The sequence below is a fragment of the Corvus cornix genome, chromosome 2, assembly GCF_000738735.6.
Source record: "Corvus cornix cornix isolate S_Up_H32 chromosome 2, ASM73873v5, whole genome shotgun sequence".
In the NCBI taxonomy this organism is placed as follows: Eukaryota; Metazoa; Chordata; class Aves; order Passeriformes; family Corvidae; genus Corvus; species Corvus cornix.
In genome coordinates, this window is record NC_046333.1 from 71686265 (window position 1) to 71811203 (window position 124939).

General features: G+C 39.0%; 2 protein-coding genes across 4 annotated transcripts; one reads left to right on the plus strand and one right to left on the minus strand.

Moving 5' to 3' along the window:
• Nucleotides 1-33849: 33849 nt before the first annotated feature.
• C2H5orf22 (chromosome 2 C5orf22 homolog) lies at nt 33850-46862 on the minus strand. Of its 3 annotated transcripts, none has more exons than XM_039548421.1 (9): nt 46743-46862; nt 44200-44345; nt 42314-42463; nt 39935-40394; nt 39256-39318; nt 38160-38281; nt 37236-37302; nt 36483-36622; nt 33850-35141 (listed from the first exon to the last, which is right to left on the minus strand). In XM_039548421.1, the coding sequence occupies exons 1-9, from the start codon at nt 46845-46847 to the stop codon at nt 35009-35011; spliced, it is 1386 nt and encodes a 461-aa protein (XP_039404355.1). In that variant the 5' UTR covers nt 46848-46862; the 3' UTR covers nt 33850-35008. The 3 variants fall into 3 exon arrangements, with proteins under 3 accessions (XP_039404355.1, XP_019141825.1, XP_010398467.1); XM_019286280.3 differs by lacking the exon at nt 46743-46862 and adding an exon at nt 46351-46633; XM_010400165.4 differs by lacking the exon at nt 46743-46862 and adding an exon at nt 45066-46271.
• Nucleotides 46863-46878: 16 nt separating this feature from the next.
• On the plus strand, nt 46879-121673 carry DROSHA (drosha ribonuclease III). Its single transcript, XM_039548420.1, is given in 34 exon segments — nt 46879-46963; nt 49729-50168; nt 50171-50250; nt 50253-50587; nt 54029-54121; nt 55075-55306; nt 55851-55992; nt 58415-58569; nt 61552-61632; nt 63355-63441; nt 63551-63637; nt 66613-66684; nt 68204-68285; nt 69467-69541; nt 72805-72974; nt 78172-78296; nt 81626-81725; nt 84637-84744; nt 88764-88871; nt 91187-91325; nt 92004-92064; nt 94019-94078; nt 96012-96111; nt 98617-98719; nt 101710-101780; nt 102855-102899; nt 105676-105833; nt 107425-107530; nt 111070-111211; nt 112182-112264; nt 112378-112481; nt 114452-114544; nt 115321-115367; nt 118309-121673. Coding segments are annotated over 33 exon segments (4008 nt in total). The 5' UTR covers nt 46879-46963; nt 49729-49735; the 3' UTR covers nt 118440-121673.
• Nucleotides 121674-124939: the final 3266 nt, after the last annotated feature.

Genomic DNA, 124939 nt, shown 5'->3' on the forward strand with positions numbered 1-124939 from the left:
CCTCTTCAGCAAGCTGTATCAAGGTAAAAAGGAGTTTCCCTTTCAAATTAATTCAGTTAGCACAAACTCCTGATATCTGGAAGTACCAAATCAATTTGGACTCCTTACAACATTTGCAGTATTAGATATGGTGTGTGGTTTGTCAGCAGTGCTCAGACAAGTACTTCCATGACTCTGCATGCAGAACGTAATATCTGTGAAAGTACAGATGAGCTCCTGTCCTGGTACACTGCCATCCATATAAGCAACTGGAAAAAAAGAGAATATGAGACTGTAAAGGATTGTGCTGTTTCACTTGCAGAAAGCTTCTGCTGAATTACAACTCATTTCAATGTGCATTCATTCTGTGTTTTAGGTATTCATTGTTAGTCTTGCTCTTGCTTTATTTGCTGTAATGATACATTTCTATCCGGTTGTGTTGGTCTTCTATTGAAAAAGAACTATTGAACTTTATATGACCTGATTCAGATAAACACTGTTATACTTTACATAACAGTACAGAGACACAGGCCAACTTAAGCGAATACAGTGTTATACAGAAAAATACTCAAAATCACTCAGTCTTCTGTACCACCAGGAAGGTTATTGTCACCAAATTTTCTTCATTTTCAATCTTCTACCTCTGCAGTGCCACCATGGAGTGGAAGGAGCCCTCTAAGGCTCTAATTCCATTTCACTGGCCTCACTCAAATCCTGCCTCATAATTCTCAGAATCAATGGTCCTTCCATACACAAGTGGGGATGAAACTGTTGTCTGGTCTGCTATTGTCTCACTTCTCCTGAGTAATCTCTTTCAAGGTTTTTATTTGTTATCTTGTGTTAGTCTCTACACATGAATTTTCAACTGCCTTTTGTTTATTCAGATGGCATTTTGCATAGAGAGGCAAGAAGACTTAGATAGTGGCAAAAAAAAATTACCTTGATAAAAGGAAGCAAATAGAAGCCTCCCTACCTGAGTGACTTCAGCTGTTGTCAGTAGCAAATAACTCTTAGCTCCAAAGTATGAGATTTCGTAGAAAAATCTGTTTGGTTCACATTTTGTAAACATGAATTAATAATCTCAATGCCACAATCACCATCAGCTGCAACTCTTGACTAAATGTAAATGAAGATAAATCATGCTCTGTACACCCAGCTCAAACAGCTCAACACTGAATTTGTCAAGCAAAAGCACTTGATTAATATTCAAGAGGCTTCAGGTGGGTGAAAAAACTAGTACAACAACAAAGCAAAAATGCAAACATTTTGTGTTAGCAACTCCCTCTCTGGTTCCAGCATTCAGTGGGATCAGGCTACTCATGGTGTCAATGACTGCTTATTGAATATTTTTCTCCTGTGGGGTAACTAGCTCTGTAAATATGGCCCTGTTAAGTGAGTAGAGATGCATGGGGGACTATGACCCAGAAAACATCTCCTGTGCTTTTCTGGTAGAAGAACCCTTGACCCTTCAGTGTGGTTAAATTGAAACCATGAATCTTACCAATATCTGCATCACCCATGGTCCTGAGTAGATTTCTGCTCAACACAAACCTTAGGCATAACACTAAACAGGAACTATGGATAACAAGTCATCCCACATCCACACTTGAAGGGTTCATGCTTTTCTCCCTCTCCTTTTCCGGACATATAAGTCTGTGCATTGCTCATTTCACCTTTGGTTAGGTAGAAATGGAAAAGAGAAAAAAGAGACGGGAAGCAGATATTTTTATGTATTTTGTTAATTTTACATTGCATTGGGATGCACGGCAAGGTTTTGATAGTGAGGGGATGGTGAGACTACAGGGGTGGTTTCTGTGAGGAGCTTTACCTGTGTCTGATGGAGCCAATGTCTGCTGGTTGCAAGAAAGAGCCACTGCTGGTCAAGGCCAAGGCCAAAGCCTGACCATGGTTGTACCTTGGGATAATGTATTTAAGAAGGAGAAAAATAACACACAGTAGCTGCAGCCAGAGAAATGAGTGAGAATATGTGACAGGAACAGCTCTGCAGACACCCAGGTCAATGTAGAAGGAGGGGGAAGAGGGGGGGCTGCAGGCACCAGAGCTGAGATTCCCCCGCAGCCCCTGGTGCAGACCATGGTGAGGCAGCTGTGCCCCTGCAGCCCCTGGAGGTCCATGGTGGATCAGATATCCACTGCAGCCTGGTGAGAACCCCACCTTGGAGCAGGGGAATGGCGTGAGGAAACCTCCCGCTAAGGAGGAAGGAGCAGCAGAGACATGATGTGTTGAACTGACCAGAGCCCCTGTTCCCTATCCTCCTCTGCCACGGAGGAGAAGGAGACAGAAAATTCTGAATGCAGCTGAGTTCAGGAAGAAAGGAGAGGTTGGGAGAGAAGGTGTTTTAAGATTTAATTTCTCACTACCCTACACTGAATTGATTGGCAATAAATTAAATTAATTTTCCTGAAGTCGAGTCTGTTTTGCTGATGATGGTAATTGGTGAGTTTTCTCTCCCTGTCCTTATTTCAACCACTTCACAGGAGGATGCAGGAATAGAAGGCATCAAAATGGAGTTCAACCTAAAATCAACATAATCATGTAGTTAGTGACCTTACAGAATGGCAAAATATTAAAGACGTTTATTTCAGTGGTCAGTCTCCAGGTTAAAAAAAAGCTGGACCTCCTGTACTGAGAATGCTTTGACTAATGTAGTTTCTTTTGTTTACACTTTCATGATTTGAACAGGAGCCACTGAAATTAAATAGCTGCTTCGTGCAAATTTTGATCGTAAGAGCTCTATAACGGACCTCAGTGAATTCCTCAGTCTCCTCATTTCTGTTTCATACCTTTCCTGTCACCTTCCGAGTGCAGATGACACTCTTACTCCATCTAGCTGAAACTCCTGCCAAATCCATCTCTTGTCTTTGAACTGTTATCCCAACTATTGTTCACACAGCCACTTAGAGCTCCTTTCTTGTTATCCATAGTGAATTTCTTTTGAATCTATTCCATTTATTATGTATTACATTAAGCTCAGTGCAAATTATGGAAACCAAACCCCAGGCTCTATCAAGAGAACGATGACCGGCAGGCTTAGGAAAGCCTTTATATCCCCACTCTGCTCAGCACTGGTGAGACTGCCCTGGCAGACTGTGCCTCCCTCCTGAAAAGGAATGTGGAGAAACAGGAAAAGGTCCTGCAGGGAACAAGAATGATGGACAGAAGCTGTGGGCAGGTGCCCTGTAGGACAGGTGGACAGAGCTGAATTGGTTAAATTTATTGAGAGGCAGCTAAGGGACATGTAGTGCCATTTATAGAGCTGTACCAGGATTATGGGACCAAATGCGTCCTGGCAGCACCAAATGATACGTCAGGAAGCAGCAGTCACAAATTGTTGCTTCACAGGCTCAGATTTGAAAAACCTATTCACTGATAGTGTAGTGCAGCACAAGAGGTTATGCAGAGACTGTGGCATCTCCTTTGCTCGAGCTTTGGAACACTTGGTTAGACATAGCCACAGCTGATCCAGACTCAGCAGCAGTCCTGGCTTTGAGCAGGTTGATCTAGATGACCCCCAGTACTCAGTTTGTGATTGAGATTTGATTAAGCTATGCCAGCATCAACCACCAACTAGAAAGTTCATTTTCAGTTCCTAGGGAGCAGATAATGCTGTGAACCACAAGGACCCCTAACTCAGCTTTAGTGATAGACTTGGAATGAATGGAATGAAACATCAGAACAGAGACAACAATTAAGGTAGAAAGATATTCTGAGTAACCAAACATCTCAAAACTTTGTCAGCTATTCACTCTTATGTTTATTGTAGGTAGGGAGAGAAATGTATCTTTTTTTTTTTTTCATTATTCCTTATTTCAGCTCTTTTAAGTTTTGGCTTGTTATTCATTTGTCTTTGCTAATGGACTGCCTAGGTTGGTTCCTCTTGAGGAAGCTATAAAGGTGATTAAATAATTCTTTGTAGTTATTTAAGCTCTGTCTTGTTTTCAGACCAGATGAGAAAACACATTGTAATAAAAGATATAGACAGGAGAAAAAAAATCTTTTTTTTATTAGGATGTATGATTGGATTTACTGGGGAACATGGATCAGTCTCCACTAGCACAGGCTGATACTACATACACTCTGGACTATTTGATGGAAATTAAGTATTATACTTCTGTCCTTTCCATAAATTCTTCAGCTTTTAGTTAGATTTCAGCCCTGCCATACAGTTTTCATGTTCATCTCACTAATAATATACACAGTGCATCAAAAATGGACTTATTTTGCAACTTGCAAACAAAAGAACTGTATTGAAAAAGGCTTTTTCAGAGTAAATAGTTTCCAGTAAGTGAGGGTCATTTTCAAACCCCTTGACTAAGTGCTTAGACAATGGATTATATGATGAAAGATTAGCAGCACTCAGGTTTACCAGCTAAGACAACCATGCTAAAGAAAATATACCCAGCACCTTCCAAAGATAAAGTGAGTATTTAGTAAAAATTGTAAATGACACATGAGAAATGCAGTACACCAGAAAGTATCAAAACTGAATTTTTTGGCAATATTTTTATGGAGCAGTAATTCAAGTGTGTCTTAACTTTTTTCAAAGTTCCATTGGACTGGCAGTGGAATCGTCTCAAAGCACACAGAAGCCTAATGGTTACTGTATTTTTGAAGAAAATATGCCAGGTGTACTTATGAACCTCTAGCTGTATAATACTCTCTTAATTTTTAGGTTAAATTTAATTTATCTCAAGTATGAGTCCCCAAAACATTAAGACACTATTAAAATATATACATATGAAATTTTCCAAGATCAAAGCTGACTGAAATCATGAAGAGACAGAAGCAAATGACAAAAGCACATTTTACTCCTGTCTTGTACATATGTTGTCCACCCATCCCCACCCTGAATACCTCACCAATTAAATTGTCATTTCATGCTGTTTTCTCTATGTGCTCTGACACTGCACTTTCCTGCTAGAGTGGTTTTTCCGATTTGGCCCAGATGGGAGCCTTTTGTCTGAGATCCATTTTATAGAATGAGCTCAATTCTATAGGCATCTGCTGGAGTGTTGCCCTCACGACTGGGGCTAATGATGAAGCTGTTATTGGCCTGGATTTACCATCTTGCAAAGAGTTTTACAGAAGAATAAGATCAGCATTGTAACAGTTATTTTCAGCTATATTGAGATAGTTAGTTCCCTCTCTGCAACTGCATTTTCCCTCTCAAATATGCTTCCATGGTAACATACACGGAGCTGCTGCAATGGTGGAGCTAATCTCAGAAGTTTGGCTTTTCCAGTTGCTGATATTCTGCACTGAATCTTAATCGAAATCCTAATAACACATAGTAGAGACAATATTTGGGAATCTTGGGAATCCTCGTGTTGCTTTTGCTTCCTGATATATTTCCAGTTATCTTCTATTTCAAGAAGTATTTTAAAAAGGACTTCTGTAAAGAAGAGAGTAGTATTTAAAAAAAAAAAAAGAAGAAGATTTCTAATTAATATAAACTGAAAGGTAAATACTCTAAGGGAAATTAGGATAGTTCATACTTTACACCTGATGCACCATAGAAATTTAATAATTCTGGGGGGGGGCAGGGGGGCAGTTGAGCAGGTGTATAATATATCAATAAAAAGAAGGTCTTGGTATCTTCAGTGCTGGGCACAATCAAATTCTAAAGCACCTTCTGATAGCATTTGTGGAAAATTTCAGCCAACATGTGTTGTTTACATCGGGGTTGCTCTTTTATACTGGGAGGACAGCCACAAGATCTTTGTTGAATAGATTTGATAATAAGTGAGCTATATGATTTTACTATTGAGAATAGGATTTTCTGGGTGATCTGTCCTTGAGCATCCATCAGTATTGATGCAGGACATCCAGAAATAACTGGCTAAAATAATACTTATTTAATAAGTATTGGTCATGTTTTATCCCTGTCAGTGAAAAATCTAATTTGTTATGCTATTTACACATTTTATTTACTTAATGGGACTTGTAGGTGAAGTCTATGAACAATTGCAACTGTCTTCCAACTAAGGAGCTATACATCCAGTACTGTTATGAACACTTGTATTATACAAAATTTGCTTTGGGTTTGCTCAAAACCTTCTTAATTCTAGAGAATCTCAGGTTAGCAATAATGTATCTGTATCTGTTTACTCATATAGAAAACAGAGAACATGCTGTTAGTGAATATTCACAAAAGCCTTATACTTGAAGAAATTTCCGAGCTCTGCTGCAGAATGCGAATCTTCAGAGGGGCATTTAGTAGTCTCTTTAACAAAAATATAAAGCTTTTCCCTTCTTGTCTTACTGTAAATGGATTCCAAAATAGGCAGCAAATAGGAACTACATCCAACAGATTTTTTCACTGCAACTCCCTTTTTCATATTCTAGACAAGAGCCACAGCAAGCCTGGGGGCGTACTGAAGGTAGGATATGACCAGTTAGTCTTAAGAATTATAAATAAAGATTAATTGCAATTGCATGAACAATCTGATTTTTGTTACTCTTAACTTAAAATTGCCTGATGTTATATAAACCTTGTTCCTTCTTAATATGTAAGTATGAGAGAGAAAACTGCTTGTCTGTTTTGGTTGCAAAGACTACCTTCCAAATGTGAACAGCTGCTGTTTTGTCCTGGCCTGAAAAGCTGAGCTTTGGGCTGCATGAACATTTTCCATTGCATCAGCATGACATTAACCTGCAAGTGAAGTCACAGCTAAGGGTCACATTTGCAAACAGATGAGACATACACTTAAATGACCATTCCTGTTTGCAGCCAAGATGAGTGTCAATCAGGCAGTTGCACGCGTAGCAAGGCAAGTGAACAAATGATAGAAAATTTCCAGCACATTTTCCCTCCCCAAAGAGAAATTCTGAATGAAACACTAGATATAATAACAGATGAAAATTGCTAATGCTTTATCATGTCCATCTTTCCATTGGCAGTGACTGGAATCAGCTGTGAATTAAGTTATTGCCATTCACACAGTTGTTCATGTGCTTTGTTCTCTGCCAAAAGCTTGGGGGAGTTGGGCTCTGTTTCTGTCATTAGAAAATGTAATTGTGGAGCCCTTTGAGAGTCTTTGCTTATAGTAAAATACTGACAATATTCAGCCTAAAGTCATTCTTCACCATTATGTTTGCTACTAAGATGCTTTGTAAACAATTTAAACTGATGTGACTGCCTTCTGTATTATACAGAAATGTATTAAAAATACATGCTATTGAGTGAAAACAATGAAAGGAATCATAATGAAACCTAAGACTTATAGTAACATATAGGGTCACTTTAGTTTCAGATAGTAAAAGAATTGTATAAAAAGGAAAATTTTGCTCCTGGCCTAGCATATAGGAACAAAGGAGGGTTTTTACTGAGCTAACTTCAGTTTAAAACTGTTAGAACTGGATGCGTGCAATCCTTTAAAATTTGTATGGTAGCTTATTCCTTTCTTTTTAAAATGTAACTGAAAAATGACATAAGATAGGGAAGAACATTATGAAAGACTTCAGGATGGTTGACAGAAGCATCTGTATTTTTAAAAAATCTGATATCTCCAATGCAGTAAAGATCAAAGGATGGCAGTAAAGGGTATGGGACACTGTTTTTCCAAAGTTTCAGTAAATGGGACCGATGTTTTTTTCAGGAAGTGATGTTTCTCTTGATTTTCATGTTTCAGCAACATTGAAAAAAGGCTGTAGAATAACTACACATTAGCTGTACACATGATAGCAGCAGTAAGTATATAATCTTAACTGAGGCTGTACAGTCAATGGTTTTTCTACATGTAGCCGTACAAACTACTAGTAAAGGCTGAAGTCCAATTATTCAAAGAATCAATCTCCTCACCATATATTCCTTCAATTCACCATATATTGCCTTCTTGACAGTCTGAGATCAAGCTGCACAATTAAAAAGGCAACTGATTTCAAACATATTTAATAGCTAAGCAGAAAAGAAATTTTTTTGTCTCTTGGTACATGATACTATTAGCAGATTTTCATGATCTTTGGTAGAAGCAATTGAATTTCCCTGTACAATTTAGAATTATAATAACCATATCAAACAATAACTACCTAAAAATGAAAAAATATGTATCACACACACGCTCTTTTAATTTTTTACAGCTTTGATTAATTCTTGTCCCTGTCCTTCCATTTATTTGTCACATAAAATTGTATGCTTATGATAAAAAAGGATATATCAATTTATTGTAGGTAAATCTGTGTCAACTGTATAAAAGTGTTTAATAAATGAAAGCAAAATTATCCTTGTAAAGTCATTATGAACTCCAGTAAGGACAAAAATACATTTTACATACATATAACACATTTAATTTCTCCCCATTTGCTTCCTTCTTTCCTCCTCAACCTTTTTTCCAGCAGCAGAACTACAAAATACATTTCAGGCCCAAGTGTAGACATTGTAGTTTCCACAACTATTTGATGTAATACACCAAAGTGGAGGAAATAAGAAGAGAAACATGCAATTTAACATGTTTCTGACCAGCAAGGTGTCACAGAAGCAGCTTGGAGGCTTATCAGCAGTGGGAGTTGGATGTTCTAGAATTGTATCATAGGCAATATCATTGAAATATTACAATGATCCTAATTATGTCCAAAGTTTTAAAAGCAAAATGAATGTATCAACAAAATTGTACTTTGATTCCAGAAGTGACAAAAACAGCTTTTGTGAACTCTTGTAATCACTTTGCAGTGGTTCATTTTGTTCAGCCAGACTGAAGTATTACAAGCATACATTAATGCTATTTATAAAGTCAACTTTTAATATGCAAAATTCCTTTAAGGAACAGCTCCAAGAGATCTCTTCAAGTGGCTCTTTTACAAAATTTTTAGGGGACTTGGGAAAAAGTCAATGAGGTTTACTTACTGGAAGAATACTTACTGGAACATAAGAGATGACATTCCACCACTTTTCTACTTTTTTGTATGAGAAACGATGCTTGACTTTCTGATCACCAAGCTTGAAAAATCCGTCTTATTAAGAAAGCTTTTGGAGGAATGCAACAAGGAAGATGGTCAATCAGGAATATTTTTCTCATAATGGAACATAAAATTGATAGAATCTGATCTCAAGAGTATTTCTCAATGTCTCCCTGCAAAATAGCAGCTGTTTAATATCCATCCTCTGGTTCTTTGAGCTACCTGACAATACTAAATACTAGAAGTAAACAGAGGTTTTAGTAGAGTGTTTTTGTTCACAGCCAGTTCAGGAGTGAGACAGTTCTAAAGCAGAACAATTACTTTTCAGCAGTTCAGACATTCCGAAATGCAGTCTCAGAATATCAAAGGCTCAATCGTATCTGGAAATTTGAGTCTGAAGATTTTGGAAGAGCTGCAAAGCTGTAACTTGGGCTGACAGCACTTCATTTATGAGTGTGTGTGTTTTCAGTGACTGCAATCCATTTGAAAAGGCAACTCACGTATACAGGCAGTGAACAGTCATTGAAATCACTGATAAGGAAATACAACAGCTACCAGTTTCTTCATCCTGATTTTAAAATTAGAGCCGTAACTTTGTGTGTCAGACTTCTCTTCTGGATCAAACAACTCATGAGTTTCCCACATGGGAATTTAGAGCAGTAGTGGAGATGTGCTGAAGCCAAGATCCTCCCACTCCCCAAGAAGGCATGGAAAGATATTAGGATGGCATTTTCCCCCTGATTCTGGCTGGTTTCCCTCTGAACTATAAGGAGAAAGCACCCCCATTCCCACTCTGAGAAAGCAGGGAAACAAAGCAGCCAACCTCAGCCATCTGAGTGTGTTTTCCAATGGAATGATGAGTTGCATATTATGGTTCTTGTGAGAATTATGCAGGCAGGAGAAAGGAAAAGGTGGTGAGCTAGGACAGATGACCTGCTTAGAAAAATTTAATAGACTCCTTTCTGCTGAGAGTGGGAGTTATCAGCAAAAAATGAGATGTTCTTTCTCCTTAAAATCGTTTTCAGTGGGATGCAGTTCAGCACCTTTTCCCATATAGCTATCACGTTGGCCTTTCCTGTATGCAGGGTTCCTAATGACCTGGCGAGATGATGGTGTGGTGGGTGCCAGGCCAGGCTTGGCAGTCAAGGAGGCCAGTGGCTAGGACAGGACCAGGGCTTGGGGCTCCAAGGCAGCTCCCAAGCATGAGGTGCCTTCCCTGCCTCAGGAAGTCCAGCCAATACTGCAATCACCGCTGTCTTGCTGCTGGTCCCTACAGAATGAGTGCCTGCAGGAATTCCCAGTGTGCAGCTCACTGAGGGAAATGTGACGGTACTGTGTAATTCATAAAGCCATGCCTTATGTCTAGCTAGAGCTAGAGCATTCAAGAACTGCTCCAAGGGACTGAGACAAAGGAAGAAGTTTTCTACTTAGCTAAGAACCTAAAGAAAGCAGGCTTGAAAAAGCTGTTTGGCAAGTGTCACTGAGCACTACAGTTTGCAGTGTGTCAGCCAGACCTGCACTCACCACCCTGTGACAGGAAAAAGCAAGGGTGCACATCCAGAACGATGCCAGATGGAGACAAATGGTTTCTCTCCTGCTGTGGATGTCTTGCCATCTCCTGGGATGTGCTGTAGCTGGGAGAAGAGCAGCTGGAAATATCTGGTGCTCATAGCTGGTGCCTCAGCTATGAATTCACATTTCACAGGTACGACTGTGGCCAGCAGTGTCGCGGTCTCCAGCCTGGCAGTGCCGGATGGTGAGGTGCCGCGAGCTTCCTAAAAGCGTCTCCAAGGCGAAACCACTCGGCCGGACCACCACACACTCACACACATGTACGAACACATACACACAGACAGCTCCAGGAAATGGGTCGACAACAAAGAGATGGGAAGGGTCCTCGTATGGGGTTCCACGGGAGGAATTTAATGCATCCACACTCATAAACTGTTCCAGGGACAAAGACAAAGAACATGGGAGGATCCAGATTTATGTATGGGAGTAGATGGAGCATCAGGGACCAATGGTCTGAGGGCATGAGGGAGATACAAAGGCAGGACTAGGGAATGGGAGCCAATGGGGAAACTCTGGGGAGTGGTGAGGGGCAAGGGCCAATGGGGGGAATAGGGAGTGGAGAACCTTCTAGGGCAGGGACATATGAGGTAACAAAGGGGTGGGGAGGCCAATGGCCAACCAGGGAAGCAGAACTGGGGTACATTAACATAGCAGAACAGAGCCGCCGGGGGGAAGCCTCTTCTGTCACCCTAACCTGGGGAGGATCTTTAGTACTAGGGACTGTCCCACCAGTGGCCACCCTTTGTTCCTTGTACCACAGGCCCACTGGTCTCCACACAGCAGTGCATCTCAACATAAAACACAGAGCTTGTATTCTTTTCAAAACAAGGCTTGTTAATTTTAGTTGCTACAAAAAAGACCAAACAACCAACTCTAAAAAAGCCACAGAGAACAGGCGCACACCCCCCAAAAACATAACAAGAAACCAAAACAAACAAAAAAGCCCAAACCAAAAACCTCACCCCCCCAAAAAAAAAGCCCACAAAAACTACACCACAAAATCTCCACATAAAACAAACCCACCCCCCACTATCTCTATTTCTGTTTGCTTAGATAACTGATAATTTTAAGCTAGACAGTTTTGGAACTGTGTGCACGTCAGCTTCTAACCTTGTTGACCAACTTGGTGCCACAAAATCCACTGGAGATTTGGGTAGCCTGCAGTAAGCCTCAGCAGCCACTCATCAGGAGACTTGTGTGAAGGATATTGAAACTCCAGCAGTGTCTTTGGGGTAGGAAGAACATGCAAAGTCTCACATCAAGATTAACATTTCATAAATGCAATTTCAGCTTCTGGGTGCCACTTCAGAAGAATTTATCAATTCAGTTGCTGATGTATTCATTTAAATCTCTCCTCCTGCTTTTTGGCTTATGTGATAAGGAGTAAATCACCCATAGCCCTGCATGACTATTGATGCCTCACCATTACTGAACCTGAAATAATTAGCTTTTGTGAACTGACCTATGTTGCCATGTGAACAGGTATACAGATTCTAACTATAATGCAGACAAGAGAATTTATCTGGTAGAACTAAACTCAAGCAAATGTTGGTCTGAATGAGAGTTCACAATCATCACCAGAGTTTGTCAATAGCAACCAGATTAATTTTAACTGCGAGAAATAAAAGAAATAGTTGGAATCACCAATGCTGCAGTGCAATGAAGATGCACAGTAACAAAAAAGCATTTGTAACAAAGGCAGTTTTTGTTCCTAGAGCTTCATGTACACTGAAAGGTCATTACAATGCACCAAGAAATAACTCCTTTTGCAGAGACTGAAGGGTGAATGACAGGCAGGGTCTCCACTTCTCTGTTTAGACTAATCTGTAACCTGAATTTCTAAGGTTCGCCTAGAACATCTATGCAAGGTAAATATGTAGCACTAGCTTGGAGAACCAACACCATTTTTTACCTTTGAATTTACCAGACTTTAAAGTTAAGTCAGTCTTACTCGCTTATCATTTCTTTCCCCTGCAACGCAGCCTTTCTGATTTTATACTTTATACTTTCCCAGACACAGCTGTATTTCCAGAACTGCTCTGTGACAATTGATTTGCATTTTTATTCATTGGGAGGGAAGCTTTGTGCTTGCCTGATATGTCAAAATCTTCTTCATAGGCTTGAAAAATTACCAAGTACTCATTTTCTATTCTGAGAGGAATGGGATACTTGGTGTGTCAGCTCAGCATGTTTAAGCCTTCGCTAGGCAATTCTTTTGAATCTATTAGATGAACGGCTAGCCCAAATTTTGTAGATGTCTGAAGGAAATTCTCATAGTTCTGTGTTCAGAGTGGTGTTTGAAGTTTGAGTATAAAGTGTATTCCTCACCCGTGTCACTTGTCATCAAGTTCAACATGTAAAAACAGACAGGAAAGAATAATAATGAAAATTCTATTTCCTGAAGATTTGATACAAAGCTGTTCTTGAACAATGCAAGCTCTTTCAAAATGAAGGTAAATTAAAAAAAACCAAACTAACCACAGAAGACAAGAAACCAACTACCTCACATTCCTAGCTGTGTCAGACAGGTATAAGGTACATTTACTTACATGTACAGAAGTTTTAGATCATCAAAGCAACAGTGGCCAGACCTTGTCAAATGTTGAGATTTTCATGGGGCAAGGAGGCATAGGCAAGCCAGAGTAAATTGACATCTTTCTGAAGTTATAAAGTAGCTGAAATGTTACTGTTGGCAATGACTATGTGATTCAGAAGGCCGAAGGACTATGATTTGAAGACTTCAAGTTATTTTATTTCAAGTGATTTTCAGCTATCAAACAACTAGCTTTGCTGCAGTATATTTTTGTGATCCATGTGTTCGTGCCTTTGGAAGCTGAGCAGAAGCTTAGCTAGAAGCTAATAATGAAAAAGAACACCACAGTTTTCTGGTTTGTTAATATCTGTGTGTTTATGACACAGATTACCTGGATTAATCTGAGAGATGTACATCCAGTGAAATAACTCAGAGTAAGCATTTACACAATGGATGTTTATGCTGGGTTTGGCTGGGATAGAGTTCATTTTCTCCACAGTAGCTGCTATGAAGCTGTATTTTGGATGTGTTAAAAACAGTGTTGATAATCTGGAGATGTTTCTGTTATTGCTGAGCAGGATTTACACAGAGCCTGAGACCTTTTCACCCCACCCCGCTGGTGAGGAGGCTGAGGGCGCAAAAGAGTTGGGAGGGGACACAGCTGGGACAGCTGACCCTAATGATCAAAGGGATATTGTAGACCATACATTGTCATGCTCAAAATATAAAGCTGCAGAAAGAGGAGGGGAGGAGGGGATATTTGGAGTTTCAGTGTTTGTCGTCCCAAGTCACTGCTTCCAGTGATGAATCCCTGCTTTTCTGGAGATGGCTGAACACCTGCCTGTCCATGGGAACTGTTGAATTAATTCCTTGTTTTGCTTTGTTTCCATATGTGGCGTTTGCTTTGTTAATTAAACTGTCTTTATCTCAACCTACAAGATTTTTCACTTCTAACTCACTGCTTCTCCTTGCCCATCCCACTGGTGGGACAGTGAGAAAGCAACTGTGTGGTGCTGAGTTGCTGGTTGGGGTTGAACCATGACACTGTTGACACATCCACAGCCCATAGCAGAGTCCTGAAAGTCACTGGCCCCGCTGTTACGATGTGACCGAGTGCTTCTATCCTTGAGAAATAGTATTTGTGAAAACTATAAATCTTCAGTAGAGTTGAATCCAGTTTGCAATGTACACCATTGCTCACCATCTTTTATCAAGTCTTGTCATCTGTGTTATTACCCTAACTTGGCCATTTAACCAAAGTGGTAGTTAAGCTAGAGAGTTTGTCACTTTTCTTATCATATCCCTCAGCATTAAAAATCATGTTTGCACTACAATTAACACTTACCTGATATTAGGTATGCTAGGTCACTAATCTAACAGTTTTACGTGGTCTTTTCAATATGGGTTACTTTGATGTATTAAAACAAACTCTTTTTGAACCGAAGACATGAGAATTCACGATTACAGGACATTAATCGTGTTGCATTTACTGATTTGTTAGATCATTATGAATTCATCTATTGTCAATAAAGTAATTTTGGTAGAGCTTTTTAAAATCTACCTATCACACACATATAAGGATAACACCGTACAGAAAAGTTAAACAGGACAACCTGACTTTAATTCTACTAAAACCAAGGAAACAGATTCTTACAGCTTTACGGAAAGTGTATTCAACTGTATCAGCACACAGGTTTAGCTGAATTTAGACCCATTGAGTTATTTTGTGATTAAGAAATATTGTACTCTATAGCTGACCTGGGTCTTGACAGTAAAGATAAATCTTAACAGAAGTTATTTCTTGTGGTAAACTGACAGATCTCTATCCAGCTCCACTGGACTTCTAACTTCCTGTACAGAGGTGTGACATTTAAACAATTCTTAAGAGCTTGTTACCTTTCACTAAGGTACTCTGAACTGTCAAGAAAGACCTACAAAGGTATCTAGATTTTCAGACTAGAACTGCCAAAAACCCCTTGGCTGGTAGAATTTGCAGTAGCACAATGCATCATTATGAAGCGCAATCAATTGATTCTTAAGTGATCGTGATTTGGGAAGAAGGGAGTCTGTTCAGTAGTGGAACTGAGTGAGATGCTAACAGAGTGCACTTTACTGTAAGTTTTCAGAGCTGCAAGAGGAATATGCAGAAGGAAAGTGAGCCTTCAGAATCTCCATTCCTCGTCATTACAGCTCCTCAGAAATGCAAAGAAAACAGAGGAGCATTTTGATGACTTGCCTAAGGCTGCCTTTTACAGCAGTTGATGTCTCAGATAGTTTAATCATATCATGTGCTTTTCTTCAGATACCAGTTTAAAAGAAGTCTAGTTACTAGGCTCTTATGCCTCTATTTAGCCTTGATTTATCAGAAGTTTCTGCTGAGAAAAATCCCAGACTTTTCAAAAATGCAGAACCATGAACACACTCACGGCACTGCTCTCTTCTAGTGGTGGAAGGTACATGCCCTTCTTTCACAGCCCTACACAAAAATGGACTTGATACCACTTGTGAAGAGATGTTAGTGTATATGAGAAGCAACTATATTCTTTTTTTACCTCTTCAAAGGTTACCTCTTCTGATGCAGTAATATAACCTCCTCCCTGACTTCAAAGCTCTGTTGCAATCAGGTTTTGACCCTGAGCCTTTAGAGGTATGGTATGGACAACTAGAGTTTAAGAGAAAAAATCTTTACCAAAGACAGTAACAGTAAAACACACTTTTAAAATAATGGTTCTTAAAGGCTTTATTTTGAAGTTGTTGAGATGGCTTCTTTTCTACTACCTCTGCTCAGAAACCTGAGAATACCAAGGGCAGGATGATGGAACTTTCCACATTTAATGAATGATAGGGTCAATTCTCAGTCATGCTCTTGTTCTCCAGCCTTGGCAGGGAGCTTCAGCTCAGGCAAAAGAATATCTGGATCTAAGGTGTTTGGCAAGGAGACATCAAGACAGGATTTTTTTCCAAGAGGCTGCAGAAATTCCTAGTGCTTTTGGATGTTACGGTGACAGCATGAACCAAACTGCAGCATTTGTTTAGTCATTTGAGGGACTGACACATATCTCAAGAGTTCAGACAGGAAGTTACGAAGCAAAAATTACGATCCCCTGTCTCAGCACATTTGAGATACTTGATGAATAGATTTTTGGGGTGAGCTCTTGTCCCTTGCTTGCCACAATATGCCATGTGAATACACTTAGAAAAGACTGCAATAACCTTTTAATATTGAAAGTTTTAGGTAACTGAGTTGTTAAGTTCTCAATCCAAACACACTTTAACTTTTCAAGGTCTGATAAACCTCCACTTATAGGCGATAAACTTTAAGCTCCTTTGTGACATTTTGACAATCATGACAATTTCTTGCGGTTACATCTTCCAGTCATGAGATTTGCAGAATTTACACTACTGCCACAGGACCTATAGCACGCTTGTTTTCATTAATATTTCAGATTCTCAGAGATCAGCAAGGGATACTCTTAATTCCAAGTGCCATAGGACACGGAAAAGAAGCTCTAATATATCCATTATGTCTGTCAATCTTCATTTTAGATATCACTTATGATTTCTGCTATGTTTTACATCTGGTCATAATTTTGCTTTGCATCTGTTTTGTGCTGGAGTTTTATATGCTTTTATGCCAAGCAGTATTGTGTCTAAATATATCTACAGTTTATTATTTATTTAATCAATCTTGGCAAGATGAGTGGGTTTTTTTTTAAGTTCAGCAACAAAGCACAAACCCTCCCTGTGTCCCTGAAACAGACAGTTTGAACTGTGAGAATTTGGTGAGCACCGAACACTTTCTTTTCTTTTCTTTTAATGAAACTTTTCAGCACATACCCAGAGGTAGCTGTAAAATAAGATTACAAGGGGAAGCAAGTCTGTTTAGAATAATTTGTTTTTGCCTGAAATTGGACATGCTCAATGCATTGTAATAACACAATTTCCTTTTCAATGCAGATTGTGTGCAATGATGAAATATGTACATTACGTCTAATGATCCCAAAAGTGTTAAGCAATTTTCATGGCATTGACAAATCACCACATAGCAGAACATCAAATACAACTGCCGCGGGCCTGTATTTTCCTGCAGTAATAATAGATAGGTTTCAGACTCATCAACTCAACAAGCCTCAGGTTTTCATTCCTAAATAGTTTATTTCAGTAAGAAGTCAGCTCATCCATTGCTGAAGTATATTGACCTGCAGTTATTACTTCTCCATTAGAAAAACAAATCAATGACATGACCTGTCTCAGTCTGTTCACGCTGAAGTACTATAATGTAGAGTCTTACTTCTGAATGAATAACTTGGATCAAGTAGATTAGAATCTCTTGCTTTAGGCTTCTGACATCTGACCCAGTAAAGACAGCACAACTCTTTCTGTCAAGGATGATGGGTGAAAAATTATGTTCCATTATGCATGAATACCACAATCAATTTATTATTTCCTAGAAACAGGCTCTTGAACCTATGCTATCATCTTCTCACTCAAAAAAAAAAAATATTACAAATTCATAATCAGCTGCCTTTGAGGATAACTGGTAATTTTGTTTCTCATGGGTATACATGATTCTGCTATATATCAAGTGACAGCATGGATGAGAATTGAGGAATGACCTGTACATTTCAAGGCAATATGCTGGCTACAAAATGGTGTCACTTCTTCTGCCAGAAGGTTAGAAGTGACTCTTGATTAAATTAGCTTCAGGCAGGAGTTCTACTCCCTCCAAAGCAACTAATGATGTTAAGTCCACAACTGAACAGCTTAAAGCAAAGCCTTAAAAAGCACAGTAATTTTAAAGGGAATACATATCTTCCAAAACAGATGCTCTGTAACTTAATAATCTTGTTTATTGAAATTAGAGATCTGATCTTCTGCATTTTGATGTGGGCTGAAGAACCATACTCCAGCCCATCAAAATCACATCCATGTCTGCTGCTCAAACATCTCCACGTTAGGGCAGATTAACGTAGTAAAAAGAAAGGGATTATGCAGTCTCTTCACTGCATGTATCAACTGAGTTAGAAAGGTTATTATGTTATCAGGGCCATGAATGGATTACTGTGTTGTTGACAGAAACAGCAAATACATGAGTTCTTTTACTCAATGTGTTCTTATGACTTTGGAAAGTCTGTAGCATTTCTGGACTTATTTGGCTTGAGTGTTCTACTCAAGAGAGTAACACTGTTGGTCCTCCTTAATGTACACTATGACTAACACTTTCCTTTAAAAGCACATGTAGGCGTGAAACAAGATGCAGAAACTTAAAGGTTTAGATGTCTCTGCTGTAAGCACACATGTTGAACCACAACGTTAATACTTAAACAAAGCCATGCACTTTTATGCTCTCTGTGATCAAGTAAACCCCCTGACGATATTGAGAAATTCTGCCCTGAAGTTTCTAGCTATGAAGCATAATACACAAATTTAGATGAATTAGAGTTTCGACAACTCTGATTACTTCTTTAGTTATGCCACCACTTTTTATCAAGAGCCAAAAACGTGAAATAAGTTCCAATCACAGGTGTCTGTCCTAGCCAAGAGAACTTTTGAGGTGTGCTTGTAAATAATTATTTTTGTAATAAATAATGATGTGTGGAAAGAAGTGGATGATAAGGGACAAAAATCAATTCCTCCCAACACCATTTCACATATATTTTAGCTACCTTTGGGTTTAAACCCTGATTGAACATTTGCAAAATTAAGATAATGAAAAAAGAAACTTGGCAGTTATTTTTATTTTACAGGAGAAACAGAAGCAAGGACATGTTTTAGAATTATAACTGAAATACATTGAAATACAAGCAAAATAAAATTTTTTACCCTTGCCCTTTCAACCTAATAACAACTGCAGCATCCCAGAGATATGTTTTCTGTTGCAAGAAGTCCCCTGTTTGGATGGATTCTGTAGAGCATAAACAACCTCTTTCAAACTGGAGTGTTTGTCTCTGACATAAGACCTGTCCACCTCCACAACAGTCTGTTCTTACTGGCTTGCAGCATGGTTTTGTTCAGTCTTTGAAGAATCTTCTGCAAGAGGTGATTTATTTCCCTGGTTCACATGCTGCTATTTAAAATGCATTCTGGTGAACTTTAAATTACAGCGTAACAAATTAAACCAGAGGAGGCCCTCTAATATTAACAGCTGGAGCACTAACAAATATTTTCCAATTAAAAAAGCTCTAGCTCATTAAGTGTGAGGGAAAGTTCATTTCAGATCTTCAAATGCAACAGGCTACTAAACAGTCAATTAGCTTTTGAGTCATGTCTCGTCCTCCAAAGTGGATGTTAATACCACTCTATTACTTGAACATTATACCTAAGAAAGCACGAACAATCCGTTTCATGCCTAGTAATTTTTTTTAATGAGCCTTCGTATAGGCCACTGCTAATGCCACATATATTATATTCCTAAATTCAGCACACATACTGCCTGCACTGCTGACTTGGAGATTTAAGTTCTGTTCAATAACCAAAACAATGATCATACTGCAATAGTGAGAGCGATGGTTACAGATAATAAAGGTTATATTGCCTTTGACTTTTATATAAGGAAATTTACCATTTTACCACATCTATCCATCACTTACTGCTTACGGTCCTGCATATTGCAGTTTGTAGACCTCTTAATACACACAGAGTACACATCTTAAAAAAAATGCACTTGGGGATAAGAAATACAGGTTGAGATGCAGCTTGAAGTGCAGAATGGTTTTTACTCTGCTGAACCATATGCTTTACTGTAAGGAGCAGAATTAGAAATGGTTGGAAATTTTTCTAAAATTTACTCAGGAAAAAAAAATTCCCAGAGGTAGGATGTAGTGGGTTCAGTTCAAAACCAGGCAGAAACACCAACTAGAGTGTAGTGGTTCGGGTCAAAATACTCATTACTTACTTATTTACCTTCTGTGAGATAAGAATTAGGAAAAAGCAAAGCAGGCACAAAACTTAAAAGAGTATAAAGTTTATTAACAGACCTAAAAGAAAGGAAAAAAAAAAAGTCAGGCCAAACCTTCAGAACACTTCTCCTCCCCCCACCTTTCTCCCTTCTCCCACTGACAATGTAAAAAGACAACCCTTGAGATGTTCAGTCAGTTTACCACTTTTATAATAACCTTTTTCATTTCACTTAGGGAGAGGAGTTTCTCTTGCTCATGCTATGGAGACATCTCCACAAGAAGTTCTCTCATGGCTCAGTATCACAACGAGACAGGTGCCTGGGTTGGTTCTCTGCTCGCATATCAGAGTCCCTTCCCACAACTCACAGCTTTCCCCACAACTGCTTTCGAGGGTCCAATCTTGAGCTACTGGGGTACCATTTTAAGGATGAGCTGTTCAGAAACAAAGATTCTCTTCACCTATCTCTGGGAGCATCTTCATCTCTAGGACTATCTCTGGGAACATCTTCATCTCTAGGAACAGAGGTCTTCTCCTTCCCTGGGAGCAAGAATCCTCATCAGTTCCATCTCTCCCTGTTCAAACTTCTCATCAAATTACAGCTGCTTCAGCATTTGCTTGTTTCAGTGCAGGTACTTTTGCTCACAAGTACAGTTTGAATGCTCCACCCCCCATGCTTTCATGAAATTACAACAGGTGGTCTGATATATCATAGCCCATCACCACCATAGCTTTACAACAGAATTTCAGCTTCTAAGCATCTCCTCTTTCTCCTCCCTCAGGAGTTCTTTATTAACTTTGATGTCTCTCTGGTGCTCTCTTAACTTGCTGTCACCTTACCCTCTTCCTCTGACTCGGGAGAGGATTAATGTCTGCAGGCTTCATCTGTTCTGGAGGAAGCTTATAGCACTAAAAGGGTTAATCTCACCTGGGCCCCGCAGCTGGAATTCGCTTATCACCGTTGGCCACATGATCTTTGCTGGGCAGCGGGGCAGCTTCAGCTGAATCTTCGGCCACACTGGAGGGGAGGGGGGAAAACCCGGGCCGTGCCACCTGCACAGAGCAGGGTTGTGGGGGGGCTGCGGGTGGAACAGGGCCACACGGCTCCAGGATGGCTGTGTCCCGGCCCTGCTGGGCTGCACAGGCCACCCCCTCCCCCCTCACCCCCCCAGTTACCTGTCTCAAGGCCAAAAGCAAGAGAGAGCTTTCCCGGGGTTTGTTCATTCTTAAATGTGGACCACAGAGGTGTGTCAAGCTCCTTAAGTGGCTTAAAAAGTTGCCAATATTCAAACTATCCAGTTGATTGGTTCTGTTAGGTCATAGAGGAAACTGTAAGCACCTCTTTGCAAGAGAATCACTTCCGTAGCTATGCTAACCCATGACATAGGAGTAAGGAGATGATAATTTGCAAAGAAGCTTTTAAACAGAAAGGTACCATTGGTAGAGTTTCAGCTCAGATAAACTACTACAAAGAAGAGAGTAGCCCCTTGTTGACACAGAATAAAATTAGACGAAGAAATGTGACACTGTATCTGACTGTATGCTAGAGATCTGCACAGCCAAACTCAGAGTTTGTAGCAACAGTTTTCTGAATTCTGTAATTTTTCCTTACTTATAAAAGAATCATAGAATATCCCATGTTGGAATGGACCCAAAAGGATAATCGAGTCCAACTCTTGAAATGAAGAAGGAATGTTAACTGAAGAGGGAAACTTCATAGATTTGAGAGAGGAAGATTTTTCTCTTATGAAAGGGCATGCACAGAAATGTTGAGATTCCAGATAGTATACCATGTTATCTTCAAGAGGAACAGCTGCTGCTTAATTGTTAAAACAAGATAATGTTTATCACACGTGTGTCATGGATATGCAACAGGGGACAGATATATTTTGAAGAAGAACTTTTTAAGCAGAAAGTAATGATAGCAAAGATAACTGCAGCCAGTTATCATAGCCCTCCTTACAGGTTGGATACTGGGAGATCTGAGCCTGAAAAGGGATTTTTTTAAACAACTTTTCTCCAGGCATAGTAAAACAAAAACGAATTCAAAAGATTTTGTTTTAACCCTCCTTCATTTCATTTTTTCTTTCATGAAACAAGAATCTCCAGGTCAGAAATCATTAACCTCACTCGAGGCTGCAAGGATAGAGATCAGGACCACCCTGAGGGTTTAACACTGTGTCATGGCACTTGGGAACTGCCTCAAGCCTTGGGAAATAGCCTTCAGCTCCAGGATGTTTGATTGCTTTTCCTTTGGAGCTAGTGACACTATGCCCAGAGTCAACTTCCATCCACATGGCAGTGAATTCTGATTTAGACAACATTGCCACTACTTGCTGCCCTGCTCCAAACCTCAGAAAGCATATCACATTTTGAGACAGCATGTACAACCATATAGAGAAAAAAATCCATAAAGCTGTTTTTTCCAGGGCAATAACTATGCTAATTTATACCTTGGAGAAATCAAAGTTCACTGTTGAATTTAATGCCAGTTAAATAGACAATTTGCATGCAACAGCAGCTTTTACAAAAGGAAGAGTGAAAATAGCCCATTTTTGGTTCTTCTCTGCAGTACACTCTTCTCTCTCTATTTCTACAGGCCAAAAGCACGTCTTAAAAATGTTATTCCCTTCCATATATTTCTGAAAAAAACCACCTCTATTTTTATTCTTATATTTAATTGCTATAGCCTCTTGCTGGATGTTGTATCTCTTCAAAGAAGTAATACAGATCTGAATTTCTCATTCTCTTGTGAAAATCTAATCCTATTCTATCAAGTTTATAGATTACACTAGCATTTTCATACTTGTTCTGTTTCAGAAAATCAGAATATAAGGGCAGTTTTAAATTGCTTTTACTTGAAACTGAGTAAAAACTGGTAAGCATTAAAGGCAGTTTCCTCTTCATCCTGAAGAATAATTTATCTCAGAGAAAAGAGTAAGTTGGTACAGTAATTGTAGAATTGAGAAATGCCAGTTTCATTCAACCTGTCTCCACAGGAGAAATTCAGTACAGATGGATTTCAAAATAACAATGAAAATTAAATGAATGTTAAAGAGCAATTCACTTTTTGTGTGCAATCTCAAGCTACTCTATACTCTTCACATTCCTATTTGAATGCAATTTGCTGCAGTTATTCTAGTATAATTTTGTTGTCTTAAGCATTCAGATCAGAACCTCTTGAGCAGTGAACAAAGATAATATGAACTGTTTAACCTGGAATGCCAAAATTGTGTCTGAAGACATTACTTCCTGCGGGGACAATTGCCTCAGTAAGTGGGTACCAGGAGAAATGTTTCCTAGCAAAATGTTTTTTACACCATGACAGTTCTTTCCCAGTTCTTGAGCCATTTCAGCGGAACATGGTCTGAACCAGTACTTACATGTATTTAAAAAAAAATAAGAAAGCTACCATATTTCCTGGTGAGCTTCCTCGTCTGTTTTGGTAGGTTTAAAGCTCTCAAAGTTTCACCATTTTACACAAAATGGACCAGGATGGATTAGTACGAGACAAAATTTCTTGGGACAATGAGGCATATCCTGGGATCTTTCAAAGAATTCTCATATACATATAGAGAGAGAAAAATGCTTTCTAAAAACATCCCGAAATTTCACTCAGAATAATCTCCCTAAAATGTATTTCACTGATATTCACATCTAGAGGGAAATGAGCAATGACTGAAAACAGGATGAATATACATTTTCTCAAGGTAGGCATCCTAATTTTCAAGAAATTAAAGAAATTCCAGGTCCAGTAGAAAAGTCTATGTTATAAGACCTGGTAAGTAAAGTCTTCACTGTGCAATATATTTTTGCAAATCTGTGGAGGTGTCTGTCTAATGTGAAATAGATATTCTTACCCTCACCCTCATTATTTCACTGGCATTTCAATTCATACCTTAGGAGTACCTCCTGGACATCTGTCAGCAGAGGGAAGTAAGACATGGAATTTAATGGGATGTTCCCTGTTCGTTTCCCTCATGGCTGCTCTCAATCCATTCTCCACCCAGCCTATATCTTTTCTTGGGATTGCCCCAACCCATGTGCAGGACCTTGCACGTGGTCCTGTTGAACTTCATGAGGTTTGTATTGCCCCACCTCTCCAGCCTGTCAGGGTGCCTCTGGATGGCATTCCTTCCCTCCAGCTGTTGACTGCACAGCTTGGTGTTGTCAGCAAACTCGCGAAGGCTGCACTCAACCCCATTGTCCATATCTCCAAAAAAGATCTTAAAAAGTGCTGGTCTCAGTACCAACCCCTGAGGAATGTCACTCCACTGGGACATTGAGCTGGACACTGGACATTGACCTACAACTCTTGTTAGTAGTAGGCTAGTTCCCCAAGAAGTTTTGGGTTAGAAGACCTAACAGTTGTCCCTCAATTCTCTTGGATGTCAGCAAAACAACTTGATTCTTTCTGTCTGGTGTTTGGGATGTCTTTGTTCCTGAAGGCTCCTGTAGTGAGATGCTGGAGTCAGACTGGGCTTCCAGGCTGTGTTACCCTGCTGTACCTTGTACACCAAAGCACTTCTTCCTGAGAGGACAGACATTAAGAACCATTTAACCTCATCAGGAATCAGAAGATTTCATACACAAAGTCTCTGCATTATTGAAGTTCTCTTACTTCAGAAATACTGGCCAGTCCCCTAATAGTGAGCAGTAGAAGTGAAGAGTATATGCCATTGTTTAAGGACATGAAAAGCAGGCAGAGCAATTTATGACCAACAATGCTGAAGTAGTAAAGGAAATAAAACCTCACTTAAATATAATTAATATGAGAAAAATCTCAGTGACAAGGGTACAATGCACGCATCTTGCAAACAATAGCTCATTTTTCCTTTTTATCGGGAATTTAGTGTTACATGACATTGAGTGTCTTAACTAACAAATACATTAAAAAACTTTTGTGAAACAATCTTATGTTAATTCCACTCATAAAATACTTTAGGTTGGAAAAACCTTTAAAGGTCTTCTAGTTCAACACCTCTGGAAAGACCAGGACACCTTCAAATAGTTCAGGTTGCTCAGAGACACATCCAGTCTGACCGTGAACATTTCCAGGGATGGAACACCTAAGCAGTACTTACACAGTTTCAGGGTCTTTTCTGCCCCTCACTCCACTTAACCAGAGAGGAGGCTGACTTTCAAGCAGCTCCTCAGACCCACACTACAGCTTCTTCACCCTCTTCTGCTTTTCCTTTCTCACCGTGTCACACATCCCCTTCATCAGCTACCACCTGCTACAGCCACTAAACACCACTTCTGCCTCGTCATAACTCCCAATTCACCCACTAGATCCTCAATTACATGATTTACCAGTAGAAGCATGTCGCTGTTGTACCAAGAGCTGGTGAGAAACGACACAATCCAAATTCAGGGAGAAACGGAATTACTTCATTAAATACAAGCTAGGTTATATACCTTTGTACGTAAGGGTGGCAGGAGGTTATTGGTCCTTTGACCAGCCACCCCTTAGAAGGATTGGCTGAGATCGTCTAACACCCGTTCAAAATATTTTTTCCCGTATACCAAAACAAGACTTGGAAAACAAACTGCAGATGTGCGATAAAGCCTTGGTTTACAAAAACCTTTACACTGTTTTCAGCTAGCTTGCATGAGGAAGGAAAATTTCACAAAATGCTTCAGCAGCTGGAAAATTCCTCTGCCCCTAGCTTTTTAGCATCCACAGAAGCAGAGATTGTGGCATCTCCTTTGAAAGGTCTGTAGCCATTCTTAATATGCTATCTATCTCCTTTATATCAGAGAAATGTTAAAGTAGAAATACATTTAATGAAGTGTAAGAACACTAAAAAGAGAGCTATAACTAGTTACACTGAATTGGGGAAAAAGAAAAAAAATCATACCCTCTGGGTGAAGCAGCTGTTGCCCTTACAGCAGGTACATTAATGACTACAGTTACTGAGTACCTAGACATCTCTAAATGGCACACTGAGCACTGCAGATAAAAGTAAATGGAACATTAAGCTAGCCACAAAAGCCTTTCATTTTCTCATGACAGCGAAGAAGTATATGACTATATAAGACCAAAGCAAGTAATTTTATTTACAGATCTAGAACCTTCCAGATGATTGAAAGAGGAAAGCCTTACATAAACTAGCACAACATTTTAATACTCCAGGAGAAGAAAAAGAAAAAAAGGTTGTATAATTTTTGCAGTCGCTTCCCAAGTCTTGTGTCTCAGTGTGCAATTAAAGACTAGAGGAAATGAAACCTGCTGTACATACATATAACTGATTACTTAATTTTGTAGGAGGTAATGTCCAGCCCTTTTAAGTGTCTTGAAGTCCCAGGTTTCATTTCGCAAGATGAATTGGTGAGACAACCTTTAGCATCTGTTTTATTTTCCAATAAAAAAGCCTTCTAAAGTATCAAAATGGCTCAATTTGAAAAAGGATCATACTGGTTACGACCTTCATTTAACCCATAGAAAATAACTTGTCTGCAGTAAAGGACTGATTCAAATGGTTTTGCCTTTGCTGCTGCTGTTGCTAAGATGCCCAAGATGCATGCTCTCTTGATTCTCCTCAGACTGTCAGGCAATTTATTCTCAATCTCCAGCAATGTGAAACTCATCAGTTTCAGATTACCTGGAAAACACTGTGTAAGAGCTCACATTTTTTTCTAGCATTTCACTATCCAATTGTTAGGAAAACCTCCAAACCTAGTAAAAGTATATTCACAGATAAGTGTCATCAAAGCGTGTCTTTCTCACAGGCTCAGTGTTGCATGGAAGTCTCTTATCTTAGGCAAACTGTGGTTCAGAGAACAGCTGTGTCCATTGCATGTGTTGTTGCTGACCTTGATCTTAACTGTGTTTTCCTGCTTCAGATGTTCTGGAGCTGTCTTTGGTTCCAAAACCTCTGGTTTGCTGATCCATGAGTTTCCATTTCATCTCTGACTGCTGCGTTGTTTCTCATGGTGGTGTGCACTCTCACTGTGTTTGACTCCAGATGCACAAGAGGCGACCTCTGGGATACACAGCTTTATCCCAGGCCTGGCAGTCTGGGTGAAGATCAAAGAGATTCAGATCGGCCAGAGCGAAGGAGGCTTCTTTTCTCGTGCCTTGTATGTGATGCCGTTGTGTCAGAGACTGAGCAGCTCTGCCTGTGGACTGTCTAGGGCCTAGTAAAGAGTCAGCTCATGCTGCTGCCTCAGGGGGAGAATTTGTACTGCCTCTTCCCATTTCCTGGTTTGCTCTTTACACAGAGCTTATGAGAGTAGGAGGCTGACAAGTTTGAGATGCTAATCCACCCCAGAGTTTAGTGGAAGCAATCAACAGTGCCAGCCAGCATTCATCTGGGAAAAGAGAAGATGGAGAACAATAGTCACACTCACTGCCACCATATGGTGGTGAGAGATGTCTCATTTCTTTAGAAGGCTACACATTTTTGAGAATTTCTCTAGCTCTGCTCCAGATCAAATTGTTTCTCTGTCTTCCATCTATGGATGAATAGGGCTTAAAGTGTTAATTTACATTCTTTTGCGTGATGGTTTATTACACAGTGCAGGTAAGTAGGTCTGTCACGGTCTTTTCCTTCTAGGACTGAAGAAACATTACCAACATCCTTTGTTGTCCTGAAATCTTCCTCAGTTTATGATGCAATTAAAGCTTCCAAACTATAGCTGGGATTATTTTTCTGCCCCATCAAATACCCATGTAACTTGTGTGCATGACTATATGCAATTCCTGCTTCTGGGAAAAAATAGAAAATTGTTTTGTCCAAAAATTTCTTCTCAGGCTTATGTTTTGCAGCTGGAAAATCGGTTTTCCAAACGTGCCAAATACAAACAATACATTGTTTTCCTTGCATTTCATTTTACATTCTTATCATCTAAAGGAAAGAAATATATTTTCCCTCTCTATAGCTATCGTTTGAAAAGAATATATACAACTTGACCTTTACCAGCAGACTGCTCACATCTAATGTTATTCCAGCCTCAGGAAATACATAATTCTGAAAATCAAAATTGTACCATCAAAACATGGCCACAGCATTAGTCCTACTGGCCATGGGGAAAACTCTCAGAGAATAAACAAATCTGAAATAATGTCAAAGGTACTTAGTAGTCACTCTTCTGTAAACAATGTACTAGAGCCTTTGTTTTCACTGCTAAATCACAAATACACAAAGAATCACAGACATAAAAATTTTGCAGTAACAAACATGACAAATGATGGAATTGCATTTCCCTCTTCCTTTTGTTCTTTACTCAGTGGAACATCCACTGCGATTGTGAAGGTTCAATGAAGTATAGATTGTTGAAGATTGATGTATGTCTAAAATTAGTCTTAGTAAGAGATGCACTGCCATGCACTGTATCATTACAGATTGTGAATACAGTTACAGGTGCACACTAATGTGCATATCAGGGACTGCACTGTACAGATTCCAGCTATAGAATTTAGCTACAGGTTCTTCTAGGACCAGATACCAATAAGTTGTTAACAACTCTTTATAACACTTTCTATGGGCAAATCTCTAAAGACATTGATGACACACTTGTCATACCTGCCCTGTGTTTACAAGTTAAATCACATATTTACTTGTCTTAACTGATTCTTAATATGCCATGTTGCAAAGCATGATCAATACAATGATCACTTTCTTTTTATACCTAGGTAGGAAACTGAACATAGGATGGTCATATGTGTTGTGGTTTAACCCTGACCAGTAACCAAGTACTGTGCTGCCACTTGCCCATGGCAGGATGGGGAGGATAATCTGGAAAAAAAATTTAAAATCCTGTGTTTAGATAAGAACAGTTTAATAATTATAACAAAGTAAAATAGAATAATAATAATAATAATAATGATCATGACAACAACAATAATGCTAAAGGAGAGGAAGAGAGAGCTAAAACCCAATAGAAACAAATTATACACAATCCAATTGCTCAGCACCTGCTCGCGGATACCCAGCCTGCCCTGAGCATCAGTCAGACTCTCTTCTGTTTAACTCACCCAGTTTATATCTCAGGCATGACACTCAGGCATGACACTCTGGCCAGCCCAGGTCAGCTGTTCCAAACATTGTTCTTAGCTACTTTAGGAAATACATTTTTTTTAAATGTATTTTTCTTCTGAAATATGCAAGTTGGAACATTTTGATCTTATTTCGAGTAATAGATTTAATTTTTCAGATGAAATTACTTGTATTTGTACTTTTTCTTAATCTTAAAAAAAAATTAGACCCCACATTGAAGCAAATACATTAAAAACATAAACAGTGTTGACCACCCCAGTATGAAAAATTTCTACCGATTAATAAAATTGCAGATAAAAATGCTGAAGTTTCATTATTGCCAGTGAATCAAAGAAGAAGTGGATTTTTTTAGCCACCTAAACAATAATTACAAATTATTAATTACAAAATTAGGCATCAAAAATTAGACCGCAAAAAAAACAAAAGGGAGAAATGGAAATTTGAGGAAGTATCTTTGGCAGGTTTGAGAAGGATGTAAGACACAAAAGAAAGAGATTATATATCACATTTATATTTGGAATTTTCTCTTAAAAATATCTTTAAGTAAGCAAATTCTCTTTTGTTTCCAGTCACTTTTCAAACACTTATCGACCTGTGCCAGGCATTTCCCAGGATTTCCTCAGAAACCTGATGAATCACAGGCAGCAGCAAAAATAAACGTTAGTGGGAATTCACCCCCAACAACATTCAGCGCTTTAAAAGTGTTTCTTCTCCATGAGGCCAGTCCCAGGCATTTTGTTCACTAAATGGTTCTTTTCAGCTGTTGGACCTAATTATGAGGACATTTTGGCAACAGGCTTAAGCAGCATGACTGTATAAGTAGCTCCTTAATAAGAATTCGTGTTTGATGATTTTAGTGTCACTTACTCTGCATTATACACAAGGTTATGATTTAAAGAACAATATGCAATACTGGCACTAGAGGTGGATAAAGTAGAATGTTTAATACTGTAGCATTCAGGGCTTAGAGGTGTTTTGTGCCTTCTGTATTGTTAAAGCTTAGTATTGGTATGTTGTCTAGAGAGAGAAAATATCAAACAAATTAAAGGCTTAGAAGGAAAAAAGGAGAGAACCAAGGCAAAGGAAGCAGATTAAAAAAATCCAAGGATGAGTAGGTGGGATGGGAAGGAACAGAGTTTTGTTACTAGGATTGCTACCCTCCTTGAAATCTGAGAAACAGGGAAAAAAGGGAACTACTTCTGTACTTCTGCACTGTCTAATGATACATAGGGTGACCTGTTAGAAAAGAAGCAGAATCCATAACCTCACCAAAGGCAGAACTTTTAATCTGCAGATTTTGTTCTGTCAAATTTCCTATGAAAACCCGTGTACCATATATATTTTATAAAGGTATTGCTATCATTGCAACTTATAAACAAGGAAACCAAAAGTCTTATCAGTGAAGTATTTCTGTCTGACATGATATTGTTACCTGCATTGACAATTTTGGACTATCTGGGAAGTGGAAGTCACTAATGCATCATCTTTTGACTTGCACTTCTCAGGAACTTTAATGAGCAAGCTTTGAGCAGCACCATATTTACTTGAAATAAAATAGCACTTAGAGGCATGGAAACAAAATGCATCCATATTCTGACTTTAATTACAGACATTTCTAAAATGCCACTTACAAAAGAAAAATCAGGGTTTACTGAGGAGGACCAGTCAGGTCTCAGTTTAATGACTGGCCTAGAGCCAAGGCAGGGAGTAGCTCAGAGAAGCTAGTGGACTTACTGGAAAAAGGGGGCATCTGAGTTTGAGCAATTTGAATTACTCAAACAATATCAGAAGTTCAATGTTAGTGGGAATTGGGTAGCTGGTGACATGTACTTAAAGTGAAAAAATAAATAAAGTTGAAGTGAAGAAAGTCCCAAGGCAGGCTTTGATACATTAAAGTCAGGTATTTGAGTTAGCTTGGCTATTAGTATTCAGAGCTGAGCAAAATGAAGCAGCAGGAAGGACCACCTGATGCAGGCTACAGTGTTCCAGAAGGCTTTTGTACACCTTGGAGTCTTATTAAATTTGTGTTTTCTAAAACATGTTTAGAGGCAATTACAAGAATGGCTGGAAGAGATGCTGAGTAGCAGAGTATCTCACCTCCATATTAGTTACTCTGCTGGGAGATATTTCTGGACTGTACATTGTGACTCTACATTGAATAAATCTAAGGTTTAGTATTGCCTAGGGCAGGCAAGGGATGGACATATTTTAGACCTGTTTTGGGATGTCTAGCCCTCGGTTTGCAATAATGAACCTAATTCTGTAAAGCAGTGAAAGACAAACACAAATTAGTATTTATTTGTTTTGCCAAGGACCTTGAGTAAAACTGTATGCTGTCAACTCTGCTAAAGGCATGCAATCCATAAGAAAGCAGCCCAGGAGACAGTGCAACCTCCTGTGGTAGAAGATGAGCAAAACCACTAGGACATTTATGGAAGCTGCTGAAAATATGTAACTAGCATTTAGCAAGGGAAGACTGGAATGATTTGTCTCTCCCCAGTGAGGTGGCTCCTTCCTTGAGAGGGCTAAGCATCCCTGCTTGAAATTATTTATGCTCAAAAATAAATTGCAATAGAACTGTAAATTAATACACAAGCACTACACAGAATCAGACACAAATTCAGACCAGAGACACTTCCTGAATGTTTCAAGATGTAGTGAGTAAAGCTTTCCTTTGCAGACAGGAGCTCCCTTATCTGAGAGGGGGGGAGGTGGGAGTCCCTGTAAGTCTGCAGGCACCAGCAAAGGGACCCAGCACCTTTGTGAGCTGTGCTTGTGACAGAGAAGCAGGGCAGACAGGGGTCCACAGCCTCAAAGATAGGTAAGAAATTCATATACCTTTGTGGGGGTGATACAAGTCTCCCTTGGGGTCATTGTAGACCTAAGCCAGACTGCCTCTCTCCCAGGACTGGTCTGTGGCCGGACCTGGTGACAGGGAGGGAGTTTGTGTCAGAGCAGGAGCTGGGACTGGGTTTGCTGGGTCTCTGACTTGCCATCTACACTGTGGTGTGGGAGCTGCACCTCTGCTGTGGTGACAGAGAATTTCCTCCTGCAAGAGACACTGAAAGCTGAAGGCAGAAAACCGATGTCTTCCATCCTTGCTCCTGAAAGTGGTTGGGAATTACAAAGGATTTGTGGCACTGATGGGGACAACAGGGACCATCAAGCAGGACAGGAGGGGACCTTCCAGTGCTGCCCCTTGGATGCATAAGGAGAAAGGACCCATATTCTGGGCCTCCTAGAAATACAGTCATAGAACTGTTTAGGTTGGAAAAGACCTCTCAGATCATTGAGTCCAACCATCAACCCAGCACTGCTAAGTCCACCACTAAACCACAGTCCTAAGTGCCACATAACACACATCTTTTAAATACCTCCAGGGAAGGCCCTTTTCCCCCAAGACTGATCTTGCTGGAGAATTATCTTCTTCTTCCACAGTAGCAGTAGAAAGAAAATGTTTATGGAGTCAAGTCTTCTGCCCCCACAGTCCAGCTCTGACCAAGGCTAGGGCGACTGACTCACAGCGCCGTTACCAGAGGATGGGAAGGGACAGAGCTGCCACAGACAGACACAGAAGCCTCAAGGAGGGGAAGAGATGGTAACAGAGAACAAGGTAACCTCTGTCATCCGACTCCTCCCATTCACTCTTCTTGGAAAAGCTAATTTCTTTCCACAGTGACGAGCTGGTGATGCACAGGGGAGACAGAGGCTGCTCAGCATGTCTGGTTTAAGGCCCTATTTCATACTGCACACAAATGTGTGATAGTTCTACTGTTTATATCAAAATGCTCAGGTTGATGGTCCATCTTGGAAGCTGAGCCACAATTAAGACAGAACTATCTCTACTGCTGCAGATGCCCTCCAAAGTGGGCATCCTTACTCCTCCATGCTGCCAAAGGGGATAGCAGAGCTGGCAGAGGCAGCTAGACACAAGAGACAATATGAAGCTGCTGACTTATACAGTGCTGCTGTGCTTATATCCTCAAGTGAAATTTATTTCTAATGGGCCTTCATGTCCCACCCTTACAGCACTGATTAGAGGAGTTATGCATTGCGATTTCACTGTCTTGTTTTGCATAATACATACAGAACTAAGCTGAGAGGAAAATGAGGCAGACACAGGGAATGGATGATTTGGGCATCTGGTTAATAAATAAGCTGTATAGGGCAGAAGCGAGAAAGAAGAGATACCTGTTTGTGGCTCGGCTTGATTACTTTTCACCAAAGTAAAAAACGTTGCAAATGTCCTTAATGTAGAAATTAATGTCTTTGTTATTATGCAAGACTGACATTTTCTGGCTTGTATACACAGCCTGTGTTAGTCAGAGATTTCAGATGATAATAATTTGAATTCATAAATAAAAACCATGCTCGAAAGGAAGATTTCTTAAATAACTTGGATAGCAAGTAGTCAATTCATGGTGTTACTTTGATTCTGCAGAACCGCAGTGAACACGTGTGTGAGCCAGCGTAGGCAGGGCACAGGAACAACCACAAGGCTACAGAAAAATGCAAAGAAGTACATTTTATTTTGTTACCTCACCAAGCAAGGCACCCCAGAGCAGCACTATTGAGTTTGGTTCACGCTAAAGGTTCCGCCGCTTGGATCCCTGAGTCCTGGCTGCCAGGCAGTGTTTTGCCCTCCCTTGCCCAGGCTTTCCCGAAGGAAAAGTGGCTCTCACCTACCCACCCAGGAGGGGTCAGCCATGCCCCACATGGTTTTTCTTTTGTTTTCTACAACCTTATGCAAAGCCCAGCATAAAGGATCATTAACTTTAAAAAACCCCCAATCTTTACACAAGCAGCATATATGATCTGACTGCACTTCATTCATGCATGTAATGTATGGCTTTATAACTTTTTTGTAATTTATGAAGTATTAAGGAAATCAGCTCCAGGGCTAGGCACATCTTTGTGACAGACATGTCACAAAACCACAAATAAAATGGATCCATGGTCATGGAATTTATTCTACTGGAACAAATTTTTAAAGGAATTACATATTTACAATTTCTAATATAATCATTTTATATCAACAGCAGAAGTAGGAAAAAAACTGTAAAAGTGCACAAAGTCTCTGTATCTCACTTTCTCAGAGAGTCAAGTTAGCAAATGAACCCTGTTATTTCAGAAGAAATTACAAGCAAAATCTGTTCCTAATAAAAGAAAATATTCTAGGTGGCATTTTGTCCTTCCTGTTTCAGTTTCATTTCCAATAAATTCTGTAGGGTTTTTTTCCTCTTAAAGTGCCAGTTTTCTCTATAAGTATATTGATTTCTAAATTATATAGTTCTGAAACTGTTAATTCCCAAACAGCAATACTGAAATGGGTGAAAACCTAGTACAGAAGGTTTTGCTGCTGACTTCAGTAAAGCTAAATCTTTGTTTCTGAAGAAACCATCAATTCCTTACAGGATTTAAAACATAAAAGCATGCACATGCACACATACTTTTTAACCTCAAAAATATGTAAAAGTGAAAATACCAAGCCAGTGTCTGTACATTAGGGATATTATTTGAGCCACCAATAAAATACTCTAAGGCAAAATAAGAAAATATTAATGAAACAGAAAATAAACATAAATGATATTCTGTGGATGGGGCAGAAGCCATGAGCTGCTCTAGAGAAATGAGAGGGTCATCTCGAGCACAACACTTAGGAAAGATCATTACACAGACCTACAGTTTTAAGAGCATTTTTAAGATCATTTTTTAAAAGATATAATACAACTCAGGACCAAATCTGTTACCAAATTACAAAAGACATACATAATGGAAAATCATTTTAAGAAATTATATATTTTATTTTACAACCACAAAGAAACAGGACAAAATCCCCCAATTTTTAGACAAAAAGTTATTTCTCTTGTACCAATTTTAAGAAACAAGACAGTAAAAATAATAATTACAGAACTAATCTGAACAAAGCCAAATAAGTAACAGTTCAGATGCAGCTGACTTGGAGAAAGCAATGCAACTCAACCCCTGGCTGGGTCAGCTTGGGTTCTAGTGCCACCTGCTGAAATAACAGTAGTCTTCCCTTCGCAGTCACAGCTAATACACAATTTAAATTAATCCTCTGCCTTACACAGCAACACGTGAAGAAAGGTCATGAAGAAGATGAAGTTCTTGAGTAATCTAAGTGCACATCCAGAGAACCATACACTGAACGTAGTAAACTGAGAACTTTCTCTTGAATCATGTCAACCTGCTCTGAAGGGCAGTAGTCATCCAAACTTGATCTGTAAAAAAAAAACCCATGAGAATACAGATATCACTACCATGACCACATTGTGTATTTCTGCAATGCTCTGCACCTAGGCTGAAGCTTCTTTCAAACTGTGGCAAGTTTTGCCTCCCAGTATCCCTTCAAAGCTGTGCTCCTCATCACCACTTTTTAAGTTTAATATAAAGTCTGCAGCAGATCAGGAACATGTAATCTTTCCAGTTCTACTCTCTTCCTGAATCTGACACAGAACGCACTGGCAGTCAAAGTTCAAGCAAATGATCTAATTAAAAGGCACGTGGAAAATTAAGATTGAAAAATTCAAATGCTACTGGTAAAGTAGGCAGGAAAACTTGAAAAACAGATTTTCAAAATAGCTGGCATATAGCATTTTTTACAGTATCTATTAATGAACTTCAAACAGATACTAGTAAAAAGCAGAGCTGACTTCCTGAATTTTTTATCAGTCAAGATCTACAGAGATGATTCTAGTTTCTTCACAACAGTGGATAATAACCCGCAAATTGGCACAGGAAATACAGCTTTCTTTTATTGCAGGCATTAGCCTTACCAGTTCTTGCTGACAAAACCAGTTTCATGTCAGCTTCTGCTACTGTTGCCTGCTCTTTAAGGGCACAATTCGTATTTCTGAATGATTAAATTGCAATAATTTGTCAAGAGGTACACTGTGGTCTTTAAATTAGGTATTTTCAGGACAGATCCTTGGTTCTCCCAGGTCCCTGGCCTCAAAGTCCATCCTGTTATTCTAAATAACAGCCTTACAGTCCTGGAAGCATAACTTTTAGCCCGTAACAAAGTTTTACTAGAGCTTTAAAGAATATAAACCCCTTTCAGCCGACTAGATGAAAACCAGTTCCAGCGAAAGTTTCACTGAAAAAAGAAATCCTATCTGTAGTACAATAAACCCTAGAGCAAGAGTGCAAGGAAGGTGAGATTTCAGCCCAAGCCAGCTTTGCTCTAATTAGCTCAAGTAATCAAGTAGAGGAGATGTATGAACTCCAGTACAGCTATCAATCCCAACAGACACAAGGCCTCATCACAGCCTTTGTATAACCTATGCTGAAGCTGATTAAGTCATCGTGTTTTAACAGCCTTTGCAACCTGTGCCAGCTACTCTAAAGCCCCTTAAACCGGCCATCAGTGCAGAACTTTCTTTTAGCTGTGTCGATGCTGTCACTGCTTTATGATCAATGTTTTCAAATGTCAATTTTCACTCCACTATAAGGCTTCCACTTTAACAGAACTTAAGACAGAACCAGCCCTATACTGACAGGATCATTTAGCTTCGTGAGCACAGTCTGGGCATTTTAAAGTGAAAGTATCTGTGCAGTCTCACCGAGCAACTGTCACAAGCGTGGGCATGGGCAGATCTGTCAGCAGAACTCTAATGGATTGTATGAGGCCTTCGATCTCCTCTTCAGTGCTAACATGGTGAGGAAGCTCCACATAATCACAGGTCAGACCAGCCTGATGGACCTATGGGTAAATTAAAAAGAGATTTAATTTCTGTTGATGAATTACTGCTTATGCATGTAGAAAGTCTTTAGTATTTAGTCTCTAGATACCATCCCTAGCCCATCAGGTAACTTACACCTCTTCAGACAGTAAGAGTTGTGAGGGTTTTTCCCCCAGCTTGTCCTTTAAACAAAACAAGTAAAATTCTGGAAGTTGTATGGATTATTTCATTACCTCCAGTACACTCTACCTCTTCTTATGAAGTCAGAGTATGCTACAGCCCTTGAAGATGATATAGCTCTGATACTTTATAAATAGGTCCCTTATTTTAAGTTCTAAAAAGAAGATCAACAGACTGGTGAAATTTAACCTCCCTTCACAGGATGCAGCCTGAGGCATCACAGCCCTGAAAGATCATACTAATGTTGCCTAAATATAGACTGATAAGCAGATTAGAAGTTTAGCAGCTTTGAAAAAGAAAAGCTGGTCTAAGTAATGAGAAATAAAACCCCAGGAAAATTACCAAAATCTCACAAAGTCCTGAATCAAGAAGCAAGTCTGAAAGTAAGTATGACTCTCCCTCCAGATGCTTTTGACCTCTGTCCGCTTTTTTCTCTTTTACTTTGTCACCTACCATTTCATAGTCTGGGCTTTCCATCCTGGTTTTCAAACTGTGAACTAGTTGAAGAAGTGGCTTCATTCTGGAGTTAAAACAAAACCAAAATTTGTTACAAACACTTGGAAACACATATTTATACCTTAAATGTTTAAAAAAAAGGAAAAAGGAAAAAAGAGAAGTTATAGCCTAAGATTTGAAAATGAAATTTGCTCCTCTGTGTCATCTTGCACTTGCAAAAATGGAAATTATCAGTATTATTGCACTGTTCCACCAGGTCTTTCTTATAAAGTCCCTATACCTATACCTGCCTCTGGCAAGTCCTCCTTGTGCTTCTTTTAGGGTAGATCTGCAGAGAGGCTGTTGTAGCTCAAAAGTCATATATACTTTATAGGAAATACTTCATGGCACTGTTACAGAGGTTGGACAGTAACTGCTGCATTTGATGTGGGAAATTGAGTCATTTTCCTATCAAAAAAAAGCTCAAGCTTTCCCTGTATCTTTTCAGCTGAAAACATTTAGTTTAAAAGCAGATTGATGCAGTTCAGATGGAGACTGTTGCTCAGATACACCTCCATTAACTTCCATTTTTCCAGAGAAAGCAGAACCTTCAGGAGCACCAAAGAACTCCATGTCCTCCTTGATTTGTTGCTTTTTTTGAGAACTGTGCTACACACTGATGACTAAGGTTTTAATCACCAAATATGCCTCCATCCATAGACAACAGAACTTGCATGAAGCTGTACAAGACTGACCTTCCAAAGCTTACAGTGGCACTGAAAACAGCAGACTGCCTTTTCTTTTCTTTTAACTCTTTCTCCTCCAGAATTGAAGGAAAAATGGCATACTTGCATAGATCCTATCCATTTCTGTTACCAAAATGCTGGATTAATCAGTTCTCAAACTTCTGTTTGCAATTTAGGCCCCTTAGAAATCTCCTACCCAGGATATGAAGCCCATTTCTGTAGGGTTTCTTCGTCATCACTGTCACACAAATCTGCAAATGCTGCTTCCAGATCTTCCAGCTGATGAACACGGTTTTCAACACAATCCAGCAAGTCTTCCTTTAAATAAGCATATATGAAAGTATGTTAGGAAAAAAAAGAGGTAAGAACATAATGATTTACCCTATGATTTAAATTCTGTAATGATTTATCTACTGGAAGTGGGGAATCAGAAACAACTGATTTATTCCTACAGCACATCTTTTCAAGAGGATCATAACGAATGCCTGCAGAAACTGTTACACTTCCAGAATAAATCACCTCACTTTGCTCTCTTTTTCCTATTACAAATTTTAAAAAGCCACCTTTTAAGTATGTACCTGTTTTTACTGCTGATTGACTAAGAAATGTGAAAATCAATCTGCCAATATTCAACATATCTCTATTTCTTTATTCACATATATCAATTAGGTTTATTTGTGATAATTAAATGTGTTGAATCTCTCTGTATTAGTTTTCAGATGAGATTATGAAAGCTTGTATTTCCATGTTTTAGAAGCACACAGCCCATAAAATGAAAAGTACATTACAGTGGCATAATACCATCCTTTCCACATCTGAACAAAAAAAGTTAAAATACCAATTACACATTCATCACAGCTCTGACTATCAAGAAAGATCAACAAGGGAAGGAAGGGGAGAGCCTGGAGGTAGGGGGGGAAAAAAAAAGGAACTGGCCACCAAAAAAACAATAAAAGAAACACTCCACCAAACCTGAGCCCTGTCGAGCCATAAAAAGAACAAGTTGGCTGGTGACTTCCTATGTTTTCATTACTTCCTTGCCAATTATCATTTGTTTACAGAAATAAATTTTCACACTCATGCTAAACATTTATGCAATTCACATGTTTAATCAAAACATTTAATAATAAAAAATTCCTAAGTTGCTGCTGATTAGCATTCAGCTGCATAGCTTAATGTGAGACCACTTCATTAAGCACCTTTGATAGGTTCCTTCCTGTTGTCGTAACTCATTTTCATTGGGTAAATAAAAAGAATCATTCCTTCATACATTCCACAAGGAAGCATCATACCTCTGTTGCATTTTTATGTGGCTTCTTGAAATTGTACAACTCTTGCAAAAGCTCGTATTCTGTCTTTGAAAAAGAAAAAAAGGAAGAAAATGACTCTTCAAATGAGAAACCAAATCCACAAAGCCTTCCTTCTTCTAAAAAAGATAATTTCCCTACTTTAGTACTGCAGACAATAATGAACATAACAGCCTCTCATCAGGACAGGCTACCATTCTTTGGATAATCAACACTACTGTGCCTTTTGAAAGGCAGTCTCCTGATACCATCATGGCTTTCTAGGGACATTATACAGGGTAAAAAATGATAAAATCTATCATCGCTCCCTGATGAATCTTGCTGTGGGTATTTGGAAGGTAACCTCTGGAAACCCAAGCATAACTTTTATGTCCCAATCAACAAGCAGAAGTTGAGTATACCCCTGACCTTGAATGTACACTCAGTATTGATATCAAGTGTACAAAATTCCCCCTATTTGGTGGTTGTAATTTTTTACCATGTACGCTCCCATAGAAATATTTCTTTAAAATGGAAATATCTCTTTAAAATATTACCATGAATCATTAACCATGCCCAGCTAATCTGTTAATTTAGCTTAGGTGAGAGTTTCTCCATAGACATAAATACTTAAGGCTGGGACTCTTTTGTGAGTGGTACAAGGCTACTCAATTTCCATACTTACCTGTGTGTACATTTCTTTGAATGGATTTTTAACTGAAAAAAAATCCAAGTCAATGTCCAAAACATATGCATCCCCTTTCTGCAGTACTTGGCAGACATCTTTAACAACATCCCTTAATGGGCATTCACTGTTTTTGAGACAGCTTGAAGCTGAGCACTCTGCCAAGGTTTCTGCCCTACTGAGGGCACCTGCATTTTGTATTTCCTTTTTCTTCACACTCGGGATCGTGTGATCAAGGTCACCAGGAGCTACTGAAGAGGCAGAAGTGGCACTTGCTGTGTCATCTGTATTTAGCTTCAGTCTTTTAGCAGATGCTACTTTGCCATTTCCTTCCGGGCTGTTTGATGACTCAGTAGGATTGATGAGAATGACGTGCAAATTTAAAGGCTTCTGGTTTTCTAGCTGATCAGCAGGAACATAAAGACCATCACTTAAGAAGTAATGATCTGTGCCAGTAACCCTAGAATTGACAATAACTCACAGTTAATATACCTCTTGGCAAAGAACTTAGGAAAAAGCATTTTATACTTTAGGGATCCAGAGAATAAATAGATGTTTGATGGGTAATGAAAGCAATAAAACTGTGTATTCAAAATTATTTCTTTTAATCCTCAGGTTTAAATTACATTAAAGTTTTTTCTACTTCTTTATTGTGGAATAAATATATTAAAATTCACTCTATATTTTTTATGATATCCCTACAAGGTTTTAATGGATAAGAAAAAGATTCTGCATTATGTGCTACTAAGATTAATTTGTGATTGAATTGCATTTTAAAGACAGCATCCAGAATTGGCAAGATATTATCAATACTATAGCACATAAGATTGCAAAGCTATGGATATTTTCTCTTGCTTTTCTACTTTTCCACGAAAATTATGATAGTTGGGTTTGAGACGTGCCCTGAAATGCATAAATATTGATCTAGTGCAAGTACAATATTATGGGTAAATTCATAGGTAGAATTTAACTTTTTTTACCTCCAATTCTCTAAGTGATAAAGATGGTTACTAGAGGATAAATAGCTAACTACCAATTAAATCCCCTTGAAAAAAATCCAAAACAACTAACCAACCAAAAGCAACACTAAAACCACTACTTATGAAAATTTAAAGAATAGACTTTTCAAGCTGTATTTCAGTACATTAAGCCTTAAGCATCATAAACTCATATTAAAAATAAGATTAACAAGTGTGAACTTCTGCTCACTTGTGGTAAGGCCTCATTTGATTACAGGATATCACCATCAATCAACCACAAAGACAAATAATTTCCTAAGCAGAAGAAATTTGAAGCTTTGCTCCCCAGTGTTTTGTAGATGCATTACCCTGAGCTTGCCAAGGTGAGAGGCTGGATTACAACTCCATCTTGTTGACAAGGCATTCACAGGACATCTTCCCAGAAATTCTGCTGGGTTCAACATGAGCTCATTGTACCTCAGTGTCCACTAAGGAAGAGGCTGTGTCTATTGCCTATCCATCTCTTGTCATCAAAACTTTTAGGACATTTGTATTTATGAGGACTCCTTCCCTTTCTTCCTTCATGATTCTGGTGAGCCTAGAACCTGAAGAAAATGTACCTGACCGTCTTCAAAAGGAAGCCTGAAATGTTGTTTTCATGATGGCTAAGGCCACCCGTGAGAGAGCTATTCAACACTGGCTAAATGATTAAATGTAACAGAAAGCACTAGCTTTTTAAAAAAAATTATTTAGGTTCCCTTTAGGCTTCAGATTCAGATTGAGAGCTTTAAGTGTTTTACTTAAGGTGGTAAAACAAAGCATTTCTCTGCTGTTTTCTGTTAAACTTGCTTCAAAAGATTTATTCTGCTATGCTCACAAGAGACATGATTTACAAATATCCACTAAAGCTGCACAAAATCACAACACAGTAAATATGGTGAATGCAAAATTATTATGGTCTACATCCTGCAGAATGATGAGGGGCTCTGATTGGAACTTGAATCACAGAATAATTAAGATTCAAAGAGACAACTGGAAGTCTCTAGTCAATCATCTGATCAAAGCAGAACTAACTTCAAAGCTATATGAGGCTGCCCAGGTCAATTTATCAAATAATGGAGAATTCACTACCTGAGTACCTGTTTCAGTACTTAGCTAAATTAACTTCAAAAAACCAAAAAAACTCCAATAAACCAAAAAAACTCACCCCACACTAGAAAAACAGAGTCACAGATGATATCAAATAATAATTTTACTAGTTAGAGCAAAGACTAAATTGATACAAGTGTAACTGCATTATGTCCTAAAGAAATTATACATACAAATTACATTTTCATCTTTATCCAAGAACACAAAAAAATTCCAATGGAAAGCTATAGAGATGGCTTTTATATTACTAGTACGACAGCAGACAATTTACCTGATTGTTGTTGTTGATACATCTTTCCCAACTAGAAAATTGTGTTTCCCTTCTGAGATCTGCTGAGCCCAGGGTGGGTGAAGCCATACTACTTGAGAAATATGGCCAGCATAAACAGCAGGCATAATCCAGTTCTCAATACTTAATTCGCTGTAATCAACACAGAAAGACAGAAGACAGCAATGTTACTTTCCCTATAAATAAAAATTGTCAAGAACACCACAAACATCTTCCACGTCTTGAAGGCCCCCATGCAAATCATCTAAAATTAGTACTCCACGTAAGGGTAACATCATCAAAGAAAGAAAAGGAGGGAAATCTTTATTCATAAGACAAACCAACAAAGTCTGTACTAGATATAAAAAAGTTTGGACATAAGAGTGGAATCAGCTTCACTCTTAGCATGGCACTTCGATTATAAACTCCTCAGTGGTGGACCTGGCAGTGTCAGGTTAATGGTTGGACTCGATAATCTTAGAGGCCTTTTCAACCTTAATGATTCCGTGATTCTATGCCCTTTTCCTCTTGATACATCAGAAAGAAGAAAGTGCAAGGAACATTGGTCTAAATAACTTCAAACTGACCCCATGGGAGTATTTTATTGTAAACTGCTCCAAGTATATTTTAAATGTCATCCCAGTAATTAAAGTGAGTCAATCCACATCCACAGGATTAGCATCTTTCCCCATTATCAAGACCCTATTTTCTTAGGTGTATGATGCCAACTATATCCCGGGCTGAAGCAGAAGCATGATGAGCAGGTCACAGGAGGGGATTCTGCCTCTCCACTCTGCTCGTGTGAGACCATACCTGGAGTGCTGCATCCAACTCTGGGCCCCCAACATAAGAATTACCCGGACCCATTGAAGCAGGTCCAGAGAAGGCCACGAAGATGATCAGAGGGCTGGAATACCTTTCCTATGAGGACAGGTTGAGAGAGCTGGGGTTGTTCAGCCTGAAGGCTGCACAAAGACCTTACAGGACCTTCCAGTACCTAAAAGGGGACTAGAAGAAAGCTGGAGATGGATTTTTTACAACAGCATGCAGTGACAGGACAAGAGTTTAAAGGATGTGTGTTTAGATTAGATATTAGGAAGAAATTCTTCACTGTGCGTGTGGCAAGGGACTGGAATGGGTTGTCCAAGAAATTGTAGATGATCTATGCCCGGAAGTGTTCCAGGCCAGGTTAGATGGGCCCCTGAGCAACCTGGTCTAGTGGAAAGTATCCCTGCCCATGGAAGGGGAGTTGGAACTAGATGATCTTTAAGGTTCCTTCCAACCCAAACCATTCAATGATTTTATGATAGAGTCCATAAAGCCTTTTAGTCATCCAACAAAGAGAACAAAATACTGACTAATTTATTTTAAAACAGGAAGAGCAAGACAACAGCAGACATCACTGTGGCTTATTACCTACCTACCTTAGATGGTGGGGGAAAATATTGGTCTTTATGATTCTAACAGGAATATCTTGTTCTACTTCAGATATTCAGCATGACAACAAAGGATGTGCTACTTCAATCTCAAAGTCAGTTTTTCAGTGTGAAGAGAGAAAGACTGTTTTAAAACTACAGATTTTCAGACAAAGCATCCACACAGAGTGCTTTCCCGTTACCCAGAGGAACTACTTGGGATAATACCATCATACACTACTGAGCAAATACACAAAGCAAACTCATACACGTTAAATTGCCTGATATGCAGTGTGACTTTTTCCATTAAAAAATAAAGTTTCAGCAAAAGTGAAAAGACAGAAAATACAACTTGAATCTGACTTACACCTCTTTTGTTCATCCTTCCTATGCAGTCATACCAATATTCACTGTGAATCAAACGCAGCAACAAGTAGACTTAAAGTCTGCTCTGATGCAGTACCCAGGACTTACCTAAAAAGAGCTTCTTTGTCAAATACAGTGTCTGCAGGCATATTCACAGGAATAAGAAGGTCTGGATGGGAATCAAGATGAACAAAACTGATGTTACTGGCAGGAAGATGCTTTGAACCAATGGCACGATAGATGAAAGGCAGCACCTAAAACGACATGAATAAAAACATTTTAATGATAACCAGTGGGCTGAAAAATACAACGGCTTTAGCAGCAAAAACACCAGTACCACTTTTTTTCCTTTAGAATTTGGATTAGAGGGAGGAGGAGACAGAAGACAATACAAAGGGGAAACAACTCCAGTGGCAAGAAAACTCATGAACAGTAATCATTTTTGAGCCCAAGCGTTCCAGATGAGAAACAGAAGAATCACAGCTTTACACCCTTTTTTCTTCTTTATAGGAAGTCTTGTTTGCAGTAGCTCTTCTCACTAGCCATTCAACTCGGTTCCTAGATGGTTTTTTTCATTTACAACTAAGCCCCAGGAATGCCTTTCCTCTTCTGCAGACCACTGCCCCTGTATTTCCTTCCCCAAGCCATAAAGCTTCCTCACCACGCATGGCTGCTGTGGAGATAAAAGCATTTTGCTCCTTGTGTTTTCTAAGTTAACTGATACAGACTGAAAACGGACCCAACCATGATTTAAACTTTAGCTTACCTTTTTCCCTCTTGAAGAATTAATTCTGAATCCCTACACGACTAAGTGGTTGTAATAGAGACTACCTTTCTCAACTGCCCAGCTTTATCCCCTGCTGAAGGTCACATAGTGTGAAAAACAGGAGATGAGGCAATTCACCAATTTACAGCATGGAAAAAAAACATATAGGATGGTAAAAATGAGAAAACTGATGGCTGATTCATGATACCTCTTACTCAGAACTGCAGTACACAGAGTCTCTTCCACAGTTAGAGGGCATCAACTACCTTGGCTGCCAGAGCAAATCCAACAGGGATTGTGAATCACAGCCCTATTATACAGGGAATGTGAAAACTGCAAGAAGCAAAAAAATTATGTGCGACCTCTACATTACAACAGAAACTGAGCTACTTTTTTGGATACAACTGATTAAGATGACAAACCCTGCACATGGAATGGGCATAACTGTAAACCTATGTATACTATTGCAATAGTAGATAAAACAAGGTTAAAAAGAACATGGGTTCTGTGATCTATAGCTTTTACTTCTTTGGAAAAAAGAAGTAATCTGGCCTACTAAACAACCTACAATCTTTTCAATTAAAATTGAAAATTACCTCAGGTAAGTGCAACTACAGATTGCAAGAGAAACAAGAGACTAGTATCTCTAACCTTGCAAGTTCTCCTGATTTGGATTAAGAACAAAATTTCCTTCATGACAGCTGTCATTATTAATCAATGCATGATGCAGCTACTGAAAACTTGCTCCAGAAGAACATCACTGTCAGCAAGACTGATAAAACTTTCTGTGAAGTTCGTACACTTTGGGACAAAAAGCCATTTATGTTTTATACAAGATGGACCAATCCATCCACACTCATATACTGAAAACACAGTGTATATACTTAGTAATAATAAAACTTTAAGCTAATTAAAAACAGAAATATAGTGACTAAAACAAAGAAGGATCATTAAGAGGCACTATTTAAGAATTCCTACCACAGTGACATTAAGTTCTTGGATGCCATGAAAAATAAGCTATCACAGAATCATATATTCAACGAGTCCTAGCAAAAATGAAGTGCATTAAACTATTTAAAAATTTGTACCCTTGTTTTCTTTAATAAACTTTACTACACTAATATTTTCTCTTTGTAAAGAATCTGTTATTTTAGGAATAAAGCCTCAGTTTATGCCACTATAAAAAACCCCATGAGAAACCAGAAACAGCAGTTCAAAACAAATTCCTTCTTCACTTCCTTTTTCAATGATTGACCGAGAAAAAAACAAAGCTCCAGATTTAACATTTCTCATCTAGCAGAAGTCAATCTACTTGTTGGGATGGGATTATATTTACTTATCCTCTGTTGACATGTCATACACTGGGTAGGGTTGAGTTTCCAAGTACTCCAGTAATATCTAGCAAATTATAACAGCAGTGTAATGTAGGTATTGTTTCCTTTTAACTACAGCAACTAATGATAAAGAAGAAAAAAAGAGTCAGCAATAATTACTTTAAAAGATGCCAAAATACGATCATGGCAGTAAGTAGCTCAATCACTGAATCGGGAAGGAAGATGAGGCCACCTGGGCACTGAACTTCATTGATGATTCAGCAGCGGAAGGAAAAGCAGGTTTAGGGTTTGTGCATAGACGGGGAAGGGAGCGCCGTTCCCAAGGAAGCGCCCGGAGAACCCGCACACATGACAGGAAAGCGCATCTCCTGGGGAGGCCGCCAGTGACCGCGCCGGGCACCTCTCTTCGCTCCCATCTGCCACACTGAGCCTCCGCGCCGCGGAGAAACACGCCAACACAAACACACACACACCAGCCCGAAACCGAAGCCCCTCCCCATGCCCCACCCGAGGGAGTCCCCATCCCAGGCAGGCCCGCGGGGGGCACTCACGTCCTGGTGGTCCTCCACCACCCACACGGGCAGGGCCGAGTAGTGCCGCCGGGCGGCCCCGCGCGGCCGGGACGCGCCGCCGGGCCCCGGCTCCGCTCCGCTCATGCCGCCGCTGCCCCCGGGCGGGCGGCGCTTCCGCCCGCAGCACCTCCCACCGCTTTCCTGTTCCGGAGCCGGGGCGCTGCGGGCAGCGTTTGCCTCGGCGGCGGCGAGGGCGCCAGGTGGGCTCGGCGTGTCGGGCTGTCCGCGGAGGGGCGGCGGGGCTGCTCTTGGGCCGCGCCGCGGTGCTCCGCAGCGGTCGGGGCCGGGGCGTGACGGGGGCGCCGGTCCCGGGGTCGGGGGCGCGGCGGCTCCGCGGGGCTGGCGGGGCCGTGCGGCGGAGCAGAGCCCGGTGCGGCGAGCGGGGCCCGGCCCGGGGCGGCTCCGTGCCCCCGCCCCAGCCGGGGCCGTGGGAGGCGGCGGTTGCGGTGAAGCGGGGTGTCACGGATGGGTCAGGTCGGAAGGGACCAGTGTGTCATCTGGTCCAAGCTCCCGCCTCCACCAGGGTCATCCCAGAACACATGGCACAGGATTGCGTCCAGACGGTTCTTGAATATCTTTGGTGAGGGAGACTCCACAACCTCTCTGGGGAATCCGTTCAGTGCGCGGGCACCCGCACAGTAAAGTTCTTCCTCGTGTTCAGGTGGAACTTCCTGTGCATCAATTTCTGCCCGTTCACTCTTGTCCTGTTGCACGGCACCACCGAGAAGAACCTGGCTCCATCCTCTCTGACACCCTCCCTTAGACACTTACAGACATTGATGATGTCCCCTCTCAGTTCCTCTCTTCTCGATGTGTCGGTGCCGTTTTGCTCTCAGCAGCGCATCTGCAGGCAGAGGCGAATTTATTCGGTATTTTTTAGGGGACCAATGCTGCTTTAGAATGCAGTGGCTCCCATCAGTGCAATAAATTTTCTCTTTAGGTGACAGGGAAAGGGGAGTTTGTCCTTTTCTGTGTGTTTGAACTTACCTAACTTTAAATGAAAGTTGAATGTGACTTGCTTTTGCAGCAGAGGGAGCTTTAAAATAATTTGGACATTTAAAATAGTTTTGTGTATTTTTGAATTTTTTTTTTCAGTTGTGATTCTGTGCATTCTGAAGGACTGAAATTAAAGTAGTAGGACTAGAGCAGTTCTCTGGCATTGGAGAGATCAGAGAGCCGATAAAGAAGATCCTTTATTTGAATGCTATGACATGTTAGAAAGAAACACGCTTAAAAGACAAGCACTGTGGTACAGCTTGTTTAAAGAAAATGTGTATGTGAATGTTAGTGAAGTCTAAAACAGTCTTCTGTTACAAGCCTGAGTTGTGTAAGAGCAAAGCAGGAGAACTAAAGCAAAATTAATTCAGCATCTACTAGATTGTAGTTAATAATGTCAAGAAAGTGTACTATTGCCAGACAAAATGGATGTTGACTTTCTTTTTTTCTCCCTGGTTTTGGGGTTTTTTTTGAGAGCCTTTACAAAGTTGGAGGGTACTGAGCAGGCACAGGCTGACTGGAAGGAACAAGTGGCTTTATGCCATCCTGGCCGCTGTCTCCTGAAAGTGTGAGATTCTCACTTACTTTGGCGCTTGGTTGTTCTGGAGAGGGAATGACTGCCACCAATTCCAGTCGCTTCCACTATGCCCTGCATGTGTGAGGAGGGTCCTCTTGATTCCTCCTCTTTGATGTCTGTCCTTTTGTCCTGTGTTTCTTTTCCTTTCTCTGTCCAGTTCATCAGAAGCTGTCTACTTTCTCTCAGCAAGAGCTACATCTTTTGCTGCAGTGGCACCGGAATGCAGCTGAGAGTAGTGCTCTGAGCAGTCCAGGTTGGCCATGTTGCACTATCGCAGGTGGAGTATAGTCTGTGCATGTACTTCAGCATCAGCAAAGCCTCAGGGAGAGGGAAGCTTTGTTTTCTTTTTCTTGTGGTCTTTCCAATTATGTGTGTCTCCCTTTTCTTTCTCACTTCCTCTCACGGAAAACAGAATCTGACTTCTGGAGGTGCTTAGATCATTTTTTTTTCTTTCCCCTTCCATTCCAGCCATAAGTTTGAGTGTTTTTTCCCCTTTTTTCAGTTTTGAAACTTAACATTGTAATTAAAGAATCAATTTTAACTTTAATGAAGCACAGTGGCTTTCATTTATAAGTGTTAGTGCCTTAAATACATACACAGTTTTGAGCAACGCTTAAGCCTACTTGAAGCAGGGATAATTTCTCAAGGGTAACAGCGCTGAGAAGGCAGCTGAGGGATTTCTTGGGAACTATTTCTTTCAATGAATCTTCATGAAATTTTTTCCATAACCTGTAAGACACGTAACCTGTTTTTCCACAAAAATATACCTACCTCACTTAAAATACTTTGAAGGGTCTGTTGAATTCAGTCCTTTAGTAAACTGGGGACTCAACGGTGAATGTAAATTGCTAGTATCTCATTTAAAGTTTACGTGATTTGTTGGGCCAGGTACTATGGAATGAGGTGTTAGTCAAGTCATTCTGCCCGAAGTTTAGAATTGTGTTCTAGAAAGAACTCCTTGTTATGCAACTTGGGATGACCACTGCAGTTGTTAATAATGAGTGGTTTCTTTCGTGTGGGGTATCTGAAGGTTTTATATCAAAGTGTCTAAGTACTGGTAGACGTGCTTGAATCCTTGACCTGCTATCATAACAATAATTTGTTGAAATTAACATTGCCCTAACTTGTAAAGCATGGTCCAGCTTGGGTTCTGGCTTAAAGACAGTAGAGTGCTTTCATGGATTAGAGCCTTAAAGGAATCAAAAGGGGCATAAATAACCTGCACTAAAGGTCTGAGGAGCACAAAGCTCCCAGTGAAAGTCCGTGGATATCATTTACTGCTTCTGTTAAAGGAAACTGCAACTTCAGTATTTTAGGAGTAGTTCCTGCAGATGCGTTGAGGATGTCTGACAAAAATTGTGTGACACTGCATTTTTATTTCCCTCAATAAAGGTGAGCCATGTCTTTCCATTCTGGGCGAGGATGTCCCCGTGGCCAGGGGGGACCAGGAGCAAGAACTTCGTCACAGACCTACCGCCCTCAGAACCTCCGTCAGCTTCACCCACAGCAGCCCTCTGTACAGTACCAGTATGAGCAGCAAACTGCCCCTCCAACAACCTATTCCAACCCTCCAACCACCGGTTACATGCCTCCCAGGCCAGACTTTGTGCCCTATCCTCCTCCAGTGCCCCCTTCCACACAAAATCCCATCAGCCAGTGTCCCATGAGGCCGCCATTTCCAAACCACCAGATGAGGCAGAGCTTCCCAGTACCTCCATGTTTCCCTCCCACTCCTCCACCAGTGCCAAATCCTAGCAACACTCCCGTGCCAGGAACACCTGCTGGACAAAGCACCTTCCCTTACATGATGCCTCCCCCCACAGTACCGCACCCTCCCCCCCGCCAGTCATGCCCCAGCAGGTCAGCTACCAGCCTGTGTACTCTGCAGGGTACTCGCAGCAGTCGTTCCCGCCGCGCCAGCTTCAGCAGCTACCAGCCACACCTCCGGCTCCTTCCCGAGCAGCACTGCCAGCAGCAGTGCCAGCAGCAGCCACTTCCGGCACACGGGGCAGTACCAGGGAGAGAAGTCCCAAAGCGATCGGCGGTCCCCAGACAGGAGCAAGCACTATGATGAGCACCGGCACCGCGAGCATGGTCACATGCATGGCGACAGGCATCGCTCCACTAACCACGGGGATCGTCGGGAGCGCGGCCGCAGTCCGGATAGAAGGAGGCAGGAAAGCAGTCGGCACCGGACAGATTATGACAGAGGAAGGATATCGCCTCATCACAGAAGTTATGAGCGAAACAGGTAATTTGGGGTGTTATGTGCCTGCAGGGGGAGAGGTGTCATCATTTGTTTCATAGTATGCGTTTGCATCAATGTTTTCTTCCCTTACCCTTGTTTTTCCCTCTAGCTCGGCAAGTAGCCAGTAGTCAGGTCTCATGGAAAGAGTTTCTGTTTAGACACTTTCAGGTACACTGCCTTTGCCTCATGTTTGTGAGCTGGCAGACTTGTTGCTCTTGTCCATATATATAGTTTTCAAACAAGAGCTTCTTTGCATCCCACTGAGTGGATTGTTGGGTAGTGCTGAACATCTTTACTGTAGAAATTTATGTACATGTGGCAGGAAAATTGAGTTGGCACAGCTTTGTGCAGAAGACTCTACAAAGTTGAGTCTTGCAAACAATTAAGCCCCAGCATTCTGAATTTCAAGGTTTAGGTACCAGAGTTAGAGTGCCAGGTGTTACTTTCTTTCAATAAGCCTTGTATTTGTAGAGAATGCGGACTTGTTGGGGTTTTATAGTCTGATAGGAGCCCATATCTAATTCCTGCAATGAGATGTTTTAGTGAAAAGCTTGTTATGTTCAGGGTGAAGACTCTCAGCAAGCCAGCCTGTGATCTCAAGAGAGGACTGCGGTGAAAATGAGTGTGGGCCAGTGTTAGGCTTCACTGATGTCATTCGGGTAGATGAGTGTGCAGTGCTTATTTTGGGATTTTTCATGAAGTGTCTGCCCCTCTTCTTCATGAACACAAATGGCTTGGAAATTAGGAGCTGACCTGATGCCATTTGCTGTAGTGTGTTTTAGAGCAAAGCATCACCAGTTAAATCTTCCTCGTGTCTTAGATTTGTTGTTTGTAGATCTTTATGTGTCTAATAAACTCTGTCAAAATATTCAAAGTGCTGCTGAAAAGTTAAGTGTTTAAATATTTATCAAGGCTCCTGGATCACATGCTCTTAATTTTAAAAGCTCAGAATTTTTTCATGCCACGTGTGGAACATGAATTTACTCATAAAGCATGTGCAAATGAAGCCACTTTGATTTACATATGCAGAGACTTAATTACAGAACCTTTGACACTTGCATTCAAAAAGCAGCTCAAGCCTCACACTGAGTAAGTTTACTTTGATTTTCAAAAGAAGATTTTCCTAAAACTTAATGCCGCTGGCATTAAGGCACTGGCCTTTTCTGTATGAGATGCTTGTGGAATTTTCTCCTCCTTGCTGCATAATTTCAAGCTTCAATTTTAAGTTTTGAAAATGCATGCTTTCAGTAGCTTCTTTCTCAGAGAAACACTTTTGGATTGCTGCTTTAGGCCAACAGCTTCCAGATCTACTTGATAGTGTATCTACTTATTTTGATTCGGAGCTGTTTGCCACACTTGGGGTTGTTTTTTTTCTGCAGCATCCGTCTCCCAAGCAAATCAGATGGCATGGAATGTGCTCTCTGAAGACTGAAATCCATGCTTGAACAAGGATGATGCTGACAAACAAGGATGAATGGGGCTGGGGAAAACAATAGATAGTTTGAACTCTTTGCTTTGTAAATTGGCATTCTGTTTCGTATTATGAGCATGGAAACAAACATATATATATATGTTCATAAATAATTTTGACTCGTTCTGTTAACCCGCCTGGCCACTTGAAGCACTGTTTATAATTCCTAGTGTATCAACAGACTAGAAGTTTTAACAGATGCACAATGAGTTGCCAGCTGTTAGCAGAGTATAAAAACTGCCTGTGTGATCTTTCCTGCCTAATAAATACAGTAATTTCACGGAATCACTTAGGTTGGAAAACATCCTTAAGATCATCAAGTCCAGCCTGTAACCTAATGCTGCCAACTCCACTGCTTAAATTGTATCCCTAAGTGCCACGTCTACATCTCTTTTAAGCGCTTTTTTAAGGAATGATGATACCACTTTCCTGGGCAGCCTATTCCAGTGCTGGATAACCCTTTGGGTGAAGAAATTTTTCCTACTATCCAAATGAAATCTCCCCTAGTGCACCTTGAGGCTGTTTCCTTTCATTCTGTCGCTTGTTATGCGGGAGAAGAGGCTGACCTCCACCTGGCTACAACCCCCTTTCAGGCAGTTGTAGAGAGCTACAGGGTCTTCCCTGAGCCTCCTTTTCTCCAGGCACAAGAACCCCAGCTCACTCTCCAGACCCTTCACCAGCTCTATTGCCCTTCTCAGGACATGGTCCAGCATCTCAATGTCTGCTTGTAGTGAGGAGCCCAGAACTGGACACAGGATTCTGGGTGCAGCCTCACCAGTTCCAAGTACAGAGGGACAGTCAGGGCCCAGGTCCTGCTGGCCACACTATTTCTGATACAGGCCAGGATGCCTTTGGCCTTTCTGGCCACCTGGGCCTATGCTGGCTCATATTCACCTGCCTGTGACCAACATCCTCATTTGGTGTAACCGCTAGATTTTGCTTAGCAGGCTGTAGCTCCCTGAGAGCTCAGCGAGGGTTTCCTAGGGCAATGCGACCTGTTGCATCCCGCAGTCCATTTCGGATGGCCCCGTGATCTCGCTCTGGTCAGCTCTCAGCGTCACAACCAGTGATGATGAATGAAGTGAGAAGAGTCTCTCATGAGGGTTGAGATGGCTTTAATCACATCTTGTCCTTGCGATTTCCAGAGGCAGAGAGACCCCGTGGTCTGCACGTGAGGGGGTTTTGTCAGGGGCCCAGGGCTGGTACCTGGGCAGGGTTGGGGTACAGGAACCAGTATGGAGAAACCGAGGAAGTGGCCAAGGCTAAGGGCAGGGGGGAGCAGGAAGGGGAACATGGCATCACGAAAGCAGTGGGTTAACAGGCTACTACACTCATTTGTTCTGCTGGACAGCTTTCCAGCCCCTCTTCCCCAAGACTTCAGTTAATTTAAAGCTCCTTGATCCCAGAAATAGGTTTGGGTTATCAAATTCTTTATGTGTATGTGCAAGGTGAGTCTTGTAGATGAGAGTTATAGTTTCAGCATTGTGCAGATTGTCTGTATCTGTCTGCTCTTTGTGTGTGCTTGAGGTGGCTGTAAGGGAGAGGGCTTGCCTCAAGCACTTGAATGACTGCTGTGTTTACAAAGCTATTGTGCTTGAAGTAGGTTTTCTTTTCCCTCCTTGGAGCATTTGGAATGGTTGTAGATACAACAGTCTTACCCTTTGCCATTCGTAAAAGGAGAAGAGGAAGAATGGTAATAGGTCCTGTGGTGAGTTCATAGATGTTGCCTATGTATGGTGTGAATTCACTCTTGTATTGAGATAGATGGCTTTGTTGAAGCAGATGGAGCACATGGATAGATGACTATCTTTTACAAGTTTCTTGAAGGTCAGTGTCAAGAACATCTTTTAGCAGTCAGCATGTGGCTGTCATTTTGCATTAACATGATCTTAGACTGCTTTTGTGTTCCTTTCAGGTGTGGAGTGTATGGAATGCCAGATTTCTCATTCAGCTTATTTTTTGAACTTTTTAAGGGAACGGGAGAGGGAGAGGCATAGGCACCGTGACAGCAGAAGATCACCATCACCAGACAGATCCTACAAAAAGGATTACAAGAGAGCAGGAAGGTAAGGAAGGCTGCATGTGGTCTCTTGAGCATTTGAGGCTCTGTGCATCCACTCGTGAGGTTTTGTGTGCATATGTGTCTCATTTGAAACTCAGAAAAGATGGGTGTCTTAAATTTATGATCGTATACTGATACATGCAAATGCCAGTTATCTCAAGACCTTGTAGAGTTAGAAACAGGATTAATCTCTGGAGAGTTTCACTGCTGTGTCCTAAAGACTTTCTCTTACATCTCCTGTTCTGTAAAGTACCAAAATTATTTAAAGTCATTCTATCTTCAGGTTATCATTTAGAGTCTTTTCTTATATTGCTGCTCCTTTCTGAATTCTGGATAGTTGAAATCATTACAACGTTATTGGTTTTGTAGGCAGAGGAGATTTAAAAGAAAACAAAAGCTGGTAGTTTCCTTATTCATCTTTTGAAACATTACTCTTATGATGCATAAGGAATATCACACATTGTGTTGTTCAAAGGCATGTTAGAGTTACAGAAGTGTGGTTTCTGTATAATCTTTTTAATAAAACCTGAATTCTTTTGTCATGCCAATAGTTTGTGGGCTATGTTTTGAAACTTCTTACTGTAACTTTTAGTTGTGAGTGATGTGACTTATTTTTTACTACTGAGTTCCTAACTTAGAAATAAAATTAAAAGAAATTCACCTAGAATGCAAGTAGGAATTGTAATTTAAAATGCCATGTAATTTTTATTTTAATTCTTTAATATGGCTTAAAATAAAAAGCACATCGAATTTTAAGTCATTTTTATAGCAGTTCAGAACTACAAATTACTCTTGTACTCTTTGTGATGCAAGTTAAAAGCTGGAAAGGCAACTGGATTTTGCTGCAGTTTATATGATAGAATGATGTACTGATCTGAAGCAAACTCTTTTTCATTTTAAAACCGTCACTGTTAAAATAATAAAGAGAATTGCTTTTGTTTGCTTTCTCCCTCTAAGCCGGTCTCCAAGCAGAGAGAGAAAGAGAACCCGATGGGAGGAGGACAGAGAAAGGTGGTCTGAGAACCAGAACTCCAGCAAAGAGAAAAATCATACTGCTGTCAAAGACAAAGAATCAGAAGAGAATGCATCTGAAAAAAATGAAGAGGAAGATGAGGAATTGCTTAAGCCAGTCTGGGTTCGCTGTACCCATTCTGAAAGCTATTATTCCAATGACCCCATGGATCAAGTGGTATGTCAGTGGGAACTCTAAAATGACTGCAGACAGTCCTTTATAATAGGAACCCTTCAGCAGGATCATGTTTTGTGTCGTTTAATTCTTCTCTCTTCCTAATCATTTCAGTCTTTTAATCCCATTAGGGGCTTCATTCGTTGCTGTTCTTCTCTGTTTTCATCAGTTCCTTTTGTCTGTTAGCATTCAGATAAGTGGTACATGGAAAAGGGGGTACTTTTTTTTGTCTCCAGGAAGGAAAGATAGACTTTTTTGCCCATTATACCTGTGTTTGAGCAAAGATGCCTCAAGCACCATATATTCCTGCAACCTTGGAGATGTGCTATACCAGCAAATGAAATAATTTGTCTGCTAGTTCACCTGGTGAAGCAATGTAATGATATGCTAAAGCCTTATTAGTTATTCCCATGTTTCACTGAACTACAAAGCTCCGTCTTTCCCACCTTCTTGCTTTTTTTCATTAAATGCTGGTAGGTGTTGAGTTCTTGTGCTATATTAACACTCTCCTTTTTTTGTTCTGTTGTTCTAATTTTTTTATTAACAGGGGGATTCTACTGTGGTAGGAACAAGCAAGCTCCGAGATCTGTATGAAAAGTTTGATGAGGAGTTAGGAAAGCGACAGGCAAAGGCCAAAGCAGCCAGGCCACCATGGGAGCCACCGAAAACCAAGCTGGATGAAGATTTAGGTAAGCTGAAATGGTGACAAAGCTCTGAAATGGAATAATCTGTAGTTAACCTGTTTTGGCAGTTGTGTGTACTTAATAATGTTGATAGGTGTTTTTTAAGTCCCTCCTTTGTATTTCATATCCATGGGAGTTTTACTGTAGCTTTTGACTGAAGCAGAGCTCAGTTCTTTACCCAGAAAGCCTGGGGGAAAAGGGAGGGTATCCATCACTACCAAATGCTAGTTTCTTGCATGGTATGAAACACCCTGAGCATGATCAGATAGTTCAGAGAATGGCATATGAGAGGTTTTGAGGAGCTCCTGGTTTTAGATTTCTAAAGAGCAAGCAAGGGTAGTGGTGATAGACTCATGCTATGAAAGCAAACATAGGAGTTTTTCTTCAGTATTGTATTTTTGTTGTGCAGGTCTGCTTAGTATGATCAGACCTCTGCAAAAGTATTAGTTTTCATAACATACATTATCTGCATTATCTTGGACCACCTTTATGGTCTTCTGACAGTGAAATACATCTAGCAGCATCAGATACTGGGGAAATACTGGTTGAATTATCAGGGCAGAGGTTTTTATAGCAATTTATCTACTCAGAAGTCAGTGAAAGCTATTTTTCTTGGTTTGTTTTGTGAAAGCTGTTGTTTTCCTACTTCCAGCATTTCAGTGTTTCATAGTGTGTTTTTTAGTGCTTTAGTTCAAGAAATTTTAGCCATATCACAGTAATTTAGATACTCTGTTGAGCTTGCTTTGTAAATATTGCTTCATGTTGGCCAAGTGAGCTGCTTCAAACTTTCATATCTCATCTTAGTAACTCATTAAAAGGTCACATATCAAAAATTCTAAAGATGAATTACAGGCCTAATGACATGGTTACATGCTGATGGTATAAAAGGATGCAATGAAGAGGAAAGAAAAAGAGAAATACAGATGAAATAAAATGTGAATTCACTTTTGTAAAGGAATTCTTCACTTTTTTTTTGAACAGTGAATTTGCATATATTTAAACTCCTTCAAGAATCACTAGCAAAGTAAACTGTAGGGGTTTTTAGGAGATGTTTTTTCATGTGGGTGAATCAAGGATGGGACTGCTGCATTCAACATACCTGCATAAAGCTGTCATTCCTCAGATCTCTGAGGAAGAAAGCCTGCTGCTCCAGGCTAAAATATGATAGGGCCAAGAGCAACTTCTGCATTTTCTTTTCCTAGTCTTTCTGGAGAACCTGAAGGCTCTATTCACTCTCTTCACTGTTCTCCTGGGCTAATTTGGTGTCTGTGGCAGCTTCTCCTACAGCCATGTAGTGTCTAGTAGTTTGTCTTATTTTTTAACTTCAGTAAATGCTGTCTCTGTTCTGGCTTGTGTCAGCAGTAGTCGTGTTTTGCAGTGAGATAGCAGTGCACTCCAGGAGTGCTTTTAGATCATGAAAGGCTGATGATGGAAGAAATTCTTTACTTGGGGGTGGAGAAGCACTGGAACAAGTTGCCCATAGAGAGAAGTTACGGATGTCCTATCCCTGGCAATGTTTAAACCCAGGCTGGATGGGGCGTTGAGCAACCTGGTCTACTGGGAGATGTCCCTGCCCATGGCAAAGGGGTTGGAATTCGATGGTCTTTAAGGCTCCTCCCAGCCCACACCATTCTATGATTCCAATACGTGACATCGAAAAGTTCTGTGTTAGTCTTTTGAAACTCCAGCTTACTCTCATGGGTTCCAGGCACATTTTGCGCCTGAAAATAGACCTCAGTACTAATCCGTTGTAAATCAGAGAACTTTTGAAACTTAAGTCTTTGTGAATATTTGTAGGAATACACATGTGCATACTTTGTAAGAAAACACTTATTTCAGCTGAGCATAGATGACCTATGTAAACCATGTGCTCCAAGGACATATTTTAATAACACCTTATGCCAAATTATGAACTGTGTAAAAATACATCTTAATTTTAAAAAAAAGGGAAACTTTTTCCTACTGATAGTCTCTCATTTTCTCTCTCTCCTTTTTCTTTCAACCAAGGAGAGTCTCGTGTTCAGTAAATGTGTATTTTAAAACCATAGTTTCACAGTATTTGAAAGCACTGGCAGTACAGTAATATATTTTAAGTCAAAACTTGACAAATGGAAGAAATATTGCATTTTATTCCAAGAATAATAAACTTTACTTGCTTCCTGGTATATGTCTTGGCTGTGAATCCATTTATTTAAATTAGACCTGAGGATATCTGTGAAAATGAGTGACTAAAATTATGTGCATAAGAAAGGGAGTTGCTTCAAAGTACCACAGGAGATTAGAGATATGTGAGATCAAGGTTTTTGAGTGTGGAGGTGTTTTTAGTATTAAGTCCAGACATTAATTCATGTTAGAGAATGCATTGCTATGGAGAAGAGAGCATGTGGAAGTGTTTTTCAGCTGTCTTTATTTCTTCTGTGTGAATCAGAGAGCTCCAGTGAGTCAGAGTGTGACTCTGAAGATGACAGCAGCTGCTCCAGCAGTTCAGATTCAGATGTTATTGACGTCATTGCAGAAATTAAGCGTAAAAAAGCACACCCTGATCGTCTCCATGAAGAACTGTGGTACAATGATCCAGGACAGGTAGGGTGTGAGGAAAAAGTGCTGGGTATCCAAAGGTCATTCTCCAAATAAACTGAAAATTCTGCGTTGTTGTCAAACATGTAGAGTGACTTCTATTTCAAAATGCTTTCTTTACCCGTTTTCCCTTTTCTCTCTCATCTTCTTCAAAGCACTTCGCTTTTGATTTCGAGAGTGTGGTTCCAGCTGATTAATCGTGTGGATTATTCAGTTGGAATCATGTCTGACAGCATTAATAAAAACTGAATTGCTAACAGTATGCTAATGCTGTCCTTTTAGCCCTGAGATAAAGGTACACAACTGAATTGTGTGGTGGAGAAAAGGCAATATGTGTACATCCTTTACAAATTTTTCACCTTAAGCTCTCAGCTCATAATGATAAATAATGTTTTAAATATGCAGCTAATGCTTCTAATTTCTTGTCTAATGGTTCTTTTGTAATTGCATGGAGATTGTAATTCTCATTAAATGTAATTGCTGAGCTCATGAAGTGCTGTTTTGAATGTACACATTGCACAGAAGACTAATTTTTGTTTGCAAATTCACCATCTTCATCTTTCTTACTTAAATATTTTACAATCTATTTTCTCATTTCAAGTGACATGTCAGTAAACTTATTTTTCTGGCACTTTGTGTGATGTATGAGTAGCGTGCAACAAATCATAATGTGAAGAGATACTGCAACACATATTGCCACTGTGGTAATTCAAAAGTCTGTTGAATATTCTATTACAGATTCCTGTTTATGCTTCTAGTTTAAAAAGAATGATTGAGCATAGCTAGCTGTTTTTATTTGTATGGAGAGCCAACTTAGCGAACTGTTTAGATATTTAACAGAAAAAGTTGTGTAGCTCTTGGGCACACTTCAAAGTAATGTTCTATGAAGAAGATTAGCGGGAAAAAAGGTGGAAAAACTGAGTTTCTTGCTGAAAAACATTCTTTCCCAAAAACTTTCTTGAGACTGACTCTTCATCTTTCTTGAAAGGGCTACAATCAATCATGGTGAGCTTGTCAGTGCTGTTGTACTTCTGTGTAGATTTTATTTGAAAACATTGAAGTTTTCATAGGTATTTATCTGGTGTGTCAGAATGCTTTCTGTCAATAAATAAAACAGGAATGATTGCCATGCACTCTGACATGTACAAGTACACTGTCTGACATGGAACTAGATTTGTAGGATGGATCTTCCCAACCCTTCGATCTGAGAAGCTTGTTTGTTAATTTGGATAATCTCCAGCAGTGCTGACAGTTGCCAGAAAATAAATTGTTAAATTCAATGCCACCACAGCGGCTTTTGCCTTACAAATGTGATCTGCTTGTTTGTGTTGCTCTGTTGGTCAGAGAAGGCATTGCCTATGTAAATTTGTAATCTCTCATCATTTTACCATCAATTCATGATTGTTCTCCTGCATTTTTTTCTGTGAGCAGTGTTGTTAGGGACGAGCTAGAGATGTATCTGACTTGCTTCTCAAGTCTTGACTTTACAAGTACTTCACATCTCTCTGAGTTTTGGCCTGTGCATTTAATATAAAAGAAGCAGTATTTGTGCTGAATAGTTCTAAGAATTAAGGATGAGATTTTCAAAAATAAGTGATGATTATTTAAATAGCCTCAGCAGACCCTTAGTTTTGGGGCACTGATGAGCAGTTAGCTGTTGACTGTGTTTTTAACTCTCTTCTGTCTTGTTGCTGTGTAAGCCAGTGAGGAAGTATGCTTCTACCTATGAGCATGATTCAATTTCTTGGAGCCTGTTCTTCTCAGAGTATGGGAAAAACTGTGAGGACAACAAGCTGTCATGTCACTCCATTGTTAAGATTGTGTGGCTCAGTTTCCAAACAAGTAGGGAAGTTCCTGCTTCTTATGATCCTTTGCACATATGCATTGTGCCAGTTTGAAGAAACTGAGGTGAACATTTAGAGAATTAACATCAAAACTAAAAGGTTGCATCCCTGTCCCAACTCCCTAAAGCTAACATTAACAGTGGTTTAATGAGTCTTTCTTCCTGTGGTATCTTCACATTATATCTAATATATGATAATGCCATTTAGCCCCACTGTGGATGCTGTTTGTGTTTTCAGACTGCTTGTAATAGCATGGAAAGTTCTGCTGGTTTTTCTGTTGCGTTGCAAGTTTATTGTTTGTTTGGTTGTTTTTTTTCCTAAGTCTAAAAGAAGTTTAATTTCTTGGATTCAAACTTTGAAACCTTGAGTTGGGAACTTACTTTGTTTCTCTGGTTTGTTTCTGGGCTTCTTTTGTTGGATTTCTGCAATGGGCATAATGTTAAGGGCAGAAAGCTTTAGGCTGTTGCAGTAGTTGATAGTCTGCATTGATCTTGGTCATAAAAGTGAAAAGAAAGATGCTAGCATTGTAATATATGCACTGGCCCTTTTTGGTATAGCTGCTTGATGCACTCATACTGAATACTCAAGTGGGTATTTCTTCCCCCTTTATCTTTTTTACTGATCTGTTTACAGGATGGATTTGAAGTGTTCCCATTAGTTCTTTAAAGTACCAAGTAAAATCTTTGAATGGTCTGCATTTCAGGGGATAGTCTTGTTCCATGGCAAAAGGCTTAGTTGAGGATGTGTTTTCAGTCAGAGAGCCCAGTGGAACTGTTTGAATATGGAGATTTCAGCATGTAAATATTGACACATACATGTTTAGGACCTGAATTTCGTTTTAGGCAGTCATCATGCTGTTTATGTGTATAAGCAATGGAAAAGAGGTGCATTATAGCAGGGTAGTAGAATTCTGTTGAGAGTGTTTTTCCATCTTGTGCTTCTGAAACAGTGATGCAGTTCTAATGCTGCTGTGCAGTTTTCTTAATATTAGTCTATACTGTTTTCAGTTTTATTGGCTTAAGAACATCCACTTAATCTAAGCATGACAGGCTTTTAGAAGCATCAGCACTCAGGGCATTAAAACCAACATACTTTCCCAAAAACACTTTTCAATACAACCAGAATCCTATTTTGTTTTTGACAGATGAATGATGGACCTTTGTGCAAGTGCAGTGCTAAAGCCCGGCGAACGGGAATAAGACATGGCATTTATCCTGGCGAAGAGGTATTAGTAATTCTAAGGATTGCAATTATGAATACAAACTTGCAGCTGTAAATTCCTGCTTAGGTTGATTTGAGGGGTCTTTCCCATGATTTACCGGCTGAGTAAAAAAAACGCTTGTGCAGCTTTAAATCATTCAGTTATGTAACCTCATATTTAAAATGCAATACTGGTAGTGACATCCACCTGGAAACTGTAGAAAACTTTTGCCTGTGTTTGCTTAGTTTTAGGTTTGTTTGGGTTTTTTTTAAGTTTCTGAAACACAATTATGTTAATAGAAAAGAACTTGTGATCAAAAGATCTCCTATCTTCAAGTGGATGAATACATTTTGAAGGGCCCACTCTGTGAAGTGATTACTTTAAAAGAAAAAGTAAATAGTAATCTGCTGCTGAAAGAAGCAGAAGGCTTGTCAGGAGGCATTCTTGCCTTAGCATGTAGGCTTTACAATTTATCTTTGTGCTTTTTCTTGAAAAATTTTATTTTTCAGTAGGCCTTCTTACATATATTTACCGAAACAATCTTTTATTTCTCTGCAGTTAAGGAGTTATGAACGTTTCTGTGAATTATTTGAGTTCAGAAAATTGGCTTTGGTCTGAAGCTTACTATAAATTGCTCTAGTTCAGGATCTATTCCTCCCCATGTTACATCTAGGGTTCTTCTTGCAGAGGAGGGAGAAAATTTAGGAGGAGAAAACTACTATATATAAAACTTGGTGCATGAAGGCAGCTGCTCCCTGGAACAATGCCATCTGGGAATCGCAGGTTTCACAAAATCTCCTAGGATATACTACTTCTCACAGTGTCCTGTAGATGAAACTGCCTAGTTTTGAACTAGCTTATTTGCCGCTGTCTTGTTGCAGCAGTGAGAAGCTTATTTTGGGGCTGAAGAGCCAATGTAATCACCCTGCTTACTGCGTAAGGTTTGCAGAGTGGCCAGAACAGTCTAGTGGTGTAGCTGTCTTGCCAATGCCACAGGCCAACTTTTCTTCTGCTGTTCAGAGCAGTACCCTGCTCACTGCAGTGATTTTATTCTTTTTCCCAATGTATTCCGAGCAGGCTGGTGGCAGCCTCTGAACTGCAGCAAGTTGTATGTAGGACATACGATAAACTGGTTTTGTCTGACTGTTGAGGAGTTTAGGTCTTTACATAGGACTGCTTCAAAACAATCTGGAAGGAAACATGAAATTCCTTGTGTCTGGCTGCCTTTGGACCTCAAAGTCAAGCATTATAACCTTGTAACAGAGTGGAGTTACTCTGTGGTGATAGACTAATCCCTTCTCTTCAGGCCTCAGATTTCCCCCAAGCAGATGGACTGATACCTGTCTATCTTGATAATGTCCCTTGAGATCATCTTGTGTGATGTTCAAGCTCCTCTTCATAAACTTTTAAAACTGTGTTTCCTGAAACAAATTTATATAGGAGAGGAAATTACTCTGGAACGTAAACAGCTAACTGTGGTGTGTAAGAGAGATGGAGAGTTAAATGGAAAATTAAAAAAAAAAATCCACCTTCTTTTGCTTTTGAATAGCTTTAAAAATATTTCTTAAAGTGAAAGTAGAGATAAGGCCACACTTTCCTCCTTCCCAGAATACTTAATTATGACTACCTGCTTTTATTTAATTTTTTCTAATGCATATTTCATGGCTATTAGAAATGCTTTATTCTCTCTTTTAATCTAAATTTGCCTTGACTCTACACATAACTCTACTTATCTCTTCCTTTAAGCCCATTAAACCATGTCGCCCCATGACCAACAATGCTGGAAGACTGTACCACTATCGAATTACTGTGTCACCTCCCACAAATTTCTTAGTAAGTACTTTATAAATAATTCAAACTAGGACTCTGATTTTATTTTCAGTGACAAAAGTCATACTGCTTCTTGCTTACTCCGTGGTGGTTTTGTTTTTCTTTTTTTAAGACAGACAGACCTACTGTTATTGAGTATGATGACCATGAATATATCTTTGAAGGGTTCTCCATGTTTGCACATGCCCCACTAACAAATGTAAGTATGGTCATTGCTACATACTTTAGGTTTCGTACAGGGGATTTCTTTACAAGGTGCTCATTCTGCTCTGAAGCAGAACTTCTCTAAAAAAACAATATGTGTATGCTACAAACATCTTGCCAGCACTTGAGACTGGGGAAAGATACTTGTGCTAATGGAGCTCCGATTTTGTCTTGACTGATTGTGGTAAGCAGCGTCTTTGAACTGTGACTGAGGCTGTGATGTGCACTGAAGTAATGTTTTTACATGTTTTGCAGTTTGGAAGTGAATTAAAACCATGGAACAACTTGTTAAAACTGCTAATTGGATTTAAATTGGATGAGTGGGTTTATTAAGTTGGCAAAGTTTAAAAAACTACCAACAACAACAAAAAAAGTTTTCCCCTTCAAGTGACAAATTAAATTATTCAGAGATCCACTCTAAACTCTAAAAGGTTTTCTCCCTTCTTAAAACTTACTTAGATGTCTCCAGTACTTTATAACAGCTGTTCAGCTTCTTCAGGACCTAGCAAGTTATGATTTTTAGTAAAAGCTGTAGGTACATACAGGTGTTTGTGTTTTGAAAGCAGGTGTAACAAGAAAAGGACATGACTGGTACCTGGCTGCCTTGCTTTTCTAGTATAAGCTGAGTTAGCCAAACATGAATGGAAAATATGCAAATACTTCATTTCTGTACACTAGAAGATTTTTTTGTTATCTTGGTTATTTCAAGGTTTTCTCAAAAATTCAGTGTGTGTTAGTTTCTGTGGGTTTTATATCTATTACTAGCAATATCACCAATGCCACAACTCAGTGTAAGAATGGTTATGAGCACAGGACTGGCATGTAAGGATACTGGAACTGAGAGGCACTGAGAAGAAATTACTTCTGACAGTTTGCTTATGTAATGGATATGAAAACTTCACTTTTGGTGGTCAGGGGAAGGGACTCTTGTTGATAAGTGAGAGAGTGGAGTTCAGCCTCTGACATGGCAATGGGAAGCACTGCTGCCCAGTAGCATTAACTCAGCCTCAGGATTCAAGGCAAATTTATGTCAAGGCTTTACGTTTTCACTTTGCTAATGAGCAAAAAGGAGCAGTTTTGTTTTATTCACGTTAAAAGAATAAAGAGACCCTTCTTACCTTTACAATTTTTGTGTCTGCTATGTGACAGCAAGGCAGAGAGTTACAGAAATCTTTAATATACAGACAACAAGGAAAACTCTTCTTTGATTGAATGGTTAGAGAATCTATTAAGCTGTAAAGTGCATATGTGCATATGTTTTTTTTCTCATTCCGGATAGGGGAAGTGATCAGCTACAAATGATTACTTTTTTACAGAGTTGAATACAAAGCAATTCTGTGGTGTCAATTCCTGCTACTAACACATATAAAGCCCTTTGGAAGGAGTCTCTTGATGTCATGATATGATTTTTGGCATACAACATAAAATCTGCTCTTTGAGGGACTCTTTGGAACATATTTGATAAAAGAGAGGTAGCAAAAGGTAGTAAAAATAGAGATCTGAACACCAACATCTTTGCATTAACCAAATTTCTGTAGTATGAAGTCTTAGGTTTGCACTTAGGTTATTACTGAGTTACTGCTGTTATTACTGAGTAATAAATGAGCAGTTCAAGTATTAGGGAAAGTGTTTAGTACCATCATAGGAAAAATTATAATTTTCATATTATAAATACCAAACCAATTTTACATTACCAACCACATGTTCTTTTACTGTGTATTTGCTTGTTTACATGGAACTCCAGTTCATGGAGATCTTAGTTGTGGTCAATTCTCTAAAGTATTCAACTTCTAGTTTAAATTATGTGTTAGCAAGTAAATAAATAATCCCTGTACTTTTTTTAAAGCCTCATTGCTTTAAGTATGACAGGTTTTCATCTTCTCAGATTCTAAATGGTTTATTTAATGGTATATTCCAAGGTTTTGGTCGGGGGGGGTGTATTCACATTTGATACTGTATCAAACTGTAAGAAATGCAGTTTTGTTTGGTCATTGGTTGCAGCTTCTCAATGTATCATGCAGATAACAATAGATATTTGTAGTCAAAATAGTCAAATGTTTGGCAGGGGGCTGTAAGAAGATGCAAGCAGAATATTGCACCTCTGCTATGTACGTTGATTTCACTGCAACCCCATCACTGTTCAAATATTTATTTGTATGCTTACCAGTGTAAAGTAACCTTGGGGTTCCTTCACTTTCAGAGATCATGGAATTATTCTAACACTCTTTTATACCTTTGAGGCCAGTGAGTAGTAAAATTTGGTAAGAGCTGTAGATGTGTAAGGGAAAATTCGGCATTTTTGTAGTCTTTTAGGAATTTAGCTTTTTTTCTCTGAAAATCCCATTTAAAAAAATGAAGCACCTTCAGCAATTTATGGACCATAAAAAGATGAAAAAAAGGAATTAAATGTTTGTCTTGCTAGCTAGTCAGGTGAAATTCTGAGAATATTTATTGCATTAAATTAGTATAAAACTGTAAATTTGTCCCTAAGCTATTACATTATGTTGCGTTGACTTAAAACTACATTTTAAGACCATAGAGCTGACACAATTGGCAGTGAGCTAAAAACACCTTGCTTTCAGATCTCTGTATCAGTCTGACATACTGTGTCAGAAACAACAGATTCACTTGCAAATATCCGAGGGAGAGAGGATACAGGTTGTCTGAGGTTTACAGGTGTACTTTTCCTTCTAAAGAAAATTTCATCTCCAGTAGATGGCATTATTGAACCTTCCTTCACCATTGTGTTTTATTAGCATTGTCAGCATTGTGTTTTATTACCGAGGTGAAGGCTGGAACTGGTACTCTGTTTACAGGTGCTTGTGTTCTTGTCTTTGCATGATCTTCCAGAGCAGCTGTTATAGTAAGTGCCCTTTTCAGCAGACAGTAATACCTTTGCATATAAAATTGTATTAACTATACATTTAATGCTGTATAGTTTTTAATGCTGAATTTCTCTCTTCCTTCCAGATTCCTCTATGCAAAGTAATCAGGTTTAACATTGACTATACCATTCATTTCATTGAGGAGATGATGCCTGAGGTAAGATGGATAACTAGAAGTCAGAGTGGGTTATGAATTGTTGATATGTTTAAGGATTAAACTCTTCAGTATCCCACCTTGCGAAGTCTCTAAGAGACTGGCTCTGTTCTGAAGGAGTGGCTGAAACAGAACTTGCACTTACAGGTACTAGCATAAATCTATCTACCTAGGCTATCATATATTAAAAACAAATAGTAAGAAGTGCTTATATCCGTAGGTTCCTTTTATTTTAAATTATATACATTATCTGTAAATTGAGTTAGGCATTACCATTCTCTTACGTATGACAAAAATAAGGCATATGGAGGTACTCCTTTGCCAGGACCATATGTCAATGGCAGAGCTGAAACTTAGTCAGAAGTTGAAGCTCTGAAGATTGCTTATCAGTACTAAATATAAGCTATTGTCAAAACAAATTTCCTGTGGATACAAGCAAAGCACATTGAGTTCATAATCTGTTTGTGGTGGGGTTTTTTATTACAAATTAATGCCTGGTGGATCCAGTTTGCAAAGTAAATTGCTGCAGTGGAACAGTGTGTGTAGGTACAGAAACACCCTGCATATTAACTACAAAGATAGGATCACTATTTAATTTAGTCACATATATTTAAATTTTTCTTTCTAATTATCTTTTTTTTGTTGCTCAATGGCATCTAAATATATGCAACAGCCCTGAAATTCCTCAGAAAGACTAATGTGATCAAAGCAATGAATTTCTTGTTAGTGAATGTACTGTGTTGTCTGCAAATCTTGAACTGAAACAACAAACAGCTACCAAGCAAAACAGGGAAGTGAACATTTTGGGGGATTTCTGGATTATTTGCAGACCATCTTTACTAATGACTTGTGAAACAGATTGTGGTATTAAGTTTGGAATTTATGGCCGATATCGTACATGCACAATTTATATCAGTCTGGTTTTGTTTGTTCGGGAAAGTTTATAAGTTCCTTCATAGAAGGAGCCAGTTCCTTGCTTGATGAAAAGAATCCCTTTTTGGTTTTTCTTTTTCTCTTTTCGTCCTTTTTATTCTTCTTCTGTTGGCTACTGAAGTCGTAATCCTCAATTTGTCTTGTGCTCACACTTGCTATGGAAATTATATGATACCACAGGTGGTGATTTATAAACATTTATTATGAGCATTTGGGAAAAAGTGAATTATGAGAAAGATATTTCTCAGAAATGTGTCATCTGCTCATCTTGCTCAGGTAAAAGGGGTTTTAGTGCTTGGCAGATTATTGCAGACTCATAATTTCTGCCTATACTGTTGGTTTGGACATTGAATGAAGAAGATTCAATACCATTCTTTCTTGACAATGCTTTCTGAAGAGAGAACTGTGCTATGTTAGAGTAGATGATCAAAAATATATCAATACTGTTTCCAAAACCCAGTATTTAGTAGTTGGCAAATATGAAGACACTGCTTTTTCATAGTGTTTTATTTAACTATATATGAATGGCATTATTTGTATTGCAGTATTATATAATTATAATTTTGGTCTATTTTTTTTGTTTCCCCAGAATTTTTGTGTGAGAGGCCTTGAGCTGTTTTCTTCGTATCTATTCAAAGATATTTTGGAGTTGTATGACTGGAATCTTAAAGGTAACATTGATTTTGAGACAGTCCTCAACATTACAATGTAACCTCTGTTTTCCATAAGAGGGACAAACTTCATTTATTCTTCAAGAAGATGAAATTAGAGTTCAATCATGTGAGGTGTAGCAGTGAAAATGCACAAACTTGGCACTGTATTTTCACAAATAAACTAAATTTCTGCCGTAATTCAGAACTTTTGTTTTTAATCAAACAGTAAATATTACTGTGTGTTTAATATTACAGAGTATCATGTGCATGGTATTTTGAAAGCCAAGGTGTCAGGTAAACTATTTTCTCTTTTTACAAGCTAACAAACAAGTTACTCATACTGTATTTCTCTGCAGTCAGCTCAGAAAGCAGTGACATACAGACAGGAATAGTGTTGTCATTATAGCTGAATGTTGTTGTCTTTTGACAAGATGAAAATACTGGTTTCCGTGAAGACTGCAACGAAAGAGAATACTTCGCATGGTCTAAAAGAGAAATGAGAGTATCAGAGGAGTTACATTTCAGTATCTGTAGGTCTGTTTGGGTGTCGTGACTTTGTCTGTGGAGATTCACTCTGCACAGGAGCACACAGGTTTAATACATTTTGTGTAGCCTTTGGTTTGATAATATATTCTAACATTAGTGTTGTCTTTCCTATCACTGCTTCTGATTGTTCTTTCTTTTTTTAGCTTCTGATTGTTCTTTTTTTAGCACTTACTGGTTGGTTTAGTTTTTATTTTCTTGAAAGCTTTATATGATGAATAGGAAATGAAAAAAAAAACCCCACAAAACAGTACCAAGGAAATTTCCATGTTATCTTTGTTTTGGTAAGCAAAACCACCCCACTAATTGGAGGAGATTAAATAAACTAGTGCTTGTACCTATAAGGCTTAAATGAAATAATTAACTGATTATATAAACTAATATTTTTGTATTACTGTTTCTTTTTAAAATACTGGGGTTTTTTTTGTTAGGTTCTTATTATTTTTAAATTATTTTAGATTTCTTTTAAATTATCTGTGTGAAAGCTTTCACTACAAGTTGTCTCTCTGTTCTTTTTTTTTTTGTTACTTTCTGGATTGAAACTTAAGCCCTGTCAAATGTAATCACCATTCATTGATTTCATCTGCAGCAAAGTTGCCTCTTTTCTTCTTTTGCAAAAATGTTGGAAAATTTTCTGTATTTTTTTTGTATTTAAGGTCCTTCACTTGAAAATGATTCTGTTTCCTGTCCCAGATATCACTTCATGCCGCGGTTTGTGAGATTTCTTCCAGGTAATGTTTGTATTATATATCGTTATACAAATTAGATCTGAAAAAAGCTTTAAAAAAGAAACAAAACCCAAAAACATCCCTATCCCCCAGGAGAAAACCTCCACAGAAAAACCCTTATTGCAAGTCAAATGGTTCAGTCAGTGCAGAGATCTGGTGCTTCTGCCTGAAGTCTTTAGTGCTTGCAGATGGTTTACTAAGAACTGGAATTCAGATGGACAGGCCAAGTCCTGCTTCCAGCTTTTGTCTCTGTTGTCATTTTAGGCAGTGCTGTGTCCTCCTTGTCCTGCTCTGCGATGGTGCTGTGGCATTTGCAGAGTGCTGTTATCTAATCTCTCACATTTCATCTCCCACCTGCTCTTCAGGATACCATGTGGTTAGATTACAATTCTGGATGTGCAAGGGTCAGCATGATTGGGCACCCCTGAGCACATGCTCTTCTGATTGTTTCTTTATCCTAATGCAGGCTTAGACCTTGCAGCAAATAGCGATAGACAAAAGCCATCGTTCCAACACAGTTCAACCCTGGCCTGCCAGCCAAGGACAAGATTCCATGTGGAGCATTCAGCTCGTTTTGAGTGAACAGTTTACAGAGGCATTTAACACATCCTAAGATACCAGGACAGACTTTCAGTTGATGTAAATGTCATGGCTCCATTGGAAATGTGTCCTGCTGAGATCCTGCCAGTGATTGCTCCAGGAGGGTTGTGTGGACAGAAGGATGTGTTTCAGCTGTGGGATTTAGGGTGCAGATGAAATATGGAACAACCTTCATCAAGAGAGCTGTGACCTGGAGGTGCTTTCTGCTTTGGGCTTTGAAACTTAGTTGGGATATTAATTATAGCTGGAGCAAAATGAGTTTTGGCTCGTTACTGTGGAGAGTACTGATGGCTAGATGACTGTATTTCTAATTGTTGTTCCTTCCTGGATACACAGCACTGTTCAATCAGAAGCAGAGCTCTGAGGCTTGCTAGCAAACATTGATTTGGTTTTGCTGAAGCAATTTACAAAATAAGCCATCAAGCCACATGTGGCTGATTAACTTGACCTCATCACAAAATGAGAACAAGTTTGTCCTGCCTGGTTTGTGTAGCTTGAGGGTGCATTCCTGTTCAGGGTTTTTATATTCTGATTTTTTTTTTTTTAATTTTAGTTTAGAAGTCAGCTCTTTCTGTGCTATTGGGTTGTTTACGGATGAGGAGGGATAAGTCTCTAAAATATGTATTCCTGTATGCTGCTTCTTCTTTAAGGTCCCCAGCCTTCTAACTCTTTTAAAAGTATCTTTTTCCTGATATTTCTGCATATATAGTCGCCTTTTAGCATCTTTTTGACAGGGTTTTTTTTTAATCAAGCTTTCATTTTTTATTGATTATTTTTGAGATACCCATGAAGATTTTTAATTTTCAGAGAGTGGAAATCTATTTCCTTCAGGTATGCTTGCAGAACAGTACTTAGGTCTAATCAAAGAAGATGTTGGTGCATCAGATCTCCACACATCCATCAGCTGTCTCTTTAAAGATAGAAATGAATTGCTGATTTCCCATCCCCTCTACTTTTTCTTTCTTACTTTCCTAACATGGTCTAAAAATAATGAGGTTTGGGATGTCAAGTTTTCTATGTGGATTTACTTGGGGACAGGCCTTGGGGTAGCTCTGAGCTAGTCATACCAGGTTTACTGCGATGCATAGCATGCAGAACAGTTGCTGTATTGTATTGCCATAGATTTTTATGGTGATAAATATATTCAGAGAGTAAAAGACTAGAAAAAACACATTTGAGGTCCCAAGTACTGCATATTCTGGCCCAGAAAGGGTCTCAGACTTTCATTTAGCACAGCAGTCTATCGCAGCCTGTACACAGTCTTCAGTGGGTAAGGATACTACCAATTTTAGTGATTGGTATATGTGGGCTACCTCTTGCATAAGAGTAAATCCAGTTGCTGACAAAAAACAGTCTTGTAAGTGGAGTCCCCCTTCAGTTTGAAGGAAAACTTTGCACATTTAAAATTCTGTCCCTGTAGCTATTTAGAAGTGTTTTCTATTTCCAGTGAGGTTTGGGGGTGTATCTTCCCCACTTAAGATTCCCTCTTGGAGTTTAAGTGAGTTAATTGTTCTGAGAGGCCAAGTTACACCATTCCCTTTCATCATTTCTATGCAGTAGTGCTGGAATCCCAGCTGAGGTAAGAGGAGGGCTTGTACATGTCTTGTAGGGAACATCATCTTACACAGTGCTGCAGTTGTGCAGCAGCTCTGCAAGGCTTTTCCAGTGTGCCTGGGATCACACTCCTTGTGCTGTGGTGTCATCCCCCATATTGCTCTAAGGTGAGAGAGAGAATATACTCAGTGGCTGGACCAGATTGTTTCTGCTCCCTGGGGGAGGGAAATCAGCATTTGTGCTCTGGGGGGATGAAACTTGAAGATTCCTCTGTACCTATGGATTAACACCCTGCTATTAAAGGAGGGAATTGGAGAGATGTATGTCAAAATTAAAGCATTGTGGTAACATGGAGTGACTTCTCATTTACGTGAGCAGACATACTGAATTTGAATAGCCAGTGTCTTCTGAGTGGTGATCTGTCAGGACCATCACTCACCTTTCACGTTTGCATATTCACATCTGTAGCTGGCTACCTGAAGCCAATCAGATTATAGTGTCTTCTTGCTACAAGCAGCCTTTGCTGTGCATTTTTCCTGGGGTCTCAGAGGTATTTAGTAATTTTCACATGCCCTTGATTCATTTAGTGACAGAAGACAGCATGAGGCTCTTTAGTCTTCATTACTGCAGTTAGAGCATGTAAGCACTACAGATGAGTTTAAAGTGCAGGGATAGCTTGCTACATTCATCCAGAAGTATTCTGTAAAATTTTGAGTGTTCTTTAAAACTGCTGCAGAATGCCTAAAGGCTTTTTAACTGCTGTTGTAAAAAGAATGATAAAATTGTGAAAAGGAAGATATAACTGGACACCATAACTGATTGTTCTGCCTACTCATTTTAAAGTTTATTCAGGCAAGTTAGAAACTTCAACTTTACAGTACGATGGAACTGTTACTCTCTTCACCATTACTGTTACTGCTTTAGTTTAGCAAAGTTTTTATGCATGTACAGTATTCATCAGTAAAACATTTGCCTTGATACTTGTCAAATCACTTAAGCATTTTGCATTTTATTTTGCTCATACAAATGGTCTGTATTCTGCATATTTTCTCTTCTGCACATGCTTTAGGAGTGAATCTCTGAAATGTGTTTTATTTATTTATGGTTTTAAGATGGAGGAAAAGAAGTACTCTCAATGCATCAGATTCTTCTCTACTTGTTACGATGCAGTAAAGCTTTGGTGCCTGAAGAGGAGATTGCCAACATGCTTCAGTGGGAAGAACTGGAATGGCAGAAATACGCAGAAGAATGCAAAGGGATGATCGTTACCAGCCCTGGCATGGTAGAAAAAATAAATAATTTTTTGTTTTTGTGAACAATCCAATGACATGTACACGTCTTGTTTCAGAGAGTTTGTCACAGGCTAAATTAGAACAGGAAAAGGTGACCAGTGGCAGTTGCTGATTGCAGTAGGAACAGTTTATTGACTTGTTCCAACCCTGAATTGTCCCTTCTGCTGCTGTACTGAAGGGCGTATTTTCAGATGGGCACTGTTTCAATGTGCATGTTAAAAGGAACAGCTATACTTTATGTATGTAAAGCTTCCCTATTTTCTCAGACAGTTTTTATGTGCATGATCTCATTCTCTTTTCCCAGACACAGCACCAGAGAAATAGTAACTGTTTGCTATTTACTTTCTTCTTCCTCTTTTGACCCCCTGTTGACAGCTCTATTCCATGTGTGCTATCCTGATACTGCCTTGAATATGGAAACGGTGTTTTCTGCTTATTTCTGTGTTGCTCTCACTCACACTGAGGAATTTTGTGTACATTAATTAATGCATGTATTAATTTTCAATGCCTAGTTTGAAACCCCTAAGGCCTTATTATTTTTGGAACAATTGGTATTTTAAAGTACATGTTCTCTGAGCACAGCTTCTTTCAACTCCGGTGTTTATTAATTCAGCCCATTATTCTGACTTTCACTTTTAAGAAATGTGGGTCACAAGAATAGATGAATGTCCGCTAAAAACTGCAGGGGTTGTATTTGTATAGTTTGGTCAGTATTGCAAAATGGTATCTTAGTAGTAGAGGCATATTTTGGACCTAATATTTGCAACTGACATGCAGCTTTCTAAGTAGTAATACCTTTCTTTTTCTGACTTCATTTTCCTCCTTTGCTCATAGCTCAAATTTTTAGTTTCTGAAGAAAAAGTGTAACTTGATACCATGCCTAAGAAGGAATTTAGTTTTTCAGCTGAAAAACCTGACCCCAAACTGCAGCCAGGGTGACATGCTAAATACATTGTCCAAGTTCATAATTTAAAGTATGGCAGCATAACATTTAGTAAACTACTTAATAAGCAAATAATAACTTGGGTCAGATAATTTTTCCATTGATTTCACTCTGAGTAAAGTAAAACTTTTTAAACAGCAAGAAAATTGGACTGTTTCTGGGAACATGAAATACAACAATACACATGAACTCTCACTGTGGAAAGTCTACCTCAGCTGCTTTAAATTAGTGGTAAACCAGAATCCGATAGTAGAAATTGTTAGACAACCTGAACAGCCTTAACTTGCCTGTGGTTTCTGTGATACAAGGTACATGCTGGTCCACAAGTTGTCAGCATCTGAATGGTATACACCAACATAACTTGAGTTATTTTGCTGAAGATGTGCTGATTTCAGCTAGCTGAAAACTCACTTTTTTGTTTAGCATGAACGAACGCATGTATGTTCGTCCCTTGTGTCATGGAACTCTAAATGTCTGTGTGTACAAGGCAGTGTGATTTGTGAAGTGGTAGTGTTATTTCTGAGGTCTCGTGGGATTTTTTACTGGCAAACTTTGCATTCTACGAGGCAGTGTTTTTAGAGATGTGTGTGGACATTAAAATATGTAAGCATAAAAGAAATCTGTAGCGCTTTGAAATGTGATGTTATAATGGCATCATTAGTACATGTTTTTTCTTTCAAGATTGCAGTGACCTTCTTCTTAATTTGTGGATTTTTCCTGTGTGTTGCAGCATATTGTACTTGTAGGAACCCAGAGTGGAGAGAATATTTCTCTGCCTGTTTTGAGGGTTTTCACCCCCCTGAACAACACAGCTTTTGACCTCTGTCTGTGGAAAAAACTGCCTACTCTTAGAGAAGAACTAGAAACTACACAGGTGTAAATTAGGTGATTGACTAATATGTAAGATTGTCACAGGGTTAAAAATTTAGAGGTTTTGGGTTTGTTAATGTAGTAAATAGATGAAAGCAAAAAACATCAAAATGGAGGATTGTTGTTGTTCTCCAAACCTCCTTCTTCTTCTTCTACATCTCCATATTCTGCAGTAGAAATAGTTTGGGATTATTGGACAAAGAATTCTGCAGTTCCTGGCTGTGTTACTGAATAATTGGCAGAAAAGTAAAAATAATGTACGTTTTTAGTAACCATTGGTTGATTTACCTTTAAAAAGCCGTGTAATCTTGATAATTGGGCTTTCTCCTGCATTCTCTGCCTTGTGCTATGTCTGGATCACGCTAGTGACTCTTTTTCTCTGATAAGACTTAACAAACAACCATCAAGAAGCAGCGAAGGCTGAGAGTCCCGTTTGTCTCTGGAACTCCTAGCAAGGACTTTAAAAACTCCCTCCCATCAGGAGAGGTTTGATTACGGCACGATCAGTGTCAATACTGATTATGAATGTAAGTGAAAAACAGAGTATGAAACTATTATCTATGCATTTTGCAACATTAGAAGATAAAACAGTTCTGTTGGAGAGACAATGTGAAACTATTTCAGAAAATGACAGCTCTTCAGTTCAATTATATCCATTTGACACAGCAGAGTAAAAACACTGAATTTTGTTTTGCTGCACAACATTTCTTCAGAAATAATAATTCCTCTTGTGTTCAAATCTAGGTTTTATGTGTGTGTTTTATTTTTTTCAGTGGGAGGTGTATATATATATATATATATATGCATGGTGGAGAAGGGAAAAAAAGCTTTAATAGGATATAAATCCCACTTAAACAACTAACAATGGTTCAGCATTGTTTAAAATTATTTAACTTATTCATGGTGGTTTATTAATTCAATGAAACTTCGTGTTGAAATAGATTGAGAAGTTCACAAATTTTAGTCATCTTTCATACTTCATTCTTCCTAAAATATTGATGGTTTTCTCACTACTGCATAGATAGATATATATATTAACATACTTCTGTGCTACATCTGCATGCTATTTCATGTTGTGTTCTAATGTCAGCAGTGCCTTGGTTGATGAGATTTGGATAGGAAACAAAAATAACAGGTCTCTGTTCTGCTAGAATTTCTTTGGTTTTGATGTTACTTTAAAGGCAAGGTTGTCATTATTGGATAGTCTATCAAAGCACTTTTAAAAGAGCACAGGGATAAAACTCTGGAAGAATAACATCTAATTTGCTTGCATCCTGTCTGCTGGTGTGCAATTTATACTTGATGTTTCTGTATGTTGCTGTTTGTTCACTTAACCTTCAGAAAGGGCACTGGAGAGAAGGCTGGTGTTCACGATGAAATAAAAAACCATAGCCCAGCTACACCCCTCTCATAACTGTCAGTGAGGGAGCAGTTGTGATTAAGGCTTGGAGAAGTTCTTTTGTCCTGGTTGTTATCAGCCACCTGTGAACAGCTGTGTAACTGAGGGACAAAATGCAAGGCAGTGTCATGGAAATGAAGAGAAGGAGTCTGGTTTTGAGTGGTCCTGAGATCACACATTTGACACAGACTATGTGCATAGTGGAAGATTGCCTTTTTACACTTTTGAGTATCTCATTGCTTCTGTTTAAGTATCTAAAGTGTGTCTGTATTTTTTTTTTTTAATGTATTGATTATAATTGGTATAATTGAGTATAATTATTGTTTCATATTCTGTTAATACACCAGTCCTCTGATTCTCAGAGGATTGGTGTATCAAGGCTGCTTTTTTAAGGGGGACAAAGATGGGAGAAGTTCCTCATTTTAATATTAATGTTGGGGAGAACCAACAAACAACTTATGAGAAAATAAAAACTTTTCAAGCTGGCTTTGTGCAACCCCCAAAATAACAGATAAATATCAGGACTTTAAGCTCTTGTTTAGGGAACAACATTCTGTCTGCTACAAATCCTGGCCATTATTTTCTTTAGGTTTTTTTTTGTTCTAATCCTTTTTTATAAGTGCTGTGGGCAAAACCTTTTTATTTTTTTCTTTTTTTTTTTTTTTTGTGAACCCAGCAGCTTTAACTAATTTTAAAAATTTAACTACCTATGTTAAATCTTAACTAACCTAATTTTTTTTTTTTTTTTTTTTGGCTGGGGACTTGTAACTTTATGTTCAGTCATCTTGTCTAAAGGGAAGCTGATAAACGTTTTTCCCTTGGAAAATATTTCTGTATCTGAAAGTCAAGCTTTTAAGTAAGTTTTTGTTTTTCTAGAATAGATTGTAATTGTGGCCATATATAGAGTTGACTTTGCTTATCCATGCAGAAAATTATTCCTGTGAACAGTTCTGCCAAGGTGGTTTGGAGGGTAAAAGCTTTGTTCTTGACACAGTTTTTGTTGTTTTGTGAAGAGAATGGTGGGAGCTGTTTCTGTAACACTGAAACTCATCTTTGAGAAATTCACAGTGCTAAATGAGAAGTTTTGAGATGCAGGTAACTAGAGGTAATGCCCTTTTTCTGAAACCTAAGATAAGCAGAATATATTGGCCTATTCCAGCTGATTTCAAAGTGGGGAGTCAGCAGGCACATTGCAAAACAGCTTGACAGGTAAAGGAGAAGTTGTTTACTTGGAGACCAACTGTGCCCCTTCAGCTGAGTTTTTAAATATGCTGGGTAAGTGATGAAGAGCTCTGTGAGCAGCATGTCTGCTACGGTGATGTGCAATTACTTACTCTACATTTATAGAGCTGAAGCAAAAGTTGCCTTCTTTTCCACTGTCCTTTTTAACAATAAAAAGAACTTCTGTTTTGAACTGTAAAAAGGGCAAAAGTCTCTTCATTATACAAAACTGTATTCCTCCTTGTACACATCAGCATGGGAGCCTTTTCTGAGAGTAGCATGACAGATTTTTTTTTATGCTGTTTAGTCTGTGTGATTGAATGGATCTAATAATGCCTTCCTTTGCTTTGGGAAATCATGAACAGAACTAAAATTAGAGAGGTAACCTGATCTCAGCAAACTGCTCTAGCATGTGGGTTCTTGGATGCCAGAATGCTAATCCTAATTTTTATTTCTGGTGTGATGCTTGACCAGAGAAAGTTGTTTTAAGTTCTTGGAAATAGTCAAAGTAAATTTCCAGATGATTAAAATTAAAAGGCCTTTTTTTTTTTTCCTCTGAGTGGTAGGTCAATTAACTTTGTTTCAGTTATTGTTGTTGCTAAATGTTTATAATAGTATTAGTGATTGGTTTAATGTGCGTATTATTAAACTTGGAATGTTGTTGCTTCATGTTTCCTGGATAGTGTGGGATTGAGGCAGTAAATTTTCCATGAAGCTGTTGTCAATTTAGTTGTATTTTGTTTTTTTCTCCTAGAAACCAAGCTCAGTTCGTATTGATCAACTGGACCGCGAACAATTCAATCCTGATGTAATTACTTTCCCTATTATTGTGCACTTTGGGATACGACCTGCTCAACTCAGTTATGCTGGAGATCCTCAGTAAGAAGCTTTTCCTCCTTTATTTTGTTCAGGGACTCATTACTGTTGTCATTCATGCCTTAAATAGGGCTTGGTTATGTGCTTAGGTGAGTCTGATACAAAGCTTAGTGCTTATGACACTGGGCACAGGCTCCTGCAAATATAAGGTATAACTGTTTCTCTGCAGTAATTCAGGATCTGCTGAAGTAAACGTGCATGTATGTGCAGTATGATACTTCTTAACCTGAGAACAGCTCTTCTGGGTCCAGCAAAAGGTGGTTCCTCAAGCTCCACATTATTCCTCTGAGAGGCCAGTGGTGGGTTTTCAGAGAGAGGATAACGTAACAGGAAGGCAGAGAGGGAGAAATGGTTACCCAAGCTTCCTAATGTCTGTAGCATATAGACTCCTGAGCTAGAGGATGTCTTTAGGTCATTTTGTTAAACAGCCCTGAATTGATGTTTTTAAATTTCTCAAATCACTGTTTGAATCTTTTTATGCTACTTGTAGGGAGAAGATTTCAGGTAATCACTTAACCAGTACTGTTGTGCATCATATGCAGAAGGGCTGATTTTTATTTCAGAGCTGCTACTTGATTGTTTAATTAGATGTTCTTCAGGTCTCATATCTAATGAGGAATAATATAGCCAGGTTCTGTTTGATTTCTTCATGATGTTTGTTTCTTGCATACTGTTATGTCCTACTTAATCATCTCTTTCTATGCTTTGAAGGATCATGTCTACATAGTGTTTCCTAGCTTGGAAGCTCTTGCACCCATGCTACTTTTCTCTGTACTTTTTATATCCTGATAGAGTTTGAGAGGAATGTATAGAAGGAGTGGAGAGGGAATCAGGACTTCAGGCAGAGCAAGAAATACTGTTTCACTGTGGATTGATGAAGGGATGCGAAAGTGATGATTGGATTTTGTTCCCGGTTCTTTTCTTAACCTCTGACAATTTCAGGGAACTCTTCCAGTGATAGGGACATCTGCTTTCTGCATGACGACAGTATAGAGCCTGTCTCTGGTGCATGTGTAGTTAAGGTTGTCTTTTTCCCCATTGCTGTGGTTTAGGATTGGTATTCCCCAATTCAGTACTCCCACTAAAGAGAACCACAAGCCACTCCCTTCCCCTTCTGCTGAGAGATGCAAGAAGGCAGAGATCATGGGTTGAGGGAAGAATGATTTACTGGAAACAGCAGTGAGATAAGAAAACAAACAGTAACAGCAACAATACTAATAACAAAAATGTGGAAAGAGAGGGTGATTTATGTCCAAAATGCTCACCAGATCTGCAGTTTTATTCTTTTGCAACTGCTTGCTGAGAATTTTAAACCTAACATGGCAGGAAGTGGGAATACTGAGTTCTAATCCAGATAATAAAACTTTTTTTTTTGCTTTGATCATGAGTTTTAATCCACTTTATCTTTTAGTTTTCTTGTTCATCAAAAGGAAATAATTAGACCCAAAAATATAAGAATTATCTCTACTTTGATGCTGAATTTATTAGTATTTGTAAAGTTCTAGTACTTTTCATTGAAAATAGTATAAAGAGACAAAAATTATTCTTCCCACACCTTTTTATTTTAACTTTCTTTAAAATTTACTTGTGGGTTTGTTTTTTGTTTTGGGTTTTAACCTCGGAGCTGCTTATACAAAGTAGGTATGTTTTGTCTTGTCAATGTAACAAAGCCTTTTTTTGTGAAAGACCTCTGTGGTGCCATCATAAATGTTAGGCTTAACTCTGGTGTATGTGCACCCAGAAGAGATTTTCCTCTAATGTGTCTTTTCTTTGTGAAGTTCTAATACAGAATTTTTTTGTAATGGTAATATGTTTATTAATTCTCAAACTTAATTGCAATAACAAAGCTTGTTTCACCCTTATCAATACTAGTAAAAAAATGTGTATTGGAGATCACAGTTTCAGGTTCTTATTTTCGGGTTGAAACCTCCTCAAGGCATTTGTACTTTTCGTTTTGGTTGATTTGTTCGTTAACTCATTTTTCTTTTTTGGATGTTGATTTGTCAGAAATAAATGTGCTATTCTGCAGGTTGCAAAAGTGCAGTGAATGGAGCATGAGAAAAATCTATGGATTGAGCATTTCAGATGTGTTTGTAGACTGAAAAAATATCAGTATCTCCAGAGGCAGAGAGTATGCATTCAAGAATGCTGCAGAGAAATAGCTAGGAAAAAAAATGCCAATAAGAAAAGATTTGTTTATGTATCTGTGAATGTGGGATGGTGAGAAGATGATGAAATAGTAAAAGAGTTGCTGCTTCATTGACTCTTAAGCCACTAACGTGAACCCTTCCTAATAAAACCACTGCTCTAAGTTGGTGCTGAGGAGGATCTTCTTCTATAATGTAAATACGAAAAAAAAAAAAATAACTTGGGTAAACTTCTTTCCTCTGGTCTCTAATTCCCTGCTTCCTATTCAAAGTCTGATTTTATGGGTTGTCCTGAAAAAACTCTACAGAGGTGACATTTTGAAGGTAGCATTGTTTCCTAAGGACACAAGGTCCGTCATGATTCTCTTGGTTGCTTCTCCCACTGTAACTTTTGAACCTGTTGGTGAATTGCAGCTGAATGTAATGGTGGGATGTTGTCTTCAATTGGAGTAAGTTCTTACAAGTTTGGTGAAAGTTTGTGCTAGGTTATTGAGGGCCTCCCACTGAGGAAGAAGTTGTTACTGAAGTTCATGTGTAATTAGACACCACCAAAATAAGGCTAGATGGCTGGAGAAAACCAGAAAACTTAAATATGTGCTAATCACAGAAATAACTTGAATTGCTGATTCCATTCAGCACAAACCCATAGGGAACAAAACTTTCATTTCACTTTTCACAGAATAACTTCATGTTGCATGTGACTTGTAGAGCTCTTCCTCAGGTGCTTCACTGAAATGTTTGAGCCAGTGTAAGGACAGACACTTCCTGGGAAAGGGTGCTACTGCTTTGCAGTGAGTGATAGGTAAGCCGTGTGGAGAAGAGGGAGTTTTCACCTGCCTGAATTGAGTTAAGCTGCAGGCAAGCCTTTTCAGCATGCAGAGGTGGCCCTTTGGGAGATGGGTATCTGAGAGACCTGGGGTCTGCCCTGGTCTTTGCTGTTCTTTACCTCACTTTGCACACTAATGCCTCCTCTCTGCTACTTGGCCCACCCTTCTGGAGCAGCTACAGAGACTACTGCTGTCACCTCTCTTGGAAAATGCTTTGAGATTATTTTTTTTTCTGGAGCAAAGAGATGCTTGTAGACATTCTGTGTGCATTATTAGCAGCTGGTGTGCTCATAATGACAAACAGGGAGAGACTTTTGTTTATTGACCAAAATACTTGTTTTCTGGTTTTGTCCTTCAGGTACCAAAAGCTGTGGAAGAGTTACGTGAAGCTGCGTCACCTGCTGGCTAATAGTCCCAAAGTCAAACAGGCTGATAAACAGAAATTATCACAAAGAGAGGTATTCTGGACCTTCCTATGACTGATAATTGAGCATTGTAATTTGGGATGGAATAAAGCCATATGACTGCCCTATTTATGGAAACAATAGAAATCCTTCACAAAAGATTTTATTTCCAGACTCTTAACACGGATTTTATTTTTATCTATGCTTGTTATTGAATGGGTTTTTTTTCTTTTTTTCAGCTGTCAAACTACTGCAAGTTTTTTACCCAATTATAGAAATTATTGTTACGGAACCATAACTTCTTTGTAGCTGTTGCCATTAATGGTTTCAAGAGTTAGTGTAGAGGAGGACTTTTTATTTCATAATGTACTTTTAACTGGCTTATAATTTTATACATTTCTCTTCTGAGATAAAAACTGCCACACTTGTGTGCATAAAATGTAATTTATTAGGTGGTACAGTGATCTTGCTCAATATCTTTGACTTGAAATCATCTGATTGTTGTATGATAGACAAGATATTTTTCTCTTTTTGTTTTTTCTTCACAAAGTGATGAGCAATAAGCATTTCCTAAGTGTAAATGCTCAACCAATCGGGAATTAAAATCAGAAAAACAAAGACTCCTAAATATAGCCTAAACCAGCCTATCTATTTCTATAAACCCTTGGACTGAAGCTTTAAATTTGTCTGGTGCCTATCAGGCACTCAATTTGACAATATATGTAAAGAATACATAGAGGAGAAATTAACTTCTTGTGTACTGGACAGTATTTAATTAAATTGTGTTGTATTTTTATTTATTGATTAGAAACACTGATTATTCATAAAATCATAGACTACCCTGAGGTGGGAAGGACCCATGAGAATCATGGAGTGTGATTCCTGAGACTTCCCCAGTTTATTGTGTACTTTTGGTTGCAGTAAGTGTTTGATACATATGACATTACACCTGATTTTTTTAGTTGTTGCAAAGCATAGAGTGCTGTTGTGTGTGTGAGCAAGAGTCTGAGTAAATATTTTATTTATGCTGATATTAAATAAGCCCTTAGCTTCTTACTTGTAAATTAAAAAAAAAAAACAAAAAACCAACAAAAAACCCACAACATTGTGACTGAACTGTGCCACAGTTGTAAAGGAAAAAAAGATTTGCTCTTACAGGAGATGATTTTGATTGCCACAACTACACTCAGAGCAAGTAGAATATCATTGTTTTATGAACATCCTTTCATTGGGGGGAATGGATGACTTTTTTGTAAAATTGTAGTGGATTGTTTATAAGGTGGTGATCATATTTTGCTCCAGAAGATAAAATGTTCCTTTGCTTTTTAGCACTGCTGTGTGGACTGCTTATTTTTGTTTCTAGACTGTATTATCTAGGATAACAAGTTTTATAAGTAGTTTGCCAACAGAGAGGCATACAGGGCTGAAGCAGAATCTTTATGTGAGGATAATCTATATATTTGCCAGTGGAGGTGTCAGTAAGTCAGAAGGAGCTGTAGGACTGTACCTCGCTGGTACATGGGCTTTTAACGATTATGAATCATATATTTTGGAGTGCTCCTGAGCCAGTCAGACTGAAATACAGCCAGGTCTGGCAAATACAGTACCACCTGCTTCAGGAAAAACCCAGTGACACACCTTCGACAATGCACAAGGGGCACAGTGCTGGCAAGCATCTCTGTTCCCTCTGCCATCAGTCATCCACCACTGTGAGTTGTACAATGATATCATTTGTGACAAGGTCATGCCTGGGGCTTTGTTCCTCTAACCTAACTTTGAGCATTTACAGCAGGTGCATAAATTGGGACCTGAAGGCTCACTTTGAAGTCAGTGGAGGGAGAAATGCATTTTTGAAGCCATTTATCCCCTTCATTGAATATAAAAGGAGCCAGGGCTGACTAGCCTCCTACCCTAGACAGCTCTGTATTGAGGTGTCTGAGGTTTGATGAATCTGTGTCTGGACAGGTGCAACTGTTGGAACTACTCTGTGAGTCTCTGCAAATCAGAAAACAGAGCCTGTTCCTGCCCAGATATGCTCACAGGCTTCAAACTGGAAGCTGGGAAGAGACAGCTTTGAGCAAGTGCCCTGTAGTGAAAAGGAGAAGGAGAGGCAGGATAGGTTGCATCTTTGAAGAGCTTTGTGTTCTGAAGAAGGCAGAGCACTGAGGGGAGTCTCTACAGTTAGTTCATGGTGTGTGGGGAGCTTGCACACCCCAGGGCTTTATAGTATTGGAACCAAGAGATTCTGATCCAGGACTGACTTATTTTATCTGTTTTTCTTTCATTCCATTTTTACAGAAAATATTTTCTTTTAATGATACTGTCAAAATCTTTTAATGATTCTGACCCTTTCATGGTTTCTAGAGACAAACTGTTTGCACAACACCAAATAGCCAGTGGTCAAGGAAAAACATAGTTTTAAAATTTTTATTGAAGTAATATTGGTAGATTTCATCAGCATAATCTCCAGGACTGGTGAGTATTGACCCCTTTCCCAGACTGGGCATAGTGACATTTTTGAGCAGGAACTGTTGCAAAGTAGCCAAGATGAGAAAACAAAGCCTGTTTTGCTCCTCCTGATTGTTCAAACCAGGAGCATTCATAGTGATGGACTTGAATGAAGAGGTGGTTTTGTACCTCTGGTAAAGAAAGTGCTTTCATTATGAGGACTTTACCTTTCTTACTTGTGTGTTATCTTGGATGTATGAGTTGGACCGGTTTGTTCTGTCATTTGCAGTAAAAAAAATGCAGTCACCTCTGTTCTTGGTCTACCAAAATCCCCTGTCTACTCTGTATTCTAACATATCTGCCACGGTCTGTGGCTGGGAGTTACCAGACCTGTACGAGCCGTAGAAACTGCTCACCAGAACTGAACCTCAAATGGGTGTTGTGCAGGCACTGGCAGGCGTTGGTGTGCTTTGTTGTAGCAAGTTCTTCACAGGAGCTCTGTTCTCTCCCTGCTTAGGAAGCACTGCAGAAAATTCGTCAGAAGAACACAATGAGGCGTGAAGTGACAGTGGAGTTGAGCAGCCAGGGGTTCTGGAAAACGGGGATACGCTCTGACGTCTGCCAGGTGACTAAACCAGAGAGATGTATTTTCTTTCTTGATAGCTGCTGCTGACCTTTCCAAGGGTTTGTTGCAGTTCCAGGCTGAAGAGCCAAATGCAAATGAATGCCTCAGTAATATCCATTGATTTAGGGAGCTATTCTAGTGTTCTGTCCACCTCCTCTATACACACAAAAAAGATAATTTAAATTTTTCTGCCAAGGGTTGATTAGCACAAGGGAGAAGGATTAGGAATGGCCAGCTTGAGGCTGGAAGTTTGCCAAACGTTGAGTCTAGTGTGAATCTTAATCCATCAACTGGCTTGGTTTTAGATATTTTAATTTTAATATATTTTTCTATTTAGATAGCTTTTTAAAAAAACCCCAAGTTTTACAGTGAAGCATGAAGAAATATCTTTTTACTTGAAAGAAAGTAAAAAAACTAAAAGCCCACCACAACTAACTTTTGGTTTAGAACAGGTGTGCCTCAGTAGAAAGGTATCTTTCAGATACTCTGTTTCATATGCATGACATCTCCAAGGAACATCTCTGTCAGATGATCCTATTCTGAAGCAGTTGACAGCCACCAGCTTTGTGATATGATAAAAATAAGTGCAATTTTTATATAATACTGTATTAGTAAAATTCAAGTAGTTTTAACAGCCATATAATTATACTGGAGATATACTTGCATTATTTTTTAGCTGTTGTTTTGGAGATGTTTTTTAAGAGTTAAATGCATGCAACTTAGTATTAGCTTACCAGTGTGAAGTACAAATTAGGGGCGTCTAGGCAAAGGTATAGGTAGAAATTCTGCTGTAATCTTGAAAGTCTAGTGAGGCCAAAGGGGAAATTCTAGAGTGAGAGAAAGGCTAATAACTAGGATTGCTTTTCTTCTGTCTGAAACATTTCTTGTGATTCTACTGTTGCTTCTGAAGTGGAAGGAGAATAGTGGCACAGTATCTTCTCACATAGCTGAGGAAAATTACATCCCTTTCCTAGTTTTTTTTGTTGTGAACTGTGTCTATTTTTACAGCTTAAGTAAACAGTGTAAATTTCCAATTTAGGCACTTTGAAGCCATTCTGTGTTATTTGTAATATCTTTTGTGATTCATCTCCCAATGTCTTGGATATTCCTGTTTCGTTCTGTTGTTGAAGGACAGCAAAACACCAAAGAATGATAGAAGTAAAACTATTTCATAATTTTTGTGCCCATCTGCAGCTGTAACATCTAAATCAGCCAGTTCTGGTATGAAGGTCCATTGATTTGATTTCTTTGTGAGGCCAGGAGTAAGTAACTGTATGTCTGTAAAATGAAAGATTGCTGCTGTTGCTACATGTTTTTTCCCAGATTAAAGAAGGCTAAAACTAAATATGCATAAATCAGCTCTGGGGGCAGAGCTGAAGTGCAGTGATTTAAAATTACTGCTTTTAAAAGCATTGCAGTTTAGAAGATTGAAACTCTTTTAAGTCACTTGTGATAGCTTATACTTGCTCTGAGTTCCATGTAGCATTAATGACACTGGTCTTTGCTGTCTCAGAAATGAACTGCTTGAAAGGGGAGGAAAAATGGTAAGTGAAATGTTAAAAAAATGTAAAATGGCTGAGTTCTGACAGGCTCACTTGAAGTTGCCCAGTATATCAAGTGCAGTACTTAGCCACTGAGCTGGGCAGCACTTAATACACAGCGTGACAAAATCTGGCCGTGCTGAGAAGATACCACCTCTGTTGCCCCACTCCACCCACACCACTGTTGCTGGTATGCCCCCAACAGCAGTGTAAAGTGTTCATGGTGAGGAGAGACCTCATGCATTCCAAAATATTTCAGCTCACCTGCTTCCCCTTAGTAGCTTCAAGTCAGGAGCATTTGTTGTTCTGGAGGATGATGGCGGTATCTGAGGGCACTTGAGAGAGTTTCTGCCTTGCCATGTTAGCTGCAGCAAGGAAAGGACATGCAGAATATTTAAACTCATACATATTTTAAGAACATCTCTTCGAAAGAGATAAATACATAAAACATCAGAAACATTGAATAGCAATAGTCCAAGATGACGGACGTTGATTGAATCAATCAATCAAGTAGTTAGTGCCAGGTAAGCAGCATTTTGTCAATATGACTGCAAGAGTCAAATTAAAGTCCTTCTCTGTGCTCCCAGAGGTCTGTCAATTCTTTGTTCACTACACCACAGCTGATAAAAGTCTAAAACTTGATATTTCAGTCCTCAAATGCAGGGACACGTGTTGGTGTAAAGAATGTTAAACATTGCTTGAAGAGACTTTCTGTCTAGTGGAGCATAGAGGTAGGGAAGCAGAGTTGTCCTGTGAAACAGTTTTGGGTTTCACTGTTTTGGTGTTTTTCAGTTAATTCCTTCTATGAAGGAGCACGTAGGAAGCACACCTGTACAGTTTATATGGAGATGAAAGGAATGTTCTTACAAATTACCCCAAGAAAACTCTAAATGGCTGACATCATAACAAAATAAAACTTCACCTACACTTCCTAATTCTGTTTGGAGTGGTTTTATATTTCTCTATATTTGGAGACAGATCTTCTATATTTGGAGATCCAGAGAGTCTTTTTCTTGCTGTTGCTGGTTATTTCCATCTGAGAGAAAAGGACCAGGGAGGGGTACCTGGTCAACAACTGGCTGAACATGGGCCAAAGTGTGCCCAAGTGGCCAAGAAGGCCAGTGGCATCCTGGCCTGTACCAGCAATAGTGTGGCCAGCAGGACCTGGGCACTGATTATCCTCGTGTACTCTGCACTATTAAGGCCATGCCTTGAATCCTGTGTCCAGTTCTGGGCCCTCACTACAGGGCAGACATTGAGGTGCTGAAGCGTGTCCAGAGAAGGGCAACAGAGCTGGTGAAGGGTCTGGAGCACAAGTGTGATGAGAAGCGGCTGAGGGAGATGGGGGTGTTTAGCCTGGAGAAAAGGAGGCTCAAGGGAGACCATATCACTCTACAACTGCCTGAAAGGAGGCTGTAGCCAGGTGGGAGATGGTGTATCCTCCTGGGCAACAAGTGACAGGATAAAAGGAAATGGCCTCAAGTTGTACCAAGGGAGCTTAAAATTGGGTGTTAGGAGTACTTTCTTTGCAGATAAGGTGATCAAGCATGGGAACAGGTTGCCCAGAAAAGTGGTGAAGTTACCATCCCTGAAGGTATTCATAAAGATCTTTGGGACATGGTTTAGTTGGTGGAGTTTACAAGTGTTAGTTTAGTGACTGGACTCAATCATCTTAAGGGTCTTTTCCAAGTTAAATAATCCTGTGATTACCTTCCAGCTCTGTGTTCAGTTCTCAGGAATTTCACACTCTTTTACTTAAACAGAAGGTTTTGCCATTGGTTAGTCTTAATTTTTTGATCTTGTAGCATTCACCAGTTCGTATTTTCTGCTGTTCTGTCATTAGTGACCTGCAGAAATCCACAACATCATTTATCTGTAAATTATACATCATCTACTTTGTGTGCTTGTTTTTCTTGCTTCTCTCCATGCTTTACACTCACTTCCTCTCATCATACACAATCCTCTGTCTGAATTAATTGTGACAGCCCTCAGATTTTAATGCCCTTAAAACACACCTTTATTTTGAATATGTTCATGTCATGTCAGTAATAGGAATGATTAGAAAAAAATTAGTTCACAAATGGTCACATGCATAATATTCTTTAAATCCTGCATTTCGCCTGTATCTCTTTTCATTCTTATGCAAGATTTGTGATGTTGATATCATACTTGCTATACTACTCTACTGACAAACTGTACTACTTGCTTATTTCAAACCAGATGCATCCGAAGTCAATATTAGTGTAGAATTCCTTCTTTGAAACACTGAGAGAGGGGGACTGCCATTGTTAAAAAATAGAGTTGTTGGTTTTTTCAATGTTATTGACATTTTCCCCAACAGGAAAGCATTGTCTATTTCCTAGACAATCAAATGGCAACCTTTCTGATATTTTTTAGCACATGAAATGTACCAGACTACAGCGTTTCAATCTGTACACTGAAGTTGAATGGTTTTGCTTATTGCGTTTGTTTTTTCAGCACGCAATGATGCTTCCTGTCCTCACCCACCATGTCCGCTACCATCAGTGTCTGATGCACTTGGACAAGTTGATAGGCTACACTTTTCGAGATAGGTGCTTGCTGCAGGTAAGATATGAAAACTCCAACTGCTTGCTGGTTTCTCTTCGTGATACTACTGAGTTCATCCGTAATGCTGAAATGCACAGCGCTGCCACAGCTTGGGCAGACCTGATTATTTGTACTGAAGATCTTTCAAAAGTTTCAGTTTTCCCAAGACACTTCTCAATAGAGATGTCTGTTGTGCACCTAGATCTTACACCTACCTTTGCTCCCAGGGTAGATCTGGATTTGCTCATAATATGTAGAAAGAGAGAAATGCACTTACTGAAAAGACTGTCAAGTACTCATTTCTGTGTAAGTTCCTTTTTTCACATATTTACAGAGAATACAGTGTTGTTCTGCAGATGAGTGTATATGCCCTGCTTCTTGTTTTTACAGCCAGTTGTTCTAAAAGAGAATAATTAAATCACTGCCCTTTTTTTTTGCACTTCTTGGTAGTGAATAGAAATTTGCAAACTTCTGTTCAGCTCTTGATTTCTGCAAGTACATAATAAAATTTCTTACTTGTTTTAAATGCATTCACGTCACATAACCAGCCTTTTATGTTAGTCTATATTTGGAACTGATTACTCAGAGTCTGATGCTTGGCATGATGGCCCCTTTCCTCTTAGACTTTTTCTGAATTTACTGAAGGAAAATGAGGACTTCTGTTAAGAACTTCCTTCTGAAATGGGTGTCATCTCTCTGCAGTGACTGGACTAAGTTCAAAACATGACAGTTTTTGTATTTCTCTAGAGATTTTACTCCCAAATTATTTTAAGGAAATGTCTTTTCTCGCAGCTTTTCTGGTTTCTAGAATTTGTTTTCCAGGCCTTTTCCTACTGCAAGTTACATTAAACATTGAGCATCTTCTAGGATTTGGTTGTTGGCAGGCTGTCTTTGTTTTAATGTCAAAGATTGAAATGCAGTGATGGAAACTTTCAAAATGTTGAGGCCAAACAAACCAACAAGTAAATTCTAATAAAAAAGAGATGAAAGCGTAAAAATCAAGTGTGTAAGCATTAGTCACGTATCGTTATAACAAGTGTGCTTAATACTTTATCCCTACACTCATTTATTTAAAAGCTACAAACATTTTCCAGAAGAGGAAGAACTTTTTAAAAATGTATATAGTATTAGTCATCTGCTTGAGCATAGACAATGTTAGATGTATAATTCTGCATTGATTGTTAGCTATTTTATCATGGTGTTTTCTTTTTAAAGTACAAGCAGGTTAAAAAAAGATTACCCTAAGTTATCTGTTCTGAAAAACTGTAATGTGTCATCTAGTTCAGATGGAGCAGAATTTGAGAATGTACGATTACAACAAACTTAGTAATACTAACAAGGAATTAAAAAGGACTTGGAGAAAGTTCTTACTGTTGATTAAATATAATTTTACTCTCTTAAGTTTTATGTTTAGAAAGCAACAGACAATGTTTCAATGAATTACTGAATGTCTGCTCGCAGCCTGCAGCACCAGTCCTGCAGGTGTGTCAGAAGTAACTTCCTGCAGCTTGCATTTTCCAGTGTGTCTCTTTTTTATATACAAGTTTTATGTGCACATACTTTTATACAAGCACAATATTTTGAGCTGTGTATGTGTAAAGAAGGAGAAAATGTGTGAGTTTGCAGCATGGAGTTCTGAAACCAAGCTGTAGTACTATTTGCTGCTGCCATTTCTGCAGTGGTGGTGTAAGCAGCAGAGTAAGCTTTTGTTAATGCTAGGTGATACAGAGGTAAAACAGAGGACCAGACCTGCCATTCCTCTTAATTTCCATCAGAAGAGTAAGCCCTCTGTAGTCATGAGGGAAAGAGTTCTTCTGTGATTAACTCTCCCAGGAATAATATACTTGTTGTTTCATTTTTTGAGCTAGGAAAGTTCTATAGAGATTTAAATAATGTAAATATGGATGGTTGAGAAGCTCTTCTAGTTGCTTATATTTTTAATATGAATATTTATAGTTCGGTGTTAGAGTGAGTATATTTTTAAATAAGTAAATGTATTGAAATCAGGTCAGCAAAGCTGGTAAGCGAGTCTTAGGGCAAATTGACTGTTCATGCTTTTTCTCTTCTAAACTAATTTTTCTTTAAAGAAAAAAATGTTGAAAGTTAATTAGTTAAACTGATGATTGGGCATAAATGTTCCTTCTTTCTAACATCTGAAATAGTTCACCCTACATTTAAATTGCTGGAACCAAGTTTCTGATTGACTACATCACTTTGTAACCTTTTTTCAAACTGAAAAATAGCTACAGTAGCTACCAGTCTAAGATAATGTTTTTCTTTCATTTGCAAAAATGTCTAACACTTTTTTTTTCCCTGTATGTGTTACACTATAGCTTGCCATGACTCACCCAAGCCATCATCTAAATTTTGGGATGAATCCGGATCATGCCAGAAATTCCTTATCCAACTGTGGGATTCGACAGCCCAAGTATGGAGATAGAAAAGTCCACCATATACACATGAGAAAGAAAGGTATGCTACTTACATCACTAATGTTTTTCACTTACCTGACACTTAATCAGTAAGAACACCCTCTGTTCCATTATCATCTCCTTGGCCATTGTTCTTTTGAGAGATGCCTTCAGTAGAGAATTTCAGTAATTATATGCAGACACCAATGAGATCTTTCTAAAAGACTGGATTTTGCAAAGTAGTCAATAAGTAAAGAGCTGAGAACAAGCAAGGGTAATAAATGGGAGGATGTATTTTCTTAGATTCTTGGCAAGTACTGTTTTCTTAATTTGCTGCTCAACATGGTGAACAAACTGGAATATATTTTGTAAAAATGTCTTCTTACTAATGTGAACATGTGGTCTGTGCTGCAAAATACTCCTCACCCCTTTAAAGTATATTCAGTGTTAATGAAGTAAATTGTTTATTGCTTATGTAATGTTTGGAATGTCCTTTTCCTGCAAAGGTGGTATTTATCTGGCTCCCTGAATGCAAAAATTCAATACTGTTGTAATGGGACTGCGATCGGTTAGGCAGAGAGCATCAGTGAGGATTATACTTGGTGTAATAAACCCTGTAAATAACAGGATAATCTTGTGTATGGCAATTATAAAGTAACATTTTGAGTAATTGTTTTCTACATTTATTCAAAGTGAATTAGTGGCTGTTTACTTAATAGTGCATTGTTTATGTTTCTAGGGATAAACACCCTGATAAATATTATGTCCCGTTTGGGACAGGATGATCCAGCTCCTTCCAGGTAATGAAAATAGTTGTTTGCCAGTAGGGAAGCTGCTGCAGAGGGAGATATTTAATAGAAACAACCAACTTACTGTCAGCAACAGCTTTGGCAAATAGTTGAAATGAAAAGTCATTTTGAATTGACTTTTATATTATGAAGGTGTGCTGAACCTCCATTAGCAGTGGCATAGTAAATGTTTGGTCATGCCTGCAGAAAATGTCTGAGGAAGGTTTTAACAGATAATTCTATCATTTTTGTTGATCCCTGAAATGAGGAGGACTAAAAGGCTACCTTTTTGCTTTCTGCAGAATAAAAAATAAGAGTTGCTGTTGTTGTTGTTATCAGTGCTATAAATTGGATTCTTCATCACATTTTCTCACACTAGTACCTTCCTGCCATGGCACCTTGTTAACAGGAGTGTGGTGCTGAGCATGGGCTTTGCTGATTTACTGTTCCAATTTAAAGACAGATGCAAAACCTATTAATGTTGTCATGCAATAGTCCTTAAATGACCACTAAGAATTCTGTGCATATAAATATAGTTTAAGATGTGGTTTATAGCCACAGGCACCATATTTAGCTAAAGTTGAATAAACAAAGCTCACAAGACTAATGCAGGAAACAGTTGCATGTGAAATCTCTTAAATGCATGGACTAGATGGCAGTGTATATTTTAGTTAGCTAGTGCTGTAGCTGGACCTTTCAAGAGCCATCATTTCGGAAGAAGCTCAGGAATAGGAGAAATTGAGTTATTGTTAAATAATTATTGCATAAATTATTGTTGCACTGTTCCCTAAATGCTGTTTCACCTAGACCATGCCCTTTTCTCTTCAAGCTTATTTGAGTCCTCCTAAAATGACATGACTTAAGGCTAAATTGCATTAATTCTTGTGAAATAACACAAAATTTCTGTCCCATTTCAGAGAGGTGTGTGTTTTCAGTTATGTTGCTACACAGAGTTGTTGTAGATTTGCTCACACGTTATTGTTTTACACAGCAGAGGTACTTGAATTCTTTCAGCCCATAACAAAGGACTACTATTTCAGAAATTACACTAATTATGTAGTTGTTGGGGGAGTGAAAATTACAATAAAATCTGCCCAACACTTGACAAGGATCTTCTGGGTAAAAAAAAAAGAAAAAGAAAAAAAATCTTGCGGCATTAGCCTTGATTCTGTTACAATCATGTGTGAAATCAAAAATGGTGCTGCTTACTTGCTTTGATTTATAGAGCAGAAATTTGTATGTATCCAAAGACAAGCTCACATTCTTTTTCAGCTGCTTGCCCTTTTAGTCCTTTGAATATAAGCAGGCAGACAGCCTGAAGGAAATGAAACTTTATGCAAAACAAAGGTAAATCAGGACCAGCAATGAAAGAAAACAGAGGAAATAAAAGATGCTAATAATTTAATGGCATGTTTGGATGCATCTGCTTGTATAGCCATTTTTTTTCTTTTGAGCTCAGAGGACATTACAGAAAACAAGGCATTTAAAGGTGCTATGAAAAATACAAGTTCTTACTCCCTCTGCCGTACCAGCGATCTACTGCAGGGTTGTCCTGCCCTGCAGGTGGTTGATGTTAATTAGGTAGAGCTCCCTAGTTTCATGGACAAGGCTCAGGACAGGCTGTTTCTTTCAATCACCTGGTGCCCTCTGATGGACAGAGAAACCCGACTTCAGTGCCAGGCAGCAGTCCTGTTTCCTTTTCCCATTTTGTGAAGCTTGTGACAATAGCTCTGAACAGAACATACGGAAATTTCAAAGGTGGTGGTGTCAGTCCTGAGTTTCACAATTCACATACTTGTTACTCTGTTTTGGAAAGGATTGTAACCCAGAGAGGGTGGGGGAGGCTGCAAAAATGACTGTTATATCTGATTAGCAGTCAACTCTGGTTTTTCCATTTTAATTGTATTGTGTAAATAACCAGCATGTGTTACTTAGGTTATGGTGAACTTTAAAATGCCTTTTTCAGGATTAACCACAATGAGCGTTTAGAATTTCTGGGAGATGCTGTGGTGGAGTTCTTAACAAGGTAAATGGGGAATTCTTCAACAATTCTCACCTTTGTATGTTATTATTATCATGTTGTGTTTATTGAACTTTTCAGTGTCTACTTTGACTGTGTATGTTTGCAGTCCTGCCTGATACTTAGACCTGCACACCTGCCCACAACTCTCTTGAAAATTTTTTCAGTGATGATGATAAAACAAGAAAGATTACAAAATAAAAAGCTAGAATTTCTGTTTCGTGAAGTGCTATTTTAAATTGATTTGGGTTAGAGATTATTCAGCTACAGACAAGTTGAACTTCGTACTCTTTTTTTAAAGGAGAGATATTTTTCTTAGCATGCCATTTTGTTTCCATGGGCTCTTTCTCTCTAGTTGCAAGGGAGAAGCATTTATGGGTACTGTTGAATGTGTTGCAGTTCTTCTATTTCCAGTTATTAGGGCTGTAGCTTTCTTAACAGCTTAAATAGTTAAGCACAAATGTAATTTACTCAAAAGTAATCAAAAAACCCCATGCTTCATCAAAAATTGCTCCAGTTCTGGCCTGAGTATTCTGAAATCAGTGAGCAATACAGGCATATAATTAGGTATCTCTGTTGTTCTACTTACCTGAGTAGTAGAGGCAAACAGGTTGCACAATATAAAGATCATAATCTATTTTCAGCTGCTTTGTTCTACTGTTTTTAAAAGTATGTTTGTTTACTGTTAATTTGATCTTTAAGCCAGTTTGTTATATGAACAACAAAACTGACTTAATATCTCTGTTCTCTACTAGCCATTAGCTATGTGATATTAAAAACTATTAGCCTATAAAGGTCTCCGCTGCCCTTAAAACTCATGGCCTTTTCTCTCATACAACAGTACAGGCTGATAAGATGGAAGATCTGATGATTAAAATGTCTTGCATTTTTCATTGTCATTGTTCATCAGCCATCAGTTCACTTTCTGAGCTAACTTTTGTCTCAATTCAGAAAAAAAATGAACTCCATTTCTGTTCAATAGAGCATGTAAGCACCTATTTAAGTCTGATTTTTTTTTTATCCTCTCTTAACTTCAGGTGTCTGCTGTTGTGAATTATGATGCTTGATTAGATTGCCTCTAAGTTTTATAGCAGTTTTTGTCCTTAAATAATCTTGCATCCGTTTGCATTTTCCTCCCTGTATACTGGGTTAATAAAGTATTATAATAATTAGTGCCAGAGAGTGCCTTAATTGTGGAATGTTAAAAACCCTCTCTGTGTTAACTTTTTTCAACATGAGTTAGATATGAAGGTATCCAAAATTATTTATTCATTAGTCAGATCTTGATTGGATCAGTGAATTACTTGTTTTGTTTTGTTTCTCTTTTATGAAGTACATTGCTAGCATGATGACAAATACCATTAAAGGCTGTTAAAGCCTGTGATTTTTACTTTTTTTTTTTTTGTGGTTTGTGGTATAATGACTTCACACATTTGATAAATAGAGGCTGTTGAGTTCTGTTCTGTTCTTTGTTTTCATTAGCGTCTGTTAAAGTACTTTAAGAAACTTGTATAAACAGATGGATATCCTGTTGGCAGCTGCATGACATGAAAGCACCGTGTACCTGCAGCACGGAGTTTCTCAAGGCTGAGGCTTCCCTTGTGCTTTATTCCTCAGCATCCTCTAGGTGTCAGCTGTGCTGAACCTTGTGCTGGTGATAGACAGAAGCCTGAGATGAGGGAGCTGTGGCAGGGATTTAGACATTATGTGCTGCCCAGTAGAGAAACAGCACTCTTCCTCCTCTGCTGCCAGTGTTGGATAGGATTGGGCACTGTTTGAATTGTTTGTATCTTTACCTTACTTCAAGCTGAGTTCCACTTTGGCAAGGGACCCATATTACCCACTAGGGTCTGAGGGAAAGGCACAGCTCTCTAGAGGTGCATGTGGTTCATCTTTAATCAAATGCTGACAGCATCTGATTCACTTTTTGTTTTGCCAGTGTCCACTTATACTACCTGTTTCCCACTCTGGAGGAAGGAGGATTAGCTACGTACCGCACTGCCATCGTACAGAACCAACACCTGGCCATGCTGGCTAAGGTACAGCTCTGTATGTCTCTGTGTTTGACATCCATGGGTAGAGTACTATGAGTGTCTGGACTGCTTCTTGAGGGAGCTGCCTGCTTTGAACATCAGTTTCTTTGCTGTGTTTTCTGTTCAAGATTTGGGATGCAGGAACCCTTTTCAGTTTGAAAGTAGATTTTAAAGATAAAGGAGAATTCAGTGTTTTCTCTAAAGCATGCTTTTGGGAAAAATGATTTTTGCAGGCATAAAAATAAGTTTATAGCCTGTGTTGAAGGTGTGCCTATACTTGCCTTTAATTTGCACAAGTAATGAAGCTGATAGTAGAACTTTAGTGAAGGAAAGGAATCAAACTGGTTGTTTATAAGAGGACTTTCTGATAGAATATCTAGGGAGAACTTGGCAACAGGAAGTAGAAAAAATGGGGAGGGGGGAGGAATTTTATCTGCTCCATAAACTATGCAGTCATTTTCAGGTCCACTGTAGACTGTCAGAGTAGTCAGAAGTATGTTAACCAGGGTTTTGGAGAAGAGTTATGTTATCTCATAGGAAAAATTGAGATGCCTTAGAATTTTATTTCATTTAGTTCTGTGAATGACAGAGCTTTTTATATTCCTATATATGATACTGGTGAAAGTTGATTAAATCTCTATTCATAAGTAGATAGGTATTGCCTTACTCATTCTTGATTTTGTTAGCTTTTTTTTTAAAGAAACAGTCTGAGACTTACTGTAATTGATTATGCTACACATGTGCACTCACTGTCCACTGTGTACTGCTGATAGTTTTCAAGTTGCTCTTTTAATCTCCCCTCTCTGTAATCACACAGTGCCTTAAACAAGCATATCCAATCTTGAGATTTTGGCAAATCTGCAGGATTTCTAACATGTCATCTTTTTGCTCATCTCTGAGGAGAGGCATAGGGTAGGCAGTGAACACAATAATTTTCTTCCACATCTTTCTTTAGTAATTTAGATAAGCATGAATTGATTGAAACATTTCATATTGGGGCTTTGTTTACAAATATGGTACTGCCTGACATTTGAATTCATGGTACTATTTTTAAACCTGCATCAGGAAAGCTCATACATTCTTCAAGGCTGTTCACAGCCTTTATCATTGTACAAGGACAAATCTAAAAAATTTTTATTGCAATATTTTAAAAACTGTATTTATATTAGATACAACTGTAAATATTAGATATCTGTATATTCCCAATTTTCCAACCTGCCCTTTGTTCCTCTCGTGTCTTATATGATGTTCCTGATTTCATACCCTGCAGTGTCATGTTGCATTCAATTTACTTAATATAATTCTCATCTTCTCAACATCTCTTGAACTTGGGGAATGCTGTTAATAAATGAAGATCAAATGATGAGTAAAGAAGTTTAAATTTTATATAAAAAAATTAATGTTCTGCTCTAATGTTGACTTTAGCAAGTGCTCACTGTGCATTATAAAGTATGATGGAACATTGTAAGTGGTAATTCACTGTTCTGGAGCAGTGAACAGGCTGCCATTCATTGAAAATGGAAGACTCTTTTTGACAATTGAAACATGTCTAAATCATACACCTCAAACAACTTAGTCTCCAGCTTTACCTCTTAAATCTGGGAGGATGAAGTTGAAAGTTAACAAGAAATTAATCAGTAGAAACTTACACCCAGCTGGGAAGAGCCTGTTCTCATACAAACTTTGCAAGATGCACAAATCTCTTCTTTAAAAATCCCAATAATGGTTTTGTGTCAAAAAGATGAATATGTAAAGAGAATCTAGTAGCTCTTGCCTGCATTTCTATAGCAGAATTATCATATATTATAGAAAATATCTGACTTACTACCTGAGATTCTGACTGGCAAGCAGAACTATAGTTCAGGCAACAGATGAATGTTAATGATGCACTTTTGAAAGGAAGAAAGAAGCTAGGTGGCACTGCAGATTAAAATATTAGCCTTCTCTTGCAGTGCCCAGAGGCACCTGTTGATGGTCTCAGAGGAAAAACCCAGATGTTCAGTGGACTGTGTCTTCCATAGTTCCTATTCCTCACTGTTCTGCTTTAGCTTCTTCTTGTAGGCAAGGTCTTTTTCCTCAGCATTAACTCCCCTCCCTTAGAATGTCCTTTTGATATCTCTGAAGGCTAATCACATGAGGACAAACTACCAGCAAGAGACACAATGCATTGCACTGTCTAGTCAGTATCAGGCTATTTTTCTGTCATGCCCTTGGACCTTCTCTTGAACTCATTCTTAAAACTTACCAGTAATGTTTTGATCTGGCTTCCTTTGACATTTTGGTTTGATAATTCTAGCTTTTTATGGTATAACATTCTAGTTGCTTACCGCTGATAAACATAGGAAATTTTTTAATTTTAGCCTGTGTCTGAACTGAAACTATGGGGAAAAGCTTCATAGTTCCTTCAGACCCAGTAGCTGCATGATAACAGTGTAACTGAACTTTAGTGACTAAACTGGTACTCTTGTACTTCTAAAGCCATGGTTTTATCTCTTTCTACATATTTTGCAGAAGCTGGAACTAGAACGATTCATGCTTTATGCTCATGGTCCAGACCTTTGCAGGGAGTCAGATCTCCGTCATGCCATGGCCAACTGCTTTGAAGCCCTCATAGGTAAAGTGCTTGTATTTGTGTGTGCAGACAGTTATGCTTTGTACAGGTCTGTGTGCCGTGTTGACTGTGATGGAAGAGATGCAGGCCTGTTGAGTAGTGCTAGTACAAGCAGGCAATAGTAAAGCTTCTTACATCATCTTTGTCTCTTCCTCTCTCCTGCACATATGCCATGAGTATAAACACAATGAGTGTGTAGTACTAGCATGAAAATCTCATCTTCCATATCCTGGCTCCCACACACTGAAGATTAAGCCATTTCATGTCACTGCAGAACTCCACCTCTCCTCTGCCAGCATGGCCTGATGCCTGCCCCATGTCTGACGGGAGGAGTTCAGTCACCGTGGCCTGGCAGAAGATGAGCAGGTTCACTGCTTCCAGTGGTGCTTGAACAGACCTGCAACCTCAGCCCTGAATTTTAAGCTGCAGCTTTCTTTCTGAGTGCACCAGGCACTCCCAGCTGAGGCACCAGACTACTTCCTCTGTGCCCTGCTAGCCTTCTGTGAATTTGCAAAGTAAATACCTTTTACTCTTTGCATTTTTCTTACAAGTAAAAAGCATGGCAATATACCATGGCTGGTGTAATAAAGCTACCCTCTAGCTGAGGGTGAAGGAGAATTGTGTCAAATTTGCTGTTGGCCACTAAGATGCTGATTAGTGACTGGCTGCACTGGTCTATAGGTTTATGTAGCAGAAGAAATCAGGGCCTGACCACAGTTATCAAGCAGGAGGGTAGAAATCTCATTGGTTAAATCTGCACAAGCTCTGTTTTAAATAGTGTATTTTTATGAACCTTTACTTGTTTGAGTACATGAAGCAAGCTTAATCTCACCTGTTTGACTTCATATTCATCCAAATGTACTGTACAAGTTACTAGCTATGGGAATGGTTTAGACCTGATGCAGATCTTTATGTACTATACAAGCTCCTAAAGCATTTTGTCCTGCTTTGAAAAATAGATCATAGTTGGCTTAGATGTCAACAGCTCTGTGCATTCTGCCTTGGGCCAGATTGCATTTCCTCTTATCAAGAAATAAGAGTTTTCTTTTTAACTCTGTTTTGCTTTCCATGAGCGCTTTGATCTTCAATTTAAAAATAAAAAGCAAACAGAAGAGGAACACTAGATCTGTATCTGTGTCTTTGTTCGTAGGCTTCAGCTTGTCTTGGATATAGTGATGAGAACTGTTTGGCAAGCACTGAGATTGCTGAGAGAGCAGGCTTCTTGTTTAACCTCCAATACAAAGTTGTTCAGCAAGTTAATTGAGCAATAAGATTTTGTCAGTGCTATAGCTAAAATCTGGGAGCTTGTTAAGGGACTATAAAAGTATGTGTGGGGTCTGGAACTCCTACTTGAGGCTCTTTTACGAAGTATTGTGCTTCATCACAAAGTCACTGTGATGAAATTAAAAAACAGAAGTATGAGCAGGCTGCCTAGGACTTGTTTGAAATTCTGTCCTCGCATAACGTTCCTCTGTGAGATCAGTCTTATAAACCCCCAAACTGTTCTCCAAAGAAAGTAGTTGACCTAGTGAGGAATCAAAAGGAAAGGGGAAGGGAAAGGCAAGACAAATCATGTTCTTCCTGTGTGTGGGAACATGCACTCCCTTTCTCTGTGTTCTTGATGTAGCTGTATATTCCAATTGCTTTTATGCTTACAATAACAAGTGTGAGATTTTCAGAAGCCGTTCTGTAAAGCATATTAAAGGATGAAATGTTGAAGTGCCTGTGAAGATACAGAGTATATAGGATACACCCAAAAATACAATACATTAACACAAGTTTTGCAGAGCTTGTTACTGATGGAAATGTGGAGAGGGTTAGTGAGGGCTGTGTGTGCAGTTCAAAAAAAGAAAATACTATAATCTCCAGAAACTGAGACATGCAGAGATGCCGTTTCCAGTTCAGGCAATAAATTACTGTGATACTGGGAAGACCTTGAGCTTTGCAATAGTCTTGACACATCGTTTATATGCAGAGTGTAATCTTGTTGGAAGTATGGAATAAGTGGCAATTATGTGCTGGTTATTGAAATGTAATTCGTGGGTTTCCCTATCTGCAGATGTTGTTGTTGTGGCTTCTCCCCAGCCAGCAGCCAAGCCCCATGCAGCCACTCACTCGCTCCTCCCCTAGAGGGATTGGGGAGAGAATTGGAAGAGGAAAAGCTGGAAGAGTCAGGGGTTGAGATAAAGACAGTTTCACAGGGAAAGCAAAAGCTGTGCACGCAAGCAAAGCAAAACAAGAAATCACTTCACTGCTTCCCATGGGCAGGCAGCTGTTCAGCCATCTCCAGGAGAGCTGGGCCCTGTCACACATAACGGTGACTTGGGAAGACATCACCATCACTCCAAACGTCACCCCCTTCCTCCTTCTTACCTGTGATTTATAAACTGAGTATGATGTCATACAGTCTGGAATATCCCTTTGGTCAGTTTGGGTCACCTGTCCCAGCTGTGTCTCCTCCCAACCTCCCAAGCACTCCTAGTCTCCCCACCAGTGTGGCAGTAGGAAAGGCAGAAAAGGCCTTGGCTCTGTGTAAGCCCTGCTCAGGAATAACAAAATCATCTCTGTATGATCAACCCCATGTTCAGCACAAATTGAAAACATAGCCCGGTACTAGTCACTGTGAAGAAAATTAACTCTACCCCTGCTGAAACCAGCACAATTGTATAGTTAGCTCTTTACTGGAAAGTACTTTTGGAAATACATTGCATCTAGGTTAATTTGCTAGTTTAAACTTTGCTCTTTGGATGTATAATTTTCTATCACCGATATAATTATTTCAGGTTTTTCTTTGCATTTTATGGTTGTTGATTTATGTTGGTGTTTAATGTGCTTTAAATTTCTCAAAAAATAGGTGTTGCTACAGAAAGCATGCTTTTAAAAATGAGTGTGTTGGAGATGAAGAAGTCCAAGATCTTTGACTGTCCTGTGCTTAGTAATTTTCTAAGTACTAATTGCATATTGACCTTTGACATATTGGTCCCCTCATGTAGGAGCTGTTTATCTAGAGGGAAGCCTAGAAGAAGCAAAACAATTATTTGGACGTTTGCTCTTCAATGAAAAGGTATTTATGTACTTACATGATTTGATTTCCAGTTCAAAAACAACTTGATATTCTTTCTTTTCCCTTGTTTTACTTAAGGATCACAGATGGACAGAAATACTACACCTGTTGTATGTAGTTCCTGAATTGAACTAGGACAGCAAGCTGAATTAGGACAGCAAGCTGTACTGATTCAGGCAAACACGGTGTTTTCTCAGGTGTGCTGTGGGTTGCTTGGCTTAGGTAGGGAAGGGTGGGTGGCGTGGGAAACCTGACAGCTTCAATTCAAAGTGCTGCTCTGAAAACAGAAATGGTACTGCAGGTCCAGGCATCAGGCTCTGAGGGAATGATGCACATGTAGAGCAACTACTCCTGTTTTATCAGTTAAATCATGCTACTCTAAAAGCTTTAAACATATATTTGGGAATAAAAAGGAGGGCGCTTCATTCAGCATTTACCCAATTGCACAACTGAAGTGTGCAGGAATGGATCAGGCTGTATCTCAGGTGGCTGTTGGTTACAACATGTGCTGTATAAAGGTGAAGGGAAGTACCCACTGCTGGGACAGCACACATGACAGTGGTGAGAGGATGAATTCTGTAGTATTTTCCTTCCTCTGAGTCTCTGAAATAACAAAACTTTTTAGAAATAGAAGTGTTGAAAGCCTATTGTAACTCAGTGTTTATTTGCTGCTCGGTGGCTGTAGTGAAGGAAGCCTTTATGAAACAGAAGAAAATAAGTGGGTTTTTTTTTTCTTTTTCAGTCCTTGCCTTTGGAGAAGTCAAACTTGCTACTGAGGAGTACTTGCAAATAAAGTTAGTCCTGAGGCTTAAGCAAATCTTTTTATTCTTTAACCACTTATGTGGTTCAAGGATTTTTCCACCTCTTTGACACAAGCTAATTGGGAGAACTACAGGCAGTTTGAACAGCAAAGACACGATTTTAAAAATTAGTTTGCCAGCACTATTGAATTTGCAATAAGCAGAGTCAGCATCTGAAATAGTTCAGTATTTCAAGTAATGACATTTTATTTAGTACTGTGGAATTTGTTAAATGACTCCCTTGAGCATTAAAAGCATCTCTCAATGTTTGCAGGACCTGCGGGATGTATGGCTTAATTATCCACTACATCCACTCCAAGTAAGTGATCCCTTTCTGTAATAAATTTCACAGTTCTGTTTTATTTTCAGGGATGCTTTTCCATAGGTTTCTATTGTGGTGACATCTCAGAAATTGTGCTAAAGACTAGCCAAAGGAATATATGTATGTTTTCCTTTGTGTTTGGTTTGTGATTTGTTTGTTTGGTTTTTTTAAAGAAGTAGTGAGTTTCTGCCTCTCTGAGAATTAGTCATTCACCTTTCCTTGGCTCATGTATGTTATATAACTGTGCCTATACAATAAATCCAATGAGAGGTAACATTTTGACAGCTTCTTGGTCATCTTCTCTAAGCTGGGAGAAAAAGGTGCAAAAACAATCTATGTACATATTTTCTTAACGTGGAATTGGGGCTGAAACCTTAATAGTAGGAAGGCACATTAATTGAATGCCGTAAGAGTTTTGATTTGATTCCGTTTTGATTGTGTGTGTGCATGCCCGTGCAATGGTAGTGTGGTTGTTTCAGTGATTCCAGTAATTTTTAATACCACATAAACATTAAAATTATGAAGGTGTCTGAAGGCTAATGTATACCTCCTGTATCAAAGGATACAAATTCACAAGTTGTCAGTTTATGAGGCTAGAAGTTGGGAGATTGATTTCCCAGTCCATTCTCCCTGACTGAATTCTGGGGCAGACGTAGAGCAAGTTGCAGAGCCTCTCTGCACTGTAGCTCCTTGTCTTCAGTGCAAGCAGGAGTGCTTCAAAAACAGCAGTGAGTGCATAACCAAAATCTTCAGCAACAAATCAGTGCATGTGAAGAATTTTTACAATCACATCCCTCTGAGTGTAAATACAAAAGGTCTTAATAGGAAGATAAGCTTTTGAGATTCAGCACCAGCTATGCTGCATGGTGGCACAAGCTCCAAAGAAGATTGTTCTTATTCTGAATTTCTTTCTTTTCTCTTACTTTATTTTAACCTTTTCATCTCTGCTTTCACAAAGATGACTTCCACTCTGCTTAGAGATTAGCAACAGTCAGTGTATGAAACTTACAATTTCTTACTACTACCTTAACTTGTGTGATGAAAATTACTCTCTTCCATACCCCAAAACCATCCTAGGTGGTTTTGCCAGTAGGTGAAACACAGGCAGCTCAGGCTGGCCTTTGGGCACAGCTAGCCTGAAAAATGGCATTTTAAAAATTACTAAAAGTCACTGGAACAATATACCAAATGACATCCCAATTAATAAAAAAAATCTCTGAGTAAGATAACAGAGTTACAGACCTTTAGCTCTGTGTATTTGTCAGTAGCCAAGTCTGTAGAAATGGTTCTGAAAAAATAATTAGTGGTCATCTGGATACATATGGACTCTTTAGAAAGAGTCAACAGGTAAAGACTACTGCCTTACAAACGAATAGGAAATTTCAGGAGACAAAAAAGTATGTGATAATGCAGATGATACTGTCTGCTGGGTTTCCTGAGAGGCTGTTGAAAAGACAGTGAGGAAAGGCTTTTAAAATTTTTGTCTTTTTCTTAATAAGCAGTAAAAAATAAGTAACTCCAGTAAGAACTGTCAGTCCCTACAAGATTTAAAGGAATGGCTGAAATATAAGAAATGGAGGATAGGAGTGAAATGACCACATCTTGCAAGGAATGGTGATCACTGGCAGATTTCCCTCGGGATCTTTGCTAAAGTACAGGCTGTTCTCATTGACAGCCTAGGGAAGAGGATGAGCAGTGAGGTGGCAGTTTGTTGACAATACCAAATTGTTCCAGGTAGCAGGGACAACAGCAGACTGAAGAATTGCATTCTGGTTGTGAGAACATAAGGGTGACTCACTGTGGAGTTTAAAAAAGCAGAAGAAATTCTGTGTAGGTAAATAGAAAGGGCTGTGCACAAGGAAGCAAAAAGCAGTCTCAGCTCTACATGCAGCTGAACTCCAAAATGACGAATACCACGCAAGTGTGGGATTTTGGTGCAAGGGTATTGTAGCTCTATGAAAATGGAACTGAAGGCTCAGTACAGAAAAAAGACAAATTGAATGTAATCAACTAATAGAAAAGGGGCAGACAACAAACCAGAAATTATCTCAATGCCAGTTTAAAAAGCTGTGGCTATTCTTACTTTCTTTTAGGCATCTTCTTCTGGATAATTCCTCCTCTAAGTCATTGCTATACCAAAGAGATGCTCAGAATGGCTGGAGGAAATGCTTAAGCCATTTCCCAGCTCCACAAAGGCATTTAACAGTGTCACCACATCAAGGACATCAGACAAGAAACTGATAAGAAAAGATACTGACCCAAAGCAATAATTTTAATTTTCTTGTGTTAGTGTGCCCTTTTGAATTTCATATACAAAGTACTTTTTTTTTATTTTTGATGCTGAAGGAAAGTGGGAGAAATTGATTTGGGTTTTGTCTCATCTTGACATGCTGTCAGTCTGCCAGCCCTATTCCAATAACTTTTGAGTCTGTTGCTCAGTTGCAAACAATATGATAATGTTAGAAAATGCAGAAATGTACAATTGTACATGTTTTGTGAAAGTTTGTATTATATGCTATCCACATCTAGAGACATGTAAGTGATCTGTTTAAATGCCTCAGCTGTTAAAAAAGCATACATCAGAGCTCATCTCTTCTTTGAGTGGTAATTATCCAAGACCAAAAGGCAGAGGAAACTTGGTTTTCTCAGTTCAGCTGTCCACAGAACTTGTTAATTGTATTCTTTGCCCTTGATTTAGAGATGGCTTGCTTTTCTCTGAAAATTTCTGCAGCAGTCTGAGTTGGTCATTACTTGCACTTCATTTTTCTTGCAGCTGCAGGAGTCCAATACTGACAGGCAACTCATTGAGACCTCTCCAGTTCTTCAAAAGCTTACGGAGTTTGAGGAGGCAATTGGAGTCATCTTTACTCATGTTCGGCTTCTAGCACGTGCGTTCACTCTGAGAACAGTGGGCTTTAACCATTTGACTCTGTGAGTACATAGCAAGAGTCCTCATGTAGCTCTGTTGGCTGTCCTGTTAGAGCATTCCAGATTGCCTTGTTTGTAAACAAGCTAGATTACATCTGTTTCCTGGAAGAGAATAGAGCAGCTGTGTTCACAAGCCCGCCTGGCTCGGTATGCCACCTCTGGCAGTAGGAAGTAGCAAATACCTTGGGAAAGACTGTAGAAGGTGTTGGAGACCTATCCTGTTTATTTTGAACTTTCTGCATCACTGATATTTCTACATCACTCCTGAGACAGTAGCAAAACATACCTGGGAGGTACATTTGGGCAGAGAAAAGAAGTAAAATTACACTCTTTGGTCCAAGCACAGCCCTTGTGTTCTGTTGCTTGCAAAGCTGCCAGGCCCTATTTTCAAGGAAACAGTATTACAGAATATGCCGAGTTGGAAGGGACCCATCAAGATCGTCAAGTCCAACTCCTGACCCTGCACAGGACACCCCAGGAATCACACCATGTTCCTGAGAGTGTTGTCCACACACTTTCTGAACTCAGACAGGCTTGGTGCTGTGGCCACTTCCCTGGGGAGCCTTTCCAGTGTTAAACCACCCTCTGGGTGAAAAACTTCTTCCTAATATCTAACCTAAACCTCCCCTGACTCAGCTTCTTGCTGTTTCCTTGAGCCCTTTCTCTGATTATGAAAGTGAAGAGATTGGTACCTGCCTCTCCACTTCCCTCTGCAATGAGGTCTCCCCTCAGTCTCCTCCAGGCTGATCAGACCAAGTAACCTCAGCTGCTCCTTGTACGGCTTCCCCTCCAGACCTTTCACCATCGCCGTTGCCCGCCTTTGGACACTCTCTAAGAGCTTAAAGTCATCTTTATATTGTGGCACCCAAAACTGCCCCCAGCACTCGAGGTGAGGCCGCCCCAGTGCAGAGCAGAGCGGGACAATCCCCTGCCTTGCCCAGCTGGCGATGCTGTGCCTGATGCACCCCCAGGACAGGGCTGCCCCTCCTGGCTGCCCGGGCACTGCTGACCCATGTTCAGCTTGCCATCAACCAGGACATCCAGGTCCATTTCCACAGTGCTTCTCTCCAGCCTCTCATTCCCCACTCTGTACACACAACCTGGGTTGCCTTGTCCCAGATAGAGAATCTGGCACTTGCCCTTGTTAAACTTCGTATCAGTGGTTACCCTCTCCAGGATCTTGTATGAGTTTAAACCCTGATCCTTTTCTTTCTTGTGAATGGGCAGACATTTTCCTCTATTGAAGTTCTTGTGTTCATTAGCTCACTTTCTTAAAACAAGTTTGAGATTTGTCCCATTACAGATGTGATGTCAACTGCTCTTCTTCATTTAGTCTGTGATCTGTGATCTAATGATTGCATTTATTTGTAGCTATCCCGATTTGCTTTTTGCCTGTAAGTTGGTGTTACTACAGTAATGAGCTGTGTTTTCATCTCACCTGATTAACACTGAAAAATTGTCTTAAATGTGTTTGGAAATGAGCAAGGCTCACTTTCAGATCACTCTTCCTTTTAATTTGTGTGTGCATGCTGGTTTTGGTTTTTTCCTCACTGAGTGCTTATTGATTTTGCTGCATTGATGTCTCATTTTTCAGAGGCCACAACCAGAGGATGGAATTCCTAGGTGACTCCATAATGCAGTTGGTAGCCACAGAGTATTTATTCATACATTTCCCCGATCATCATGAGGGGCACTTAACGGTGAGACTGCCATCAATCATATTCTCCATAAGGGCAAGAGTGGGATGGAGACTGAAATTATCGGAACAGCTAGTGAATTATTCTGAGTTTGATTAATAAAAGAAGCCTCAGCAACCACTGCTCTTAATAAGGCTTTGTTAATTTTAAGTCATGAGCACTGCAATGAATAGAAAATGGTGATTTATGAGCCCACTGCAATAATTTCTGTTCAGTCTGTGAAAAGGATCAAAATTTTAAAGATGTCAGCGATGAAATGGAGGGCTAAGACTAGTTCTTGTTTAAAGATGGGTGTCTTAATTTATTTAAATAGATGTATCACGTGACTTTTTTTTATTCCTGACTTCTAGTCTGTTGAACTTGCATACAGGCAGAGTTATACATACTGATAAAAAGTTTTTACAATTTATTTTGGTCTGGTTTTCCTCTTGTCTTCTATCTGGAGCTCCTATGGTAGCTTTTAATTTAGCTTTACTGTAGTTATAGTCATCTCTTAATTGCTATAGCCCTTTAGCCTCTCTTACCTGGACTTTGCACAACTCAATTTGGGGATCTTTCACCAATTTACAGTAGTTTAAACACAGCATGGTAGTATATGTAGTTTTTTCTTGATTGATTCATTTATTCCTGCATCTGGACAGTTGTGGCTTTGTTTGCAAGTAACAAATTTTCTTGGGCTTGCTAAATTGTTTTAGTTTACTTGAACAACGAAGCAATACGTGTATCAGGAATGTGAGTCGAGTTTTCTAGTTAAAGTTAGGAAGCAGCCTAATTTTAGAGTGGTTTCCTCAGATTAATAAAGGGATGGCAATGCTAAGTCTCTAGCAGGCAATGTGTTATCAAGAACATGATTCTTAAAACTTTTGGGTTAAAGCTTTTTACAAGAAAAAAAAGTACATGCTGTGACTAAAAGTAACTTGAATTTTTCTTCACCATTTATTAAGTCTCAGTTGCATTTGTATGGATTCTTCTGCACAATTCAGGAGACAGGAGATAAAGCCTGGTGGGGTTTTTTGCTTTCTACATGACTTCTAAGAATGTAGCCATCTGTGGTGTTAAAAGATAACTCTTGCAAGAACTGTTTGGCCAGGAGGATATGAAATGTTGCTGTTAATGGCTATAAATACTCAGAACAATGATTAGAATGTCTTTGTGTTGCTTAACGTAATGATTAGTGAGTTGGAAAGTACAAGTTGCACACTTCAGTTTTCAGGCAAAACTGCGAAGCTCGAGTGGAGTGGATGCTGAAAACATTTAAAGGTACGAAGAAGTAGGCAATGCCCAAAATAAAATTTGGACTCTGGAGATGTACATGTAGAGAAAAAAAAATTATCTTAAAATGTTTTTAAATTTGAGGACAAATGAAATGAGACATGTGAGAAAGGAGACTGATAAAGTGGAATCTGAAGAGAAACAGCAAAAACACTAAGCTCTTTCTCATGTCATCTGGGAACATACTTAAATTTGAAGTAATAGTAGAACATCAACTAAATGGTGTCTGGTGTGTTGAGGGCAATTTTGGTCAAGGATTCCACTTGACTGGCAAGGCAGTGGCTTCCCAGTGTGGAGTGATTGCTTGTGGAGAGATGTCTGCAAATTAACTGTATTTAAGAAAAAGAAATGAGCACATAGTCTCATCTACATACTTGGAGATAGCTAAATAATGTTCCAAAAAGGAAATTGACATTTTGTTGAATGTTAGAAGATACAGCTTCTCCAGTACTGGATTATGGATACATTCTTCTGGTACAGTCATGAGTAGTAGTATGTTGGGTGAAGATGGAAGAATCAGAAGAAAAACTGCTTTGTAATTAGAGTCAAGCTCCAGTTGAGCATATCATGTGTCACAGCGTCTGCAGTGATGCAGGCTGTGTGTTACCAGAGTAGAGACTAACTCTAAAAAAGCTGCTGGAAAGGCACAGGGGCTGTGTCTTCTCTGTATCATTAATGGGAACTTAATTTCTTGCCAGATCACACTTGTAGAGAGTAAGTTGATAACAGTGCTAAAAGGATAGCTGGGGGTTTTTTTTCCATCTGTAATTCACTGGGTAGTGTATATGTTGCTCTTTGTTTTATGATACTACTAATCCTGATTATGGATCCCATCAAAATAAATGGTCTGCAAACACAACAGAAGAAATCCTCCTTCTTCCATTACAAGGAGCAGATTTTTGTCATGGGACACTGCAGTGCTGTCTCATAGGTCACATATTAGGGTACTGTACTTAGGGTACTTAGGATATTGTTGGGGAAAGTATAGTTTATTTATCTTAAGGACTTCAAAGAATTTTGAAAAGGAACAAGTAGAAAATGGGTTTAGGCAAAGGTTATGGAGGGGAGGCAGGTAATAATGCTATCTGCAGTCTGCCTAGTTTATGAAGATCAGGTTGTGAGTATCTGCTTCATGCATCTTTGACAAACAAATTATGAACATACTGTTCTTTATTTATCTGTTGTGAGAGATGAAGTATCAAGTGCAGCAAATAAATCTTGATTTTTCATAAGCTCAGTTGACGTGCTGGGGCCATGTAGCATAAACTTGGATCTAATAAGCTGAGCAGATGTGATATGGAAGACAAAGAAAGAAGAAAATGTGTGTGCAGTGTCTCAACTCTAGATTGCACATAAACAGGGGAAAAAAGAGACATTCTTCACTTCTCACTCTTACCTCCTATAGTAGCTCTAACTTCTTTAATGCTGTTCCATTTAAAGCAAAAACGCAAACAGGAAAAAAGCTGACCTTGCCAAAGGTTCAGAAATTCCCCCTAGAATTCCAAATACTCCTTTAAGCTGTGTGGGATTATATCTTTGGTAGAGCTCTATGTTTTAGTAATATGCCTGGAGCCAAGGTTAAGTATTTTGGGGGACACACTGTCATATAAGGAACATGTTAGGGCAGATCCTTGTCAGGGATGCATTGGCTCAGCTGTGCTGCCTTCTAGCAGAGCACATAGTACATACAGGCTGTCCTACTGAGTATTTTTTTCTCTGGCCAAAGGAATGGAGCAGCGTCCTCATCTGCTAGCTCTGAAACAATGAATTATCTTGATTTAATGTATATTTGTTTTAGTCACCACCTATTTATTTATTATTTGGTGGATACTGGGGACTGTTCCATAGACTCCAGGATATGGTTTATTTATACTTTACATGGGAAAATATATGCACCTGTGTATTACTTAAACGAGAAAACTGCAGACTAGCTGAGAAAGTACAGGACTCGTGAAGAGATGGTACGTTCTGGCAAAGAAGCTACAAACCAGCATTTTACATGCATGACACATATATTCAGAAGTAATGTGTCCATAGACTAAGTAAAGACTGGTGAGAAGAATTGAAACAAAAAGAAAAATCACCAGAAGGAAGAATGACAGAGTGTGTGTTTATATAAATCACTTCAGATGTCCTGAAACAAAATGTCAGTAAACTGAGAGAAGTGAGAAACCTCAAGGATAAAAGTAATTTTTCTCCCCAGCTCTCCTACAGTTTGTAGTTTGTTATTGATAATTGTTACTATGGAATGGAACTTCTTTCTTTTGCAGCTGTTGAGAAGTTCTTTGGTGAACAACAGGACACAGGCCAAGGTGGCAGAAGAGCTGGGTATGCAAGAGTTTGCCATCACTAATGACAAGACTAAAAGACCTGTAACTCTTCGAACTAAGACTTTGGCTGATCTCTTGGAATGTGAGTTAATTTGGTTATAATAACTTAGTACTTAATGACTTCCTTTTCCTTGGGGCTTGTTTAAGAAAGCCATTAGAAATCCCCTAAATCACTATTAAAAATGTATGTTCAGGTTTCTAAATGAATTATGCCTATACCTCTGAAAAGCCAGGTTTTTGAAGACTAGCCTAGATTTTTGAAGTTTGTATGAAAGCATGAAGGAGGCATAATTGCAGATAGAAAGTTGAAGGCTTGGAAATTGAGGGGTCATGATGACCAGGTCAAAAGCATGTCTTCAAAGTTAAAGCTTATACTCTGAGTTGAGCTATTTAACAGCAGTTTCAGTATTTAATTAATATGTTCTTGACACTGTTGGAAGACAAAGTAGTTCCTTCAGCAGGTGAATATTTCTGTGGGTAATGTGTCTGCATTTTGGGAGGCTTTAAAATGGTCACTCCAGAAGAGGGAAGGCTACATAGAAATGAAATTATTTTTAGTCCATTTTTGGAAGTTTGTGCTACCTTCTTTCCAAAGAAAGTGGAAACAGTGATAAATATTCTGCAGAAAAGTTTATCCCTATCTTGTGTATTTTGATGTATTTTGCAAGCCATTCTGACCACTGGGGTTTTGCAAAATCCTGTAAGCAAATGGAAATAGCACACAAACAGGAGTGATTTATATCTAAATTATTTTATGGTACCCAGTAGTGATTTATCTGTAAGTATTCATGGTCTCCTGGTTAAAATGTGAGATTAGGAGCAGAGTGTTTTTTCTAGCACCTGAAATGACTGGGTGGATTTGGGTAAATCACTTAATCTCTTGGTCAACTTGATTTTTTTTCTCCTGAGTGTGCAGGATAATACCCTCACCAGATCACTGCTCTGAAATGTAATCGAATATGGCTTTAAAGTACTCAGAGATACTTGTTTCTAGAAGTGCAAGCCAATAATGTTCTCCTTGGATGAGTGACAGTACCATTTTTCCCCCACAGCCTTTATTGCTGCCCTGTACATTGATAAAGATTTGGAATACGTTCACACTTTCATGAATGTTTGCTTTTTTCCACGGCTAAAGGTAAGATCAGTCAGTTTCCTACTTTCCTGGCACTGTGTTTTAACATATTGTTGCATTTGAGACTCTTACTGCAATCTCTCAATCATAAAAGCATCTTTGTGGACTTCCTACAGGAGTTTATTTTAAATCAAGATTGGAATGATCCTAAATCTCAGCTTCAGCAGTGCTGCTTGACTCTCAGGACAGAAGGAAAAGAGCCGGACATTCCTCTTTACAAGTAAGAACAGGCATCTTACAGATACCAGCTAATTATAAATCTTCCTGGTACATGGAGCCAGATGTGATCACTCACCCTACGTTTTTCCCATCCTTTGTTTTTATTGTCGTTATCCAAGCCCTCTAGTCTCTCTTTGTCTGAAGTTGGAAAATACTGAAACCAGTGTTTTCTAAGGCTTAGGTGTTTTAAGCCATTACAAGGAAGAGTAAATAAGCGTTTTACCTTTGTAAGGGAAAAATACAGGTTTTATTTTGGAGTGGAGTATTTAATTGGCGTAATTTTATATTTGTTTTTCTTTTAATGTAAGGAATGGCAGTATTAAATGAAATGAGTTAAACAAATAGCTGGTTTTTTATGAGATCAAGATATCTCTATTCTATTCTTAGTAACAGATGGAGTTTCTTGACATTATTATGCGAACATAAAAGTCCCTTGTGTTACACCACCCAATTGTAGGCACTGTTTCTCATGCACGGTCAGGCACTGAAGGGCAGCACAAGTTTTGGACATTTTTATTGTGCAGTTCAGCTCACAAATGTTCCCCTTTACAATGACAAATAGCTCAGGGCAGTGAACCTTTTAACTTGTACACCTCAGTTGGATACCTGAAGCTGGATGGATAGATTTCCCTTTTTGCTTTCAGTTGCTAAATAGTGTAGTAGGTGCTTCAAAGAGATAATAAATAATAAACCTTAAGCTGTATATTGCATCTATATCCATTCAGTAATGTAGGAAAGGGTGCAATGTTAGCCCCCAAAAGAGGAGATAAAGCTGTGAAAGTTCAAGGCTTGTGTTGTTGGGATTATTATATCAAAAAGGTATGAAGAATGAAAGTGTCAGTGTGTTTGTCATGGGTACTGATGTAAGGTTTCCAATGCAGTGTAGCAGCTCAGTGACAGTGACACACATTGCATTCCAGAAGTGCCATCCCTTTAACACTGCAGCCGGTGCTCTGCAGGTCTGACTCCTCTGTGTCTCTGTGTGAAGGTTGAGTGAGGGGGATGAACACAATAAAAACAATTCCTCATTTTTGTAAAAACCACTTAGTATCAAGTAGCAAATGTTTGTTTTGTTTTGCTGTGATGATAAATTGATTTTTATAGTACAGCTCAGACCTAGTAATACAGTGTTATCTTCGTATTATCTTGTTAAATTCCTTTTCTTGGGGTTATCTATTTCACTGCAGTCAGTACTATTGCTTTTAAATTTAGGGTGGGTTTTATTTGCTCTTGTCACAGTGCACAGAGAGAGTACTTTAGTTAGATACTTTAAAAATTGATGTGAAATTCGTGCTCCTTCTAAAAAGAAACAAGGTAGCAGACATAACTTGATCTGAAAGTGGGGAGAGATTTGGGATAGCTGTAAGAAACTGCAAAAGAAGCAATTCTTTGCACATCTAGGGAATTACTTTTTCCCTTTTAGATGGTTGTTGATGTATGTCCTAGACTTTAGGTCAAATGGAAAGTTTGTTTTGTGACAAACTAACTTTTCAAAGCTGATGGAAAATTTCTTTGTACTGTGATAATTCAGTGTAGAGAGCTACTGTGTCTAATACAATGTCCTTATGAAACCTTGCTACCTGCAAAACTCTCAGGGACTAAACTTTCAATGCACACATAATTGTATGGGTGTATTTATTTGCAATTGCACGGCTATGCATAATTTATTACTTTATTACAAGTGTGAACACTTCATGTTATAGGTTGCATTTTTGCTTATAGGTTAAATAAAGTTTTAATTTTCGTGTGGTGCTCCTGAGTGAGCCTGGAGGAATAAATGTGGTCGATATAAATACTGTTCTGGTAATCTCTGGGTTAATGTGATCTATACAGACCCTTCAACCCTTTCTCCTTGTTTTGCATTAATTGCACTATATGTATTGACCAGACTGAAAGCTTGGTGATCTATGTGCAACAAACAGATTCTGTGTTTTAATGCTCCCTGCCTGAATAAAATATTTCTTCTTTCAGGACCTTGCAGACAGTGGGACCTTCTCATGCCAGGACATACACAGTAGCTGTTTACTTCAAAGGGGAAAGAATAGGATGTGGTAAAGGGCCAAGGTACAGTAAAAAATTAATCACATGGTGTAAGAGTGTGGTGGTGTCCAAAATGACTAGACATGGAGATAGACAGCTGTATGGCTTGCCTTAGAAAAGGAAAACTGTAGAGCCTTCTTCAAACTTTTCTGCTTTAGGAATACTTGAAGGGTTCAATGTCAGCATAATTTTGGATCTTAAGGTTTTTTTGGGGACCTTGCCTTCAAGGTGGCTAGCTATTTGTGGCCCTCAGACTAGAAAATGCAGAACAGCTTCCAGGAAATAGTGTCTTTATTTTGGGATTTGCTCCTGGATTACTATGCAATTTACACTGGCAAGTTGAGTGCCACACTATTACGGATTTTTTTTTCTGAGGTTACTACGTCTAGGCATTTTGGAATGGTTCTAAGGGTTCAAAGACTTCAGCTATGAGCCCCAAAAGCCTCATTTTATGCTACCAAATCTGGTGGTGGTTATAAAAATATTGCTTTTTTTGCATTCACACATCTGTGATTTTGTTCCCTTTTTTCTCTCAAGTAAAAGCCAATGCTTTAGTGAAGAATGGACTGGAATATTTTGTTATTGATCTAAGTTAAAAAATATTCTACTGGAGCTGTAGTACTATTGCTCACATATTTATGGAAAGGCTGATATATCGTGCACTCTGGGAATTACTAGCTGCTGGTTATCCAAAAAGTTTCATTATGAAAGACTTAACTAGTGCTCCACTTTGTCAGAAACTTTAGTTTATTCTGTACAGTTTAGATCTCATGTAACATGTTCTTGTTTGGCTTTCACAGTATTCAGCAAGCAGAAATGGGAGCTGCAATGGACGCACTTGAAAAATGTAAGATATTTGGGCAACAGAGAATTCGTACTTTATTTCCTTGTCCTTTAGTGAGGCAAGGTGCAGGTTTTGTGGGGGATAAGTTCTGAACAGAACACATATGCTAAGTGCTGTCAGCTTCTAAGCAGCAGGTTTTCCTCTTAGTAGCTTCAAGACTCTTTTTTAGCAGTTGAAGTTAATATGATCCGAACAGGTATTTGTTGAAGGGAGTTGATCAGCTACAGAGGATGCAACTTCCAGGGAACCCTGTGCAATAAAATTTCATTGAGGTTTTCCATGCTTAAGTATGCAGTGGGGTGAGACTGATGCTCTGGTTGTCTCACCCTTTAATTGAGGAGAGGAGCAAAATGCGACCTTAGAAAATAGAATTTGATCTTAGATTACCAGTGGACTAGGTTAAAATCTAATAAACAGATCCCCAACAATTTAAATAGATATTTATCTGTCAAGAAGGGCTAATATCAGCTGCAGATCCAGGGATCTGTGTATACATCTCTCTAAATTATGTGCTACATGGCCAGCATGGGAGCTGTCCTTCATTGAAATGTAGTCTCAGATAAGAATGATTGTGGGCAAGCTTCTTATATGAAATAACTTTGGTCAGTTGGATTAAAGTGCCAGGTGTGGGTGACCTGTAAGCAAACAGATTACAAGCATTTTGTGCAGCAGAAATTCTCTGTTGAGAAGAACATGGAAAGTCAATTTTTTGCATTTCATTCAAAGGAAACATATGCAGTTCCTCAGATGTCAAAGGTTTTTTAATCTGTTATCTCTGCATCTGGAAATTCAAGAGCTTAAAAATTTCAGAAGGCAATGAATCTCTGTAGTTCAGATATGTTTTTATATCCATCTGCTAAGCATATACTTCTCACCACCAGTAAATTTGACAAGTAGAAAAATGTAACTTTCCTTCTCTGCTGAGTATCTGCAAGATGTTACTGAAGTTTTCTTTGAGTGAATTTTCTTGTGACAGTATCACCACTCAAGAGAGCTGTGAGTTTCGTGGCCTATCAATCCAAGGACTTCACAGCTCTCTTCTGACATACATATTTGTTTAAATACCATAGACCTCTAGAAGTCTGTGCTCCGGCTGCCCTTCAAAACAGAGGCAACTTTCAAGTTAGTTTCTCTGTGCCTTGCTGGTCAAGTTTTGATTATCTTTGGGGATGGAGGTTACACAACCCTTAAGGGCCCCTGTTCTATTATGTATATGGTTGTGGAGTTCCTTGGTTTGGTTGGTTTGTTTGTTGGGTTTTTTTAATGCATAAGTAGTTAACTTCAAGTGAAAGTAGTTTTCAGATACCTATTTATATGATAGCAATGATGAATTTATTACATGAATTTCCTTCTTACCATACTAAACATATTAGAGCAGGTTGCTACTGAGCTGAGCTCTTAAAGAATCATGTTACAGGCACAGTGCTGAAAATCTGATTTTCATTTTATGGGGCACATGAGCAAGAAAATATCCCAGAACTCCATTAAACAAAGCACTAGTGTTTTTGAAAACAACAGCAATTTAAAACCAATTTTGTTTAGATTGCTTTCTGGTTTAAATAAATATAGTCTCCTATGCCCAAGTTGTAAATAACTGATGAATAAACCTTTTATTCCTGTAGTGTATATAGTAAAGGGCACAAATTTCACTGGCCAATAAAACAAAGCAGTAGAAAGTTATTCTGCTCTACCACAAACTCCTGCAGTTTATGTGGCGTGTGCACCATATTCTCTAGCTGAGAATCCATGCTGCCTGGGACCCAGAAAAAGGAGGAAAAAGCTTGGTGCCAAGGAGGAAAAAGCTTGGTGCCAAGGTACTCCTCCCTGAGAAGCCTCAGCTGAATTCTCTCTCAATAGCCAGTGAGAGAGAGAGCGGCCCTTTGCCAAAACATCTACCAAATTTGTTTATGGCTTTAAAGGTCAGTGTAGTAACCTTTTGCATTCATCTCAGACTGGGTAGGGAGCCAGTGGTGATCCCAGAGCTCTGTGTGATCCCAGCAGGATTTACCACCAACTGCAGCCTGTCACATACTCTACACCCCTTTGCTTTCTGACTGGATGAAGGGTGCAGGTCTCCACAGCACAAATTCGTGTGAATGTCAGCACCCTGGTCATGCAGAAAACATCACATTCTGTGAGCAGTGTGCTAAAGTGAGAGAAATTCTGTTCAATTATATAAGCTGTTCTTATAGTCTCAGTTCTAATGTGTACCTGCATATCAGCCAATGGACAAATGCTTGAAAGCAGAAGCATCCATCTCCCCAGCTATTTCTTCATCACCTCAGACTTGTCCGGTCTGTTTTAAGCAGTCTTCACTCATCCATGCTCTCAGACTATGCTAAGGCTGTCTTCTGGTACATAGCCAAGTGTTAGCTTTTTCAGGAACAGATTTTACTGCATTCCATCTTGCTACACTATCACTTTCCCATTAGGATCCATGCCATAATGTGGGGCATATAGTCAATTCTGCATGGTCTAAAACAATAATAAAAATAATGGAAACATCTGTACAATGCTTGAAACCAGTGGCTCATACTTTCTGGAGTGAGAACAAGACAAAAAATGCTGACAGCATTGACAGTAGTTTCCCATTCATTTTTCAGTATTGACCACCTGTTGCTAAGGGAACAGAATGTAAAATCCAGGTAATACCTGGCCATGTTGCTATACCAGGATTTTATATTTTTTATATTTTATTTTTGTGGGTGTATTAGATTTGGCAGTGCTTTGTAGCAGGAGAAACAGATGTAAAGAAATCATAAAGAAACCAAAGTCTTAGGACACAGTCCTGGTTTACTATGTATTATAAGAAATAAATGAGTAAAAATGGTAACAACGTTGTTCCCCCCTACCTCTAATGACATCAAAGTTTAAAACAAAACAAGCTGAGGCTTTCTCTGTTACCAGTTTGTTTATTAATGTAAAATATTTCTTCTTGTGTCAGATAACTTTCCCCAGATGGCCCATCAGAAACGGTTCATTGAACGGAAGTACAGACAGGAGTTGAAAGAATTGAGGTGGGAAAGAGAGCATCAAGAGAGAGAGCCAGAGGAGACTGAAGAAGCAAGGAAATAAAAGGAGGGCACAGAAGCAGTGGCATATTTACTTACTTAATAACTCTGACTGTGGCCTATGGAGACCTAACCTAGTTTCTTGCAGATGATGAATGAAGAGTGCCTGTTGATATCAAAAAGAAAATTGTAATCTCTTCTTTAAAAGCGTGTGCAAATATAGTATTTCTTTAGTTTGGTTTTAAGTTTGGCTTTTAAATAAGATTTGGATTTAAATACTTTTAATTTTTATGAAAAGTTGTTGATTATTTTTATTATTTTTACTGTCTTGTATGAAGTAATAAAGTATTCATTTCAAAAGCTAATAGGAGGAAAAGCTCTTTAACAATTGTCTCCTGTGTCTAAGTGCTGTGTTGTCAGTGACCAGCAAAGTTACTGCATGAGCTCTGCTGTGGAGGAGGAAGGTGTTATGAGAAACTGATTCAGCTGAGCACTTAAGCATGTACCTAACTTAAGTTTTGCAGCTAAATTTACTACTTCTTGAATTTGCTAAACCAGAGTTACAAAGTTCGGGCCCTTTTTTACAGAAAATGGTACAGTAATTTAAAGGAGATACTCAGTTTTGCTTTGAACAGTGGATGCCATATCTGAAATGTGACACAGATGTGTGTGGAAGATTGAGGAGTTTTGTTTTTAAATCACTGTTATAAGACTTGAAGAAAAAGGTACTTATGAAGCAAGAGAATGGCAGTTTCTTTTTGCAGAGAATGTACATGTAGTTTACATTAACAAGTTCAGTTTCTTTCTCAACTTCTTGTTCTATCAGGCTGGTGTCTAATGGATTTCTTCCACAAGAAGATACCAGTGTGGCCATTACTGTGAAGTGGTGTGTTAGAAACTCTATGTGGGTGCTGCTCCGGAGAGGTTCATTGAGAACAGTTTTTGTCAAAACAAGGGCAGTTTGTCCCCAAAATATAGTTCAAAGGTTGTGTGCAGTTTCAAGTCACCCAGTTTCCTTGATGTTTTTTGATGTCTGTGGCTTGTATTAGAAGGATGTTTCTTCTGAACAGCACCAGAAATGGAAAATCCACTGTCTGTTGGTATTTTTTCCCACTGGTTACCAACACTGTTTGTTCTTTTAATTTTGCTGCTTCAAGCCATTTGTTCCCATTAAGCTGGGTTCTCAGTACAGTCCCGTGGTAGGTAATTGTGTAGTCATTTTTTGTCTTTCTTTTCTGATAAGCAGAACAGATTGAACCCTTATTCTCCTTAGCTGCACATTTTCTTCCTTAAAGGAGAAAAGATCCCTTTTGGCCAGTCATTTTTGCATTTTCTGATGTACCATGGTTGTCTGTATTAAAATACAGGGCAGATTTGTGAACATGGATTTGTGCACAAGTCTGGCCCAAGGAATTCATGCAGATTCATGGAAGAAAACTTTTGCCCAATGGCCACACTACCCTGAGCAGCTGCTTCAGCGATTGTCTGAAGCACCTCTCTGTAGGTGTGTGATGGACATCAAGGAAAGCACTTTATTGCAGGTGCCAAAGTAGACACAAATGAAGCTGAAACATTCAGGCTACCCAAATGTCTTCCCAAAGTTTCACTTCTGACCTAATCAGTATGTGTATTTTCAGAAGCATACTTTTCTACACTTGCAATGTGAGATGCACTTAAATACGGGGGTTTTTTTTACACTTGAGCCCACAACACTACCTCACTTCTTCCAACTTCTATGATTTGCCTTTTCTTAATGGATTGATGCTTTAAATCCATTTTGGAGGATGAGAGAAAAGAAAAAGACAAACACATTCTGTAATTTAGAGAGTGATAATAAACCATTAGAACATAAAAGAGGGAATAAAAACAAGGTAAAGGCAGGGAGCTGCTCTCTGCTGAATGCTGCTGCCATTTGACTTTTGAGAAGTCATTGTAGCTTCTTATAGCTTCAGTCTGTAAATAAAAAGCTGAAATGCTTCTCAAGAGTAGGAAGCTTGAAAAGCACCAGCAACTCCCCTGTCCACAAGTCTTTTGTATTTCGAATTCTTTTGTATAGTTGCCCATCTGCTTCTAACAGTATGATGAAATGGTTCAGTGGTGGAGGGTTAACTGTAACTGTGTAAACCATTATTTTATTTTTCCCTCTTAACTGTGACCAGTTTCATATGTTTAACGAATAGAAAATGACTTCATTTTCAGGTGTATGATTGCTTAGCAAATTTCTCTCAGCATATCTGACATCACCAAAGTACCCCAGTGGAACTGTTAGCTCATAGTTTAACATTACTTTCATTATTCCTATATACAATTTCACTTTTCAGCTGTAAGAAGACTGCAATCTTATTCATAAATATTTTCATAAAAAATAGATTGAATTTATCAGATAGGCTGTTTCGGGGGAGGAACCCAGATCTGTTCTTTTTTTTTCTTCTTTGACCCAGAAATTGCTTGGGAAATACCAAACTTTTAAAACAATTTCTGCATTCCAGTTACTGCAGTTAATGAATTTTAGGCTTTTTACAAGAAAATGTAGATGATAACTGTGTTTTCAAAAGTGGGCTATTTTCCCTTTTTTCACTGTGTAAGTGTGGGCTAGGAAGATTGCCTGAAGCAATTTTGTTTTCCTTGTCTTGACAACAAAAAACAAAAGGTAAAAAATACTCTGCTTCCTTTGTTCAAACCACAGTGTCTTTCTGTGTACGGGCTGTCTAAAAGCAGTGGCTGTGAATGTTCCTGTTAATTTCAGGAGTTGTGGGGAATGTGAAATGTGAGCACAGTCCTTTAGAACAGACACCAAGGAGGGGAAGCCTCTCTAAGTTGCCTTTGGTAAAAATTATCATTGCACTCATGCTGATCAGTGGAACAGCTGGAGCTTATAACCAGGCAGCTTGTGCTGCTCTTTAGTAAGTGTGCCGGGGTCTCTGATTTACTGATAAAGTCAGTCCTTTTTTGCTTCAAAGCCTGATCTGTTCTCTGATCCAGAGGTTCTCTTGGAAGATCCATTGACTTGAATTGGGTACAAGTAGATGAATGGACAACAGGGCTGAGATCTGCGTGAATCCAGCAGATCCTGTGAATATTTTAATGTGACTGTGTACAGAGCATTGAATAGAATTGTAGCTGATTTGATTGGGGATTTTAGTTGAATTTACATAAAACTGATGATGTGATTTGTAGACCCTAAGTTTGCTTTGTAAGGTTTCAGTTTCTGGAGGATTATTTAACAGCAGTACTAAGAGAACCTTGGTCTCTAAGATTGTTGTAAACATCGTTGCTAATAAAGTTTCCCAGAAAAGACTTCAGGCGTAGTTGTTACTTGCTAAAACAATTTGAAAAGATCAAAAGGCAAATCCTGATCACCTGTCTCCCTACTTCAAAGCCTCTGATTATACAGGCTACATATTTAAATGAAATAAGTGGTTCACTTGTAAGAAGTTTCTTTTTGGTGGAAGTTTGTAAAGCCCTGTAAGAGCTCAGGGAGTTGCTCATCTGCATCATTTACCACTGTGCATTGTCTTTGATAAGGATGGTATTGCAACAGCAATTTCTGTGACCCGTACATCCACCTTGCTTCTCCCCCTTCCTACCCACTCCCCACATAACATATTCACATTCTTTCTGGGGCCGTAGGATTAAATCAGCTACATGCTCCAGCCGTGCATATTTCTCTATCCATCAGGGAGCACGTTTACCTTAAGAGGCCCCTTTCTTCACCTGCCTGCTACAGATAACAAAGGGAGCACCAGCTTGCGCCCAGAGTCTCACTAACTAAGTGTATTTCCCTTTGCCTAAATCCTCACTTCATTCGTCAAAAGGATTTCAAAGCCTTTCATGAATAAGGGTATAAGTGATTCTCCTGTGACTTACAATACAATCATACCTGAATGTGTCAGTTGTGTCATTTTGTTGCTCTTCACAGCACCTTTGTGGAGGGACTATTTATCCTGGTACTAAGAGATGAAAAGGATGAAATTGGGAGTCCAGGGCTCAGGATCTCTGTGGGAGGGCAATGATGCCTCATCCAGTGGATGCCTTAGTCTGTGGCTTAAGTATCATCCTTGAAAGCCTGCTACAGTTCCTTGCCATGCCTGAGAGGGTCTTCAAGGGAGAAAAAAGAACTTGGCTGTGCAGGCTTGGCACTGACACCCTTTCGCCTTTTCCTGTGGAGACTTGGAAGACAATGACCAAGAAGACTGGGGACTCTACTATAAAAAGCCAGAGCCCAAACTGTGTGTTGCCCTCTTTAGAAAAAGTAAATAAATAAATAAAACCTTCCACTTAGAGCAGACATTCCAAAAGTAATCCATTAGCAAAGGACAGGCTCTTGAGCTGACAAATTGTGAACTTTCACTGGTGGCAGAAGCAGCTCATACATCAGTGGTCCAGAAGTGATGCAGCAGTGATGGGTAAGTGTTTGTCACTGGAGGCAGCTTGTTACTTATTTAAAGATGGGGATGGTGGTCAGGGGAACCCACGGGACCCCACTGATGCAAGCTCAGCCAACATCTCTAAAAAAAAAAAGTTACTTCTTTCTAAAAAAAATAAAGTTACTTCCCTGCAGGTTTCATCCTGTCATTACTTCAGTCATTTCCTCTGTCAGAACAGTTCTGACATGGTGACCAGTTTTTGCTGCCAACTAGAATTACAGATCAAATATTGCAGCTCTGTTTCCAGAGGGACACTTGAAGTGGCAAACAAAAAGCAGCCATTTCTCAATCCAGCAGCATTTGAAAATGCTAATACTATTCTATATTCAATTATCAATTTCTTTTTTATATAAAAAATGATTAAAATTCTGTAAGATAAGAATTTTTAATGACCTTGTTGAACAAGTCATCCAAAATTGCTGCTCCTTAACCTTTTGTTGTGATGAAAAACATTGTCAAATATATAACTGTCTTTAAACCTTATCATTAAGGAAAAATAGGTATCACACCATCTAAAGGAAAACATCTTTTTTTCCTTATCCCTGATGTTTAAAATTTCTGTCATTCAGTGCTGCTATCTTCTTCCTTCTTCCAAAAACCAAACCAAACATTTTAAATGTGTGTTCCACCTGTCAGGATGTGTCAGATTTTACAACCAATATCCCATCTCTGTTGGTGTCTGTACATTAACAATCAAAATCAATCTGTATGTTACTGCTTTCTGGTTTTTGAACCAGGGCTTGACCAGACATCCAAAATAGTGTGATACTACCAACCTCATAAGCCCTCAAAACCTTCAGACAACTCAATGGCTTTACCCCAAAACAGATTTTCCATTCCTTTTGCTCCCATTACTTTTATTTTAATTATTATTATTTTTCAATGTTTTTTCATTGTTTATTTGTTCTTAATGTGATCTGCAACACTACTGTCTTCTATTTCAAGGTTCCCTGATCTTTGCTTCTGCTTAGCAGATATGATATCAATTCCCTGCTCACTGTGAGACTAGAAAATAAATGACCTTGAACTCTTTGCTCTTGCAAGTCATACCTCAACACTTACATCAGAAATCAAGTGCCCACAGCAAGAACAAAAACCTCGCTGCACATCCGTGGAAATAAAGTACTGAATCTTTCCAGTACAATTTCAGGGGATTCTGTCAGACGTTTTAAGAGAGGCTGTGAATTCTTGAGGCATGCAGTGATGTACTTTTTGCAGCTTATGTTGTGAATTTATGCAGTTGGATTAAGTTTGGCATCTATTTCAGCTGGCAGCTTATAAATGGACGTTTATACATGTAAGTGAGGAGAGAGAGGTAAGAAAAGGCAGAACAGATGCCTAAAACACTAGAAAAAGGCTTATATCAGCACTGACTGCTGAGAAGCAGATTGATTTGGATTGAAAAATGTTAACTACTTTCAAATACAGACTGAAAAATATGAGGTTTCAGTGTAACATAAATACAATTCTGTGCTGTGTGCTTGGGATAATGATGGCTTAAAAAATGCATTCAGAGTTGAGTTTTATGCAAAGCTAGAAAATAAATCTTATTGGTAAGATATGGGAAATCTATTAAAAGTGAGACAATAAAACTTTTAATATCCTAGAGGTACAGAGGTGGGAAGTAATCTAGTAAAGCTGTAATAGTTTTCTAGATTTTAATTAGGAACATAGTTGAATATGTGGGTGTTTGGTGTAAATGCAGTTGTGTATGCATATATTTATTTACTTAATGGAACATTGAAGTTTTTGCTCATTGCAACATGATACCTTTTTACCAAGGAAAGAAAAAAGCTTCTCTGCGTTCATTTTTTAACAGGTATTTAGATATTGGTTTTATTGAAGTAGTGTCCAGAGATCTTCACTACGAGTGGGGCTTTTCATGCCAGCTGCTATGAACACAAAATGACAGGCAGCTCCTGACCCAGAAAGAAATGGAAAGGAAGCAACAACTTACTCAAAGTCACCGAACAGGTCAAGGGTAGAAATGAGAACAAAACCTGAATCTGTCAAGTCCTAGCTGAGATTTGTCCTCTTCATACTGCATAGCTACTTATTTACACCATTTAGCTTTGGATGTTGTAGCTGGTTTGTTTCTGCATTAATATGGGTATTTTAAATTTCATGCACAGCAGCC

Bases quoted from the DNA above. Each gene is read 5' to 3' on its own strand.
- C2H5orf22 (XM_039548421.1), bottom strand. From the start codon at position 46,847: ATGAGCGGAGCGGAGCCGGGGCCCGGCGGCGCGTCCCGGCCGCGCGGG. The intron at 39,319-39,934 runs GTAAGTATGGAA...TCTTTTTCAAAG, and splicing joins TCAAAGAAATGTACACACAG to ACAGAATACGAGCTTTTGCA. The intron at 36,623-37,235 runs GTAGGTGACAAA...ATTTACCCATAG, and splicing joins AAAGCCCAGACTATGAAATG to GTCCATCAGGCTGGTCTGAC.